The sequence below is a fragment of the Nyctereutes procyonoides genome, unplaced genomic scaffold, assembly GCF_905146905.1.
Source record: "Nyctereutes procyonoides isolate TBG_1078 unplaced genomic scaffold, NYPRO_anot_genome, whole genome shotgun sequence".
Lineage (NCBI taxonomy): Eukaryota > Metazoa > Chordata > Mammalia > Carnivora > Canidae > Nyctereutes > Nyctereutes procyonoides.
The window spans coordinates 25,166,595-25,282,103 of record NW_026575036.1 but is presented as its reverse complement, the minus strand read 5'-3'; the positions used below and the strand labels follow the sequence as shown (position 1 = coordinate 25,282,103).

Here is a 115,509-nt window from a genome sequence, read left to right as displayed (position 1 = left end):
GCAAAAGAAGGCTTTAAAGAGTGGCTCCTGAGTGATTTCCAAAGAGAATAACAAGTTGCCAGAGATTTGTCAAACAAACGAAGGAAGCTTAGCTTATGGCAATAAAATGAGCTTATACTTACATTGCACTTACTTTGTGGCAAGTCCTGCTGTCAATAAAAGCCTCTTGCAAACCAACCTTCTTTATCCTTACACGGACCCCCGGGGCAGATGGACTACTACGAACCCCATCTGACAGCTGGGTGACTTGCCCAGAGCCACACTGGTGGTAAGTGACAGAGATGGGCTTTGAACCCTTGGCAGCTGGCTCCAGAAGCCATTATTTAACTGCTGCCCTATGCTGCTTCCAACTGGGTTGAGTAGCCTGAAAAATGACAGTCTTGTCAGCTCTCTGCCCAAAAGGATGTAAGGAAATTGGCGGTGATCAATCAAACGGTGCTCTACTCGCAGAGAGCATGTGGTCACATGCGTCGGGTCCAACCGAGTGTGACACTTACCTGACAACCTCAAGAATGAAAACCAGGCAGGCACCTGGGTGGCTCAGTGGTTGAGCATCCACCTTTGGCTCAGGGCGTGATCCCGGGGTCCACATCGGGCTCCTCACAGGGAGCCTGCTTCTCCGTCTCCCTGTGTCTCTGCTTCTCTCTGTGTGTCTCTCGTGAATAAATACATAAAATCTTTTTTAAAAAAAATTTAAAAAGGGCAGCCCCAGTGGCCCAGCGGTTTAGCGCCGCCTTCAGCCCAGGGTGTGATCCTGGAGACCCAGGATCGAGTCCCACGTCAGGCTCCCTGCACAGAGCCTGCTTCTCCCTCTGCCTCTCTCTCAATCCCTCTCATTAACAAATAAATAAATAAACCTTTTAAAAAATAAAAATAATTTAAAAAAAGAATGATAACCAGGCCACTGTGCCAGTCGGTGACTTGGAGAATTGTAGGTGACTCCTATGCACAGACAGACTCCTGAGGGACCCAGAGGAGCTGAGGCACCGCACTCCGTTCCCCAAGGAGGTGAGGTTTATGATAAAGGCAGCATTCCCTAAACGCAGCGAGCAAAAATAACCAACCAAACACACAGCACTGTGATCTGCGAATGGGGAAATAATGCTCAGCAGGTGTATTTATTTTAGGATATGTCGGTTTGTCTGGAAACCTGTAGATGTGATTGACTTGAATTTTTCAGAAGTATCTGTAAAGATCTCAGACGAAAGGCTGCAGTGTGTCAGCACAAGATGGGATGGTAGTAGAAGAATTGGGGGTACGGCCTGAGGGCTGTTTTGTCATGAAAGATGAATGGGCGTCGAGAAGAAAGTCAAGAGCTGCCTAAATGGGCATGTCTCTGGCTGGAGAAGTATGAAGAGGAAGTTCTTGAAAATCGCCAGGAGCATCTGATTTAGCATTTTATGGGTGATGGAGAGGAATACAGAATCTCCAAGGCTGTGAGTTACAGTACACGGAGGGGAATGCACCCCTGAAAGGCCTTATGGTTGGTTAGGCGAAAGCGACGTTGGGTTTTCGTATGGCAAGCTTTGGTTCTACACCTGTGCTGTTTGGTAGAGCAGCCACCGGGTGACTATTGAACTTAAAATTCATTAAAAATAAATAAAAGTGAGCATTTAGCTCTTCGGTTATACTACCCACATTTCCAGTGCTCAGCAGGCCCAAGGCTCTGGGAGTGGACAGTACAGATTCAGAACATTTCCTTCGCCGCCCGAAAATCTACTGGGCAGCGCTGGCCTGCACACAGCATTCCTGTCTGGCCCTAACCGCGGAGGATATGCTTCTGTTGATCTGTTGGACAGACAGCCCCCGTAGTGAACTGTAGCTTTCCCTAGAAGCTCTAAAGGAAACAGCCTCCCTTTACAGCAGGCAGGGCTGTTATGGGAGTGCTGTGAACAGGTCTGCTCCGTAAAAGAGACGAAGAGGGAAATCACAGGCTGTGGGGTTGATAGTTGGGGGTTTTATGTGGCATAGATAGGTCAGCAGTGTACTGGGCCATACTGATTCCTTCAGGCCCAGGGGGCAAGAGGACAGGGTCGGTCTGGAGGGGCCAGAGCCCTCTGGTGGGTGTCTCTGGCCTCAGCCAGGGCTCCTTGGAGGCTCTCTGCAGTGTGGGGTCTGTCTCTCCGCGTGGCCAAGGGGAGGTCTCAACCCACCCAGGTCCTTTCGGTGATTAGTACTCAGCATAGGTGAGAAGCGGTCTGTGCTCCAAGTGACCCAGAAGTACAGGGGGATGTGGACCGGCGGCTGGCGGGGGTCCCTGAATCTCCATAGGCAGGGTCATACGGGACATAGGGGATAGTGTGGCTCCTAGGGCTCCTGGGAAGCTGACTCTGAAATGCAGAATGAAGTACCAGGAGTTTATTGAAGAGAGGTCTCAGGACCACCAGCTTTGGTGGCAGGGAAGCAACTAACCCTTATGGGGAGTTCTGAGACTGGGATGACCCTCAACCCCGGGTTGAGGTGAGGAAGCTGGCTAGCTGATGCCAGAATGAAAAAGCTAGGGACAATCTGGTGCTTTTTCCTACATCATCTTGAACGTCGCCACGAGGTGGTGCTACTGCCCTAGAGGGCCAAGTTCGAGCGCCTTGCTTGGCCTCTCCCCCTTCCCTCGCCCCATCTCCCGCTCCTGCCTTCCTCCTCTATCTCTGTGAGGACAGCTGAGATCAGCTAGGCCCTGACTCCCGCTGCTGGAGGCCCCTGGTGCTGTTTGTGTCTCTTCACACCAGGGACCAAGCAGGATGGACAAGGGACCTGCTCTCTGGCTTCCCAGGCTGCCTCTGGAATCACAGCCAGCGGAGAATGTGACACACCTCAGCCAAGGGCCTCCCCCTCAGACGGAGCTCTTGTGGCTCTGGACATTTCCATGCTGGCTCCAGGGTCCTCTGACATCCACCCTGCTCATGCAGGCCTTTAGTGCTCTCAGGCCCAAGCGCTGAGCTCATCGCGGAGGTGACTAAGACAGTCACTGCCCCCAAGAAAGGTACAGTCCGAAGGGAGAAGACAGACCTGCAGAAGAGCACCCCCGCAGCCCAAGTAGATGGCAAGGAGAACACTCGGTGCCATAAACGGTTGGGTCACCATCCTGGCACTGCGGGAACTTGGGCAATTTGCTTAATGATTTTGAGCCTCCAAATCTTCATCGACACAACGGCAACCAAGTAGTGCCTACTTCAGGGTTTGTTGTTGTGATATAATCAGTGTAAAAAACTTATCACACTACCCGGACGTAGCCACGACTCAGAAATGCTGGGCAGCATCGTTATTGGGCTTCATGGGCTTCAAATAAGTTTTCATTAGGAGGTGACATTGGTCCCATCCTCTGACCACTCTTCCTTGCTGAGCCCTCTGGACTCAGGCCAGAGGGTGTCTTTGGCCCCTGGGACAGACCCTCCGGCTCCTGCTCCCCAAATAGCTGAAGGAGCTGAGGGGGGAGGCATCATTGTGCCATCTGGCCAGCAGGGGGCAGGTGTGCAACTCAAGGAGCCCAGACCAGCCCCTACCTAACCAGCCCTGCTGCCCAGAGAGGTGTGGGAGAGATGGGAAGCAAGGCACAGACATCTGAAACACACGGAGCTCTAGTTAACACCGTCCCCAACTTCCTTCAAGTATGGTCTTTCTCTTCCAGGGCCTACTAGACACTTGCTCCTTCAGCGAGGTACGTGGCCCGCCGTCATCTAGCCCGACCACCTCTCAGTGACACTGTCCAGACATTGAAACTCAAGCTGTTGCTGAGCCCGGTCACTGGCAGCTCTCCCTGACTGTGCGTGTGTGCCTTGGTGGCCGGCCTCCACACCGGTGGTTCTCAATGTTTCGGTCTTAGGATCCCCCTTATGCTATTAAAAATGAGGGCCCCTAAAAAAAATGAGGGCCCCAAAGAGCTTTTATTTATGTGGGTTATATGTGTCAGTATTCACTATGCTGGAAATGTAAGTTGAGAAACTTTGAAATTATTTATTAAAATTTTTAAAAAGATTTTTGTTTATTTATTCATGAGAGACCCAGAGAGAGAGAGGCAGAGACACAGGCAGAGGGAGAAGTAGGCGCCTCGCAGGGAGCCCGATGTGGGCTTCGATCCCAGAACCCTAGTATCATACCCTGAGCCAAAGACAGACGCTCAACCACTGAGCCACCCAGGCTTCCCTAAATTTTTAAAAATAAAAAAACAACAATAATGAATGTAAGTTAAAAATACATAGCATTTTTTTTAATTAAAAATAAACTTTTTCTGGGGGTGCCTGGGTGGCTCAGTCGGGTAAGTATCTACCTCTTTGTTTCAGCTCAGGTCATGTGATCTGACTCGTGGCGGGGACCCTGTGCTCAGAGGGATGGGGTGGGGTGGGGTCTGCTAGAGAGTCTCTCCTTCTACCCCTGCCCCCCCCACATGTGCACTCTCTCTCTCTCTCTCTTTAAAATAAATAAATAACTCTTTCAAAATAAATGAATAAATAAACGTTCTCCGAAGCAAAACAAATCTAGTGACAGGACGGTGCTGTTGTACAGTTTCGCAGATCTTTTTAATGCCTGGCTCAGTAAAAGGCAGCTAGAGTCTCGTATCTGGCTCTGCATTACATCTGTCTAGGATACCACGCATCACGGAACTTCTGGATAATTCCTCTACACAGTGAAAGAATGAGAGTAAAGAGGCAAAGCATGCCTTAGTCTTTTTTTTTTTTTAAGATTTTAATTTATTTATTCATGAGAGACCCAGAGAGAGAGGGAGAGATACAGGCAGATGGAGAAGCAGGCTCCATGCAGGGAGCCCGATGTGGGACTTGATCCCAGGACCCTGGGATCACAAACTGAGCCCAAGGCAGATGCTCTACCACTGAGCCACCCAGGTGCCCCGTGCCTTAGTCTTATAATGAAAGTGGTCTTGACCTCGCAAAGCCCCTGCATGGGTAGAAGCGTGCACCCACCCTCTAGTAGAATGAAGCATCCACTGTGGGTGTGTTTTAAGTTTCTGTTTTGCCTTTGGGGCTCCCTACCAGGCTGGACTAAAGGAGAGATTCCACAAATGCAGCTGGATAAATGGACGAATGAATGAATGAATGATATGAGGCAATGTGCTATCCACCTCTGTGACCCCCAAAAGACCTGGCCTTCGCCAGAGATGTCAAGTGAAAAACATTCTGCTTGGGTCCCTGCTAGAGAATGAAATGCAAACGGACTTATGCAAATTTAAACACCTTCCCTTGAACTTTGGAAACTGAGAAGTTAAGTCCCTGTGGCTTCAGAGCCCACATGTTCACTGACTACATCTCCCTGAAGCCTCTGCCACGTTTCCCTCATTCCTCACTTGGGCAGTTTGTTTGGGGACCAAAATGCAGGACTTAGCATTTATCTCGATTCATATTTAGCTGAAGTGATTGACTCTGCATCTTAGCCCGCTCAAATCCTTGGAGTCCTCATCTTATCATTCAATATTGTGACCATCTCCCCCGATCGTATATCTTCCGAAACTTAGGCCTGCGGACCACGTACAGAGTTGGCCGAGATCGAGTCAAAGACGAGGCCTTCCTGTGGGTGGACGTGAGTGCCCCGACCAGAAACGCTGGGGTTCAGTTGTTCAATGGGAGTGAGGGGAGTGAGGGGGCAATGAGACGTTATATCTGGGGAGAGGGGAGTAGTTGGCAAGACCCAGGAATCCACAGGAATTGGGGAACGTGTCAATGCTTCCACAGCCCATCCCTCCTCGGGACCCAACCGTCTCACCCAAGTCTGAACAGACTCCTACAGAATTAAGCCAGATCTGGGCGCTGGGTCGGGGATCCGGGGATAGCTGATATAGAGAATGCAGGAAGAGATGGATCCACTTCCCAGCTGGATTGTTCTGCAAATTCTGAGTTGAACCCAAGGAAGAAAGGCCTGGTCTCCCAGGTGCTGCCTCCGAGGACAGGAAGGCCGTAGGTGGTGGGCAGAAGGCTCCTGAGGCATCCCTACCCCGATGGAGAGTGGAGAAGTCCACGTAGCCCTGCCCAGCACCCCTCATAGCTTCGTGACACCTTCCCGCTGCCCTTGCCACTTGTGCGCAGAATCCGACAGGGCGTCTGGAGAGGCCCGGGCCACTCTGCCCCAGCCCCATCTGATGAAAAACCCTGCTGATGCCTGTGGCAGCAGGTGAGGGGTTAGGCCCAGGACAGGGCTGGGGTCCTAACTGTGCCTGTGCCTGGCTCCTCTTCTGCTCGCCTACCCGGATGGGCGGCGGAGAGCAAGCGGCCCATCAGAGAAGGATGGGCAACCCAGGCTAGCCAGGCCAGGTCCAGAGTGCCAGGAAAACCCCTTACCTGCATCCCTTCCATTTCCTCCAGCCACCCCCCCAGCCCCACACCCAGCTCCTCTGAGTTCAATTTCTTTCCCTCGCCCACCCTGGAGCCACAGGGGAGCGGCCAGGAGGGGACTGCGAACAGCCGGTGGTGTCAGAGTGGGGATGGGCAGACATGATAACACGGATGGGAGAGAAGCCAGCCCCACTTCCTCTCTGATAGGACCCCCACCCCCCACCCCAGGGGCTCCCTGCCCCCTGCTGTGTTTATGGGGAGGCCTTGAGGTGGTTGAGGAGGGGACCGGAGGAAAGGGAACACCGTCACTAGGTCAGATATCAGGGGCCTTTGGAGAGGACCTGTGCTTGGTCGTTAGTTGGTTCTTTGAGCAAATGCTTGCCCAGTTCCTCCCACTGGGGACCAGCACAGGCTAGGCTGAGTGGGTGGCACAGACAGAGGGAGCTCAGGTGCCCTCCTACCCCCTCTCCTCCATTCCTGGCCCGAGGGAAGCAGCCAAGCTAGGGAGGACGAGCATGGGCTTACGAAGTAGGTTCTCCCTCCTTGGGGTGGGGGGGGTATGACTTGAGGTATCTGAGCCTCGGTTTCCTCACTTATGATGGTGACATAGGGTCTCTGCGAGGATAACATGAAGGCCACGTCAGGTGCTGGCAGCTTTCCGCTGTCAGAAAGATAATAATGCCGCTGGCTGCGGGGGTGTTCAAGGATGGAGCGGGTGTGCCCGGCACAGAGCAAGTGCTTGATGACCGTTACCCTTGATTGTTCTACTTCTCATCAATGGGACGCGCGGGGGGGGGGGGGGGGCTCAGTGGTGGAGCATCTGCCTTCGGCTCAGGGCGTGATCCCGGGGTCCTGGGATCGAGTCCCACATGGGTCTCCCCACAGGGAGCCTGCTTCTCCTTTGCCTGTGTCTCTGCCCCTGTCTCTGTGTCTCTTATGGATAAAAAGATTTTATTTATTTATCCATGAGAGACACACACACAGAGAGAGGCTCTGCTCCACCCCATTATCTCCTCCTGCAAAGCCTCCTCCACCCTCCAACCCCCAACCGAGATTATAGACTCTCAACTGTCCTCCAACTGCTCTGATCAGGGGGATAAGGCTGGACCCTTGTCCCTGGCCACCCCCTCCTCTGTCACTCCGTGTCGAGGGGAGGCTGCCTGTCGTCTCAGGGGCAGCCGGGAGGCAGGTGTCCCGGGGGGCCTGGGGTCCCCAGTGGGGAGAGATCTAAAGTCTCCCTTGGTCTTGCTCTTGATTCAGTGCTTCTCTCTCTTGCCTCTGCCTCTCTGTGTCTCCAGGCCGCTTTGGCAGTTTCTGCATCTCTCGGGCTGCTCTTCCCCCACCCCCAGAGCACACCTGGCTCCTCACATCAGATAACTCAACCACAGCGGCTCCCCTCGCCCCCACCCGGCTTCCAGCAGCCCCCTCCTCGCCCCCTTGCTCTCTTCCTCCCCCTCTTCCTCCCATGCCTCCCCCACCTCATAGCTCCCTGACTCACCTAGAATCTGGGGTAGGGGTGGGGGGGGCAACAAAGCTTTAAGGCCCCACTGGATAATGAGGGTGTGAGAAGACAACTCTTCTCTCTCTCTCTCTCTCTCTCTCTCTCTCTCTCTCTCTCACACACACACACACACACACACACACACACACACACACGGTGGAAACTCTATACCCCTGTGCCCTGTAGGAAACAGAGTGGGGGGGAGGGACCCAAGGACCAGCCTTGAGATATGAGGAAAATCCAGCCTGAGGAAGTGAGGGGGTGGTGGTTGGGGGGAGGGGAGGGTTGCCAAAAGGGGCTGCCTCTGGGGCTGCGGGCTCCACAGCTTCTAGGCCAAGGAAACTTCTTCCCTTTTCCAGGGCTCCCTGTTTGTGAGAGGTCACCTCCAGTCCTAACACCTTGGGCCTTCCCTGCCGGCCAGGTTCTAGGCTGGGGAAGCTGATGGATTCCATCTGGGCCATGTGCAGCCCCAGCCCCTGCCTCCTGCTCCCCAAAAAAGGCCAAGTTGGGAGGAGCTGGGGTGGGGGTAGGCAGGGAGGAGGTGCTGAGAGTGGGGGTCTGGAGGGTGGTAAGACACCCTGGGAAGGGGCGAGGTGGCACCTGGGGGCAGCGGGGCAGGGACCGGTAAGGTGCCTGGGAGCTGGGGATGGAGGTTTTAATGCCTCTTGACAACGAGTGAATCATAGGCAAATTATGTGGAAATGATGGCATAAATAAAGATGTGTTATTTCAAGGCCCCAGTGTGTCAACGTAGGAAGAGAGCAAGGGGTGGGGGGGAGGGGCAGGCTGCCCAGGCCGGATGGTGCCCGTAGGTGGGGCCCAGGTAGAGAGTTCCTGTGGGGGGCTGTGGAGGTGATGGCCCACTCCCATCTCCCTGTCACCTTGGGGCAGACATGAAACAGTAGGTGGCAACCACAGCCCACCAGCTCCTCCCCCAGAGCAGAGCAGTCTTCATATCCCCTCAGCTCCTTGGTGATCCCCCAACCCTCCCCGGGCTTCCTTGGGGCCACTGCTACCCCACACACACTGCTCCCTTTCCCGGGGTACCTGCTGTGGACTTGCCTGGGTCCTGCCCTCCGGGATCTGTCCCTCCATGCCCAGGACAAGGGCTGCCCCCCGCACCCCGACCCCCCATCAGGGGCACAGGAGCCAGTGAGGCTCCAGGAGCTTGGAACCCAGACAGGGGAACCTGAGCTCTTCCCATCAGGAAAGTGCGGTGCTAACGCGCCCACCGTGACAGCACCTGGCACATGCACGGAGCCCCATAAATAAACCAGGTGGATGAATGAATTCATGACCCCCACAAGGTTGTCAGAAGCCCAGCCTCGGCTTCCCATAGACCTTCGTCCCGCTCTCCACAGCCCTTCACAACGTTGACAATCATTAAATGACTAGAAAAACACGTAGACTCATCCACCTACCTAAGCAGTGCCTACTGCCTATTTCCTCGCCAGCTTTTTCTCTATGCCCATGCTGGGGTTTTGGTGGTTGTGTGTGTGTGTGTGTGTGTGTGTGTGTGTGTGTGTTTTAAATACGGTTGCCATCACAGTGCGTACACAAATCGATACTCTCCTGTGATGCTGTGTTGCATTCATAAACATCTTTATAACAGCTTCGTAATTTTCTATTAAGTGGAAATATCGTTTGCTTCACAATTTTCCAGTTGTAGGTGTTCAAATTGTTTTTCACTTTCCACATTCTAAGCAGTGCTGGGCTGAGCGTCATTATGCACATATTCCACTTCCCCTCCCGAATTTTGGCCCTAGACACCCAGCTTAGGGTACACTGGGCGAGCGTCACTGAGCGAAGGGTGAGGACGTTTCAGAGCTCTTGCTGTCTCTTGCCAAATTGATGTCAAACACAAATTTCGCCAGATTCTCACTAATGTTCAAAAACTTCGGCTACCACCGTCTTATTTTCACTGGCATTGCTTTGCTGTCGAGCAAGGTAAACTTTCCCCTGCTTGCCTCTCGCTGTAGCCCCCCTTTCCTTGGAGGGTCTTCCGAGCTTCCAACCTCAGTCTACCACCGTTTTTTCACTTTCGTTGCATAACTTGTGTGAGTTCTTTCCACCAGAATGGTTTCAGAGGGGCTCCCTGGGTGGCTCAGCGGTTTAGCGCCTGCCTTCGGCTCATGGCCTGGGCCTGGAGACCCGGGATCGAGTCCCACATTGGGCTCCCTACACGGAGCCTGCTTCTCTCTCTGTATCTCTCATGAATAAATAAATAAAATCTTAAAAAAAAAAAAAAAAGAATGGGGACACCTGGGTGGCTCAGCGGTTGAGCATTTGCCTTCGGCTCAGGTCATGATCCCAGATCCCGGGATCGAGTCCCGCGTCGGGCTCCCTGCATGGAGCCTGCTTCTCCCTCTGCCTGTGTCTCTGCCCCTCTGTGTCTCTCATGAATAAATAGATAAAATCTTTTAAAAAAATTAAAATTAAAATAAAGAAATTTAAAAAAAAGAATGGTTTTAGAGCATCATTGATCGCAATCCAGGGCAAATCCCCTTTTCCACCCTTCTCACCCACTTTGGACGTGGCACGTCCTCTTGCTTCATTTAAATCTCCAACTGCTCCCTCTCAGACTCCCCTCTGCCCTCCCCAAATCTTTGTTCTCTCACATTTCTATAGGCAACCATCTTTCCGGCTCCCTTCCCCTCCTTTCCCTGCTCCTGTGATCTCATCCACTCCTCCCTACAGCTCCAGATCTCACTGATGATGCCACCTCTTTATTTTGCCTTCCCTCCTCACAGAGCAACTGTCCACTCAGCACCCCTCACCCTGCCCCAAATGTCCCACCGGCCTCTGAACTCGACAGGGCCGCCACTTGCTCCCAATTCACTTCTGCTCCCACACTGCTTAATTTTGCCGCCTGAATCCCTCTGGGTTGGGCTTTGTTTGGAGGGGGAAAGAGGAGGGGAGAGGCTGACACACCTGAAGAGGAAATAGGTTTCCTCCAACCTTCAGCCTAGGGCAAGAGGTCTAGGAGGAGGAGGAGAAGGCCATTGTCTACAAAGATGCTGCTCTGTGACTCAGTTTCCCTGCTTGTCTATATGCTAGGGCTGGTTCCAGGTCTAGAGGTAGATGCCTGAAAGTCAAAGCAGGTGGCCTCCCTCCTAGAGGTGGTCAGCCCTTCCCATGGACCTCGCTGGCCCCCTCCTCCACTTCTGGAGCCTGTTCCCCAGCGAGGGACTAGAAGGGCCGAAGAAGCAGCTCAGCTATGAGCCAGCCATCTAGACCTGTGCTGTTCACTACAGTGGCCGCTAGTGGAGCCTGGAAATGTGGCCACTGGAAATGTGGCCAGTCAGGTGCAAAATACACACAGGGGGTGCCTGGGTAGCTCAGTGGTTGAGTGTCTGCCTTCGGCCCAGGCCGTGATCCTGGAGTCTCGGGATCGAGTCCCACGTCGGGCTCCCTGCATGGAGCCCGCTTCTCCCTCTGCCTGTGTCTCTGCCTCTCTCTCTCTCTCTCTGTCTCTCATGAATGAATAAATAAAATATTTTTTTAAAAAGCCACACTGGATTTCAAAAACTCAGCATGAAAAAAGGAGGTACAATATCTTATTAACAATTTCTCTGTTTTGGGGGCACCTGGGTGGCTCAGTCAGTGGAGCCTCTGCCTTCAGCTCAAGTCATGATCCCAGGGTCATGGGGATAGAGCCCATGTTGAGCTCTTTGCTCCATGGAGACCCTGCTTCTCCCTCTCCCTCTGCCTATGGTCTCTCTCTCTCTCTCTCTCTCTCTCTCTGTCAAATGGATAAGTAAAATCTTTAAAAAAAAAATCACCCATTTCTCTGTTTCAATGACATGCTTAAATGATAATATTTTGCACATATTAGATTTAATAAATACACTATTAGAACTAACTTCATCTATTTACTTTTGCTTTGTTGTTTTGTTGTTGTTGTTGTTGGAAAATTTAAAATTACACACATGGCTCACATTCTGTTTCTATTGGATGATGCTGGTCTCGGTTTAGGCAAAGCACAGGGCTCTGGGTTGAGAGGCAATGATGGGTCGTGACAGATACTGACACAGACCCCACTGAAGATGTGGGCCAGCCAGAGCCCCAAACGTGTCATCAACCAGCCAGACAGTGAAGGACAGACTCTCAGTGGCCAGTCTCTCTCAGGCAAAGCAAAGCAAAACGGAGCAAAGCGGAGCAGAGCAAAGCAAAGCAACATTTCTGGGATAACTTCTCTAATCCTGGACTTCATGAGACCCTCTGACCTAGGGCTTGGCTCTCCAGAGCATGTCCCCATGGATGCCCTGTTATTCCAGGAAAACAGTCACCCAGAGCCACCCTAGTGCTCTGGATCTCCTCACCCCAACAGTTCACGGGGAAGATCTCCATCATTCCACTGGGGCCAGGCCCTGGCCCCTGCCAGCAACTCAGAGGCATCCTTCCTCCAAGTCTAGAGCCCTCTTTCCTTCCCGCTCTGGCTTAGGCTCAGCCCACCTGTGGTCTGGGAAGGGAGGAGAGAGGAAGGTGGGCTTGACATACCACTGGGTCTCTAGATACACTGCCTGCCTCGCATACATATTTTAAGCTCCATTTCTAATGCCTGTCCTTCCTGTCGTCCCACTGATAGGGGAACAGAAAGGGAACAGGAGGGGGGGCTGGGTGGGAGACCCAGCCCACTGGGTGGCCCCAGTCTGTCTCGAGGTCCCTGGCCTGTGCCCCAGAGGAGCCATAGGAGGGCACTGGGAGCTGGGGCAGCAGCCTGTGTGGGTCCGCCCTTCCCTCCCCCCGCCCAGATGGCTCCACCTCTCCCAGGTCCTGGCTGGGATCCGAAGGCCCCAGGCAAGTGGGGGAAGGGGAGCCACTCCTACTTTCCCAGCAGCTGCTGCTGCCTCTTCCTGTTTTGCTAGAACTCTGGCTCTGGACCCAAAGGGGTGGGGGAAGTTGCCGACTGCTCCCGCCCCCCCAAAGGTCAACCTCATCCCCCTGGTCTTCTTAGCTGGTTATTTATAGCCCCCTAGGCCCTGGCTGAGGAACTAGATCTCTCCTCCCTCAAATGTCAGCAGCTGTGAACATTGCCCCAGGGATGCAGCCAGATGTGCAGATCACTCCAGATGCATGGTGCCAGGATTTGAGAGAGGCGGCAAGGCCCTTTCTGCAGTCTGTTTGGCCACTCTCTGCAGCCGGGCCGTCCAGACTTCCCTCAACTGAGCCAACACCTGTACCTCGGGAGGGTCACGGAAGGTCCCACGTATTTCTCCATTCCCATAGGCCTGCCAAGCTGCTCTGCACACCCCAGAAGGGTCAGCTTGTGCTAGACTATCTGGATTTCTTTGCATAAATTAGGACAGTATTTATTTTGAGACTGAGTTTGTAGGGGAAAACCGTGGCCTAGAGGGACAGAGGGGACAGGACCCTGTCTTCTATTACTAATGTCCCCATGGAGCTCTGTCTCCAACAGAGGCCAGGGTGGGCCGGTGCTGCACAAAGCGCTTCACTTCCCGTGTAGTTGGTCCTCACAGCAACCCTAATGAGGCAGGCACTTCGTATCCCTGTTTGAGGATGAGGAAATGAGTTTCCCAGAGGTCAAAGAATGTGCTTAAGGTCATGCAATGGGTAAGCAACAAACTCCAGCCCAACTGACTGACTCTAAATTCTTGCTTTGCACCACAATACAGCACGCCCTCTCTTTAGCCGTTCCTTTACAGATTTTTTTTTTTTTGGAATTTTTAAAAGATTTCATTTATTTATTCATGAGAGACACACAGAGAGAGGCAGAGACACAGGCAGAGGGAGAAGCAGGCCCCATGTGGGGAGCCTGATGTGGAACCTATCCTGGGACCCCAGGACCACACCCCTGGCCAAAGGCAGGTGCTAAACCGCTGAGCCACCCAAGGATCCCTCTTTTACAGATTTTTAAATGTTTCCTTGAAAGTTCAGCGCAGGGAAGAGTGGAGCCTAGCCTCTGGGTCTGCCCAAGGAGAGAGGGGCATCTTCTCTGCCTCCTGTGCCCTCCCACCCCCAGCCACTCTGGCAGAGCTGGACTAAGGGATGTGATGGGGTCAGAGACTTCTAGAATCACTGATTCAGGTACAGAGGTAGCACGTCAAAGCAAGACCACTGCCCTAGCCCAGCAGGACCCCATGGTCCATCAGATCCCTACAAACATGGAACTCCTGTGACTCTGCACGCAGCGCGTCCTTGACGGGATGGGTGTTGGAACCCCTTGCTTGTCAGTTTTCTCCATCCAGGCTCTTTTCTCTGGCCACACCGTACTCTCCAGGAGATGATGAACTCCTCAGTGACAAGGATTGTGGCTTCTTTGCCTCCTGTGTCCAAGAATCTGGCACAGAGTAGATGCTCAATAAATATGCAATTATGTCAGAAGAAAAAGATGGTAGTTGTGGTCACATGGGAGTGGGGTACTTCAGAGCCCTAACAAGGACACCCCATTCACATCCTGAGTAGCCAGCCTCACCCTAGTGCTTTCCCCTCTGCTCCTCACTCCTTTCCTGCCTCCACTCCCCTGACCTACAGAGATGTCGTCTAAACCCACCCTGAAAGACACCTCTGGGGAAGATCAGTACATGTCCCTAAGCCAGGGCCTCCTCAAGGTCTTCCTAGAGATTCTGGGGCCAGAAATGAGTGTTCCCAAAAAGGAATCATTAAGACTGATAACCAAGTCGGACCCTACCCTCCAGCCGGGACACCTACTGGGGCTCCAGAAGGTCCACCTGAGGGCATCCAGCAGTTCCGAAGCCCCAAGCCCGCCAGTCGGTGGACCACAGCATCCCTGCAGGGGCCCACTGGAGCGAGTAATTGTGAGCTGGCTGCAGAAAGGCATTTTGCAACTCAGACGAATTTCTTCTTGCTCATGATTAGAGTATGGCCCAGTGGCTGCCTCCCTGACCATAATCTCTGCTGGCACAGGCATCTCCAGGGCTGGGCAGTGTGGGCTGATAGAAGGAGTGCTGATCTAGAAGCTGGGACACCTGAGTTCTCCGTCTATTCCCTGCCACCGACTAACCGTGTCATCTCTGGCAAGTTATCCGCCCCCCGCCCCCCCGTCCCCATTTCCTTATCTGTAAAAGGAGTGGTTTGGATTGGATCAGAGAGGCCAAAACCTGAGATTACTGGGTAGCCTCCGCCCCAGAGTCTGACCGAGTCTGTGAGGGGGCCCAGAAATCTGTTTTTCACAGATCCTTCTAAGTGATTTTGATATGCTGTCAGGTTTGGGGGATCCTGCAGACTAGATAATCCTATAAATCTACTTACAGCTCTCAAACAGCAAAGATTCGAGTAAACAGAACAGTTGTGTCAAGAGTTTTAGTGCTGTGGGGCTTATCAGAGGGCAGGTGGTGGGCAGTTTACGTCATCGTCACCATGACCATTATGATTATTTTGCTGCCAGTATTATTGTTGTGGGGGCCCGTGGCAGGGCCCCGTCTGTGGGTTCCCGTCACTAACGGAGGCTCTGGCTTCAGGGGGCCCTCGCTTACCTCAAGGTTGGGAGTAGGGCCTGGAGAGAAGGGAAGGGTGGGTGGGGCCTCTTGGCAGGAGAAGCTTGCTTTCCTTCTCTCCTGGGTGGAGTTTGGCTGGATGGGCTTTGGCACCGACCTCTGGGGCTGAGAGAGCGTCTCCCCACCCATATTCCTCCCCCACTTTCTATCTCAGCGGCCTCAGCCCGGTGACTGCCTCTCCTCCTCCTCCTGTCCCGACTCCCTCTCCAGATGCCCTCAGTCCTCACCAACCTCATTCCTGAGCCTCGGTAATCTGTTTGCCACCCCTCTGCTTCCTTGCCTCGCCTGGCACATGCCATTCTCCCCACCTGGAATGTCACCCCCCTCGCCCCACACTGATTCACATTTCTGGGCTCCTCCAAAAGCCAGCTCAAAACTCTCTGCTTCATTCGGGCCCTGATCCCCTTGGGTCATTCGTCTTTGCTGTGGACTCACTGACCCTTGGAATAGTAGTCTCAGGGAAACTGCTTTAGACTCAGAAAAAAAAAAAAAAATCAGTTGCCAGGACCTAAACCAGCTCCCTCATTGGATAGATGAGAAAAACTGAAGCCCAGAGAGGTTGTGACTTGGCCGGAGGTCACACAGTAGTGAGATTTTAAGACTTGGCTTCTAAAAAAAATAAAAAATAAAAAAAGTAAGACTTGGCTTCTTCACAAGAGGCTTTCAAGTATTTTATGTTTGTTTTGTTTCTTCCACACATTGTGATCGATAGGAGGGCAGAGGCCGTGTTTTTGTTTTTGCCTTTAATGTTCTTTATCTCCACTGTGGTGTGTGTGCGCACGTGTGTGCCGTGCATCCAGGGGCTATCAGGCCAATGATTCTAAAACTCACAGGGGCACAAATGTTTGAGTATGTACTTCACGTGACCTCAGATCAGCCCTGTGAAGAGGTAGCCAAGAGATGGCCGTTTTACAGAGCAGAAAACTGAGACGTAGAGAGTTGGGACCTGGCAAGTTAATGGTAGAACTGGGTCTGAAACTCGAGTCCCCAGACTCCCAGCGCAGAGTCCTGATTCCCACAATGCCTTTCTTCTAGCTGTCTCCGGATGGTCCCGGTTGGGGTCCCAGAGTAGTCAAGGAGGTGACCTCTGCCATGTTTTGCGTTTATTCTTCTTTCTTCATCTCGGGGTTAAGGAGACCCTGTCTTTGGCTTCCTGCCCCTCCCCATCCTGTCCCATCACTCTCTCCTGTGTCCCCCCCCCAGGTCATTGTTGGCGCACAGACACACACGTATACTAAGAACTGCAGGTGTCTAGGGCAACAGACCACAGGGGAAACCACATCACCTTTGTTGACACTGGAGGGAGGCAAGGGGACCGGGTTAGGGACCTGCTTAGTTCCCTCCACCTGCCTTGGTCCTCACAATCAACTGGCCTACCAGCCTAAGCCATCTGGACTTGTAGCCACCCCCCAGCCTCTTCTTGACTTAGCCAACCAATTCTGGCCCAGGAGGACGGATCACCTCTTCTCTCACATCTTGAAATCTGATGTTGGGGGTCTGGCTGGTTGCGTCCCCCAGTCCTTACTAGAATACTTCCATAGTTCCTCTGATCCTGCCCGTGCGATGCCAACAGAGAAAGGTGGGAACCAGGGATGAGACAACACGGCTGGGGTCAACGAGGAGGTACCTGTGGCATCTAGAATGTCACCCGTAGATCAGCTGAGGCCTTGAGTAGGCAGGTTTACACTGGGGGCAGGAGACCTGGCAATGGCTTCCCCATTGTTCTGACCTGCCACAAGATACTGCACAGGCTCTGAATCAGACATATGGGATTAAGTCACTTACGGGCTTCGTGGACTTAGGCAAATCATTTTGTCTTTCTGAACTTAAGTTTGCTCACTAAAACAATGGGAGATAATAATGAAATATAAGGGAAAGAGCCTTGAACAGCACATGATACAAAGGAGACGCTCAATAAATCCTAATTATCTTCCCTCCTTCCTTCCTGCCTTCCATTTGTTATATCTGGTCCCATGAAACCCTTTATTTGGAGCTGGAGGCCTACCTCCCCGATCACTCTGCAAATCCCTAACCTTGTGAATTGGCATTTGTTCCCAGGTTCAGAAACTGCAATGCAAGGCCAACCCAACCCAATGAAAACGGCTGTCCTCTGAGATCTCACTGAGGCCTTGGGGAATGGGCGCTTTCTGCATGGCTTCCTGGGGACTGTGTGGGAAGTCTGGGCTAGGGAGGGAGTGGCTTTAGCTACCGCATCTAGAAGGCAGGGGTAGGAGTAGTCTCAGAGCCCCGAGTTTTGACCGGACGACTTCCTGGGGCTTGGAATCCTGGTACAGGGTGGGCACCTAATAATATTTGTTGAATGAACGAATGGCCTCATCACTTACTAGTTAGATTTCTTTTTTTTTTTTTAAGATTTTATTTATTTATTCATGAGAGACACAGAGAGAGGCAGAGACACAGGCAGAGGGAGAAGCAGGCTCCATGCAAGGAGCCCGGTGTGGGGGACTCGATCCCAGGACCCTGAGCCGAAGGCAGATGCTCAACCGCTAAGCCACACAGGAGTCCCGTCTAGTTAGATTTCTTAACCTTTCTGGGCCGTACTTTAATCATGAGCATAATGAGGATTATTAAGAATAAATGATCTAATGTTTGCAAAGGGGCTAGCATAGGGCTGCTGCATGGTATAGTCAGTAAAAGGTAGCCAAGTAAGGGCAGGAGAGGACAAAGAGAAGGTCAAGTAGGCCCAGAAGCCCAAAGGAGAAGAAGAAAGGGTATGCCCCCGGGCTTCGTACTGGCCTGAGACTCCGGGAAGGCCCTACGGGGCTAATGTCTTGGTGCTTGGCTGAGCAGCCTGGGAGAGAGGCCTGACTCCAGAGCCCTGCAGAGAAACTTCCCATGGTAACCAGGATAGAGGAGAGACAGGCAGCCTGCGCTTTTCTCCCTCATATCTCTCAGGGTTCCCGGAGGCTCTCTGACATATCCCAGCAAGGCTCATGGGACTTAGAAACTGGCTTAAGACACTGCCTTGGGTGGGAGGGTGGTAGCCACTGACTGAGGGAGTGAGGAGTTAAGATGTTAAGGGAAGGAGGGACACTGGCCAGCTTCCCGGATGCAGGTCTCACATGTTGTCTTTCTGTCTATGCTTTGGGGACAGTGAGTCCTGGTGTGTGTAGAAAGTGCTGGATACTTGAGGGACAGACAGAGGCAGGGGGAGATACCCTTTTTGCTCCAATCTCTTGGAGCTCAGTGATTAGGTCAAAAAGAAAAAGAAGGCTCACAAACAAACACACGAATGATGCACATGGGACAAATGAGCAAACAAGGGCCTGATTTCAGCCCAGAAATAACTACAGGAGTCCTGGGGTGTATTGGTGGGGACCATGGCAGGACTAAAGGAGAGATAGGGTGTGGGGGAGGGTAGAGGCTGGAGATCTGAAGGAGCCAAGCGATTTTTAATTTTTTTCCGGAAGCCACGGGCACGGAGGAGGGATCTGGAAGGAGAGGCAGCTGGTTTGTAGGTGAGAGCTGGGAAGAGTGCACCTGAGTAGAAGACCCTGTGTCTTGCAGAGTCAGCATGGGGAGTCAGGGGAGAAAAGGGTGTCCAGCTTGGGGGGAATGGTCCTTGAAGGCCATGAATATCTGTCTCACTTCAACAAATAACTCACAGAGAACTTGAATTCTCCTGAATTCTGTGCAAGGCACTTAGCAAGACACTACCAGAAATGTACCCATGACCAAAGGCTGGGCTCAGGGGATGCCCATCTTGAACATTCTTGGGAAGAAGGAGAGTAGGCTCGGTGGATGAAGGTCAGTGTACAGGAAAAGACTCGACAGCGTGTTGGGGTGGGGTCTTGGAGGGGAGGGAAGGAATCCCTCTGGCTGTGTGAATCCCAGAAAGGCTCCTGGAGAAGGTGGTTATAGACCTTGAGGGTTGGAAAGATTTCCACAGGAGCAGCAAGGGACTAGGAGCGCATCATTTGTGGAGGAAACGTGATGAGCCCAGGGGAGGGAACAGTAAAGCAGGAGGGCACGATGGGAGCAGACAGCAGCCCAGGTTAGCTGAAATAATCCGAAAAATAGCAGCAACTAATATTATTGAACACTAAGCCCCAGGAGTCAGCGAGAAAAAAAAAAATAGAGACGGAGATTGAGGGAGAGAGAGAGAGAGAGATGTTTGCATAGTGTGCACCATGCTGTGGGAGGGCTCGGGTGGCAGGCGAGGAGTTCGAGAGGGTAAGTTAGCAAGAGCGGAGGGGCTGGGTGGGCCTGCTGCGTGAGCCCTGGGACAAGGGAAGGAACGAGGTGGAAGGGCTGCTGCTCAAAATCCCAGGCCCCAACAAGTGGTGCGGGAACGAGGGTCTGTGGTCAGAAGCTGGGCCCTGCCATGGCCAAGCCAAGCCCTCCTAGGCCGCTGCAGACTCTTGCCTCCCAGGTGGCATGGCTCTGCCTCTGGCTCTACCTCAGTTTCTCCTTCTAGAATGGCGAGACTCTTGGGGTCCCTAGGACAGAGGGAGGCAGGCTGGGTAGGAAGTCGGAGGGAAGCTGCATCCAGCCTTCCAGAGGCGACACCTCCCACGGCAGAAGAGCCTAGGGCTTGGGGCTGTGGCCCTCCCCCCTTCCCGGAGCCAGCCCCTCCATCTCCCACCCAGCAGCTTGCCAGGGGCCACGGGGCTGACAGGCCAGGCCGGGAAGCACAGTGGTGAGGTCCTCGCCCCTGACCCCTGCGTCTGACCTTCTGGCCCTGTAAAGGGAGGGGGGCCGAGAGCACCGCTGCGCAAGGCCGGCCCGGAGCCGAGTTTATTAGCTGAGGGAGGGCTGGAGGCGGCTGCATTCCGACTCACAGACTGGAACATTTCTGTGATCCGCTGTAATGCACTGGGAGACACTGGGCACATTGCTGAAGTTTGACTCATAGGGACCGGGAGGGGGAAAGAAGGGGGGAGGGTTGTGGGGGGGAGAGAGGAATGGGGAGGAAGAGAGGAAGAGGAGAGAGGAGGGAAGGAAATCCCTTGAGAAATTTCTTTAAAAAAAGAAAACTTTCAAAATCGGCACCACCCCCACCCCCTTTTTCTTTTAATAGGAACAGGCTGGACCCTTCTGTTCCCCCTCAGCAGGCGGGGGGCGGGGGGGGCGGGGGGGGGCGGGGGGCAGTGATTCAAATCAGATCCTGGAACTTTCCTCAGGCAAGTGGCGTCGGGGAGGGGGGTGCGGGGGGCCGGGGGTGTCGGTCCGGGAGTCCTCGCCCGGGACGCGGCGGGTCGGGGTGCGGGGGGGACCCCACGAGCGTGCCCGGTGCCCGTGTGCAGCTGCGCCGCCGCCCGTGCGTGCTCGCAGTCGGAAGCGTGTCGGTGCGGCCGACTGCGCCCCGGTGCAAGCAAGCGGGGCTGTGCGCTCGCGTACGCCGCGTGTGCAGGGCTGCGTGCGCCCAGGTAGCGGGGTTTCCGGGAATTGCGCGCGGCTCTGCGCGCCGCGCCCCGGGCTGGGCGGCCCCGGGCTGGGCGGCCCCGGGCTGGGCGGCCGCGCGCGGGTCGGGCCCGCGTCCCGCGATCCGGGCTCGGCGCTTGCGTCCCGGCCGCGCGGGGGGTGTCCGCGGCCGCCCGCGCGCCCCGCCGGCCGGGGTGTGCTGTGCGGCGGCGGTGCGTCCCCGGGCCGCGAGCGCCGGCCCCCTCCCTCCCCTCCCCCTTGGCCCGCTCGCAGGCTCAGATAAAGCATTTCCTTCCATTGTCATCCTACCCTGCCGGCCGGGCTGCCAGGGCCCTCCCCCTCCCGGCCCCCTCCCTTCCTCTCGCCGTCTCTCAGTCGCTCTGCAGCCGCCGGCGGCCGGGGGGGATGTGAGGCCGGCGCCCCAGCCCCCCGCCCCGCCATGAGCCCCCCGCTCTGAGGGCCCCGGCCCCTGGATGCACAGCCCCGGCGCGGGTGAGTACCGGGCGGCCGCCCCCCGCCGCGCCCGCCCCGCCCCGCCCTGCGCGCGGCACCCGGCGGGCTCCGCTCGGCTCCGCTCGGCTCCGCTGCGGCTCCGCTGCGGCTCCGCTGCGGCTCCGCTCCGGCTCCGCGGGCCCGCAGCGCCCCCCCCCCCGCGCCCCCGGCCGCGCCCGCCCCGCCCCGGCTCCGCGGGGCTCGGTGCAGGCCCCCGGCCGGGGCTGGTTCCGGGGCCGCAGGGCTCGGGCCTCCCGCGGGGCGCCCACATCCGCCCGCCCCGGGGCAGCGCCAGGCCCGAGGGCGGGAGCCGGAGGCCCCGGGCCGCCGGCGCGCAGGCCGGGCGCCCCGTCACCCCCGCGGCCGCGGAGCAGCGCGCGGCGGCCCCGGGCAGGGAGGGACGGCGCCGCGGCCCCGGGAGGGGGCGGTGCTCGGGGCGGAAGGTTTGGGAGCGCGAGGGCAAAGGGCAGGACCCAGGGAGTCGGGGCGCGCTCGGGGCGCTGGACATCAGCGCCCCCATCCCGCGGGGCCCGGGAGGGCCGAGCGCCCACCCCTCCGCGGGGGGGCCGGGACCGCTCTCCTGGAGGACCCGGAGGTTTGCCCGAGTTCCGCCCCCCCCCCCCCGGCTCTCCCCTGGGGCGAAGAGACACCTGTGCCCGAGCGACCGCCGAGGTGCGGGCAGCGGCGCGGGAGGGGGGACGGGATGCGCGCCCCCCAGGCTGGGGTCGGTCGGCACCGGGAGGGGGTGTGTGAGCAGGGGGCGAGTGTGGCCGCGCGGCTGGGCTCTGCCGCGCCGAGTTCTAGGCCCGTGGTAGGAGGGAGCCCTCTGAGCTTGCGGGGGGCCCCCGGACCCCCAGCCCCACGTCCTCCTCTCTGACTGCCCGGTGGGATGTGACCTCGCCAGCCACGGCCGCTCCTCCCCCCGAGTCCTGGCCGCTCCCGCTCCCTCGTCCCTGCTGGCTGTCCTGCGCACACACAGGCCTCCTGCTGCAGCTGGACACTGGCTGCCTTGCCGCTGCCCATCCCTCCCCACACCCAGATTCAACATCTGCTTGAGGCCCAGCCCTGCCTGCCAGCTTTTAGGTGGAGAATGAGGCATTGGCCCTCAGTGGCCCTGCTGGGGCCTCAGCGTCTGGACTCATCAGCCCCATCCCGAGACTTGCAGCAGGACCCATGGGGACCTTCCTCAAGACCACTGCCCAGCCCCTGGGCTGAAAGAAAGGAGACTGTGGCTCAGTTCCCTACCCCCTAATGGGGTGCTTTGGCAGCCCTCATCTCCCCAACAAGGACCCCATAGGCCAGGTCCCTAAAGTGGCTTGGCTGCCCGCACACTTCTCACTCCTCATGCCAGCCCTCTTGTACTTCGCCGGCTCCGTCTCTGGCTCCTGCAAGCCACCCTTAGCTCCTCGTTGCTTATCAGCTCACCCCCCTCACTCTCTGTGTGCCCTCTGCGCACCTCAGGTTATAAGTAATTTTCTTCTTCTCTGTAGTCCCTTTAGAGGGAAACTAAGGCACAAAGCAATCCCGCTGTGTTGTGCCCAGCGAACCTAGACTGGAACCAGGTCTGGACCGGCTGGGACTTCTTCCCTGCCGTTTGTCCCCTGATGTTCCTCATGCTGGGTAGGAACAGGCTCAGAGCTGCCTCTTGGTGTTACTTCTAGAACAGCCCCGGGGCAGTGTTCTCCTGAGGCCTCTGTGTTCTCAGCCTCAGCCCCTGGGCAGGTGTCTCTCTGGCCACTTGGTCTTAAGCTGGGATCCTGAAGCTGGCAAGTTTGCATTCGGGTCTTGCATCGACCGTCCCCAGAATCTAGACTGGTCGCTCTGCTTTGACACTGAAGCTCAGTTTCCCCATCCATAAAATGGGGACAACATTTCAGGTGCGCTTCCCAGAGGAAGAGAGGTTGGCTCGAAAGAAATGGACCGGCGTCCAGTGTGGGGGCCCTTGGGCTGCCTCCAGCTTCCTTCAGGGATGATGGACGGACCCCAGCTTTCATCCTTGGAATGGGAGTTGGAACTCTTTCTTTCTCCGTCCTCATTTACAACCCTTGGGAGTGATGAACTCCTGTGTGATGGGGTGGGGAGTGGGGCCCCTCCTGTAGCTGTAGGCCTGCTTGCCCAGCCCAAGGCCCTGGAAGGCAGAAGCTGGTGCAGCCCCAACCTCCTCTTTCTCTTTCTCCTTGGCCTTTCATAAGAGCTGGGAATTTTGAAGTTGGCGGGGGCCTGAGAGAAGATGAGCTAATGCAAGGCCCAGGGTCACCCAGCCAGGGAATGTAGGCCGAGTGGGCCTGGAACCAGACCCTCTAACTCTGTTGGTGCCCATTCCCCTGGCCTTCCCCTTCCCTGGCCTGGCTCAGGTCCTGCCCATGCCCACCTGTCACACCTTGGCCCTGGCCAGACGTTGGCCTGGGGCGTGCAGTGACGTGAGGTATTGCTAGAAGCAGGGCCAGAGTAAGGCCTGGGAGCTTGGGTTGGGGGTGGGGGTCATCTGTCCAGGACTGTGCATTTGTGTATGTTGGATTTGTTCACTAGATGGGGCACTTCCTCTGGGGCAGGAAGCTTTGATTTCCTGTGGTGGGGGCGTTGGTAGGATTAGAAGTGGGGGGCTCAGCTCTGGGCCATCCCTGATGTTGTTGAGAACCGTAGAGGGGCACTTTCTGTCCAAGGCTGCTTCCCCCAGCCCAGGGGAGGCAGGAAGGAGAGCAATGGTGAGGAGGCCCAAGCTGAGGCCAGAGGAGGAGGCCATAAGGGCCGTGAGATGGTGTGTGTGTGTGTGTGTGTGTGTGTGTGTGTGTGTGTGTGTTGAGGGGGGGTAGCGGTGGGCAACACAGCAGGAAGCCTGGTCAGCAGGTGACCCTGCCGGCTATTGTGTTTCCCTGTGATATTTCCCCCCTGTTTCTGTGGTAACCTTCCCCGGGGACCCGGGCCTTTGGGCTGCAGGAAGGTGCCCCCAGACAGCCCTTTCCTTAGAAGCCTGAGTATTAGGAGGAGTCCCTAGATCCAGCCACCTCCCTAGCCCTTCTGGCTCCCGAGGACCAGGGCCTGGGAATCTGGGCGAGTGGTTTGAGTGAGCACCGATGGGGGTGCCTGGGTGTAGGCCCCTTTGCATCTCCTGGGTTGGGGGGAGTGGAAGAAGAGGAGGGGCTGCTGGATTTTGGGGAGGACTCTGTACCTCCCCTCATTCCATCTCTCCGCTGTGCTCCTCCAGCAGCCCTCCTTCTACCAGGGGGAGGCGGACAGCCTGCTGCCTGGGGCAAGGGGTAGGAGTGGGGGTGGCAGAGGCGGGAGGGATGTTTTCATCAGCAGAGCATAGCTCCTTTGGTCCTGGACCAGTTCCCAGAGGCAAAATAAATTCAGAAGAGCGTCTGTTTAGTGTGGGTCAGCATGTGCTGGGTGTGTGCGCGCACCGGGTTTGTGGTGGGGGGTCTGTCTGTGTGCCCCCGGGCGGTTCCAGGTGATCCGTGTGGTGGCTCTGTACTGGGTGTTTGGGGAGTGGGCACACGTGTAGTGCAGATGTATGCCAGCCGTGTGGTTGTGCACCTTTGCAGTTTATTGCTCTGTGTGGGATACATGGACATGTTTTGGGGGAATGTCTACCTGGGTAAGCGTGGCTTTTTAATAGAAAAGCACGATCTCATCCGCGGTCCTCAAGCGCCAGTTCTTGAACCATTTGCTTCAGTCGCCTGGGAGTGTGTGAAAAATAAAGAGCCTTAGGCCCCATTCCAGACCAACCTAGAATCGGCAGGGTTGGGGCCTAGGAATCTGGATTATAGCACGTGCTTCGGGTGATTCTGGTGCAGAGCTGCGTTTGAGGACCGCCAACGGGGGACCGTCCTTGTCGTTTTTTTTCTTTCTGAGAAGACTGAGACCCATAAGGCTTTGTGGTTTGTCCAAGGACACGGGGCCATGAAGAGGAAGATCTGGGACAAAACTCAAGTCTTCCAAGACCGGTCCAGGACTTACGCACGCATCCGCTCTGGGTGCACACGTGCACAGGTCCACACTCGGCATGATGCAGTGGGCCAGATGGGGATGGTGTGGTTACTGACTGGGCCTTGACCTTTCCTCGGGGGTGCCAGCCTTCCTGACCTTGCTCTTCCTGTTACATCCTGCTTTCTCCTCCCTGAGGAAATCCTGGAACTGTCGAGCATCTACTGCAAAGATGCTGTTGGCAGCCAGGAGGCCCCATCTACCGAGCCCATCATTCAGCTATTTTTTCATCCAGTGGAGGCTTCCTGGCCCTGCTGGGTGCCAGGTACTGGGCACAGATATGCACTGAACGCAAAGGCAGAGTGTCTGACCTCAGGGAACTTCCACTTGAGGCCAGGAAAGAAATGAGTGTATGTATCTAGTTATACATTGTGATAAGCCCAAGGAGGAAGTGAACTGGGTGCAGTGATAGAGGATAGCAAGGTGGGACACCCTGAGGTAGAGTGGCCAGGAGAGGCCTGCTTGAGAGGGTGACACTGATGCCTTCTGTCACCTGTCCAGACCAGAAGCGGGGCCCTCAGAGCCTCTGAGCATGCCTGGGAGCTGCCTGGATCCAGGTAGGGGACCTGGGTGGAGCACTGGCCGCCGAGGACAAGGCCTGTTTCCTGCCCTGGCAGGCAGCAGGGTCTCTGCTCCCCAAGTAGCCCCCAGAGTTTGGCCGAGGGGGAGAAGAGGAGGGGCAGCTGGACAGGGCTGAAATCCAGGCTGCTCCATTGCTCGAGTAGCAGGAGCCTTTTCCTTCCAGCCTGGGTGAGTCCATGGCCTTCCGCGGGCAGGCACCAGGCACATGTTGGGAGTGGGGGAAGGCCGGGCCTCACCCCAGGAGCTCTCAAGCACCACCCCATTCCTGACGCTCCAGCCTCACCTTCCTCCCACCTCATCCCCTTCCTCCCCATCTCCCCACCTGGGAACTCCCGTGCCAAGTCCCTCCTCTCTGGGTCTAGCCTGGCTGCCTCGGTAGCCACTGAGATTTATTTGCCTGGCTCTGGAATCACTGTGGAGAGGGTCGAGACTTAGAGAGGACCTGGCCCTGGAAGAGACAACAGACCAGAGAGATCCAGGGCAGGGGCCAGAGAAGACACAGCAGAGGAGAGGGCCGTGGCTGGCCGGATCAGGGGTCCGGACAGGAGAAAAGGCGTGAAGGAGTCCCTTGACCGGGTGCCCCCAGAGCCTCTCCTGGGCCCTTGGAATCTGCTCCCCAAAGTGGGTGAGACTCTCTCAGCCCAGGGCACAGACATCAGCTAGCTCCCCTGCAGTCCTACCCCTTCCCCCTCTCAGGAGGCTAACTTGGGGGCAAGAAGCCCTCAGACCCTCTCATCTGCAACCTCTTCCTGCCACAAAGGGAGAGGGCTTTACCTGGGGGGCTGAGAGCTGAGGCTGCAGGGAGCTGGAAGCCGTTCCTTAGAGACCTGAGCGGCAGAGGAGCCCCCAGGTAAGAGGAGAGCCCTCTGCCCAACCCCTTCCCACCCCACTGCCTCAGCTGGCACTCTACCCTGGGCCTCCTTTAGACTGCTCAGTGCCCAAGCCCCCTGGCCTCGCTGCCTCCCAGGCCTTCACTCCCAAGCTTAGCCTCCAGAACCTCCACAGCAGGATGGGGAGGGAACTTTTAGTAAGGAGGGCACAGGGCTAAACTCACCATCCCCACCATGCTCCTCCCCACTTCCTTTTTTCCCCCATGTTGCCTGCAGGGATTGGAAACCCTGGTAGCCCCGAGCCCTCGGGCCTTCAGGGAGAGCCTCTGCCCTGGGAAGCACGAGGGGTCCCCCATTCCTGCTCGGGAGTGCAGCTCAGCTCCTGCACAGCCCATTCCCAGGAGCCCACCTGGGGCTCCTGCCCTCACTCCCAGGAAGTCTCATCCCTGCCTCCCCCAGCTCCCAGGAAGGCTGGGAAAGGCGGGGCGGCTGGGAGAGCCACAGGTTCGGAAAGAGTCCGGGGTGGGGGAATTCGGCAACTGGGCTGTAACCGTCTTGTTTTGCTTGCCCCACAAACCTGCCCGGGCATCCGCTGCACCCGCCGGGGCGTTCAGGTTAGAGAACTGCTCTCAGAATGACGGGCTGGTGGCACCCGGTTGGGGCAGGGGGTGGGGGTGGGGTGAAGGGGGGAGCCCCAGGCCAGGGGGAGCTGGAGGGTTAAAAATAGCAGCAGCCCGGTTTCGGTTAGCAAATGTGGAGGCGGGGAGCTGGAGGCGGGGCGGGAGGCAGGCAGTGTTTGCCCGCAGCAGCAGGGCTGTGTTTCCCCTGGGTCCCAGGAGTGAGTCACGGTGGAGACGCCCGAGGAGGTGCTGGCACAGCACCCCCACCCCCACCGGGGCGAGGGGCTGAGCGCAGGCCTCATCTCCCTGGTTCTAGAGGACCGGCGTCTCCCTTCCCGGCCTGCAGAACCATCTTCAGAGATGGGCCAGGCGGATTGTAGGATCTAGGGGAAGACATGAACCCCTCCTGAGGCCAAAGACGCGGCTTGGTTCCCAGTGGGCTTGGTTCCCAGTGGGCTTGGTTCCCAATGGCCGGGGACCCTTGTGCCAAGCTGCACAGGGCCCTGAGTCTTCAAGTGGGAGTTTCCTCTGATGCGATGCGTATGCAAACGCATGGTAGGCTCCGAGGCCCCCTACAGATGTGGATTACTGCCCTTGGGTCCTTCTGTGCCCCTTGCGAGGCCTGGCACCGGAGCCTTCCAGTAAGGACACAGAGGGAGGAATGGGATGCCCCTTCTAGCTTCTGCTAGTCCCTCGTTCTCCTGCAGACAGCTGAGTGTAACCTTGGGCACGTGGCTGGCTGTGTTTGCCTCAGTTTCTCCATCTCTGTACGGTGAAGATAATAATAGTTTCAACCTCATGGAGTTGCTGTCAAGATTAAAGTACATAATGTCAGAGTCATGCCCGGTATGAAGCCAGTGCACACAGAGTATTCATCATTATTGATGTTATTGTTCATATTTTTTGAAGGTCAAGGATAGGGAATGTTAAAGACACGAAGAACAGAAACTGGGCCCAGCCCCAGTTCACAGAAGAAAACCAGGCCAAAATCACTGTTCCAGATTCCTCCACCCATGAGGGCCTAGAATAGCGGGAGTCCGTAGCCAGAAGTCACAGGGTGGACCCCTTCTCTCTTTCACTGCACCCCCCCCCCCCCGGCTCCTCCAGCGAGGCAGGATGCAGGAGGACCCAAGGGCCTCTGCGCCAGCTGGCACTGGGGAGGGTCTGGGATGGGACCGCCCTGATGGACCTATGTCGAATACCTTGCCAGCATCTGCTGGAGTGACCTTTATTTTCGCCCCTCCCTGGCAGCTCTTAAGAGGAGCATGAAGCAGAGGAGGGATGGGAAGTTCAGTGATGTCAGCAGTGAGTATTCCCAGCACTGTGGCCCTGGAAGAGGCAGGAGGCATTTCTTTCAGGAAATGATCATTATTCAGCCTACAGGCATTCATTAAGTAAGACCTGACGTGGTGCCCGGCCCTGAGCTAGCCCCTCTGTGTGGTTCAGGAGAGGCAGGGGACACTAGATTGTAAATAATACAGAACCTCAAACGCGGGGAGGGCCCGAGCATATGATGCATGGAGTCTGGGAAAGCCTGTTGTCCTAGCTCCCATGGGAACCAGAAGTTGAGCCTTGACTTCACTACCCGTTGTGACATCTTTGTCTGTGTGTGTGTATACATATACAGTTTTCCTTTTAAGATTTTATTTATTTATTCATGAGAGACACACACAGAGAGACAGAGACATAGGCAGAGGGAGAAGCGGGCTCCTCACAGGAAGCCTGTTGTGGAACTTGATCCTGGACCCCGGGATAACGCCCTGAGCCAAAGGCAGACACTCAACCGCTGAGCCACCCCGGCGTCCCTATATTCTGTTTATTATTATTATTATTATTATTATTATTATTATTATAGATGTAGGTCTTGTGCATTGTAGATGACTGGACAACACAGACAAGCGAAAATTTAAAAGCTGAGAAACATTCCAGCCCCAGTGGTCAGAGACCACTGCCACAATACCTCTTCACACCTCCCTGTTCCCTGGCCTGCCCTTATATGTCATATTTCCTACAAAAATGCGATGACACTGCACATGCTGCCTTTTCAGTGATCTCCACCTCCCACGATTGTACATTTTCATCTCATCCAATTCCCAATTGGCCAGAAATTGTCCTTCACAGCTGGTTTGTCCAGATCAGTACCCAGGACCACGCATCTGTTTACTGAGTTCCCTGAAGGCTATATAAGCGCCCTGGCTGGATTTTGTGGTCTGGAAAAACTCTGGCCCACCGAGTCCCAAGGGCAGCCGCAGAACCCTGGCTGCAGAAAGGAATCGTGTCGCCGGGGAAATCGCCCTGATAGACCTCTGCCATCTTCCAAAAAGGAATAGGCCAAACAAGGGGGATACGATACCCAGGCGCAACTGGGATGGGGATCTCTGGGCACTTACTGTCATTAATATTAATGTGGCATCCTGTGAGTGCCAGCATTCATAGCTTATTGCTATTCAGGGACTCCTCTATCTGCGACACCCCCAGGCCCAGGAGCAGGCCCCGGCCTCCGCGGTGGCCTCTGCCTTCCCCTGCCCCAGGTCCAAGGGCACTGATGGCCTTTGGCTGTGTTCCCAGTCCCCAGGAGTCCGTCCTAAAGGAGGGTGCTCTGTTCTGCACTGGCGGGGGCCTCCATCTCTCCACCTGCTCCAGGCCTGCCTGTGTGTTTGAGGCCTGGAAGGAGGTGGGAGGTGGAGAGAGAGAGAGAGGGAGGGAGAGCAAGCTTCTTCTCCCGAGGGAATTCACTCCCAAGTAGCCGCTCCACGGGTGACTTGCTCTGGTTATGCAACCTGCGTTTTCTACAGTGCTTGACAGCTTCCAGAGTGCTTTCACGCAGCGTTTGATCCTCCATGGCAGCCCTGGGAGGTTGGCTTGTTCGGTTCCGTCCTGCTGGAGGCCGCTTGCTTACAGGAAACAATAAAACGGTAACATGTGCATTTAACAAAACAGGGAAAACATAAGATGCAAAAGGAAGTGAAGACGGGTCTGGGAGTGCCTCCTGGAGACAAAAGGCATCTGAAGGGCCCAGGCAGAGATGACTATCTCGGTTTTTATTTTTGTTGCCGGCGCTGTTTTCTGGGTGCAAGAGTAGCACACTGTGGGAGCGCGCCGCCCCGGGAGTCCCGCCCGGGCCTTCGGACGCCCGGATCCTCTGTGGCCCGTGGCCCCCCGCTGGCCTCACTCCCCACCTGGGGAGGTGGGTGCACTTGTGCACCCGCTGCCCCAGGATTAGGAGCTTAGGTTCTGGAGCCCCAGAAGCCCACCCACAGAGCTGTGCCGCCTCCGCAAGTTCCTTAAGAATGCCGCACCTCAGTTTCCCCTTTGTGAGAGGAGGCTACTTACGGTACCTTCCACTTCCAGACGGGGGTTTTGGTGAGGACCAACCGGGACACAGTGCAGGTCAGGTGTCACCCAGCCTGGTAACCGGCGCGCAGTGGGTATTCAGGACGTGGCTGTGGATCGCCGCTAATCTCATTCATTAGCAATTAGAATAAGATAATAATAAGGATCATTATTAATCTCATGATTTGCCCCCCCCGCCCCCCCCCCCCCCGCAGCCTCTGGCCCGGACTGAGGGGCCTCCTGGGTGGCACCGGAGGGAGCAGCCAGGGAAGGCCCGACTCCTGGCTCCCGGGCAGGTGGCAGAGGCAGAGCTGGTGGGCGAGCAGGAGAGGGGGACGCGATGTGGCCCGGCCGAGGAGGGCCCCCCCCAAGCTGAGGGAAGGAACAGGAGAGCTTGGAGGGGAGAAGGAGCGGCCCTGAGACAGGCCCCGGGGCGGGGACCGTGCTTCCTGTTGGGGCAAGCGCTGGCCCTTGAGAAAGACTGTCTGGGGCTGGCGGCTCAGAGGGAGCAGCTGGTCTAAGCGGGCAGCGGGGCCTGGGGGAGGGCAGGGGCCGAGGCCGAGGCCCAGGAGCCTCCCCCCTCCCCACCTTGCAGATGGGGCCCCCACCTTGGCTGCTCAGGTCGTCTTGCTTATGATCGGAGAGATGGTGGTTAGGTATCAGGGCGAACTTCCTATGTCCGGGATTGGAGCCCGGGGCGCAGGGCAGTGAGGGTAAGTGGGAACCGGGCTCCGGGGCTCCGAGGGCTCCGGGCCGGGAGTCGGGCCGCGCCGCGGGGGGCGGGGGCGCGAGCTCAGGGCTTCCCGGTGCTCGCCGCGGGGCCCGGGGTGGGCGCGGGCGGGGGGGGGGACGGGGGGGGACCGGCGGCGGGGGACTGGCCGGGGCCCGGAGCCAGGAAGGGCTCCTTTCCCACCCCCGGGAGCCCGGGCGCCGCTGCCATGGTTACGGCTGCTTCCTGTTTGATTCATCTCGCCCCGCAGGAGGGAGCCGCCTCCCGCCGGCCGCCGCTGCGTGGGGCTGTTTACAACAGCCGCGTGTGGGATTCCCAGAAAGAGACTCCAAACCGGACATCCTGCGGCTGCAAAATACCCAGGTGTCAGGAGCTAAAAATAGGCGGCCCAGGGCCCAGGGCCCCAGGCCAGGGGAAAGGGGCACGCGCGGCCGGGCGGGCTGGGGGGGGGCCGGCGGTGGCCTCCTCTCCAGCCCCCCCAGGGCTCCAGGGCCCGGGCTCCCCCCAGGACCGGCTGGTGGCCTCCCTCTCCAGGCCCCCCCCCAGGGCTCCAGGGCCCGGGCTCCCCCCCAGGACCGGCTAGTGGCCTCCCCTCCAGGCCCCCCCCAGGGCTCCAGGGCCCGGGCTCCCCCCCAGGACCGGCTAGTGGCCTCCCCTCCAGGCCCCCCCCAGGGCTCCAGGGCCCGGGCTCCCCCCCAGGACCGGCTAGTGGCCTCCCCTCCAGGCCCCCCCCAGGGCTCCAGGGCCCGGGCTCCCCCCCAGGACCGGCTAGTGGCCTCCCCTCCAGGCCCCCCCCAGGGCTCCAGGGCCCGGGCTCCCCCCCAGGACCGGCTGGTGGCCTCCCCTCCAAGCCCCCCCCAGGGCTCCAGGGCCCGGGCTCCCCCCCAGGACCGGCTAGTGGCCTCCCCTCCAGGCCCCCCCTGGGCTCCAGGGCCCGGGCTGCCCCCTCCCCCATGGCTGGCTGGTGGCCTCCCATCCAGCCCCCCACCCCAAGGCTCCAGGGCTCCAGGGCCCGGGCTCCCCTTGGAGGGACTGACTAGGGTCTCCCCTCCAGGCGCCCCCCCCCCCACAGGGCTCCAGGGCCCCAGGCTCCCCCGCCCCAGGGGACTGACCAGAGCCTCCTATCCAGCCCCCCCCCCCAGGGCTCCAGGGCCCCAGGGCCCAGGCTCTCCCCCAGGACTGACCTGTGGCCTCCCCGCCCAGTTACCCCTCCAGGGCTCCAGGGCCCAGGCTCCCCCACCCCCACCCCAGTGCTGGCTGGTGGCCTCCCATCCAGCCCCCCACCCCACCCCCCCTCAGGCTCCAGGGCTCCAAGGCCCGGGCTACACCCAAAGGGACTGACCCAGGCCTCCATCTGGGCTGGTGGCCCACCCACCTGTGAGCCAAGCCTGTGCCCCAGGGGTAGCTGGGCCCTCGGCCTACAGCAGCTAGGCCAGCTCCGGGATGCCAGTGAGAATCTCAGAGAAGCTTCTAGAGAGTGGGTGCAGCAGGCAGTGAAGAGCCCGGGAAAGTGAAGTGGGTGCTCTTCCAGGACCCCGACCTGTCACCGGCCCCTTGTTCCCACATGCAGTCCGAAATCATTGCTTGGAATCTTCCAAGTCAGCAGTTGCTCCACATAAGTGACTCTTCAGGGTTGGCCGCACGAGGACCCCAAGATGAAACAGGCAGCTTTTGCTCTCGAACCTCCAGCAGGCCAGGCCTGGGGTCAGCTGCCCGTACTGGTCTCTCTCTGTGGGGCCGGGTGGCTTTTCCATCTTTCCCTGTGCCCCGGGCCTTGTGCTTGCTCCCCACCTGTTGGCCTGTGAAGTGCCTGGGAAGGACAGTGGGGGGCAGTGGTCGAGAATATGGATTCTGGAGCCCGGGGCCTGGCCCAAGCCCCAGCTGAGCCACCTTTTGTGACTTCAGACAGGTTACTTAGTACTACTGGGCCTCAGTCTACTGATCTCTATATTAGGGATTTAAAGAAAAAAACTCCTAACTACCTCCTGTCCCAAGGGTTAGATGAATTAGCAAATGTCAGGCACTCAGAACACCTGACCCACAGGAGTGTTTACAAAAGTTCAGATGGAAGAGAAAGGGAGGGGAGAGGCCAGGCCTAAGAGATGGGGCAGGGAATGCCTCGGGCAGAAGATGGACTGTGGCAGAAGAGGAGAGGGTGGGGTGGGGGGGACCAGATGCTGAAATGCTTTTGCCAGAAGGGAGGTCACCGCCAAGTTCTGGGACAAGTGGTATTAATCATGACTCCTGAGGGGCCCCCTACCACCTACCTACCGTGTGCTGGGCGCTTCACACACAGTGTTGCTAATCTCAGATGACCTCTTCCAAGTGCACAGTCTTCTTGCCAGCCGGGCAGCCGAGGCTTGACCGGGTTACACTTGAGTCCCTGGCTCTCCCTGCCGGTCACTGGGGGATTCAGAGTTTGAACCCACATCCATCTGACCTCAAAGCCTCTGTGCCGTGGAGCCTTGATTCCATTACTTTGTGTGGCAGGATTTTCTAGCCAGCTTGCAGCCAGCCCCCTGGGTTCTAGGTAAATCTGAGCAATAAGCAGCTTAATGCCAAGATAATGAGCAATCGAATTAATAATGAGCAAGAGAATTTCTGGAAGGTGAGGGGGAGATAAGAAACCATTATGAAAAAAGGGCTGATTCTAGGGAGGTTCCTGGGAGTTGGATGATTGAGAAAGTTTTTGTTTTAACACTTTTTGAGACTCTGAACCTTTTGCAGTATCTACAAGTAGTCTATTTTTAAATTTTTTTTTAAAAAGATTTTATTTATTCATGATCGACACAGAGAGAGAGAGAGAGAGAGAGAGAGAGAGAGAGGCAGAGGGAGAAGCAGGCTCCATGCAGGAGCCTGATGCAGGACTCGATCCCGGGTCTCCAGCATCATGCCCTGGGCCAAAGGCAGGCACTAAACTGCTGAGCCACCCAGGGATCCCCCAATTTTTTAATTTTTTTTAATATATTTTTTTAATTTTTATTTATTTATGATAGGCACACAGTGAGAGAGAGAGAGGCAGAGACACAGGCAGAGGGAGAAGCAGGCTCCATGCACCGGGAGCCCGACGTGGGATTCGATCCCGGGTCTCCAGGATCGCGCCCTGGGCCAAAGGCAGGCGCCAAACCACTGCGCCACCCAGGGATCCCAATTTTTTAATTTTTAAAAAATTGTGGACTGTATGTGAAACTCCTTGAAAGTGAGAACCGATTTCATTCCTATGTCCATCTCCTCGGGCCCTGGAGCAGGGACCTCACATGCAAGTACTGGGTGCCTGCCCTTGGGGTGGCCTTCTTGGGTTTCCCAGCCCTGCTCTGGCCTGGCTGTACCGCTCACCTGCTGGGCCACTGTGGCCTAGCTCTTGCCTCCTCCTTGAAGTGAGAGTGTTGGCCTGAATAAGCTCTAAAGCCCCCTCATCAGCTCCTTATGTTCTCAGATTCTGTGACCCGAATGCCTTCCTTCGAGAAGAGCCTCTCCTTCATGCTCGGCGCTCACTCTGTGTCAGAAGGGCCTGGCAACCGTGATGTTCTTTCCCATGTTTATTTATTCTTGGATCTTCCTGAAGCCGTTTCACCCCCAGCTTTCATCTTCTCTGCCAGCCCCCATGCAGAGTCAAGCTTTGTCCTGCTTGTGTCAGGGAAACAGAACCAGAGCCATGATGTGGGGGTGTGGAGGGAGCCAGCCCTGAACCCGGGCCCTGGCCTCCTGCCGCTGCCTGCTTTCCCCTTGCCCGCCGGGGCCCAGGCCTTCCTGCTACTCTGCTTCAGTGAATCAGGAGATCAGAAAGGTGGGGACAGCCTCAAAAAAGGCATCAGAGGCCTCGGCAAGGGGCTTCTGGGTGGCAGTGCTCCTAGGGAAGCCCTCCTCGTGACAGAGGGCCTGAAACACCTGGGAGAGCAGGTGAGTGGGCTGGGCTCACCTTTCCAGCCCCCTTGCGTGTGCCTTGGGGTGAAGTGACATCTGTGGGATAGGGGAGGCCCAGGCCCACAAAGTAGGAGTGGGAGACCAGCTTGCATAGGTGTTCAGGGGGCCCTTCTGGCTGCCCTGGGGGTTTCTGAGAGCGGGGGTGGACCCACTGGGGCAGTATTCCTGGGGCTCTTTGGTTCTGTGCGAGGTCAGGTGTGCCAGTTTGGGAATATAACTCGGTAGGCCCAGGTGCCTCGGTGCCAAGTAAACAGCCTCTTCAGTCCATCTACAGTGGCTTCCAAAGGTAGAAATAGGGGGCAGCCAAGGAATCCAGAAAGGAGAGCTCTCCACCTTGGCTGGGAGCCATGCAGAGAAGGGTCTAGGCCTAGGTAGTGTTTAGTCCCATGAGTCCATTCACTCCTGATTTTGTCTCTCTAGCCCCAGAGTAGTGGTTAACAGCACCCTGAGAGGGGACAATGAGAAAAAGTGTCTCCCAGATAAATCATTGCTAAACCTGCACCTGCAGGGTGTTCACCCTGTGGGCTTAGTTCACTCATTAGCTGGGGTCCCTGAGATATGTTTCCTTTCTCTGGGACACGGGAGGTTTTATTTTTGTTGCTTTGGGCTCTTTGGAACTCAAAGGCCGTCAGCACAGAGCCAGGGAGTTGGGGGAGAAGCAGAACTTTTTCCAGGAATTGCTTTTGGAAGCAGCCCCTGTTGGCAACACGCGCACACACATGCGTGCGTGCTCCCAGCTTTTCTGAACACGGTTTCTATCATAGATCATCATCATAAAACAGCCCTTCGGGCTCAGTAATAAACACTCCAGAGTTCAGGGCCATTAGTTTTTCTCCTATCCAGAGAGTGCATGGTGTCCTGAATCCACGGTTACCAGGGGAGCAGGGCTTGGCTCTGCTCCCCAGCGTGGTTGCTGCTGACCAGCCTCAGGCAGGGACCGAGGGCATATAGGACAGAACTCCCAATGGGGGGGCTGGAGGCGCCAACTCTGGGCCCGACACAGCCCATGGGAGCATAGTTCAGACACCTCTCCTGGGGGACCAGGTCCTGCCGAAGGAAGAGGTGGTCCCACAAGAGTGGGGGTTCCCACGTCCCCAGGGAGACGATGCTGCCTCCCCCAACCAGTGTTCCTTGGGGCTCACAAACCTTGAGAAATCTTCCAATGTCCTAGTCAGGGGACCGAGCCTGGGTGTGGGGGGGTCCGTGACACCTGAGTCGCTCATTCCTAGTAGAGCCTGGCATGTGTGCAGCAAGGTGTTAGGTGCAGACGGGCACGGCTTGCGAGTGACACCATGGAGAGCATCGTTAGTGGGGCGTTGAGGTGGTGGATACAGTGGGTGCTGTGGGAGGGCGCAGTAGGGAGGTCGGGGTGAGCTTCCGGAGGAAGCCAGGGGGCTGGTGCGCGCAGAGTTTGGATAGGTGGAGCCGTCCTTCCCCACCAAACGTCAGCATCTGGAGCTTGGGCACTGGTGTTTGAGGGCAGCCAGGGGGAGGCTCTCTGTGCCTAGAGCTGCCCCTTCCCCCAGCGGTGCCTGCCTGCAGGGAGTTCTCCTTTCTTCAGCTTCTGGAAGAGGAACTGTGGCTGCCCCTAAACACAGACCCAGAAGAGCAGCACCTGCCACTTGCTATTCAGACAGTCAGTATCCCTTCTGCCCCAGCGCTGGCTGGAGGAGGTCTTCTGTGTGTCCACCAAGTGCCACTTCCAGGTGGCCTTCCAGCCTCCTGGACTCCTGTCCCCTCGGCCCTGAGCTGGGACAGCAGAAGGGAAAGGTGTCCGTCTTGGACAGGGGACCTCAGACCTCGTCTCTGTCCTTCCCTGCCTCAGTGGGCCGCTGGGCAACCTCGTGCCTCCCCCACTGGCCGGCTTGCGACCTGCCATGGGGTTTCATGGGTTCTGAATGGGAAGAGGGGGGCAGGTTCTGGTCTCGGTCTATGAGCCTGGGAGAGGTGACCATTTCCAAAAGGAAAGACTTCTATTTCAGATGATCCCCCCACCCCTCAAAAAAAAAGCCTGAGAGGTTCTTTCTTTCTTTCTTTCTTTTTTTTTTTTTAAAGATTTTATTTATTTATTCATGAGAGAGACTGAGACACAGGCAGAGGGAGAAGGAGGTTTCCTGTGGGGAACCTGATGTGGGACTTGATCCCAGGACCCTGGGATCATGACCTGAGCCAAAGGCGGACGCTCAACCATTGAGCCACCCAGGTGCCCCGAGAGGTTCTTATCTATGGGAGAAAGAGGCTGCAGGACACGGGACAGGGCAGCAGGAGGAAAGGGATTCCTTGGCTGTCTTCCAGACCTGCTACTTCACAGCTCCCACCGCTTCTGGCTTGACCTTCAGGCCATGATCCAGTCCCTCCCCAACTGTGGAAGGCTCCCCATTCCCACCTGCTCCTATCTGCTCCCACCTGGGAAGCCTCTGAGCAGCCCCCGGCTACCCTTCCCTGGGCCTGCCTGCTTCTCCCCATCTCCCTCCTGGTAGCCTCACCAGCAGCGCTCTCCCACCTCCGGCCACCTCCCCTGCCGGTTCTCTTGTCCTTTGGGGTATGGAACCCCGGGCCCTGGAAGGATGGTATCTGAGCACACCTATGAGGGCTGAAGGCACTGTTGGGTGGACTGGGCTGCAGCAAGGCGAGATGCCTGAGTCACTGCGTGACCTGGATGAGGAAGAGAGGGCTGGCAGGTGCTCTCATAGGGCATGGGAATTTGAGGAAAAGAATGGGGCGCAGTCCTCGCTTTTTGGTTAGTTTCTGATGTGGGTTTGGGGTGCTGAGGCTGGAGTGGGGCCTCTTGCTGGGGCGGGAAGCCCATCTGGCCCGGCCCTCTCACCCCTTCCCCACCCCTTCCCTGCAGCCCCTTCATGCCCTCTCTCTTCTCTCTACAGATGGGACCCAGGTGAGCCCGGGTGCCCACTGCCCCAGGTCCCCTGGCACAGGTAAGAGGCGGGCCTGAGGGAGCCCATGGTGGGGAGTGCCACATGAGGCTGCAGAGGACATGAGAAGGGCAAGGAGCTGAGGGGCGAGAGAAGCAGGGTAGCCAGCTGATGGGTGCGAGGGTTGGGAGGTCGGGGTTCCGTGCAGGGGGTGTGGTGAGCAGTGGGGTAAGAGGGGGCACCTCTGGGTCTTGGCTGGTCCCACTGCTGGGGAGCACAACAGGAAAAGGAAAGGCAGGATGCTCTTCTTGTCCTTGCTGGCTGCAGTGAAACAGGAAGGCAAGTAGGAAGCTGAAGTTTACACTCAGACCCCCGCCTCGCATCAGGCTCTGGGCGAGGCGCCTGCTTCTTGTCTGTTGGCTGCAGTCCTCATCCGGGCCCTGCAAAGTGGGCACAGCAGCCCTCGCAGGTGGAAATGCCCCCTGCTGCCCAGGTGGGAGGGGAAGGACCCCTCCCCTTCGTTCTCTCAGTGCCCCTCGCCTCCTCTGCTGATGGGCTGTGCTGGGACTTCGGCTGCGGCCTGGTTCAGGATGTGCCGGTGGGGCTGGGGCTGGAGTGGCTCACGGCTGCCCCTCTTTAACCCCTGCCGGTGTCCACGGAGGGCCTGCTGGCTGCCTGGTGCCTAACGGTTAGGTATGGCAGGGAGAAGCGAAGGCCTGCACCCTCTTTGCATCACTCCTGGTTGTCCAAAAGCTTATAGGAAGGTTGGGGAGATAGGACACACCAGTAAAAAGGGAAACCGGAGTAGAACCCAGAACGTAACCAGTGCCAAGTGAGGGCACAACAGAAATATTAAAGTCACACCTGTTGTCGTCATGTAGTCCTCCTACACGTGTAATAACCAAAAAAGAAAAAAGAAAAGAAAAGAAATTGGAGAAAGAAACACTGATGAACCTCCTCTCTGTGCCAGGACACCTTCCTGGGCATTTTAGAGGGGGACGGCTACAGCGATTGATTCATTGATTCAACCAGTATTTACTCGGTTCTTGTCACGTGCCAGGTACTGTTCTAGGTGCTGGGATAGTGAGAAATGTACAAACCAAGTTCCTGCCCTTGGAGCTGAACTGCGACGGTACCTGCCCATGCTGGGCTTACAGGGCACCGACCTGCCAGCAGGATTAGAATCCAGAGGCAGGAGGGACGCGGGGCCGTGGGCCGAGTGCAGGGAAGAGGGAAGATTGGTAGGAAGGGTAGGATATGGAAAAGTAGAATCCGAGTGCCCAGGACGGTCCTGCCGGTGGGGGGTGGGGGTGGGGAGTGGGTCATGGAGTAAAAGCTCACAGGTAAAAGGTACATGGGCTTGTGACGGGATAGGAGGTGGTGGCGGAGACGAAGGGCTGTATTCAGATGTAGGAGACAAAGAGAAGCTGGCTTAGCACCAGGGAGGGGAGACCCCCAAATGCTAAATGATCCCGAGCTCTGGGGTGCCGGCGGGGCTCCTCCCAAATTCTTGGCAGCCTTGTGCTCTGGAGGCCGTGGCGCCCCGTGCTCAGAGGGAGGGATGGGGCCTCTCACTCTGTGTCAGGCTAAAGCAGCTAGCACCGTGTCCTGTGGCCTGCTTTGGGGTCTCTGAAGTCCCTCTTACATCGTCAGGAGAGTTACCCCAGGAAGCCAGGACACTTAAGACCCTTAGGTGGGAGATCTAAGATCCTTCCTGGCAGGAGTGTGTTAAGAGAGTGTGTTATCAGAGGTCTGGATTCAAGTGGAATGAGAATCTGGGTTCCCCGGGTGGATGCATGAACGAGAGGTGGGGACGTGGAAGCCGTGTGTCGCCTGCTGCAGGGCTCATCTGGGGGCACAGCTGTCCCCTCTGGCCTCTTGATATCTGGAGAGTCGTGTGGGCACCTCCCTGCGTGGCTCCTCTCTTGTCTCTATCTCACGATCAGAGAATGTTAGAACGGATGCCCCTTAGCAGCAGCCCACTGCAGACCCCTCTTCCTTTGTCCAGTGAGAAACCCCCATGAGGGGTGGTGACTTCCTGAAAGTCCATGGGAAAATGGACGCAGAGCACTGGCCTTGGCAGGACCAGAACCCATGCTCACTGTGCCTCTCGCCTGGCGGCTTTGGAGAGGTCCCTTCCGCTGAGCCTCAGTTTCCACATTTGGGGTAATGGAGTAGCAATAACCACCTCCCAGGGCCTATGGGGGCTTCAGGGTGAAAGGGCTTTGCAGACGTGCCTTCACCCGTGCTTGGATTTAAGGTAACGGGGAGTAACGGTTGAATTGGGCCTGGAGACTGTTCTCTGGCTCCCCGGCTGGTGCTCCATCACGGTGCCTTCTGGCCGTCCTGAGCCTTGGGTGCAGAGGCTCCCTGTGGCTGCCCTGACGGGGGGTGCCTAGCGTTGTTGGATGAGCTGAAGGAGGCCTCTCTGGAAAGGTTTCCCCAGTTGGGTGCTCTGTCCTAGGGGCACCTGCTCTCACCCCCACTGCTTCCCCTTCTCCACGATAATGGCCCTGCAGACACTCTACCTCCGAGCATCTCCAGCTGCTCCATCCAGCCTGCCCAGCTGGCTGTGTGGGCATAGAACCCGGTCTGGTGGCTAGTTATAAATAGCTCCTGCCCCCACGGCCTTGGGAAGGTACTCCTGGGTGTGGGTGCAGGACACTCGAGAAGAGGCGGCTGAGCTTGAGGGAACCCGGAGCAGGCCCCCAGGGCACAGGGGCAGTGAGCTGCCAACAGGGCTGTGCAGGCTCAGGGTGGTGGGCCAGGGCTGGCTGTAGGTTTAAGGAACTGTCTCTCTTTTTTAAAAGTTTTTATTTATTTATTCATGAGAGACACAGACACACAGGCAGAGACAGAAGCAGAGGGAGGAGCAGGCTCCGTGTGGGGAGCCCGATGCGGGGCTGGATCCAGGATCCCGGGATCACACCCTGAGCCCAAGGCAGACTCCCAACTGCTCAGCCACCCAGGTGTCCCAAGGAACTGTCTCTTCTTCCTGTGGCCTAGGATTGAGTATGGGAGGGTGGCCACTGGGAGAGCCCCTGAGGCCCTCTGGGGTTGGAGGCAGAACAAAGGGGACTGCTTGCTGGGGGGATAGCTGTCTTTGAGCGTGGTTCATTAGGGGACAGCCTGGCCATATTCACTCCAGCGGAGAAGGGAAGGAGATGGCGGGGCCTAGAATGTTCCCCCATAGGGCTTGCAGCCCATCACCGTATCCTCCCAGCTCCCGCCCTGGAGAGGCAACACGTTTAGTGGAAAAGCATTGCTCGGAGTCAGAAGGCGCCGTTCGGGCACTACCTCCGAACGTGGTACATGACCACGTGGTTACATGACCTCCTTCCACCCGGTAAAAGGGAACCAGACTCCCCTACCTCGTGCGTACGGGCGGCCCAGCGGGCCTCACCGTGCCCTCTCTGTGCGCCCGCAGGCCTCCCCAGGCCCCGTGCAGACACGCCAGGCCCTCAGCCCCAGCCCATGGACCTGCGGGTGGGCCAGCGGCCCCCGGTGGAGCCCCCGCCCGAGCCCGCGCTGTTGGCCCTGCAGCATCCCCAGCGCCTGCACCACCACCTGTTCTTCGCAGGCCTGCAGCAGCGCCCAGCGGAGCCCATGAGGGTAAAGTCGGAGCTCCCCGCACACGAGGCGGCCTCGAGCTCAGCCCCCAGCCCCCCGCCCTCCCTCCAGCCTCCCGTGACCCTCAGCTCAGTCTCCAACTCCTTGCCCCTTCCCCGGGCGGCCGGCCCTGCCCACAGCTCCCCATGGACACGCCGGGGCCCCAGTTGCAGGTGGGGCGGCAGGAACAAGAGCTGCGGCAGCTTCTCAATAAAGACAAGAGCAAGCGAAGTAAGGATGGAGGCCTCCCGGGCCTGGTGTCCCTGGCCTGGCCGTGGGCGCGCGGGGGCGGGGGTGGGAGCCACGCCGGCCTGGGCCTCCCTGTGCTCGCTGGGCTCTGCTTGTGAAGGTGGGGGCGGGGGGGCGCTCAGGCTTGGCTCTTGCCTGGAACTTCAGGGGTGGATGGGCAATGGGCAGACAGTGTGCCAGGGAGGCCACCGTCCGCCCACCCCCAGCCCACTCAGGATTTTCTCCTCCCCCCTCCCGCCCGCCTCCCCCCATAGGTGCCGTAGCCAGCAGCGTGGTCAAGCAGAAGCTGGCGGAGGTGATTCTTAAGAAACAGCAGGCAGCCCTAGAGAGAACAGTCCATCCCAGTAGCCCCAGCATTCCCTACAGGTAACACTCTGCTGTCTTGTGTCCCTGCCATGCCCCCTCCTCCCAAAGTGTCAACCAGTGAGCCCTCATACTTGCTCCCTCTGCCTCCCAGCTGCCCGTCACCAGACCCTTACCCCTCATCTCTAACTGTAATGCTGCCCCAGGCCCTCTCCTCCCACCTGACACCTGCCTCCTTTTCTCCTGTGACTCTCTCTGCACCCCACCTGAAGTCCATCCTAGCTGCCCACCCCCGCCACAGCCATACTACGCTTGCTTGCTTCTTCCTATATGAGTCCCTTCTCTCTCTTTCTTTTATTTTTTTATTTTTTTTAAGATTTTATTTATTTATTCATGAGAGAGAGAGAGAGAGAGAGAGAGAGAGAGAGAGAGAAGCAGAGACACAGGCAGAGGGAGAAGCAGGCTCCATGCAGGGAGCCTGATGTGGGACTCGATCCCGGGTCTCCAGGATCGGGCCCTGGGCTCTGGGCTGAAGGCGGCGCTAAACCACTGAGCCACCTGGGCTGCCCTCTCTCTTTCTTTTAAAAGATTTTATTTATTCATGAGAAACACACAGAGAAAGAGAGGCAGAGACACAGGCAGAGGGGGAAGCCGGCTCCTTGCAGGGAGCCTGATGCGGGACCCGATCCCGGGACCCTGGGATCACAGCCTGAGCCAAAGGCAGACTCGACCCCTGGGCCACCCAGGTGTCCTATCCCTTCTCTCTTTATGACTTCCCCTGAGCACAAAAATATCCTGATCCCTAGAGTAGTTTCCTCCCACAGGAGACAGAGGCCCCAGGGTGACTGGCCCTCACCCCAACCCTGGGACCCTGGGTCCCATGCCTGGATCAGAGGCCTGCACTGCAGGCTGCCGGGATGGGGGGTGGCCCGGTGCTGCCACCTGGAGATGGCCCCTATTCTTGCGGCCGCACGCACAACGCCTGGCCCTGTCAGCTGCTGCCTCCCCTAGCAGGTCCTGGGGGCCCATGCTCAGAAAGGGCCCTTGCAGAGCCCTTGGCTGCCAGGCCTCTGGGCGTCCCTGCCCCTCTGAAGCCGGCTTGGCCTTAACTCCACAGAACTCTCGAGCCCTTGGAGACGGAAGGAGCTGCTCGCTCTATGCTCAGCAGCTTTCTGCCTCCTGTGCCCAGCCTCCCCAGTGACCCCCCGGAACACTTCCCTCTCCGAAAGACAGGTGAGTGGGACCGGCAGGTGGAGGCGTTCCGGGGGTGGGGGTTAGGGGGGCAGGACATGGGTGGGGAGTGTGGACGGGTCGGAGAGGGCAGCAGAAGGTCGGCCCACAGTGCTTGTCTCCCTGACCCTGCCTTCTCTTGCCTTAACTCGGAGGTGAGCAGGAGGGAGGAGGGTGGTGTGGGGCCAAGTAACGCTGGTCCTCCCGCAGTCTCTGAGCCCAACCTGAAGCTGCGCTACAAGCCCAAGAAGTCCCTGGAACGGAGGAAGAATCCGCTGCTCAGAAAGGAGAGCGCCCCGCCCAGTCTCCGGCGGCGGCCCGCAGAGACCCTGGGTGGTAAGGGGCCGCAGGGTGGGCGGAGGTGGCCCTGGTGTCCCCTTGGGTCAGGTCCCGCCCGCACAGGGCTGCAGTGCGTGGTTCCAGAGGATGTGTCCTACACGCTTGCGGGGGCGCTGAGTTGGGGCTGCAAGCCAGGGCCCGCTCCGCTGGCTACCCTGACGTCTGCCCAGAAGAAGGGGCACCTTAACAATGTGCCCAAAGGCGCTGGAGGCTAGCGGCGGCCTGCCTGCTTCCTGCCTGCTTCCTGCCGTCCTGGGAAGAAAGCAGGGAGCAGAGGCCCCCGCCGGGGAAGGGGGACTGGCCCTGTTCTCCGGGCCCTGGGCCCTGACTGCGCATCCCCTCCCCCAGACTCCTCCCCGAGCAGCAGCAGCACGCCAGCGTCAGGCTGCAGTTCCCCTAATGACAGCGAGCATGGCCCCAACCCCGTCCTGGGCTCCGAGGTAAGGCCATGCCAGGCTGGGCTCTGCGGGGGCAGTTCTGAGGCTCAGCCTTCTCCACAGCGAGCAGCCCTCACCGAGCTGGGGCCGCAGGGTGTGGGCAGCCCGGACCTGAGCCTCCTGGGGCTTCTGGGGAAGGCAGGCCCAGGGGTAGAGGTCTGGGACCAGTGACCCCTGCCCTGCTCCCCATGGCAGGCGCTCTTGGGCCAGCGGCTGCGGCTGCAGGAGACCTCTCTGGCCCCGTTCGCCTTGCCGACAGTGTCCTTGCTGCCCGCAATCACGCTGGGGCTGCCCGCCCCTGCCAGGGTGAGTGGCTGAGGCGCCCTCCCCCACTGCGAGCCCCCAGCTTCTGTCGCTCCCTCCTCCTCCCCTCTCCCCCCAGCACCTCCACTGCTCTCTGCGCGGGGGATCATCCCCCCCCCCATGCCCATCGTGACTCCTCCCTGCCTCTCTGCAGGCTGATGCTGACCGCAGGACCCATCCGACTCTGGGCCCTCGGGGGCCGGTCCTGGGGGGCCCCCATGCTCCCCTCTTCCTGCCCCATGGCTTGGAGCCCGAGGCTGGGGGCGCCTTGCCCTCTCGACTGCAGCCCATTCTCCTCTTGGATCCCTCCGTTTCTCACACCCCTCTGCTGACGGGTGAGTTCCAGGGCTTCTCAAGGGGAGGGGCTGGTCCCTGCATCCTGCTCAGGGCCCAGCTCGGGAAGGGGCCTCCGGCCCCTTGTGCAGCCCCCCATCCTGTGCGTCTCCCTGCTGAGCCCCTGCCCCTCTTCTCCCCCACCCCGACCGACCGCCACTGCCCCCTGCCTCTGCTGCCTTCCATTCCTCCCTTTGGTTCCCTCCTTATGCCCCACCCCCACCCCGTTCTTTCCAGTGCCCGGGCTTGGGCCCCTGCCCTTCCACTTTGCCCAGTCCCTACTGACCACCGAGCGGCTCTCTGGGTCGGGCCTCCACCGGCCACTAAGCCGGACCCGCTCAGAGCCCCTGCCCCCAAGCGCCACCGCCCCCCCACCGCTGGGCCCCCTGCAGCCCCGCCTGGACCGGCTCAAACCGCACGTCCAGCTGATCAAGGTGAGGGGAACTGGCTAGGGGAGGTGATGAGGGGTTGCTTCAGTGGGGCCCTAGGGAATGAAAGAAGGGGAGGCTTAGGAAGGGCTGGGACCTGGAGGGCCAGAGAGAGTATATGGCTCCTGAGGGCCAAGAGCTGCGTGGCCGCTCAAGTCCCAGCAAGATGAGTGGCCACCCAGCCCAGGCCACCAGGGCCCGCCACACCCTGCCTTCCAGCCTGGCTTCTCAGTGGGCATTTCCCCTCCCCAGAGGCCAGCCAAGCCAAGTGAGAAGCCCCGACTGCGGCAGATACCCTCCGCTGAGGACCTGGAGACAGATGGTGGGGGAGTGGTGCCAGTGGGGGATGACGGCCTGGAACACAGGGAGTCAAGCCATGGGCAGCACGACACCAGAGGCCCGGCTGCTCTCCAGCAGCACCAGCAGGTAGGGCGGTGCCCGCGTCCCTGGGAAGGTGTAGTCGGGAGACTCTGGGACCTGGCATAGATAAGGGGCGGAGCTAGGTTATCGGTGCAGGAGACAACTCTGGGACCCATGGTTGTCCTTCCAGAGCCACACCAAGGTGCAGACACACACGTACCCATGCACACGGGTGCATACATACGCTTACACCCTCTGGCAGCCTGCCAGTCTCAGCGTGGGGAGCCACGTCCCTTGTCCAGTGGTGAGGCTGGCCTTTCACAGAGCAGTGCACATCCCTGCCCTAGTACCTCTCCCCTGTGACTGGTTGTACCGTGTCCAAGAAGGGGGCCGGGACAGGAAATGGGGCAGAGCCAGGCACCAACGCTTCAGCCAGGGTGCTCTCACAGTGTGAGTCAGGCCGTGGGGTATGAGTTTGCTAGGGCTGCTGTAACAAGTACTACACACCAGGTGCCGAAAATGCAGGAAATTTTCTCCAGCTTCTGGAGGCTGGAAGGCGGACACTGGGGTTAGTTCTTTCTGAGAGCTCTTCCGGGCCTCTCTCCTCGGCTATAGATGGCTGTTTTCTTCCTGTGTCCTCACATCATCTTCCCCCTATGCCTGCCTGTGTCCAACTTTTCCCTTTTTATAAGGACAAAAGTCGTATCGGATGGAGGCGCACCCTAATGACCTCATTTTAACTCGATTACCTCTGTAATCGCCTGTTTCCAAATAAGGTCACATTCTGAGGTACTGGGGCAGGGCTCAGGACTTTGTTGAATAGGAAGTGGCAGGGACACAACTCAGCCCATGGCACGTGGCAACAGTCCACACGTGTGCAGTGGCTCACGCAGGTCCCTGTGTCCCTGGGCAGTTGGCCCGAGGCCCTTTACCTGGGTTCTGGCTTTGGAGTCCCAAGGGTCCAAAGAACTGGTGGCGCAGGGTGGTCATTCTGGGCCACAGACCTTCGAGGGTGGCAGTGGGGCGGTGCCGAGGGTTCCGAGATCAAAAGCCAGAGCCCAGCCAGGAGGCAGGGCTAGAAGCATCCTGGAATCTCTCCCGGAAGGGACCTGCCTGGAGGTTTCCAAGGTCTTGGGCAGAAGCACATGGAGCAGAATCCGGAACTCTGGAGACTGAGGCCCCTTGCGTTCCTCAGGTGTTCCTGTGGGAGCAGCAGCGACTGGCTGGACGGCTCCCCCGGGGAGGAACTGGGGACTCTGTGCTGCTTCCCCTGGCCCAGGGCAGTCACCGGCCCTTGTCCAGGGCTCAGTCGTCCCCAGCTGCGCCTGCCTCCATGCCGACTCCAGAGCCCGCCAGTCAGGCCCGTGTCCTGCCCAGCTCAGAAACACCTGCCAGGACCCTGCCGTTCACCACAGGTAAGGCCTAGATCAGAGTGAGGCAGGACAAGGGGCTGGGAGCACACGGGGGCCCGGGCACAAGTCCGTGTCGTGTCATGACGCCCCTCAGGACGTTCTCAGAGGCTATGGAGCGCTCTCTTGGCCCTGTTAGATCTGCGTGGCATCCACGGCGCAGGCCGAGTGGGTGGTCGTCCTCGTTTTGCAGACGAGGAGACCTGGGTTCGGGAAACCAAGGTGACAGGCTCACGGTCAAAGAGCAAGCTGCCGGTGGAGCCAGGTTAAGAACCCGCGTCCCCTGACAACTAGTTCAGACCTTTAAAAATACTTATTACGGCTGCTCTGTTTGCAAAAAAAGAGCTCCAGAGCATTTTCGAAACATTGAAAAATACAGAAGTACCTAAGAATAAAATAAAAATCACCAGCCAGCATCCCACCACCCCGGGCAGCCTCTCCTGAAGCTGCTGTAGTTCAGCGCCACCTTCGTCCCCGCTATACACAGATACCGTACGCACGCTTGTGTGTTGTGCCCCACTTTGTTCTGTGAGATGTTACAGGTGCATCATGATGCAATTAACCTTTATTTATTTTTTTATTTTTTTAAAGATTTAATTTATTCATGAGAGACACAGAGAGAGAGGCAGAGACATAGGCAGAGGGAGAAGCAGGCTCCATGCAGGAAGCCCGATGTGGGACTCGATCCTGGGAATCCGGGATCACAACCGGAGCCAAAGGCAGACACTCAACTGCTGAGCCACAATTAACCTTTAAAAGCAAGATTTTCATAGTGTTTCATCACAGTATTTTATTTATTTATTTTTTTGAAGATTTATTACAGGGGTTGAACAGCTAGGTGGTTTCTGATTTTTTTTCTTCCTGGTGTGAATTCACTTGTTCCTAAATCTTCACTCGGCCCTGGCATTGTTTCCCGAGGGCTGCTCTTAAGGAGTGGCATCCCTGGGTCAAGTGATGTGAGCATTTTGAAGATCCTGATGTCCCCAGGCTGCTGACAGAGACCCACCCGCCTGCGCAGGGCCCTCTAGGCGTCCCGCTGGTCGGGCTGAAACAGTCACTTCCCCAAAACTGCATCTGTCTTGTCACATGGCCCCAGGTCACTGTGGGCTTCCCAGCTCTTGGTTTGGGGGTTTCTGAGGAATTCTTTCTCTTCTCACTCCCCGTTGGCAGCCTGTCTGGGTCATGACATCCAGGGTGAGACCCCGTTAGGCTGTGAGCTCTTGAGGTCTTGGTAGCCATCCCGAGTCATGGGAGGAGGGCCAGTGTGGCAGGAAGGCAGTGGCTGTATGGCAGCAGTGTTGGCTGGGGCGTGTGGGGTGGGGGGGAGCTGAGGCTGCCCGGGCAAGAGGCTGGGGTGTGTGGTATGAAGGGCCGAGGGGCAGGATGGGGTATGCGGCACTGTGTGTGTGGGGGTGGGGTGGGGGTGGGGTGGGGGGTTCAGGTCAGCCTGTACGTGGGTGTGAGTGTGTGCAGCCATGCAATGGAGGGGAGGTGCGGGGGCTTCCCCGGGCCTGGGCCCTGAGCCAGGCTCTCGGCAGGGTTGGTCTACGACTCGGTGATGCTGAAGCACCAGTGTTCCTGCGGGGACAACAGCAGGCACCCGGAGCACGCGGGCCGCATCCAGAGCATCTGGTCCCGGCTGCAGGAGCGGGGCCTCCGGAGCCAGTGCGAGGTGAGGATGCAGGGTGGGGGCTGCACAACTGGACGAGGCAGGCGTGTAATGGAAGGAAGGGGGTGGGAGGCCCCGGAGCCAGTGTGAGCAGGGGCCTGGCGGGTGGTGGTCACGGCAGGGAGGCGGCGAGCAGGGGCTCAGGAGCTCTGCGCACCCTCCCTCAGTGTCTCCGGGGCCGGAAGGCCTCCCTGGAGGAGCTGCAGTCAGTGCACTCGGAGCGGCACGTGCTCCTCTACGGCACCAACCCGCTCAGTCGCCTCAAACTGGACAACGGGAAGCTGGCAGGTAGGGGCCCAGGAGCGCCTGGAACCTGCACTTGTCCCCTGACCCACCCAGTCCACCCGTGCCCTGTGTTCTCTTGTCCCGGCTCCGCGCAGCCTGTCCCTCCAGCATCCTGGGTGTCCCCACACCGCCCTGGTCCCCCTGCTGGCCCCCACCCTGTGCACCCGCCTCCAGCCCTCTTCAGGGCTCTCTGCTCCCAGGCAGGCCGGGGCCGAGGGGCTTCAGCTCACACACACTGGGCCTCTCCCCACAGGGCTCCTGGCACAGCGGATGTTTGTGATGCTGCCGTGTGGTGGGGTAGGGGTAAGTGTGCCCGGGGGGTCTTGAGCGGCCATTGCCATGGGTTCTCGGAGCTTCCCCCCTTCTGTTCTCCCAGGCCCGGCCCCTGCCTGCTTGTTCTTGTGGTCCTGCCAGACCCACTGGGCCAGGGGCTCTCCCCTAATGCTCCTCTGCCGGCTAGAAGCTCCCTATGGGCAGGTGTGTCCTCCACCCATCAGTGTCTCCTGAGTGGGGGGCCCTTTGGCTTGCACCTAGAAGGTGTTTGGTAAATGCTGAGTGAGGCTCAAGGAGCAGGGGATCGTCTCCCTTCGTAAGACCCTGGTGGTGGTCGGGATCCGCCCTTCCTCACACGCCGGCCTGGCCTCCGGGGCTGTGGGGGTGCCTCCAGTGTCCTCGGTGACCCAGGCCGTTCTCTCCCCCAGCCCGGCGTCCCCTCGTCCCCGTTCAGTCTGCTTAGGGGGCTCCCTGCCTCCTCTGGTGGTGCCCCTGCCAGGAGTGTGGGGGCAGGGGACGGAGGCCTAGTTTTGGAGGGAAGTGGGAGCCGTAGCTGGGGGGCTGTTTGGGAGCCAGTCAGTGCCCTGTTCACAACTTCCCATTTCTTGCCACTTTCTGATTTTTCCAACTGTTGTTGCTTCTGTTTTCTCCTCCCTCCTCTCCCTCTGTCTCTCTCTCTCTCTCTCTTTCTCCAGCCTCTTGCGACTCTCTCTGCCTTCCTCGCCTCTCTTGGTCCGCCTCGCCCTCCCCATCTCCCCATCATGCCCCCCGGCCCCTCCCTAGCCTTGAGGCCCAGGGACTGGGTTTGGGGGGCCTCCCAGCCTGGGCTAGGGGCCCTGAGTGGAAGACAGTGGTGCAGACGGCCCCTCGAGCTCCGACCGTCCCGCAGGGCCTGAGCAGAGTCAGCTGGGGCTTAAAACCCCCTCCCGGTCCAAACCCCAAGTCCCGCCCAGGTAACGCCATGCCCCCTCCTCTGACCGGGGAGGCAGGCGCGATGCTGCCGGCAGAGTGCTGGCCACATACGGGCTGGTGATATGGACTGAAGCTGGGAAGGAGAAGTCATGCTGGGATTGGGGGACACAGGAGGCCTTGCCTTTGGGTGGTGGGGCACTGGGGAGGCAGCACTGTCTGCCCAGCTCCCTGCCCCTGGGGTCCTGGCCATGGGGTGGGCACCGCCCAAGTGGGCCCTGGCTCCTGTGGGGCGGGCCTCGGATGATGCAGGCCTTGACTCTGGCCCCCACAGGTGGATACCGATACCATTTGGAATGAGCTGCATTCCTCCAACGCAGCCCGCTGGGCCGCCGGCAGCGTCACCGACCTCGCCTTCAAAGTAGCTTCCCGTGAGCTAAAGGTAGGAGGTTGGAGTGGAAAGTGGGTAAGCCACAGAGGACGTAGCAGGACGCGGGGCAGAGGGGAAGGCCAGACCCAGAGCCCTAGGCCTCTCGCTCCTCCTGCCCGGATATCCCCACAGGGTTTTGGAAGGGAAATTGAGAGCTCTGGGGACCAAGCTGAGACTCGAACCTTTATGCTCGTCCTGGTGCTGTTGGGTAGGGAGTCAAGCTACTGGTCTCTAAGAGAGCCAGGGTCCTAATTATTCAGGATCACTTAAACACAGACCTGCTGTGTGATCACTGGGAGGCTGCACAGCATCTCTGGACCTTTGTCCATTGGCAGATTGGTCCTTGGCAATCCTGAGGTCTTTCTGGTTTTGTTTTTAAAAGATTTTATTTATTTATTCATGAGAGACACAGAGAGAGAGGCAGAGACACAGGTAGAGGGAGAAGCAGGCTCCCTGCAGGGGGCCCGTTGCGGGACTCGATCCCGGGACCCTAGGATCACGACCTGAGCCAAGGGCAGATGCTCAACCACCCAGGTGTCCTTTTATTTATTTATTTTTTTAAGATTTTATTTATGGCAATCCCAAAGTTTTTATTTTTATTTTATTTTTATTTTATTTTATTTATGATAGTCACACACACAGAGAGAGAGAGAGGGGCAGAGACACAGGCCGAGGGAGAAGCAGGCTCCATGCACCAGGAGCCCGATGTGGGATTTGATCCTGGGTCTCCAGGATCGCGCCCTGGGCCAAAGGCAGGCGCTAAACCGCTGCGCCACCCAGGGATCCCAATCCCAAAGTTTTATAGCTAGGGTTGGTGCCTGTGCGTGTTTGCTCTGGGCTGAGCGCCTTACAGGGGCTTGTGCTGAGGCCCGCACCCCGCACTGTTGAAGTTGAAGAGCTCACAGCCCAGGGTGCCCACCTGTTCAGCGTCCTAGCTCCTCCTCGGGGATGGGGAGCGGGGCATGCAATCCAGAGCTCAGCGCTGAGCTTCAAGGTCGGGCTTCACCCTTTTACAAGTGAGCAGCTTCCCATAGTTATTTCACTTGCCCAAGCTTCAGATTTCTCCTCAGCTGTGAACTGGAGACAGTCACGTCTGTCTTCTGGAGGTGTTGTGAGGACTAGATGACATTTAGCTCAGAGAGATGTCAGGATGAAGTCCTGCGTTTATAGAGTGCCGGGGCCCGGTGCCGGCCGTGTAGCTTTTACCCAACAAATAGTAGCTGTTGGTATGAAGTGATAAGAGCCAGGACACTCCCGGGTGGGGGGTTTGTGTTCACGGCCAGCCTAAAAGCAGAGGATGTGCGGCCTGGGGGGCCAAGCCCCGGGGCGCCTCAGATCCAGCCTGGCCACGTTCAGAGCTGCAGACAGCTAGTGTCCTATGGCCTCTACTCAAGGGATGAGCCTGGGGGATCCCTGGGTGGCGCAGCGATTTGGCGCCTGCCTTTGGCCCAGGGCGCGATCCTGGAGACCCGGGATCGAATCCCACGTCGGGCTCCCGGTGCATGGAGCCTGCTTCTCCCTCTGCCTGTGTCTCTGCCTCTCTCTCTCTCTCTCTCTCTCTCTCTCTCTCTCTCTCTCTCTGACTATCATAAATAAATAAAAAAATTAAAAAATTAAAAAAAAAAAAAAAGGGATGAGCCTGGGATTGTGGGCAGCTTCATGGAGATGTGGGTCCAGGTGCCGGCCGTTTGGCTGACAAGCATTCTTTCTGTTTCCAGAATGGTTTTGCTGTGGTTCGGCCCCCAGGACACCATGCAGACCATTCCACGGCCATGTAAGGCTGGGGGGAGGCTTGGACAGGGGTGAGATGGGGGGCATTCTCTGGGGCTAGGAGGCTGGAGAGGTGGAGACATGAGGTGGGGTAGCGGGGATGGGCTCTCAGAGCCTCTCTCTCCTCCTCCCAGGGGCTTCTGCTTCTTCAACTCCGTGGCCATCGCCTGCCGGCAGCTTCAACAACAGGGCAAGGCCAGCAAGATCCTTATCATGGACTGGGTAGGTCCTGGTTCCTAGCCCCTTCGGATCCGAGAGCCCAGTGGAAAGAGCCCTGAGCCTGGCATCACAGGGTCTGGCTTCCTGTTTCTAGTTCCACGTTAGCCTCCTGAGCCTCCACTTCCCTCTGTAAAATGAGGGCGAAGATAAGCCCCACATGGGGGGCTGCCGGGAGGCCCTCCACCATCACAAACTCCCACAGCGGGAGAGCCTTTCGAATGCTCTTCGGCCTCCACTGGCTTCTTCCTGTGGATATTGTAATTGCCACATGTCCCCTCCAATCCCAGTAGTAGCCGGTAACCTCAGCGTGTCCCCAATCACGTCCAGACACAGCCGTTTGACCTGCGATGTGTTTGATTCTAACTGTAGCCTGGTTTCCGATGAGGAATGTGAGCTCAGAGAGGTTAAGTAACTCGCACATAGCCACACATCTCGTAACTCCCGAGACTGGGATTTGAACCCACTTAGCTCTGGAGTCCGTGGATCTAACCAAGCCGTACCACTCTGCAGCAACATCTGTGAATGGGGCGTTCCACTCTCCACACTTGTGCCCACGCACCATCCTGTGACTTATTACCAAGTGTCGGGCCACAGCTCCCCTAGGGGCAGGCCCTGGGCCTCATGGACCCGCCCCTCTGTAAGCAAGCTGGCTTTCTGGTCACCTGCACCACTCTATGACCTTGGACAAGACACAGTGGCGGAGGTCCCTGGCACGCGTCGTCCTGGACTCTTCTCTCTTGTGCCATACATTTCTTGCTCCCGCTGGCTGGCCGGCCCTTGGCAGGCCTCCTTCCCCCTTCAAGGGTCTCAGGGGATCTCTGCCCATGTCCAGGGTTGTGCACACACATGTGCACACTTGGAGAGGCTGAGGCCCAGACTTGGGAGCCCTTAACAGTGGTCCTTACTCCTGGTCTAGGGACCTGACCCTCAGAAGAGGGCCCCTCAGAACCCTTCCAGCCTGCACCTGTCTCCGTCCGTGTGCTTTCAGGACTTCCCTGACCCTTTGTCCCTCTCCCCGCACAGGACGTTCACCACGGCAACGGCACCCAGCAGACCTTCTACCAAGACCCCAGTGTGCTCTACATCTCCCTGCATCGCCATGATGATGGCAACTTCTTCCCCGGCAGCGGGGCCGTGGATGAGGTAACGACACGCTCCCTTCCAGCCCCGTTGACTCTCCCTCATGGCCCTGCCTCTGCCACAACTAGCTGTGGGGTCCTGGGCAGGTTGGTTAGCCTCTCTGACCCTTCGTTTCTCCATCTGGAAGTGAAGAGGCCAGATGGGCTGGTCTCGCCACACTGGCATCCCGGGATTCCTCTCCTGGGACTCTGCCCTCATCTCCCTTGCTTCCTCTTTTCCAGGTGGGAGCGGGTAGTGGTGAGGGCTTCAATGTCAACGTGGCCTGGGCAGGAGGTTTGGACCCCCCGATGGGGGATCCTGAGTACCTGGCCGCCTTCAGGTAAGGCTCTGGGTGCCCAGAGGAGGTCTCCCAGCGAGGCCACCCTTCCCTGCCCCTTTACCCAATGGCACCAGGCCGGGGGTGATTGGTTGCCTTGGCAAACTGTCCTCATCCAGTTACTGGACATCGTAAGCCAGTCCTGGGGCGGGCCTTCCAGGCTGAGACAAAAGGAAGAGCCCGGTTATATTGGCCACTAAGAGCCTCCAGTCCCCATGAGAAGACAGGAAACGCAGAATGAAAAAGTCAAGGGTGCTTTATAAAGTCACATGTTACCAAGAGCCAGTGTTGAACTGAGTGCTGGAGGGTAGTCAGGGTGGGGGGAGCCTAGCTGCCACATTCAGGCAAGAAAGCTGCCTGGAGGAGGTGGGCTTTGTACAGCAGATAGGGAGTTGAAATTGTGGAGAAAGAAAGCAGGTGCTGTGGATGTTGGAAGAGTTACTTAAGAAATGGCATTCTAGGGCGGCCCAGCTGGCTCAGCGGTTTAGCGCCTGCCTTCGGGAGGGCCTGATCCTGGAGCCCCAGGATCGAGTCCCACGTCAGGCTCCCTGCATGGAGCCTGCTTCTCCCTCTGCCTGTGTCTCTGCACTTTCTCTCCGTCTCTCATTAATAAATGAAAAAAAAAAAGAAATGGCGTTCTAGAAGAGGGGCTTTCGGCTCAGTTTAGGAGCTCTTATATGTTTCACTCCGGGGCACCCCATTTGGGAGAAGAGAACCCTGGAAGTGGGTCTCAAATACTCCGTGAGAGCTAATTCTGTAGGAGCCCTGGACTGGGCTTCCTAGCATCTGTGTACCCCAAGCCCAGGGCTTCGAAACACATCAAAAGGAACCCCAGAGTTGGGTGAGGGATGGTGGGAGGCAGCTGAGGGGGCTGGCAGGGGCAGAGGATGAAAGAATGGATCTGGATGGCCCAGGACCTCAGGAGAGTCAGCTCGCAGTGGCGAGGGGTGAGGTGCGGTCAACTCAGTCCAAAGTGGGTAGCAGCTGAGTACCAGTGGTTTCCGGTCCCCAAGGCTTAGTGATCTGCTCCCACTGTGGCCCTGCCCAGTGCCCCCCAGGCACCCCTACCAGTGCCCCCCCTCGCACACACACTTTCCTTCCCTTTGGTGCCCCATCCTTGATTCCTTCCTGCCTTTTGCCATTGAAGAGCTCTGGGTGGCCGAGTCCTTAGGCTGTGCTAGGGATATGGGTAGCCAGCCAGGTCAAGGAGGTTGAAGGGATCCATTTCTCCTGCTGGGCAATCGGGTGTCTTGGGGTCCTAAGAGCAGGGTACCCACAGTGAATCTGGTGGGGAGGGGCCTCTGCCCCTGGCAGCCCTGCACAGAGTGATGAGCCCCCGCATCTGGCACCCTCACAGGATGGTCGTGATGCCCATCGCCCGAGAGTTCTCTCCGGACCTGGTCCTGGTGTCAGCTGGGTTCGATGCTGCCGAGGGTCACCCAGCCCCACTGGGTGGCTACCATGTTTCCGCTAAGTGTAAGGAGAGCCCAGCCCGGGGGGAGATGGAGGGAAGGAGGGGTAGGCCGGGAGGGGAGGCACTGCCAAGTCCAGCGGAAGGTGGCAATGGCCGGCCCAGGGTCACAAGTGAGGACTGGCGTGTGGCAGCTGGCCCTGGCATTCCCTGGGCCCTCCTAGCTGAGCCTTACCCAGAACCCCTTGCATGACCAGGGCAGTCACCATGGGAGGCCTCAGCTACCATCTGGGGACTAAGTCTGGTGGCCAAAAAGCTCAGCCGTAGGGCCCCCCTCTCCCCCACACACACCCCAGTTGTGCCATTCCCGGCTGGGTTGGCAGCTTCTCCTGGGGGAGGATGGGGAGGAGCAGTGTTCTTAGAACAGAGGGACTCGCTCAGCCTGCTGGGCCCCAGGGCCCAGGGTCCAAACAGAAGATGGTGAGGCTTAGTGGAAGACTGGCGGGAGTCCAAGCCCTGGCTTCTCGTCCCGGCCCTGCCACTTAGTAGCTGTGGGCCTGCTGCAAGTCCCTTAAGCTCTGCAGGCCTTGACTGGGGCATAGAATAGGTTTTACCCAGGAGTCCATGTGAAAGCCCTTGAAGCAGTAGAGGTGTATGCATCTGATCATTATTTATAAAGGAGGACGCCCTCCACCCTGCCTCTCCTGTTCCTCCCCACCGAACCGTCTAGGTTTTGGGTACATGACGCAGCAGCTGATGAGCTTGGCGGGCGGTGCGGTGGTGCTGGCCTTGGAAGGTGGCCATGACCTCACAGCCATCTGTGACGCTTCTGAGGCCTGTGTGGCTGCTCTTCTGGGCAACAAGGTAAGCTGCCCCCCCGCCCCCGCATCTGTGCATCCGTAGGGCAGGGGTGGCAGTCCTAGAACGAGGGGGACCGAGGGGGTGCCCCTTCCCCAGGTCAGATCTAGGACCCGGGTTTCCAGCCTTAGGCAGAGCCAGGAGCACATGAGTATTTGTGCCTGGAAAGCCAGGGCCCTTGGCGATGGGAGAGAGCTGGGCCTGTGCGTCCCTACGGGCTGATATGCTGTTTTCTATTGTAGGTGGATCCCCTCTCAGAAGAGGGCTGGAAACAGAAACCCAACCTCAACGCCATCCGCTCTTTGGAAGCCGTGATCCGGGTGCACAGTGAGTACAGAGAGAGGGCACCCACTGACCTCAGACTTGGAGAACCTCCAGGGTCTACTGCCCTCAGGAACCCGGGCCCCATGGCCTCCAGTGCCCACCAGGCGAGGGGCTCCACTGCTGTGCAGCAGTGGGCTTCCTCTGAATCACCCCCACAGTAATGGCGGGACTTCCTCCCTCTCCATGTTGGGTACTCGTGGAGCCCCCTGGGTGGATCCAATGAGGACCATCAGTCCATCAGGGGGGACCCCCTGCCTCCTCAAGGCAGGACCGGCCTCCCATCCCCAACCTCAGCCCTAGGCCAGGGCCAGGCTGGAGCAATAGACCTTTTGCCAAAAGCGCTGGATCCTAGTTTGACCCTCAGTCCTGTCCATGGGGATCTTGAGAGCTTTGCCTGCTTTGGGGGCTTAGAATAACCCTACATTTGGGGGTGCTTGGGTGGCTTCATCGGTTCAGCATTCAACTCTTGATTTTGGCCCAGGTCTTGACCTCAGGGTCATGAGTTGAAGCCTTGCATTGGGCTCTGTGCCCAGTGTGGACCCCACTTAAAAATAAATAAATAACCCTACATATGGAAAGCATTTTGAATTTTCACCTTTAATCTCCACGGAGCACTTAATGTAAAGACCCACGTTCACTGCTAGGGATGCAAAAACGAATGAAGTCGATTTCCCCACATCCAGGGCCAGTAGGGGAAGTGTGCATAACAGTAAAGATGCTGCTAGTGCTTTGCGTGGAGTCTTCACCCCGGGGCCAGGCTCTGGGCTGGGCATGTCCTGTGGACGTTATGTGCCTACAACAGTAGGCAGGATGGTCATGTCCATGGCTAGCGGGGGTGGTGGAAGCCCAGGGCGGGTAGGTGACTTGCTGGTGGCCCCACAGAGCAGCCGTGGTGGCAGTCAGCTCTGTGCCATGTCCCTCCCACGTCCCACACTGTCCTGTCCTGTGTGTTGGGCTGAGCATCACGGGGGGGCTGTGCATGAGTGACACCCTGTGTTCCAGGAGGCTGGGGCTCGGGATCTGTGAGGTGGTCTGAGATAGACTCCATCTAGGGAAGAGTGAGCTCTACTGGTGCTCTTAGGGACCCCATGCTGTGGGAATGGGTCAGAGGTGGGCTCTCGCCCGCAGGCGTAGGAGAATGGCTCGGGCACCTGCTGGGGCCTCTTCGTAGCCCCACCGGGTCTGGTCTGCTCACCCTGTCAGGGCTGCGGGGGGTCAAGCGAGGGAAAGTGTTATGTTGAGGGTAGAGGCAAGGGAGAGCGCTGACCCCAAACTGAGGATACGCCCATACGCCCACTGACGGGGGGCCCTTGGTCTTGAGAGGTCCAGCCTTGTATCATCGGTCTAGGATGTGCGGTGTGGCAGGGTGGAGGGGCTTGTTTCTCTAACCCTTTCTGACTCTCGGCTTCTTGGCCCAGGTAAATACTGGGGCTGCATGCAGCGCCTGGCTTCCTGTCCAGACTCCTGGGCGCCCAGGGTGCCAGGGGCTGACACAGAAGAAGTGGAGGCAGTGACTGCACTGGCATCCCTGTCCGTGGGCATCCTGGCTGAAGAGCGGTAATGCCCGGCCCCCGGCCGGCCCACAGCCTCTCCACCCCTCGGACCCTCCCCACCCGACGACCCCAGATCCCAGCACGGCCACCCCAGCCTTCCCCGGCTTCCCGGCATGCAGCCCCCGGCCCTCCAGCACGCCCACCCTTGCGTCTCCCTCCCCCAGGCCCCCGGAACAGCTGGTGGAGGAGGAAGAGCCTATGAATCTCTAAGGCTTCACAACGGATTCGCCTGCCCACCCCTGCCCTTCGGACCTGGTTCTCCTCTAGCCTCTGGCAACAGTACCCAGTCCCCGGGTCTACAGAGGGCCTTCGGGCAGGTAGTTGGGGCCAGAGCACAGCCCCTTGCCAGTCACCCCAAGGAGCCTGAGCAGGGCCCTGCGTCTAGGATAGGGACCAAAGAGGACCCGGGGAGGAGGCCAGCTGGGCAGCCAGCTCCACCTCAGTAGGGCTCTCTCAAGAACAGAGTCGACCCCTTTGGGGTCCAGGCCCCTGGCTGGGCCCCATCCCTCAGGACTGCACAGAGGAGGACTAGCTCGGTCGGGCCCACCGATAACCACTATTCTTCATGGCTCCGTAGACCCTGGGCTTTGCACACGGCCCCAGGCTCCACGCAGAAATGTGAACTTGGCCTCAGCCAGGGTGGCCCTCCCTAGGCTCTGAGGGCTGAGCTGGAGTATGGGGGGGGGAGGGAGGGGGAGTCAGGGGGTCCCTTACCCCTGAGTGCAGGGGCATCCCTCTTGCCTGCTTCCTCAGATGACTCTGGAAGCTCCCCCCCCCCCGCCCACCCCCCGCCACTGGGCAGGGAGACAAAGCTCCTTCCGAGAGACCAGTGGTCAGCAGGCCTCCCATCGGGTCCCAGCCCCTGCCACAGGCCCCCCTCCATCAGCCATCTCAGTGCCCTGGCGGAGCCGACAGGTGCTCTGGGAGTTCCGTGCTTCCTGAGCCGATGGTGCCAAACTCTTCATCTCCCCTCAGCGGCACAGCGTGACCGCCAGGGGCCCCTCGGTCACCGCCCCCCTCCGTGAGCCCTCTCTCTTTCTGGGGTCTCCCTCACCCAGCTCTCACTCCTGCCCCACATAGGACTAGCCTGGCTGAGGGGAAAGGGGTGGGAGAGTGGATGCAAGACACAGGGGAGGGGAGGCTGCCCTGGCAAAGTCTTCAAGGCTTCTGGGGTCCTGGCCTGGGGCCAAGAAGGAAAGTGTTTGTGTGCGTGTGAGAGAGAGCGTGAGTGTGTGTGTGTGTGTGTGTGTGTGTGTGTGTGTGTCTTCCCCAGGACCACCATACCCTGTGTATGTATGCATGTTTTTGTAAAAAAGAAAAAAAAATAAGAAAAAAAAAAGGAAAAAAAATCTGAACAATAAATGTTTTATTTGCTTTAAAGATGCCTGTGAAAGGGCCTCTGGGGAGGAGGGGTGTTCGGTGGGTGAACAGCTGTACCTCGTGCGCACGCGTCTCGTTTACTGCGGGAAAGGGCCCGGCCCCCCTCCAGCCCCGCTCCAGCTACCCCCCTCCGTGGCAGCTCCCTTGCAGAAAGAATCCCTTCTGAACACACCCTGGCCGTCCCCACTTGCCCCACCTGGGGGTAATCGAGCGGCAGCGGCTTTGGGCTGAGTCCAGAGAGAGCAGGCCTGCCGAGAGGGTGGGATGGAGATGCCCAACCCGGAAGGCCTCCCCCGAGGGTGGTGAATCCGACCTACCTGGGTTCAGGTCCCAGCTGGGAGCTCAGGTAAGTCACGTCACCTCCTGGGACCTCTGTTTATCAGCTAAAGGCTCCAGAAATAGACGCTGTTATGGCCCCTTCCTGCTCAAATGCATCATGACTTCCTAACATATAATGAGCCTAGAAGAGACGATGCATGAGGCAACAGGCCGGGACAAGCTCCTCCAATCACCGGAGAGGAAGGTGCCAGGCTGCCGGGGCCTGTCTTTACAGTTCTGAGCCAGCCAGGCTTCTCCAAACCGGCAGGAAGAGCAGCCTCATCACCTCAGACCTCGCCCCAAGCCCACGGCCTAGGAGACTATGAAGGGGAACAGGTTCAGCAACCTTCCCATCTGTCCTGGCCTCTTGGGTGATGGACACGAAATGCCACCGGTGGTGCTGAGGCTGTGCCCCTGGGCATCCCCCCGACCCCTGGTTGGGGTGAGCTGAGAGCCAGGCTACTGGGCTCCCTGATGCCAAGAGGGGCCAGAGGGGGAGGGCCTCCAGCCCCTGGGGCAGTGGTCCCTCCTCTGCCCTCCAGGGCACCAGTGAGCTACGGAGATGGCAGCTAGAGACCCACCACCACCACCCTTCCTGCTTCCCGCTCCCCCAGCACCCCCCAACCTCCCCCCCACAAGGTTCCCACCCCCAAGGAACCACCAGAGGCTGCCTGGTACAAATGGCCGCTGTATTTCTGCTAAAGTGACAGTGACACAGATAAGGCAAAGAGCTGAAGGGCAGGACACATCAGGTGGGAAGAGGGTAGACCGTGCAAAATGGCAACCTAACGTAAAAAGGTAACAATAGCTCCCTCCCTCCCGAGTTAGGTGAGCCCTTGTGCCATCTAGGCAGAAAAGCAGAGTTTTGTCCTGCGGAAGGGAGATTTAAAAAGATGAAACCTCTAGGCGGAGGGCAGTGAGCAGGGGAGCGGGGGGACGTCTCAGGGCCAGGGGTGATGCATGTGAGAAGTGACAGAAATGTAGGGCTGGAGGTACACGGGCACGGATCTGCGGGTTCCTGCCAGCCTGCACCATGGTGGGGGGCAGGGCACCTTCCAGACGTTCAGTCTGGCTTCATTCAGGGAGTCCCGCTTTGTTTGGGGTGTGTGGTGTGTGTGTGTGTGTAAAAGAGAGGGCTTGGGGATGCTGAAGGAGATGACCGGCTCTAGCACACTCACGGGAGACCCGCTCTGGGGAGGGGAGAGGGACACTACACTCTCCACTCCGGTCCCCAGGCCTCGGGGAAAAGAGAGCCAAGTGTTGCCATCCCTGGGACTGAGGAGTTAAGCTACCCGGCCCTCAAAGGACAACGGGATGGGGGGTCGGGGTCGGGGCTGAGAGGTCTCTACTCGAGATCCCTTACTCGAACTGACCTCCCAGGTTCTCAGCCTGGCCTGAGAGACAGCGCCCCCAGGCAGAGGTCAGGGCTCCCTGCCCTACCCCTTGACTCACTGCCCTGGCCCCGCTTTCGAAGATTCCTCACTGAGTGCTAAGAAAATAGATCCATCTGAAAAGGTCTAAAGCTGCCCTCCAGCCAGGCCGATGGGGAGCCGCGTGGCAGGAAGGACCCGTTTCCACCGCACCCGCGTGTCCTGCACCGCGTGTCCCGCAAAGGGGGCAGGACAGCTTCCTAGGAGACGGCAGTCCTCCTGCTGTTTCTTCTGCCGCAGATCTAGGGCCTCCGGGGGGGTGGCAGGCCTGCCCAGTGCCTCAGAGGCCGAGTCCAGGTCCTGAGGACCCCCAGGGGACAGAAGCCTCACCCCTTGGGTCAGAAATCGCTGAGGATGCTGATGTCGGCGAAGTCAGCCCGGTAGCGGTGGGCGTAAAGGCTCAGCAGGAAGGCCCACTTGAAGGAAATGAAGCTCCAGACGCAGGAGAGGTAGTAGCTTTTGGGGTCTGTGAGGCCTGCAGGGGAGAGGAACCCCACGGTGACTTGAGCCGGCTTTGCCCTGGACCCCGGCCACCAGGCCGCAAGCCCGGGGCCACCCCTCCCCACAACCTCCAGGAGAGGTGGCCCGCGCTAGCCAGTTTTAGGGCCTTTAGGGGTTTGCAGGCAGGAGGCCGTGGGGACGAGGGAAGGTCAGGGCTGGCCAGTGACAGGCCTGGATGGGCGCTCAGCCCTGGGTTACCCAGCGCCCCTGCACCCTGCTTCCAGCCCTAGACTCCTGGGGCCCGGAGGGCCTTTGCCCACTTGCTGGCTGCAGCCACCAGGGGGCGCTCCCACCCCAGAGCCGGGCTCGAGGACTCCCCCCGGGGCTCTAACGAGGACACCCCTGCCTGCTGACCTGCAGAGGACACCGGGTTCCCCGAGCCCTTTCCAACCCGAGGGGCTGGGTACTCATTACCCCCTCGGTGAGAACCCCCAGGCACGGGCCTCCCAAGTTCCTTGGACACAAGCTTTGGAACCAGGATGGGAATCCCAGGTGAACCCCCAAGTGCCCCAACAGCGCTCACTCTGGTGTCGGGTGACAGCCAGCACGAGGAAGGTGCAGAAGGTGGCCACGGACACGGCCGAGAAGAGGACGCCCACGAAGAAGAAGCCACGCAGTCCCTTGAGCCAGGTCCTCCAGTAATCCTGCATGTACATCACGTGCGTCACCAGCACCCACAGCGCCAGCACACCTGCCGGGGGACAGGCTGGTCAGCTGGGGGGGCCGCCCTTCCCCTCTCCCCCTCCCGCTGCCTTCAGCCCAGGGGACTTAGGGGCCCCGGGGCCTCTCGGGTCCCTGAGGCCAGGGCTGCTAGCTGACTAATGCTGAGATAGGTGGCCTTCCAGTCTCGCTGCTTCCTGACTGCGGAGTGGAGTGTTCTGGAGGCTACGCGGCCTCTGGCATCACAGCACTTGGAGGCAAACGCAGATAAGAGAATCTAGCTGTCTTCTGGTAAGCCAGATACTAAAGTGACTTGCAAAAATTGGGAAGCATGCCATTCTTCTCCCTCATTTTTTTTTTTTTTTTTTTTTGGTCTTAAACATGACTATTTCTTACACGGGGATGTTATTTTCTGCTAACACAATGTTTTTGTTTTTTTTTTATTTATTCATGAGCGACACACACAGAGAGAGGCAGAGACCCAGGCAGAGGGAGAAGCAGGCTCCATGCAGGAAGCCCCATGTGGGACTCGATCCTGGGAATCCGGGATCACACCCTGACCCGAAGGCAGGCGCTCAACCCCTGAGCCACTCAGGTGTCCTGCAATGTTATTTTTAATATCTACTTTGGAATGCTTGGCAATGTTCTCGGTCTTAATTTCTAGTGTGGTACAGATCAATAGATATAACCCACATCAACAGAATTTCCTTGGGGCTTCACTACTTTCCAGGGGTGTAAAGAGGTCCTGACATGGAAGGTCTGGGCATCAGGGCAGCCAGCCTGCTTCCCAGGACCTGCGCCCACCTACCGAGGGCCCAGAGGTGGGAAGCAGCTGCCTTCCCGGATGCTTCGGTTCTAACATGGCCCTCAGGGGCCTGGGGCTGAACTCTTGGCCAGCGGGGCCCTTTCAGAACCCCACGGACTGGTCTTGCAGAGTGAAGAGGCCCAGCACTGAGACCCCCAAGGCCACCCAGCACCCAAGTGGCCTTCTTGCTCGTCACCAGACCCCATGTCACTCCTTCCAGTTTGCAGAGAGGGCAAGCCAGACGCCCCCCACCTCTCCAGGGTCTGCCCTCTGGGCCTGGCCGGGCACTTCCCCTACAAAGCCAGCTGCCACTCAGCCAGTACAATGATGCCCTCTGTGCCAGGCTGTGCCTGCCAGCACAGCCCCAAGAGTGGAACAAATACCCGTCCCATTGGCAAGGGTCCGGAGCAGGGCCACAGGGTCCCAGCAAGGGAGGAATGAGGAAAGAGGCAGGGCCAGCTGCAAGTTGTCTACGTGTGGGGGGGGGGGGGCTACATGGGCTGCTGGATCCCAGGAATCAGGAGAGTCTCAAAAAGGCAGCTGCAGAGTGGCTGGGTGGCTCGGTCAGTTAAACGTCTGCCTTCGGCTCAGGTCATGACCCCGGGGCCTGGGATCAAGCTGAGCCAGGCTCCCTGCTCAGCGGGGAGCCTGCTTCTCCCTCTGCCTGCCACTCCACCTGCTTTCTCTGTCAAATAAATAAATAATTTTTTTTTTTAAAGGCAGCCACACACACTAAACGCAGCGTAGCATATGTGCATAGGAAGGGTGGATATCTGGATGGGGAAAGTGGTTTTCTTGGGCAAGGGAAAGACGGAAGGAAAGTAGATGGGAGATTGGCGGTGGGAGAGTGCTTTGACTGAATCTGTGAGTTTATTTCTTAGGCCAGGTGCTAAGTATAAGGGAGTTCATTAAATCACCTATCCTTTTTTATATGCCCCAAATACTTCTTTCCTTTTCTTCTTTTTTCTTTTTCTTTCTTTTTTTTTTTTTTTTTTTTTTTTCAGTTAGGAGGGAAAAAGAGGTTGGGTGGGCGGCATTATCACAGAACCCTGCTCTGGATATCAGCTCAGAAGCTGTCACAATTCGGGCGGCCTGGCACAGGACCGTGAGCCACGGGACGATGAGCCAGGAAGTCTGGGGTCTGGCACAGCTGTGCTGCTCGTGACCTCTTACAGCCTTAGTGTTTCCACTTCTAGAAATGGGTGAGCCCAAGGGTCCTGCCAGCCTGGAAACGTGACCACCTCAGGAGTTCCCTGCTAGCAAGGGTTCAGGCCCTGCCAGGCCCAGGCCCCATCCCACCCTGTTGGACCCATACTCTCCAGGCTTTGCCCGTCCCCACCCCAACCTTCTGCGGGTCAGGGGCCTGGAACCTGGGTCCCTCCACCCCTGAGGTCAGGGTGGGCTGGAACAAGCGTTCTCCATCCCCGCCTAGAAAGGAAGCTGGAGGTGGACAGAGTTATAATCTCACGGCTTCCGCTTACATCTTCTACGACCCGGAGCATGTGGCAGCGGCCCTTCTCAGAAGCATTTCCCAAACCCCCCACATGCATCCTAAGTGCTCAATCTGGGCATTCTGTTTGGGTGCTTAAAGGGCCCTAGGAAGAAGGCGTATTGTTCTGAGCGCGTCCGAGGAACAGTCGGATGGGCATCTGCCTGGGATGGCTCCACGTGCCCGTCTCCCCAGTTGGCCATGGAGGGCTGGGGGACATGAGCTCTGGGATCCTTTACCGCTCCAAGATTCTGGAGCCAGCTTAGGAGAACACTAAGGAGGTCAGAGTAATTCCTCTGTGACTCAGCAATTTCTGGGTTAGGAAATGCTGAAATAGGGGCCTGTGGAAATGCCACATGTTAGTCCACTGGCCGTGCTGCAGCTGTGCCCCCAGGCCCTCCCGCCCCGGGCGTACACCCACGTACCAGGAAAAGGGAGATGGCCATTTTGGGGGTTCCACATACCAGTTCTTCGTTAATAAGCAGGCACAACCTTAACCACCTCTCACTTCCCCTGTGCACAGGCCTTGCCTCCAGATAAACACAAGCCACTTCTGGAAGCAGGCCAGTTCCCACCGGCCCGGGCTCCCGCCGCCTTCCTTCGAACAGGGACCTCCCCACAGGTGGTCGGTGAAGGAGCAGGAGCCCCGGCTGGTCCCCTCCCACACCTCACGCCAGCAGCAACGGTGTCTCAGGGTGTCTCAGCTTCGCTCTCTTCCGACGACACTCTGGGCTATTCAGGGCAGAACGGACAGCTCCGCAGGCCCACCCGGCTGCATGGCCACGCCAGCCCTCACCCCACCCACCCCACCGCTTCGGTGGGCTCACAGCTGGCAGACCAAGGGCAAGGACGGAGCAGAGTTGGTCGGTGAGCGTCTCACCAGTGGCTGGGCTGGAGGTGAGGAGCCGGCGAGGGGCCAGAGGAGCCCACAGAGGCACTCAGACAAGTGGAACCCTGGTCCAGGGCCCCACTCTGTTCTTGAACCCCTGCCCTCTACACCAGCCCTGGGGAAAAGCAAGGCCCGGAGCCCCAGGACCCCTCTCCCTCCCAGAGGGAGAACACAAAGCCATTTAGGCCTCTGGGGCAAATTCTCTATTCTTTCCGGGATGCCTCGGTGACTCAGTGGTTGAGCATCTGCTTTTGGTTCAGGTGGTGATTCTGGGGTCCCGGGATCGAGTCCCACATCGGGCTCCCCACTGGGAGGTTGCTTCTCCTTATGTCTCTGCCTCTCTCTGTGTCTCATGAATAAATAAATAAAACTAAAAATTTTTTTCTATTCTTTCCACCTTTCTTTGCTCTACTAGATCTGGAGCGAGAGTCCGTGTTTCCCCAGGATTCCCACAGCAAAACTATTTTCTCTGCAAGTGGCTTTCCTCCAAGCCACCTCTTTCAGACGCCCATGAGGATGGGAGACAGTAGGTCTCCACCCAGGAACACTCTTCCCGTTGGCCCCAGGGACCCCAGGGACTCCAGGGCTGACCCTGCCTCAGAAACCAGCACCCCCGTCCACCCCTGCCTCATTTGCAGGGGAGAAGGAGCACGCTGGGGCTGGCTTCTGGTGACTCAGCAGCTTCTGGGCTGGAAAGTGCCAAGTCAGAAGTGGGGTGCTCACAAGTCAATAAATCTGCTGATGCTTCACCCCTAAAAGAGGAAGGAGGCTGGCTGGCTACAGACTTTCCCAGAACCCACTCAGGGTGGAGAGGGCCCGTGGCTCTGACCTGGCCACCCCTCCGCCCGCCCGCTGCACCACCACCACCAAGTGGCTTTGCTCTTCCATTGCCACCTCCTGGTTGTCTGGAAGGCCAGACTGTCAGGGAGGCCTCAGGACCCTGCTTCAGCTGCTTGCTGCCCTCACACCTCTCCCTGCAGGTGGCTCGGTGGGCCTCAGGGGCTAAGGGAAGCCTTCGGGGAGGGAGAGAGAGCAGAGTCTGGGTCAGAAGGAAAGCTCATACTCCCTGGAGCCCAAGGTACAGGGCCTTTTCCACAGCCTCCTAGGAGGCAGCTGTGGGATGAACGCCGCAGAGCGTTCTAGACTTACTACTCACTGCCAACCTGGAGGGGCTCTCCGAGATCATCTCTTTCAGTGGTATCTCCTCCCACTCCTCACAGACGAGGAGGAAACTGAGGCCCGGGAGGCATGGATGTGCTCAAGGTCGCGTGGCTAGGAAGGGCTCAGCTCTACCCGGCCGGACTCAAACACACCGGCTCTGATCCCAGATCCCAGGGACGGCCCTCCCTCCTCGGCCCCAGCCAGCCCCTTCCTCTCAGGCGGCAGTACAGCCACAGGACCTCGCCTGAAGACGCGGCCTTCCCAACAGAAAGCAGCAGGGCCTACGGGACTACAACACAAAGCTGCAAGGAGAGACCCCTGAGGAGCACAGTAGCAGCAGGGGGTGCGGGGACAGGGGACCAGGGGTCTGTAGATAACGGAGCAACCCTGGGCTGGCTGTCTCCAGGGAGGACAGGAACCCACAGGTGGGGGGGGCAGGAGAGCATCCCAGCCAGGGTGCCCCCCAAGGTCTCTGGTGTTGCTCAGACTGTGGCTATGCACGCCCCTCTTTTAAGAGAAATGCCACCTCCCATTCCTTCTTTACCCAGGGATGGCACTCAGGAGGCTTGGGGGCTATGAGGAAATCTAGTTATTTTCAGCGAGTCCATTTAGGGCTTCTTTAGGGCAGAGGATTTTTTGTAATGGAATGGGATCTCCATGTGTACAAGTAATATCCTCGCACGTATTTTTTCCCAAAGTTCCTTTCCCACGCATGTTATTTCAGGTAGCTGTGTAACCCTGGGCAGGCCATTTATTTACTCTAACCCTCGGTTTAATGCCTTATCCGTGAAATGGGCACGACAATAATGCCTACTGCACAGGACTCGTGCAGATGAAATAAGATGATGGAAATAAGATGATGATGATACACAGAAAGTATTAGGGGGGGGAAATGCTAGCGAGTAGGAATAATGTTTTGTCTTCACCCGATTCTACAACACAGAGAGGCCCACGGGTGCCCGAAGGTGCACAGTGAAGACGCAGCATCGGGGAGGACCCCGCCTCCAGCAGCACCCTGGTGCTCTCTCACTCTAGCACTTGCCTCCCTTTGGCCCCCTTGTTTTTTTTTTTTTTTTTAAATAAGATTTTATTTATTTATTCATGAGGGACACAGAGAGAGAGAGAAAGAGAGAGAGAGGCAGAGACACAGGCAGAGGGGGAAGCAGGCTCCCTGATGTGGGACTCGATCCCGGGGGACTCCATCCCGGGGGGAGTCGATCCCGGGGGACTCGATCCGGGGGACTGGATCCCGGGTCTCCGGGGTCACGCCCTGAGCCAAAGGCAGCCGCTGCACGGCTGAGCCACCCGGGGGGGCCCCCCCTCTGCCCCTTAAAGCCCAGACGGGGCAGCGCGCGCTGGTCCCGCACACCTGGGCCGGGAGCCACCTGGGCGGGGCGCAAGGGGCACCGACGCGGGGGTGGGGGTGGGGGTGGGGGTGTCCGGGTGCCCGGGTGGGCGTGCTCCGCGGGGACTCGGCTGGGGGAGGGGGAGGGGCCCTCCGTCCTCCCTCCTCTCTCCTCCCCACTCCCCCCTCCCCCCTCCCCGGGGACCCCCGGCCCTCCGGCCCCCGGGGGAGGGGCGCTCGCGGCGCCGAGGGGCCCGGGCACAGGCGCGGTGCGGCGGGCGCGGGGAGGACGCTGTCGCGGGGCGGCCGGGCACTCGGCGCGGGCGGGGGGGGGCTCGCGCGGGGCCTGCGCTGCCCACGGGCGGCCTGGGGCCAACAGCACCCCCACCCCCACCCCCACCCCCACCCCCACCCGCGCCCCGGGCCCCGGGCCCGCGCCCCCCGCCCCCGCCCGCGCGCGCCCCGCGGTACCTGCGAGCCCCCCCATGGCCGCGGTGCCCGGCTGCCTGTACAGCAGGGTCCAGACGAGGAAGATGGAGAAGCCGGCCGCGGAGCTGAGGCCGGAGTAGGCGGCGCGGAGGCCGAGCTGCAGGCGGGACGGGGCCATGGGGCCGCGGGCGCCGGGCGGTCGCAGGTGCAGGGCGGGCGGGAGCGGGAGCGGGAGCCGGAGCGGGAGCGGGAGCCGGGAGCCGGGAGCCGGGAGCCGGGAGCCGGGAGCCGGGAGCCGGGAGCCGGGAGCCGCCGCCGGCCCGCGCTCCGCCCCGCGCCCGCCCCCGCCCGCCCCCCGCGCCGCCGGCACAGCGCCCTCCCCGGCCGGAGGCCGCCCGCCCGCCCGCCGCCCGCCGCCCGCCGCCCCCCCGAGCGCCGGGTGACGTCCCGGGGCCGCCGCGCCGTCCGTGGGGGTGGGGGGGGGCGGGGGGGGTCCCTCGTAAAAAAAAAAAAAAAAAAAAAAGCAGGTTCGGGGGCGCATCCTCAGACTTACCGGGTCACCATCTTCGGGGCTGGGCGGGGCCCGTAAGCCGATATATATACACGAGCCACTTGCGGCCCCGGTGACTTGAAAATGTTTCTCTTTGAATACGATTCTCGTTTAAAATGTGAATTTCTCGGGGGCACCGGGGTGGCTCGGCGGTTGAGCGCCTGCCTCCGGCTCAGGGCGTGACCCTGGAGACCCGGGATCGAGTCCCCGCCTCGAGCTCGCTGCAGGGAGCCTGCTCCTCCCTCCGCCTGTGTCTCTGCCTCTCTCTCTGGGTCTCCCATGAATACATAAATAAAGTCTTAAAAAATAATAATAATAGAACTTAAATTTCTCGATATAAGAATTAGGAAGCACGCAAGTACACAGCGAATAGGGCTCCTGCCCCCCTGCGCCCACCCACCAGATTCCCTCCCCCAGACTTGACACGCGCAGCTCCGAGGATCCTTCCCACCGACCGATGTTTGAGGACCCCTGCGCTGAGACCGTCCCCGCGGAACCTCAAACACCTCTTCCACGCGGACAGCTTCCCCTTCCTTCCAGGCCCATAACCTTCATCCCCCACCCCAAATCCCTACCAACCACCTGCGCCACTCTCAGAATCTATAGCAGGAGTATATTGAGCTTCCTCTGTGAGCCCAGCTTCATACCCAGAGCTGGGAGGGAAAATCAAACAGAACACAGAGCCCTCAAGCACCTGTAATCTAGTTGGGGGGGGGGGGTCCATCACATACCTGCACAAAATAGGTAGCCAGTCTCTGTATCAGTTTCCTTTTGCTGCTGTAACAATCACCACGAATCTTTTTTTTTTTTAATTTTTATTTATTTATGATAGGCACACAGTGAGAGAGAGAGAGGCAGAGACACAGGCAGAGGGAGAAGCAGGCTCCATGCACCGGGAGCCCGACATGGGATTCGATCCCGGGACTCCAGGATCGCGCCCTGGGCCAAAGGCAGGCGCCAAACCACTGCGCCACCCAGGGATCCCAATCACCACAAATCTAATGGCTCAAAGCAACACCTATTTATTATCCCGCAGTTCTGCGGATCAAGGTCCGCAGCAACAGTGGGTCTCACTGGGCTCATATCAAGGAGATGGCAAGGCTGCCTTGCTTCTGGGGGGCTGGAGGGGAGAGTCTATTTCCTTGCCTTTTTCCAGCTTCTATAACCACCCACATTCCTTGACTCATGGCCCTCTTCCTTCATCTTCAAAGCTAACAATCACATTACTCTGACCTCTGCTACTGTTGTCACATCTTTTCTACTGATGATTCCATTGCATCCCTCTTCCCTCGTAAGGACCCTCGCGACTGAGGATTTGGATCATTTGGGACACCTGGGTGGCTCAGTTGGTTAGGTGTCCCACTCTTGGTTTTGGCTCAGGTTATGATCTCAGGGTCTTGAGATTAAGTCCCTGAATGGGGCGCCATGCTTGAGATACTCTCTCCCTGCCTCTCCCTTTCAAGCATTCTCTGTCTCTCAAATAAATAAAATCTTTTTTTAAAGATTTTATTTATTTATTTATGAGAGACAGAGAGAGAGAGAGAGAGAGGCAGAGACACAGGCAGGGGGAGAAGCAGGCTCCATGCAGGGAGCCTGATGTGGGACTTGATCCCAGGACTCCAGGATCACGCCCTGGGCCAAAGGCAGGTGCTAAACTGCTGAGCCACCCAGGGATCCCCAAGAAATAAATAAAATCTTAAAAAAAAAAACCCTGGAAAATCCAAGCTAATTTTTCCACCTCAAGATCTTTAACTTAATCACATCAGCAAAACCTCTTTTGCCATGTAAAGTAACATATTCACAAATTTTGGAGACTAGGACATGGACATTTTAGGGAAGCACTATTACAGAATGTAAACTCTGAAAGGACTGTACCACTTTGGTTCACATGAACCCCTTAGAAGTGTGCCTCGTACCTTGTAGCCCCTTAATGAACATTGTTGAATAGATGAAGGCGGTGAATGAGAGGTAAGCATTAAATAATGACAAAGGTGATCGTCATTAGAAGTCCGAGCAGGGCATGATGGGTTGCCCAAGGAGTGTTGTAAACCGGTGTAATCCACACTTGCCTCACTTTAGAATAGTCAGGGAGCTTCTTAAAAAAAAAAGAGAAAAGAAAAAAAAATAAGAAAGACCCCAGACTCCACCCATGGCTTATTAAATTTGAATTTTGGAAGTGTATTTTTTAATGAGAAGTAATTTTCATGTGATGAGCTCAGCACTCAGGCCTTCTTTAGAAGCCAGTGATGCAATCAGAAAAGGGAGTGAGTCCCATGGTCCAGAGCCCAGTGCCACGGGGATGGCTTCAGTGCTGCTGGCTGGGCTAACACTCCAGGTGGTGGGAACAGCATGTGTGCGGCCCAGAGGGAAGAAATAACATGGCAGATTAGGGGAAACTGTAAATAGTTTGTGGTCTGTGGGTGGAGTGGTAGGTTCCAAAGTTAAAAATGTTCTGAACATAAAGGGCCTTTGTGCTCTGCTAAAGGGAGGGGAGTAAGGGCTCTGCATTCTAGAAATGTGGCCAGGGTAATAGCCTGAGGATGCGCTGCCTGAGAAAAGACTAGAAGCAGAGAGCTCATTCGGACGAGTCCATGCACTCGCTGGTCCTTAGTGATCTCATCTGCAAAATGGGTACAGCAAGGATAGCTACTTCACGTGTTGCGACAAGGACTCGGTGCTTAAAAGAGTGCCTGGCACATAGTAGGTACTCAGCTGGTATGATTAGCTGCAGCAGTACAGAGACGCAGGGGGGCTGAAAGGTGGTTGAGGCTGAGAGAGTGAGAATGGAAAAAAAGGGGGATCCCTGGGTGGCCCAGTGGTTTGGCACCTGTCTTGGGCCCAGGGTGTGATCCTGGGGTCCCGGGATCGAGTCCCACGTCAGGCTCCCTGCATGGAGCCTGCTTCTCCCTCTACCTGTGACTCTGCCTTTCTCTGTCTCTGTCTCTCTCTCTTTGTGCATCTCTCATGAATAAATGAATAAAATCTTAAAAAAGAGAGAGAGAGGATAGAAAAAAAGGAACTGAACCGACAAATATTGCAGTTATTTGAACCTTAAAGGTTATATCGGAATTACTTAACTGGGCAGACAGAAACGAGGAGAGGGAAAATATTGTGAGTGCACATAGGGGGAGTACTGAGCAAATGCGTCCCTGTGCGGTAGGAGATGGTGCAAGAAATTAATGAGACTAACTGTAGCTGGCCTGGGTCGTAGGAAAACGTTAAGGGCAGGCTGAACTTTCTTCTTGGTTGTAGAGGCAATATGGAGCTGTTGAAAGCCTTTATACTCCGATGGGGTCACCACTTATCGTGTGACCCCCAGCGGGTTCTCGTAACTCATCAGAAATTTTCTGACTTTCTGCCAAGAAAATACTCCAGGTCTGTGCTCTCCAAAATGGTAGCTACTACACACATGTGGCTCCTGAGTGCTTGGTATGAGGCTAGTGTGACGGAGGAGCTGAATGTTTAATTGTTTTTCATTTTAATTGAAATGGCCCCCCTGTGGCTAGTGGCTCCTGCAATGGCCCAGGAAGCTTCCCGGCCCCTGTTGCTCTGTCTGGATAATGGGAAGGATGGTAATAGCTTGTAGGCTTGTTGTAACCATCTGGATAGATTGACATACTGTAGTTAGAGCACTCAACACAGTAACCCCACAAGGTATTTTTCACTGTTCTTAAGACTGTTGTCCTTGTCCTCATTGAACAGGAGTAGCATGACATAAGCCAGGTCTTAGGAAGACTGTTGAGACTGTGATATCCAGGTTAGATTTGACGGGACAAGAAAATTGTAGAAGACGGACGCCTGGAGGGCTCAGCGGTTGAGCACCTCCCTTGGGCTCAGGGCATGATCCCGGGGTCCCGGGAATGGAGGCCTGCATGGGGCTCCCTGCAGGGAGCCAGCTTCTCTCTCTGCCTCTCTCTCTGTGTCTCTCATGAATAAATAAATAATTTTTTTTTTTAGGAAAATTATAGAAGAGAGAGCACCCACGAGACTGTTTCAGTGGTAAGGTGTGGGATAACTAAGATCCTGTCTGGAGAAAGATCATGACAATGGGAAAGAATGGGAGGATTCTTTGTGTTCTGCACAACATGTGAGTGTGCCCGCATATACACGTCCTCCCACATCAGCTGTCTTTCCAAGGTTCTTTCAGAGAGCATGCTCCCATCCCAAGCCAACACAGACACCACTGCCCACTCCCCCCACGAGACAGAGAGGCACTGCCCCTGCTCACTAATGCTCACCATTAGGGACTCTTCTTCTGGCACATTACCCACTAAATTTGCACTTGGAACACGACCCAGTGTCCTTGCAGTCAAACTGATGCCATGGGATTGAGCTCTGGACAATGGAATGGAATCAACGCAGAAGCAATGTGTTTCCAGGCTGGACCCATAAAAATCTTCCACGCGCCCTCAGTTCCCTATTTCCATCCTGTCATGATTTAGGAGGCCACATGTTTTTGTTTTTTGGGGTTTTTTTGTTGTTGTCGTTAAAGATTTTATTTATTTATTCATGAGAGACAGAGAGAGAGGAAGAGACACAGGCAGAGGGAGAAACAGGCTTCCTGCGGGGAGCCCGAGGTGGGACCCCGGGATCACACCCTGAGCCGAAGGTAGACGCTCAACCGCTGAGCCATCCAGCCGTCCCATGAGGTCACATGTTGAAGATGGCAGCACTACATGATGGAAGGAGCCTGGGACCCCTGAATGAATGAATGAATGAATGAATGAGTGAAACAAAACCACTCTGTCCTCCTGGAGTGAAAAATGCACTTTGTTGTGCTAAAAACCCCTGAGATTTGCAGGTTGTATGTTACAGCTAATCTGATTACCCTAAGACACCATCCCTCATCCCAATTCAGGTCACGTGAACATATCCCATGTGGCTGACCCGCCTGAACTATCAATCCCTCAGGAGTCACTTTATTTATATTTTTTAAAAAGATTTTCTTTATTTATTCATGAGAGACACACAGAGAGAGGCAGAGACACAGGCAGAGGGAGAAGCAGTCCCCATATGGGACTCGATCCTGGGACCTGGGGGTCTCGACCCAAGCTGAAGGCAGATGTTCAACCGCTGAGCCCCCCAGGTGCCCCAGGAATCACTTTTAAATCGGGCCCCACCAGCATGAAGACAGACTCTCCCTCTCACCTGCAGCGTCTTGCCTCCTAAGACATTCCTTCCTCGCTCCCCCAGAGCAGGCGCATTCCAGACACGTATCTCCTCCGACAAAGCTGTATTCCAGTGGATTGAGTTTACTGGACTTGTCAGGGCTTCCTCCTCTCTGCTCCCTACTCCCACCCAGAGTGACCTCGCCTGCCCTCTGGGGCATGACCTTGCTTAGGGCTGTGTGGCATATGGCTCCAGGCCCAAACCCCAGCGTCATTTCTGAGTCCTCCCTTTCCTTCCTCCCCACTTCCAACTCCTTAGCAAGTCCATTGGGGCTGCCCTGTCCTTCTCCTTCTCCCTGTCACCACCCTAGTCCAGCCACCGTCATCACCACCTGCCCACTTGAGGGTCTCCTAACTGGTCTTCCTCGGCTCCCCCCCCCCCACCCCGGGCGGCTGGCACAATCTTTGAAAAATAACAAGCAGAACAAGGGGCTCCCCTGCTTACTCCCTCTGTGAGCTTCCCATCTCTCGTGGGGTGAACTGATTGGGGCCTCGCCAGCTCCAACTAGTCTGACCGTTCATTCTGATTCTGGCACATGGGCCTTCTCTCTGTTTCTCGAATGTGTCAGGCTTGTTCCTGCCCCAGGGTTTGGGGGCTTTTTTTTTTCTTTTAAAGATTTATTTATTTATTCATGAGAGACACACACACACAGAGGCAGAGACACAGGCAGAGGGAGAAGCAGGCTCCTTGCAGGGAGCCCGACACGGGACTCGATCCTGGGACTCCAGGATCACAACGCCCTGGGCCGAAGGCAGGCGCTGTAAACCGCTGAGCCACCCAGGCGTCCCTTTGGGGGCCTTTTTGCCTGGAAATCTATCTCTTCTCTGAGTGCCCATAAGATTAACTCCTCGTCATCATTCAGCAGCTCAGACTGTACTTCCTCAGAGACGCAGTGCTGTCCTTCTTGTCTCAAGCACAACCTGCCACACAGTTTGGTGTCTCTCAACACCCATCACTGGGTGAAATTGTGTTCATTTATCCTTTAACCCCCACTCTGCCTAACCCTTGGGAATATAACCTTCATGAGGGCAGGGGCTTTATTTGTTAGGGATCACTCCTCTGGCTTTGCCCAGGACAGTCCTGGTTTTACCACTAGAAGTTCCACATTCCAGGAAATCCCTGAGTCTAGGGCGAGCAGTGACAGTCACGTTATTGCCTGCCTTGACTGCTTCCATGTTCCCAGTACCCAGTCAACGGCCAGGTGCAGGGGGAGGAACTTCCTACAGATTTGTACAATAAATATAACCGTGGCCTGCTGTCCATAAAGAATTCTTTGGTCCTACCTCTAGGGGGTAGCCTTTTCCAGCCTTCTCCAGCTTTCTCCACCCTCCAACCTCTGCCTTGAGACCCAGCTTTACAAGGTTGGGCCAAAAAATCTCCCGGGCTTGAATTTCGGTGGCTAGTTCCACAAGATTCTCCCCAGACATCACACGGGCCCTTTGCTCACCCCCAGCTCCCGTGGAGTTCATGGCTGAGGATCCAGAACCGGATCATCCCCTCACTCCAGCCCTGCGTCCTGCAGCTTTGTCTTCCTTCCGAGGCCAGACAGACCAGAGCAGAAAGGCCTGTTCTAAGAGGAGGAGCCACCAAAGGGACGATCTGGCCCCATCATGAGCATCTCAGTTGTCCAGGGTGTAGGAAAACATGCTGAGTCGAGGACCCCCCAGAGGAGGTCACTTTGCACCCCTTCACCACCCTGCCTCACCTGTCCCCCACCCCCCCTTACTCCTCCCCAGGGCTGTGGCTGCCTTTTGCCCCTAGAAGGGGTTGTCTCTGCCTCTTAGGGTGAGAGTGAAACTGCTCTGAGTCTGCCTTTTCGGTGAGACCCCACTTCCTCTGCCTGCCCACTGACAGCCTAGGAGTCCACATAGTGGGCAGGGTGCCGTGTGAGAAGATGCTGAGCACAGGCAGCAGGTCTTTGAACTCAAGTGCTAAGTGAGTATCAGAGGCGGGGGGGGGGGAGTGTGTGTGTGATCACAGCCTCAGCCCTGTGCAGTAGGGCAGCGTGGGGCCCGGCGGGTGTCCTGGTGACCTCCATCTTCTGACCTGAACCTTCAAGCACAGGTATCTACTCCAACTCTCTTTCCCTTTCCCCATGGGGTTGCTGTTGGCTGGGGGGGTGGGGGTGGAGCTGGGGAGAAAGAGCCTGTACCTCACCTCCAAGGTGGACTTAGTCTCTGAGCTGTGGGGAGTGAGAGAGCCCTGGGGCTGAGGGCAAGGAGGGGAGGGTGCTGACGTTTCCTGCAGGACAAAGCCTGGCTCGGGGCGGTGGACAGCCTGTCTTTTTGATTCGAGTTTGGTGACCGGATTGATTAACTGAGGAAGTCATCACAGAGGCTTAATCGATACATGGGGGTCCTGCCCTGGTCCAGCTGCAAGGACACTGGATGAAGTAAAGGGATAAGAAACAAGGCTGTCACCTGTGCCCGACCCAGAGTATGGGACCCAAGAATCTGAGGGTGCTTCCTGGAGTAAGGGAGGGGCGGGCTAGCGATGGCCCACTGCAGGGTGAGGAGTGGAGTCAAGTCAAGACCTGGGTGGACAGGTACCAGGAAGAAAGACAGATCTGGGGGAGGCATGAGGGAGGTGGAAAAGGGCTCGTACAGGAGAGGGGGCAGTTCTTTGACCTCAAGAAACCTCTCTTGAGGACCTTTTGCGCACAAGGCCCGGACTGTGCAGGGCGTGCAGCCGTGAACAAAGCAGGGCCAGGGCCTGCCCTTCAGGAGCTCACATTCTCTCCGAGGAGGCATCACTGGTAATGACTAGGAAGTGGCTTGATGTCAGCTGTGGTGAGTGCTGGGTGTGCGGCCCTGCAGGTTGTGGGGCACCCCGGCAAGCACCTGCTTCCAGCTGAGGCCCGAGGAGGAGCCTGGGGCCTAGGGAAAACCAAAGGCATCAGGGGAGATTAAATCAGAATTCAGGCCTCTAGAGGCCTCTGTGAAATGAGAACAAAAACGCCAAGGGGGTTCCCTATACCTGCCCCCCACATCGTGTTTAGGTGCAGTACACCGACCCTCCATTTCTCTGGACGTGAGGTCTCTAGGGGAGGAGGCGCCAAGGCCAAGGGCAGGAAGGACTTCCTGAGGCCCGGGGCCTGGCGCGGGAGGTCTGAGCGGCTGGTGCTGCCTCTCTATCCTGGTGGTGTAGACTGACACCAGGGGTGGAGGGAGCCACCCATGGCTCTCTCTCTCCGTCAGAAGTATAGACCCCTCTCTTTTCTGTTTCCCTCGCTGGACCCCATCTCTGTACCCCCCTCTGGCTGTTACCGTGTGGTCTCAGGAGAGAGGACAAGGGGCAGCGGTTCTGGTGCTGGCAAGTCTTCAGACTCTTCAGCTTCTCCTCTGGCCCTAGCACTTCCTGACTGGGATTTGTGGGCAGGATTGAGGTCGGCTCTGAGGCTAGGAAGGGGTTTCCCACCCTGGCCTGCTTGCCTGATCACCCACATCTTTGGCCCTCCTCAGCCAGTGTTCCAGATGCAGAGAGCAGTGGGCATCTCACGAGCAGGGGCTGGAGCCCTCCTAGGAGCCCTCCCTCGGGCTCCTGCAGCTGCTCCAGCCAGGTGTCTAAATCGGGAGGGTCAAGTGCGTGCAGAGTCTGAGTCCTGAACAAAGGCCACAGGCCCAGGACAGGTTGGAAGATTGGAGCATTTGAGAGACTAGGCTTCTGGAAAGGCCGGGAATGTTGGGAAGAGGCAAGGGGGAGGAGGTGGTGTGGGTGGTCAGCCTCAAGGAAGGGCTAGGAGTGGGGTGGGCTGGGGCAGAGGCAAGTGTAGGCTGGAGGTTCTGACAGAGTGAGGGAGAAGGAGAGGCACTTGAGCCCGAGCCACAGTGGCTACAACTAGGCTGGAGCTGCCACTTCTGAACACTGATCACTCAAGGTCAGATGCAGAGTCTCCTGGGTATTTGGAACACACACACACACACACACACACACACACACACACACACACACACGGAGCCCTCCAGAAGCTGAACCTTGGGAGGAGAAAGCAGCTCCTACTTTATGCACATTCATAGAACAGCACATTTGCCTGCTAGGCAGGCCTGTTCCCTCCCACACAGCTCCAGACCTGCCCCTGCCTTCCCTCCTGCTCTCCCAGCCTCTCCTTACCCTCGGGCCGCCACCGTCACCACCGTCACCACCACTGCGGGCCTGCTCAGTGATTGTTTCCTTGCCCCTGTCACACATGACTAGCTTGAGCACCAGCCAGGAGAATGCACCTCCAGGAACGCGTGGGGTCCCTGCCCTTGCCTCAGTCATCAGATCCCCACTGGTCCCCAGCCCCTGCCAGCCTTCCCTCCCAGCTTACCGACCTCCCCCACCTGGAGGAAGCAGGATCCCATTGCTCTTCTCCTTTGGTGGCCTCGCCACTGTCAAAGTGGCCCATGAGCAGCTGGCTCTGACCTGCTGGTCCTGGGAAGGTTTGGCTCTGTGCCCCGTTAGCGTTCCAGCTCCCTGCCTCTGCCCCCCACCCCAGGAATGGGCAAGGGAGGAGGGGGTGGAGGAACTGAACTGGAACCACCCTCAGAGGAAGGTATCTGGGCAAGCACTGGAAGACTTTAAACCTTCCAGAGCCAGGAGGTAGAGCCCCAATGAGGGCACTGGGCTCTCGTCCCCCTCCCTTGTGGGCCAGCCCTGGCCAACGTGGAATCCCAGAGATGCTGAGGGAGGCTACAGCAGGCCGGGGTTCCCAGGCAGAGCCCTTCCATCCTCTGGTTTCCAAGTTGGTCCTCTTCTGCAGTCCCACTGGAGACCCATTAGTTAAAGCTTCCTCTAACCTCCCACTGTCCCACCAACCAGCCACAGGACAGGGAACAGAGGAGGTGGTAGGGAAGCAGCGAGGGGGGAGGGAGATGGAACCAAATGCCTTGGAAGCTGGGCTACCGGGAGCTGGAAAAGCAGCCCCTCTCCCTCCCCTGGTCCCCAGGGTATAGGCCCTCTGTTGGTCACCAGCTGGTCTCCCACAGTTCGTTCATTTTGTTTGCACCGTTAATCTTTACATCAGACGCTGTGCTGGGCAGGGAGGCCTGACCAGATGGGTGTGTTAAGCAGATAAAGAAAAATCCGCTTGGCCCTGTAGCCCTGCAGCCGGGGGTCTGCTCAGTTCTGGGTTCCTAGTTTTTTATTTTATTTCATTTTTAAAAAAATTTTTTTTGGGGGGTGTTCCTAGTTTTGAGCAACATCCCTGGTTCCTGGCAGCATTCCTATAGCAGGATAGGCTGAGGAGGGCGAGGCCTAGAGCAGCAGCAGGGAGGCAGTAGCAAGAGGGGTGATGTGAGCCCCGCAGCCTGGCTGCCCAAGGCTGGCTCTACCAAACGCCCTTGCGCGGCTGTGGACAGCTAACTTCACCTCTCTGTGCCTCAATGTCCTCACTTGCAAGAATAGAGCATTCTGGGATGAAGACTTGCAGTCTACAGAGTGACATAGCACCCCCCCCCCACAACAGCAAGTGCTGGAAGAGGCCACCACTGCGCCCGCCCACCGCCCACCGAGGGCTGAGTGTAACAGATTATTTAACAGATTATTCCTCCGTTGGCTCAACCGGAGCTGGTGGCTGATTGGATGTGGGGGAGAGATGGAGGGATCTAGCCGGTGGCCTAGGCTGCCGTGGGGCTCCTGGGGCAGGAGGAGGGAGTGCAGACACGCCTACCTGAGAGGCGCCCCGTGCAGATCCAGGAAGCTGTGGGCCAGGCAAGTAGACAGCTCAGCAAAGAGGCCCCCGTGGGCAGAAGAGAGCCAAGTCCAGGCTAGGGGCCCAGAGGCTCTCTACCCAGAGAGCTCGTAGCATGGGTAGACCGTGTCAAGGGGCCCTGCACTTCAGGTTCCATCATCTGCCTCTCCCTCCGCTTCCCCCTGGAGCCTGTGCACCCAGCTATGGGGGAAAGGACTCTGGATATGGGCTTTTTCTCCTTCGTGGGAACTGTCCATGTATTTGACAGGCAGGGTTGCAAAATGGCAAAGCACATGGGACTCCTGACGGCTTGGGTAGAAGCATTCTCTGCCCTACATCTTTCTAGTTAGGGGACCTGGGGTTGGCCATCTGACCTTTCTGGTGTCTCAACTTCTGTCATCCGTGAAATGGGATGACAATAATATCTATCTCATAGGATTACCGTAATGATTAAAAAAGTGAATGTATGTAAAGGATCAAGAGCAGGGCCTGATGCTGGGTAACTGTTATTATTTGTCTGTCTTAACACGTCCCCAGGCATCTAATGACAGTCAGGAGAGGGTGAAGGGTGCACCAGGGCAGGGCAAGATTGTTCCCCAGATGCCTCACCATCTGTCTTGGGGTATCTTTCTCAGACACACTCCCCTTGTCCCCCACCACCTGCAGGCCTCCGCTCTGATTAAATATCTGTTGAGTGGCCTTTCTGCTAGGCAGCCTTCACCCAGGAATCCTGAGCAAAACTCACGGCCCATCATCTGCCTCGGTGGGAGGCAGGGGGCTTGCCTGCCGTAGTAAGAACAGGACAAGGGGGAGGTCCAATGCCTATGGTCCGCCCTGGCTGCCAGCCAACAGGCAATCACCCCGGCCATCCTCTCAGCCTCCCGGGAGAAGGGGAATGAGAAAGAGCCGTGAGAAAAGAAAGGCAAGGAAAAAATAGCGTGGAGAGAGAACATAGGTGGGGGGAAGGTGGGTTCGAGACACTTTGGTTTGCACTGATGTGAATGACTTTCTTTGGACGCTTGTACCTCCCACCCCAACCCCTGCACACACACTCAATTGCCCTTTCCATAGCTTTCTCTTTCGGGCATATGGTCCAGATTAGGAGAATGGATATGATGTAAAACAAGACAGGATAGCATGGTGGTTGAGTGGAGCCTGGCAACCTGGGTTGAAGCCCCAGCTCATCATTTGCTAGCTGGGTGACCTTGGCATGTCACTTAATACTTCTGAGCTTCAGCCTCCCCATCTGTATAAAGTGGGAATAATGGCAGTGCTGCTTCACAGGGGAGCGAGGGGCAGCGATCACGAAATGCCTGGAACAGTGCCAGGCACTTGTGGGCTACGGTGGCTTGCTGGGAGGTCTGCGGGCCCACAGATGTCCTACTCCATTTCCCAGCTCCTTTTCCACCTGCCCAAGTAAGGGCAAGTATAAAGACGGAATGGGGGGGCCCTTTCTGACCCCACTGCCAGTCCCCTGAAACTCCTCTGTTCAACCTTCCAGATCAGGTCACTAATCCCAGCAACCTAAAGCCTCAACTCTCTTCTGCATGCACCCCTGTGGCCCCAGCCTCTTATTCTTTCCTGCCAACAATTAAGCTGTTCTCCCTTCTTCCAAATTCCCAGAACTTGGGTGTGGGTTTGGGCCTGGGGCCAAACTTATTCTCAGGCTCCCCTCCTTTCCTGAAGGGGCATTTAAAACTCCACCATCACGGGAACCCTGGGTGGCTCAGCGGCTTGGAGCCCACCTTTGGCCCAGGGCCTGATCCTGGAGACCCGGGATCCAGTCCCACCATCATTTCTCAAAACGTGAACCCAGCAGATAACCAACCTTGGGGTATTTGCTCAAAATGCAGATTTTCCATTTTCATGCCCAGTAGGACTGAATCTAAATTTGGGGGTGGGGGTGGGGAGAGGAGTGGAGAGGCTTAAAAACTTTCATTTTGATGAACTCCTCGGTGGATTTTTAAAATACACCTTACAACTGAGATTTTTAATCACCGTTAAAATCTGTCTCCGAGAACACGAGAACATAATCATGGGTGGGAGATGGGGGCTCCCAGTCCCAAGGCAGGCGGGCGGGGATGCCTCGTTAGTGTCCCCCACCCGCCCCCCTCGGGTCAGGCAGGCTCAGCAGCAAAGGGATAGGAACAGGGACTGGGCCAGAAGAGTGAGTCCTAGAAAGCTGCGGGCGGGGCGTGCGACTCCCTTCCATCCCCCAGGAGCCACGGCCCCCCCCCGCCCCCTCGGGAGCTGCAGTGGGGCGCGGAGGGCGGTTGGGGCGTCTGCGCGGTGCTGGGGACCCAAGCCCGGGGAGGCGACCCCAGCCCCAGCCTGCAGGGGGCGCTCTGTACCCCAGGCTCTGCTCCCGCCGCCCCGCAGCCAGGGGGCGTGCCGGGGCGCGGGTCTCCCAACCCCCCTCCCGCGTCTCCGCACGACCCCGACCCCGTGCGTCCCGGAGGGCAGCCCCTGTTCTCCTCCCCAGCCTCACCTTCCCCACGGCGCCCGTGCGTGTGTGTCGGGGCTGGGGGGGAGCTCGGCAGCGGGATTCCCCGCGGGGAAGCAGCCCAGTCCCCTCCCTCCCCCCTCCCCCTCCCCCCCCTCCCCCCGGGCTGTTCGGGACCCTGGACCGAAACAGGAGGCAGGACGCCCCCGGCCGGGAAGCGGCCCCAGCCCGGATTTCCCTCCCGGGTGGGGCCGCAATGACTCACCCCCCTCCCCCTTCCCCGGTTTCCTTGTTTGCATTTCTCCTCCCGGCCACGTGGCGGCCGGTGCGGCCGCTCAGCGCGGGGACCCCGGACCCCGGCACCCGGCACCCGGCACCCGGCACCCCGACCCTGGCACGCGCCCCGCGCAGCTCCTGGCCCCGGGCTGCTCCGGCCCCCGCCGGCGCCGAGCCGCGACTCCTCCCCGCGCCCTCCCCCCCCCCCCCCCCCCCCGTCGGGCCGGGCGCCGCCTCCCCGCGCTCGCAGCGCGTCGCGGGAGGGAAGGGGCGGGCAGCGCGGGGGGTGTGACAGCTCCCGCCCGGCCCGGTGCCAGCTGCGGCCTCGCTTCGGCGCCCCGTGCCAGCTGGCTCATTCGTCTGGGACAGAGGCGGAGGCTCGGGGCTCCTCGCCGCTGGCTGGGGGGGCTCCCCCCACGCCCCCTGCGCTCCCCCCCAAGGGAGCCTCTCCCCCCCCCCCCGCTGGCCCGTGGCCCCGCAGGCAGCAGGTCCACCTAGGAATTAGCCCCGTTCACTTCGCCTGGGGCTCACAGCCCGCACCCCTTCAGGAGCAGTCGGGGTCCCGCTGAGGGTCCCCTCCCCGCCCCGCCCCAGCCTTTTGCAAGAGCCTACAGGGCTGTGCAAGCTGGAGAAGGAATATGAAGGTGGGTAAGGTGGGGTCAGGGTGCGGAGGAGCAGGAGGGGAGGCTGACATGGTGGGCAGGGGGCTGGGTGGGGAGACAGTGCTGGGCAGGGGCGAGGGAGAGGGGGGAAGATGGGCTGGAGGCGAAGCCGCACTTCTGGGGGCTCCAGGGAGTCCCCAGCCTCATGCTGGGAGGTGGCGGGGATCCCTCGGAGGCCAAGGGCAGTGGGTGGGGCAGAAGTCCAAAGAGGCCCGGGAAGAGAGGCCCGATCTCGGGCGGCCCGCTGGAAGACCCCGAAGCGCGCCAGACCGGCAGGCCCCAGTGAAGGTCTTCCTGTCCCTCCCCCGGCTCCTGGCAGCCTTGCAGCACCTCCGCCTGACCAGTCCAGAGGACTGCGAGGAAGTGGTTCTGCCTGGGCCGGTTGTGCCCCGGTCCGGCAGCCCCAGCCCCAGCCCCATGGCTCTCTGCCTCCCTGCCCTGCGTCACAGGTGGGCTGGCCAGGTGAGAGCCGCTGGCAGGTGGGCCTGGCCGTGGAGGACAGCCCGGCTCTAGGAGCGTCCCGGGTGGGAGGCCTCCCGGACGTGGTGCCGGAGGGGACCCTGCTCAACATGGTGCTGAAGAGGATGCACCGGCCCCGAAGCTGTTCGTACCAGCTGCTGCTCGAGCACCAGCGTCCCAGCCGCATCCAGGGGCTCCGCTGGGTAAGTGCCCGTCGTCAGCCCGGGCCGGGCCGGGCGCCAGCGCTGCGGGACGGCCTGGCTGCTGCTGGGGGTGTCAGGGCTGCGGCTGGGCTGGACGGTGGGTGCAGCAGCCTGGTCGCCGTGTGCGTGGGTGGCTCACACAGCTGCAGGGCGTGTGGCTGTGCGCATGTGGTCCTCACATCTTACATCTAACTGTGCTGGCGAGGGGGGAGGGGGAGGGGATTTGTCATTTACCTGTCACCTCCCTGCGCCGTGAGTTAGGTGCCAGCCTGTCCTCCTCCGCGTGGAGGTGGGAGGCATGTGTGAAACACTGGGGCCCGGTCAAGGTGGAGGGGGAGGTAAGCTTGGCTGCTGTTCTGGATGTATCGCCGTGGCAACATTCTCCTTTAGGAGAGAGACTGAACTGCGCCAGTTCTTCTTGATCTTGGGGTGAGAGGTGGGCATGTGCACGCTGCTTGGCATCTGGCTCTAGGGGGGCTCAGGCGAGGATTTTGAGGAGTTTGGAGACCGGAGCTGGGGTCTCCCTTTGCTGGGGAAGAACATCCTGGAGTTGAAAGAAAGAAGGAGAGGGGAGGAGGGGGGCACAGGGGGAACTGGGGAGGGGTGCGGGGTGGGGGACGGGATCCTGGTTGCAGGATCCAGATCCGCAGAGAAGCTCTCTCCGACCACCCAGACTTCCCAGAGTCACCTGAGATTCGGGGTGCGTCTATTCTATGTGCCATAGAGACAGCATTGGGGGCGAGTGTAGGCTGCTGGGAGGGTACTCAGGCAAAGGGGTAGAGGGAAAGCAGGAGCAGGTGACAAAATTGGGAGAGCTTGTCACTTAGGTCTCTTATCCGCAAGTTCCTTTGAGGACAATGACCACCACCTTCTGCCTCTTTCCTCCTACCTCTTGCCCTACTGCCATTTATATTTATCACAATATGAGGCTGAGTGAGAAGAATGAGGTCTGCCAACGTGATGGTGCGGGGGGCGGGGGGCTCCTCAATCAGAATTGAGAGGATAACCGAAGCGTCAGTCCCTAGCTCTCCCCCAAACCCTCCCTCCATTCCTGCGTCTTGCCAATCAGGGACTTCTTGGGCCTGGGTCCTGCTCAAGATGGGGCTCCCGGGGGAGCGGGGCAGCCGGCCCCTTCTGGGCTAAGCCATCTCCCCACCCCTCCAGGTCACTGGCAGTAGCTACTGCTTGGAGCCTGTGGGCTGGAACCCTCCCTGCCTCCTTCCCTCTCAGGCTATAATTACTTGTGCATTTCCTGTCCCCTTCCCAGCTTGTAGAGGCAAGGTGGGGAGTAGGGGAGAGGGCAGGTGCCAGGACAATGAGGTCACTGGAGGCTCCCCTGGGACCCAAAGTCTGGGACAGGCAGTGGAAGAGGCCGCCAGGCTGTCTCCTGACCCTCCTAACCCCCAGAATTGAAGAGCTGGGGTATGTGGAGAGGCTGGAAGGGTGGTGTGAGAGTGGCTGGGATGTAAAGGGGGTGAAAGTCACAGAAACACAGCCCCTTTCCTGCCAGGTGTGTGGGGTGTAGGTGGGAATGGGAGGTTAAAGGGAACTTAGATTTTTAGGGCTAGGAGCAAGGGCCACACCCTCTCCTGGTGACCACCTCTGGGGAACGGGGCGGGACGCGGGGGATGCTGGTGAGGTGGTTTCAGGCCACTGCAGCTGTGTTTAAGAGGCTCTGGGGACCCGTGAAGTTGCACCTCTCACCTGTAGATGATGCGTTTGGCCTAGGAGGGGCTCACATGAGGGAACCGGCGGCTGGCAGGGAGTGTGGACTTGCAGGGTAAAGAAAGGGTGGATGTCTGTAAAGGGGTGGAGGCTAGGAGGACAGTGCCGGGAGTTGTTCAGGCCACGACAGCCTCTTAGAAAACGAGGGGGAAGCCCATCCACCTCCTGAGGCCTGAAGAGAGCACTTGCTGTTGCTACTAGATCAGGACAAGAGAAAATGAAAGCAGGCTGCAGCAGGGCGGCCTGAGGTTATGCAGGGAAAGGATTTACCAACTATGGTGCTGGAATGGGACGGAAGACCGCCTCCTCTGGAAAACATGAGAGGGAGAGGAGATCGTGTCCCATGTCTGGGAGCCGGAGAAGGATCAATTTATCTAGAGGCAGGGGCAGGATCAGGATACCTCTGGTGGGTCTCACAAGCTCAGAGAAGCCTGGGGTGCTTCCCTTTGAGTGATTGCTTTGGGGGAGGTGGCCCTGTTCTCTAACTCAGAAGCCATGCTTTCCCCCCGCCTGTCCAAACCATGGTCGCAGCTAATAGTTGTCTAATACTTGGGTCCCAGGCACTATTATAAGGGCTTTACCTCTGTCATATCAAGTAATTTGACAATAACCCTGTGAGATAGATGCTCGTCATCATCTCATTTTACAGATGAGAAGACAGAGGCACAGAGTGGCTAAGTGACAGTCCAGGGTTACACATCTGCTAAGAGACAAAGTTCGGTTTCTGTCCCTGGTGCTCTGGCTATGGAGCCCAAGCTCATGGTGTACTTTCTTTGGCTGCAGATTGTAACCCTGACACCCCGAAGCATCACCCCTCCCCATGCGTCCTCCCCCTTCCCCAACACACACAGCCCTGGCCTGAGACCCTAAGCCATGGCCCAAGGGAACTGGTCTGACAGGTCCCCACGAGGCTCTCTGGCTCTGTGCCCGCCCCTCCAGTGTGGCTCTGACACCGAGTGACAGGGAGGGAGGGTGGGGCAGGCTATAGTGCTGGTGCCAGGGAAGCTAACTACCACCTCCTCTTCTACCCTGAGTCCTTCCTGTCCGGGCAGGAGGGGACGCAGTGGGCGAGGGCCTTCACCCCTACCCATCCATACCAGCCACTTCTCTCCAATTGAGAAGCCCTGAGGTGACACTCGGGGTTATCAGATCAGAGACAGGGCCAGCCAGGGTACAGCATTGCTTGCAGTGTGTCCAGGTAAGAGGCCCCCATCATAAAATAATGAAGTTCAGTAAAGTTACTTAGTATTTACTAAGCGGTTACCAACAAGCCAAGCATCACTTTGAACGCTCCATGCTATTAACTCATTTGACCCTCATAATTGCCTTATAAGATGGTTCCTATTATCAGGAACTCCACTTTACAGATGAGGAGACTGAAGCACACAGGGGTTAATAAGCAGCCAAGGTCACACACCCGGGTGGTAATGGGGAACGGAGATTTGGATGGCGAGCCCACCCCTGCCGGCCTTGACCTCATCCCCTGAATAGTACCACCACCCCCATCCTAGGATGTTCCCAGTGCAGAGAGGGACCCAGAGGGACCCAGAGGGACCATGATAACAAACCCGTGGAGTTTTGTTTAACGCGGTGTTTTTCAAACTTATTTGCCCATGGAACGTTCCTGAAGGCAGGATTTATCCGTCCGTAGCACCAAGTGGGGGAAACGTGAGGCCACGGAGGCGCCTGGGAGACGGTAGTGCGCAGCGGCTAAGGACCCGTGCTTTGGAATCAGACAGGCGTAGTGGGAATCCTGGGACCCCCCTTCACCAACTGGGGACAGGTTAGAGAACCTCTGAGCCTCCCTCTCCTAGTGTGAAGGAGGAGCCAGGGTCAGTGCTCCTTACTCAGCAGGATCTTGAATCTCTGAGTAGTTGTGTGACCCCCCGGTGAGTTACTCCATCTCTCTGGGCTCCCGCTCTCCTCGGCAAATTGAGAGGGATGCCTTCAGGAACCTTCCTCGGCTCTGATGGGCCTGCGCCCCCTTTCCTCTGACCCACGTGCTTATTCCCTGGGCCAGGGCAGGAAATGGCTTCAACAAGCCTGGGGATCTGGGATCTGGGATCTGGGGTGTGCCCAGTCTGGCCTCATGAGCTGGCACCTCTCCTCCTGATGTGCCCTCCAGGGTCAGAATAATACCAGGAAGGGAGCGTATGCTGGAGCCTGGGTCGTGGGCACCAAAGAGAGCCGAGGCAGGGACCAGGGCCACCTGGGCATTTTTGACATGAACAACAACAAGTCATTAGCACTGTTTGTTCCGACACAGGGGGCTGGCTGGGTAGCATTCCTGCCCTTCCTCCTTCCCTGGCTCCTCCTCCTCCTCCTCCTCATTTCCTGTTGCTAAGTCTCTAGGGCTCTGTGTCTGGCACCAGGCTGGGCCCCATGACCCGGGCAGGGATACCCTAGGGACACCTAGCGACTTCCGCCCAGCCCGGGGCCAGGCGCCTGTGCATGCCAGACCTCAGGCCTCTGCCTGGCACACGGTGGGAAGAGGCCAGGGCCAGGACAGGGGGTTCTGGCCCCAGGCCTGCTTGTGCCCCAGCTCCCCAGCCAGGTCCTTTTCAGGGCCCAGCAGGAGAGAGAGCTGGTGAGAAGGGGGCAGGCGGAAGGGAAGGAACCAGGCAGGTGCGGTGGGTGGGTGAGATCAAGAATGTGAGCACTTCTGCAGTTTACGCACGGCTGTCTGGCCACCCCAAGTACGCGTGACTGAGTTACGCAGGCTCTTAACCCCAAGACTTCTGTTTCCTGAGTCAGAGAGGGCAGACGATCCCTGCTCCTCCGACTTTACATCTGGTCCTATTCTATATAGGATCAGAGGAAATCACGGAGAGAGACGTGCTTGGTGAACTGTAAGGTACTCTCCCTTTGGGAGGGCTCAGGAGGGGACGGCCTCCTGTCCAGAGACGTCCACAGATTCCAGTTTTCAGGTGGCAGAAAAAGAAGGATCGTAAGGCGCTTTCACGGCCAACATCCCAGGACACAGGGGCCCGGGGTCCTGGATGGCTCAGTTGATCCCAAGGGCACAGAAGCCTTGTTAACGTGTTTCCTCGTAAATCCCGTCTTCCAGAGCCAGTCCTGGGTGCCGCCGAGTCTTACTCACTCTTGTAGGATTAGGTCTAGCAGCAGCGTCGCAGAGAGGATGGGGGCTCTCCAGCAAGCAGCCCGCCCTCGGCTTCGAAGATGAGTAATAATAGCTAACATGTACCTACAACTCTATGCTAGGGAGTGCTTTAAACATTCAACACACATTAACTCACAGAACCCTTCCCAAAGCCTCTGTATCGGTATTACGAGTGTTTTATAGATTTAATAGACTAGGAAACTGAGGCACGGGGAGGTTAAACCATATATTGAGGGTCACACTGCTGGTAAATGGAGGAGGAGCAAGGATTTGAGTCCAGGAGTCCCACGGTCTCGTGGCTGGGAACAAACCCTGGCTCGGGATTAGGCTTTGTGACCCTAGGCCAGGAGCATGGGGTCACAAAGTCTTGGGGTGAAGAGCCTGTGTTGCTCAGTCACGCATGCTTGGGGTGGCCAGACAGCCGTGCATAATCTCCAGAAGTGCTCACATTCTCGATCTCACCCCACCCACCGCACCTGCCTGGTTCCTTCCCTTCCCCTGCCCCTTCCCCCTGTCATGGACTTTTTTTACTTCCCATTCTCATGCTCTTTTTTTTTTTTTTAAGGTTTTTATTTATTTATTCATGAGTGACACAGAGAGAGGGGCAGAGACATAGGCAGAGGGAGAAGCAGGCTCCCCATGGGGAGCCCGATGAGGGACTCCATCCCAGGACCCCGGGGATCACGCCCTGAGCCAAAGGCAGATGCTCAACCACTGAGCTGCCCAGGTGGCCCAACCATCCTCATGCTCTTTCAGCGCTCTCCCCTACACAGGTGTGGTTTACCTGGGAGCCTGGGTGCACCTGGGCCCTGAGTAAGCAGCGTGGGAATCTCACCTGTCGAGGTGCAGTGCTTGTGTGCAGGAGGACAGGGGTCTGGTGATAGGGTGGGAAGAGGCGGATGCCTGGCATACAGGGGTGCTCAGGGAGTATCCGTTTATTGGTTGACTGAGTAGCTAAATGCATGTGTTTGGAGCTGGGGACAGGGCTAGGGGTGAGAGAGATGGGGATGGTGGGGGGCTGAGGTCCAGGAGCTGGCACTAACGGGCAGGCCCTCCCCCCTTAGACGCCACTCACCGACAGTGAGGAGTCCCTGGATTTCAGCGAGAGCCTGGAGCAGGTACCAGCCGGGCTGGGGGGGGGGGGGGGAGCCGGGAGGGGACCTCAGGGCCTCGGCCCGGGGCCTAGCCAGCTCTGCTGCTCCTGTCCTAGGCCTCCACGGAGAGGGTGCTCAGGGCGGGGAAGCAGCTGCATCGACACCTCCTGGCCACCTCCCCGACCCTTATCCGAGACCGGAAATACCACCTTCGGCTCTATCGGTGAGTGCCGCCGTGTTCTCTCCCCTTTGCTCTGTGGCGGGCCTCCGAGCCTACCCCAGCTGCAGGCCTAGAAGGGTACTTCTCTGCCAGAAGGTTTGCCCTCCTGCCCGTTTTTTGTTTTTTTGGGTTTTTTTTAGATTTTATTTTATTTATCCATGAGAGACACAGGGAGAGAGAGAGAGAGGCAGAGACACAGGCAGAGGGAGAAGCAGGCTCCCAATGGGGAGCTCGATGCAGGACTCGATCCCAGGTCTCCAGCCTCATGCCCTGGGCCAAAGGCAGGTGCTGAACCGCTGAGCCACCCGGGCGTCCCATGGCCCTCCTGCCTTTTCTTTCTTTTCTTTTTTTTTAATTTTTTTTTATTTTAAAGATTTTATTTATGTATTCATGAGAGACAGAGAGAGAGACACACAGTGAGGCAGAGACACAGGCAGAGGGAGAAGCAGGCTCATGGTGGGGAGCCTGATGCGGGACTCGATCCCAGGTCTCCAGCCTCATGCCCTGAGCCGAAGGCGGGCGCTGAACCACTGAGCCACCCGGGCGTCCCAAGGCCCTCCTGCCTTTTCATTCTCCCCCTTCTTCCCGTCCCCTTACCTCTCCTAGGCAGTGCTGCTCCGGCCGGGAGCTGGTGGATGGCATCTTGGCCCTGGGCCTCGGGGTCCACTCCCGGAGCCAGGCCGTTGGAATCTGCCAGGTGCTGCTGGATGAAGGTGCCCTTTGCCATGGTGAGCGTGGGCCCGGCGTGGGGGCCCCCGGACCGGGCAGTCCCGGGGAAGGGCGGTGGGGGAGGCGGGCGTCCTGATGGGGGCCTCGCACGCCCGCGGCCTCAGCTGGTCTCCGCCCTCACGCCTGGGCCTCTGCCCTGCAGTGAAACACGACTGGACCTTCCAGGACCGAGATACCCAATTCTACCGATTTCCCGGGCCGGAGCCAGAGCCCGCGGGCATCCACGAGCTGGAGGAGGAGCTGGTCGAGGCCATGGCCGTGCTCTCCCAGCGGGGCCCCGACGCCCTGCTCACCGTGGCCCTGCGAAAGCCGTGAGTCGGGTGCCCTGCGCCCCACAACCCCAGGCCTCGCCCGGCTCTTAGACTCCGTAGTCTCCGTAGTCTCTCAGTTTCATCCCTGAGAGGTTCTCTCATTCCTCACTGTGTGATCTGGGGACGCCCCGGCCCACCTCTGAACCTGTTTCTTCCTTTGTAACCGTTGGTGGCGAGGCCTAGGGCCTACAAGGACCCTGCCCACTCAGGGGTGGCGGTGGCTGAGGGGGGTAGGCTTTGAGTCTGTGGGCAGGTCTGGGTTCAAATTCCACTTCCACAGGCCACTGGCTGGGTGGCCTCGGGACTCTCCACGCCAGCTTCCTCTTCTGTCAGAGGAGGATAATGATGCCCACGTCGTGGGGGTGGGGGTGGTGAGGGTGGGCTGAAATAATGCATGTGAGGCACCTGGGGCTTGGCCGGTGCATGGTGGGTGCTTGGGAGCGATCACCGCTGGGGCCCGAGTGGCCCCAGGCCCAAGCGTGGTGGGCGACGTGGCTCCCATGCTCACAGGCCCACGGTGCATTATGCCCACAGCCCGGGTCAGCGCACGGACGAGGAGCTGGACCTCATCTTTGAGGAGCTGCTGCACATCAAGGCTGTGGCCCATCTCTCCAACTCGGTCAGCCCGCCCGCCTCCACCCTTTCCCCGGGGCCTCCTCTTCCTGGGACCCCGAGGGCCCCACTGCCGAGCCAGGCGCTACTTCTCTGCCCTTCGGCCTGTGGCTTGGAAGTTTCCATCTCATTTCCTATTCCTGGCATCCTTGTCCAAAAGTCCTCCTGCCTCTCCTGGCCCATCGGGTCCCCCTGTGGTGTCTCCTGCTGAGTCCCAGGCACCCGACCTAGCCGCATCTCCGTCCCGTCCCGGGCACCTGTGCCCTCGGACCTAACTTCCCCCCAGCCCGGCCCCTCCTACCCTGGACTCGCACCACTGACCCTCCTTTCCCTGCCTCACAGGTGAAGCGGGAATTAGCGGCAGTTCTGCTCTTTGAACCGCACAGCAAAGCGGGGACCGTGTGTAAGTTGGACGGGGTGGGCAGGAAGCTGGGCACCAGCGGCCTGGTCGTGGTGGAGGCCGCAGAGCGGTGGAGGGTGACCCCAGGCGTGTCTGATCTGTGCTCCTCTCAGTGTTCAGCCAGGGAGACAAGGGCACCTCGTGGTACATCATCTGGAAGGGATCTGTCAACGTGGTGACCCATGGCAAGGTGAGTTCTGTGTCTCTCCCCACCCCCTGGGTGGCACCTGCTTCCCCCATTCAAGCCCTCTCGGGCCGGACCTTGAATGGACCCAAGACTGCCAATCTCCCAGGTCTCCTCCTGCCTAGGGGCCTGTCCCCCGCCCCCTGTGGGTCTGCTCTGATGAGGGTGAGGGGGGCGGCCTGGCGGGGCTGTGACTGAGACCTGGCTGCAGGGGCTGGTGACGACCCTGCATGAGGGAGATGATTTTGGGCAGCTGGCTCTGGTGAACGACGCGCCCCGGGCAGCCACCATCATCCTGCGAGAAGACAACTGTCATTTCCTCCGCGTGGACAAGCAGGACTTCAACCGTATCATCAAGGTGCCGTTGCTGAGGATGGGGAGGGCAGGGGACACGGCAGGGATGCCTCTTTGGAGAAGCGGGAGGGGGTAAGGGGCAGGAATGAGAGAGGGCCTATAGGGAGCAGGGAAGGTAGGGGCCAGAGAAGCTTGGAGGTGATGCTGGAACACGGGCATGTGAGGACGGTCAGTGAAACCCGAGAGCTCCAGCTCGGTGTGGGAGACCATGGGGTGGCGGTTACAGAGGGGTGGGGGACCACGCGTAATGGAGAGTGGGAGCCACAGAAGGAGGTCCCGGAGGGATGGGTGGAGGAGAGAGCTCAGCCTGCATGATGGGCAGGGCGGGGAGTGGGGCAGATCCAAGGTCATGGCCATTGAACCGGTGGGAAAGGGGCCGAATGTCCTTGCCGGAGCCTTGTGGGGCTCAGGGTCTGGGATGGGGTTGGGGGAAGATGCCCAAGGATGGGGGCGGGGTGGCGGGAAGGTGTGGACTGATACCTAGGTGTGGCCTGTTCTCCAGGATGTGGAAGCCAAGACCATGAGGCTAGAAGAACATGGCAAAGTGGTGTTGGTACTGGAGAGAGCCTCTCAGGGCACCGGCCCTTCTCGCCCCCCGACCCCAGGCAGGAACCGGTAACACACCTGCCCCGCTCCTTCTGCACACCTTCTCTCTCACCCACCTTCTGTCCTTCTGTCTCCCAGTCTTTACTCCCTTCCCCCATGTCTTACCCCTGGTGGGGGGAAGGGGCACCCCCAGAGCCAGCTTTCCCTCCAACCCCAGGATGGGACAGAGCTGGCAAATAGGGAAGGGTGATGGGATTCCTGATGTCTGTTCAGATGTGGGCAGTGGGGAGTGGTGGCGCACGTGCTATGGATTGGCCATCTCTGCTAGGTATACGGTGATGTCTGGCACCCCAGAGAAGATCCTAGAACTGCTGTTGGAGGCCATGCGACCTGATTCCAGTGCTCATGACCCAACAGGTAGGGGCCAGAGATACCCTGCCTGCTGTGTGACTCATTGGATGGGCAGTGTAGACTGGGCGAGGGCCAGACACCCTGAATGTGACATCACTGGGTGCTGGGCTGGTCCATTTGGCCAGTCGGCAGGATGTCCTCATTCCTGTGCTCTTGGCTGGGGTGGGGAGTGCTGTCATAGGGCCCGGGCATTGCTGGTACGAGGCCCATTATGAGGTGGGGAGAAGGGGCACCCCAGCTCTGCGTATGTCTGTGCTCGGTAGATGTGCCCTCTGACGCTCTCTCCTGTTCCCCTGTCCCTGCCCTCCAGAGACATTCCTCAGTGACTTCCTCCTGACCTACAGCGTCTTCATGCCCAGTGCCCAGCTCTGTGCTGCCCTCCTGCACCAATATCCTTCCGGCCCCAGGGTGACGAGGATGTTGTTTGGAACAGGGAGAAGGGATCACCTGCAGCACGGCTGTGCTGAACCCTCCGAAGTACCAGCCTCATGTCCAGACCAGCCTGTCCGTGGGTCCTGGGCGTCCTTGCCCCTCCTTTGCCTGAGGTGTGGTGGGTAGCCCGGTTGGATGTTGTGGTTCCCTTGACTGGTGCCCACCTTCCACGCGGAGCCCTCGGGAGGCAGTGAGCAGGAGCACAGCACCTACATTTGCAACAAAAGGCAGCAGATCCTGCGGCTGGTCAGCCAGTGGGTGGCCCTATATGGCCCCATGCTCTACACCGACCCCGTGGCCACCGGCTTTCTCCAGGTACCCGGGGGTGAGGCAGGGCTGGACGGGGCTGTAGGCACAGCTACATCCGTGTCAATGAATCTCGGCTCCTCCCAGAAACTCTCAGACCTGGTGAGCAGAGACGCCCGGCTTTGCATCCTGCTGCGGGAGCAGTGGCCAGAGAGGCGGCGACACCACAGGTGATGCTTTTTGGCTCTGAGTTCACTTTGCATATGCACGGCGGGGACCCAGCACCAACTCTTGGAGCACCCACACAAACCCGAGGCTTGAAATCCAGGCCGCGCCACCCGTGGCCGCGCTGCTCTGGGCACGTCCCCCCTCGCCGGGCTTTGGGGTCCCGTCTGTCACACTGGGAGAGCGCCTGTCTCCCAAGGATGGAATCCTACAGCGCCTTAAGGGCCCGGAGTGGGGCCCTGTGGGCGGTGTGTGCCACACGAGAGTGTCGGCTGTGGTTGCCCATTTGTCCGGCCCTGCTCATTCTCAGCAGCCGTCCTCACCGGTCCCCTGGGCCTCACCCTCACGCCGGGTCACGCATCCTCCTGCACCACGCAGGCGGGCACTCTCCCGAGCGCACCTACTCTTCCCACTTCTCCATTCTGCTCCTACTCACCCCTGAGCCCCGTCCTACCGGCCTCCCTCGGCCCTCTCCTGGCCTTCCCAGCCATCCCCATGGGGCCATGAGGTCCAGGGAGAGCTCCCCTCCAATGGCATCTGCCCAGTCTGACACTGGGGCACATGCCTTCCGGGAACGCCCTCGCCTTCCGCTGCGGGCCTGGGAGGATCGCAGGATGCACAGGCTGGGTTCCAAGCCTAGCTTTGCGCCTCTCGGCTGGTGCTTGCCGCGTCTGCACAACTGGGCGGCTGCTGAGGGCAGATGGAATCCAGAGCCAGCGCCTGGCCCTGCCCCCGCCCCGTCCTGCCCTGCCTGCAGGGGTCCCTCGTATCTCATTGCCCTTCTCGCTTGCTCCCCAGGTTGGAGAACGGCTGTGGGAATGCATCTCCTCAGATGAAGGTGTCTGCGTGGACCAGCTCCTCCCTCTTGTGTCTGGCCCCAGCTTCTTTCCTCTGTCCCTCCTTTGGCCTCCACCCCCGGGGCTCAGCCTGGAAAGGATCCCCACCCACAGACACACCCCGGGGGCTGGGATAGGAGTTCACAGAACAGGAACTGTGTGTGGCTCGGGCCAGGCCTCGTGGGGAGACACAGAGGGCGAGGGTCACGCCTCCACCCCTGCCTCACCCCCAGGGCCTTCTGTTGCATTGGGGAGGTCAACCATGTTCACAGAGCCAGGTAGCAGTTGGGGGGGGAGCAGTGAGGGATGATGCCTGAAGGCAGCCTCAGGGCCCAGGGGTTCCTGGTGGCCAGCATTCTGGGAGCCAGAGATTTCTAGCAGAATGCTGGGAGAAAGGACTGGAAAGGTAGGATGGGGCTGGTTTCCAGGCCCCGCCCCTCCCTGCTGGAGACTCTCACAGGCTCCTTCTCTGGACTATCAGCTGCAAAGCTGGTTTCCACCTCAGGGCCTGGAACTTTCTTTCTCTGGCTCTTTGTGCCCCACCCCCCACCCTTGTCTTTCTGACCTAGCCAAAATGTTGGGTTCTCAGAGAGGCCCCTGCCCCCATCTCCCTATCCCTAGCCCCTCCCCACCCCCGCCCCTGCCAAGGGGTCTTCTATGATTCTCTTCAAAGCATTAGCACCAGGTGGAGTTGTTTTCTTTGTCGCTTGCTTATTGCCTGTCAGTGCCTGTCACATGCCACTGGAATCCTGGCTTCAGGAGTGAGGGGTCTGGACCTCTGTTTCCCCAGGGCTCCCACGCTGCCTGGCTTGTGGCTGATGCTCAGGGATGAGTGTGGAATCACTGTCATGTGTGTGCCGGGCTCGGTGCTGGGTGCCGATGGTGCAGCCGTGGGGGGAGCCACCCCTGGCCTCGTGGGGCTCACAGTCAAGCGAGGGCCAGAGCTGCCGCGCAGTGACATGATGTGTAATGGCAAAGGCGGGGGTCTCTGAAAACAGAGAAGGGAAGGGCTGACGCAGCGTCAGGATCAGGGACAGTGACCGCAGGAGCTGAGAGCTACAGGGCATAGTCAGGTTCTAGGGGGTGGGGAGTCCACCCGGTAGGGACCCCGCAGGTGGGAGTGTGGACGGAGCCACCAGAGGGAGGCACGCGGGGGCCATGGCATGTAGGACCCTGTGGGCCATAGTCAGGGGTTTGGTCCTTGTCTTCTGAATGATGCGAGCCACGGAGCCAAGGTCGAGTGGGTGCTCTGAGTAGGGAGCCCGATGGGGGCCTTGAAGCTGCACTAGGAAGGTGACCCCGTCAGGCAGATTGGGAGGGGAGTGGGGGCATACGAGGGCTAATGGCTAACAGTGGAGAATGGTTGGGCCATTGTAGCACACAGGAGGGAGGCAGCTGGGCAGGTGGAACTGGGGTTTGGCCTGGGCTGGGAGGAGGGGCTCACAGGAACCCCCAGAACAAGATGATAAGCTTTGGGGAAGCCAGGTGGGGGCGGTCGGGGTGGGGGGCAAGGAGACGCAGGAACCCACATCCGGGAGAATGGCTGGCAGCAGGGTGAGGTTGGTCGGAGGGAGGCGTTGAGTTTGGGGAGATGGAGCCCAGGGAGGGAAGCATCCAGGGGGTGCTTGAGGGCAGGGCTTGGAAGAGAGGGCGACGCTGGTGGTCTGTCCCCCTGCGGGGGCGCCGAGGAGAGCTCTGAGACTTGGAAGTTTCCACACGGAGCATCCGGAGGGTCTGCTGCATTCAGAGCTGGGAGGGGGAAGACTCCGGACGGGAGTTGGAAGGACAGCTGGCGGGGCCCACGAGGAAGGCCTGCGGGGCTGGACAGGACAGCCGGGTGTCGCTGGATCGCAGCACAGCCCGAGGGACTCCAGCCGCAGGTTTCCAGGATTCCAGCTCTGTGGCCTTGGGCGTGTTACTAACCTCTCCGAGCCTCACTTCTCTCATCTATGAAATGGGAAGAAGAAGAATATTTTGGTCAAAAAGCTATTGTGAATATTTATTTTCTTTTAAAATATTTTATTTATTTGTTCATGAGAGAGAGAGAGAGGCAGAGACACAGGCAGAGGGAGAAGCCGGCTCCATGCGGGGAGCCCGATGCGGGACTCGATCCCGGGACCCTGGGATCACGCCCTGGGCCGAAGGGAGGCGCTCAACCGCTGAGCCACCCGGGCGTCCCTATTGTGAATATTTAGGTCCTTAGAATTAGCCTGTACCTTAGCCTGGCACGCAGCAAATGGACAACTAGCCGATGGTAGCCAGGGGAGGAAAAGGAAGAGAAACCCAGGGCCGAGAGCTGAGGTGTGCCCATATTAGGGCAGCTCCGGGCCTGTTTGGCAAAGGGGTGGCCCACGCACACAGGGGCGCTGACCTGCCTTTCCTCGGGGAGCCTTGGTGCCTGACGCCTCACCCGGCCCAGGTCCACGCAGCTGGTGGTGTGTATGCCGTGTGGCCCCATGCTCCCGGGGACAGAGTCCTCTGCCTGGCTCTGCGCGCTCCTCGGTGTCCTCTGGGCCTTACTTTCTTCTCCTCTCAGGCCAGGAACATGCCTGTTTGGCTCCCCGGCCAGGACCAGCCCCTCCTCTGCAGCAACCGTGCCATTCGAGTTGGGGACAAAGGTTGGTGGTCCCCGCCAGCCAGGCGTAGCCTGCGGCCTGCTGTCGTCACCCTGACCTTAGTAGGCCTGGCCGAGGGGGGCACGCCGTTCTCCTCGGGGTCTCTGTTCCAGGCTGCCGGATAGGGTGTGCCCCCCGGGACCTCCCTCCCCCAGCTCAGGACCCCCCTCTCCAGGGGATCCACAGGCCTCCCCCCTCTGCCACGCACCGTCCTGCCTCCTTGGGCCCCTCCCGCTGCCACACTTGCTGCGCGCTCACTTCTGGGTGCGGGGGGTCAAGAAGCCCCTTCCTGCAGCCCAGCCCGGTCTTCCTCCCCAGTCCCCTATGACATTTGCCGGCCGGACCACTCGGTGCTCACCCTGAAGCTGCCCGTGACGGCCTCGGTGAGAGAGGTGATGGCAGCGTTGGCCCAGGAGGATGGCTGGACCAAGGGGCAGGTGCTGGTGAAGGTCAACTCTGCAGGTGGTGAGTTGGGTCTCTGGGTGGGGGTGGCCCTGAGGGAGGGACCCTCAGGTCCCTGCCCAGATTCCCCCCGCCCGCCCCCCGAATTTAGATCATTATTTTGACCGTCTTCATCAGTGTTAACGATGGTTGGCATTTGAGAGCAGCTTATGTCTCTCCAAAGTGCTTTGCGTCTGGTGCCCCAGAGCCCTGCTGGAGCCCCGCCCGCTAGCCCCCTGTCTGTGTGTCCGTGGGCAGGAAACTTCATCCCTTCTGCTCTTTCAGCATCTGTAAAATGGGGTGATAGGCGTGCCCCCTGCACAGAGGAAGCGTGAGGATTGAGTGAGCTTATCTATTCCAGGGTTGGGAACGGCCGCTGGCGCGACGCTTCATACAGAGGTTTTGGGGTTATCATGCTCATACATTCGTTGTACCCTAGTACCAGCCTTAGGAGACAGGTGCTTTCACCCTATTTTCAGACAAGGAAACTGAAGCTCAGGGGGATGAGGCAATTTTCCCAAGTTCGCACAGCAGGTGAGAGCGTCCGGCTCTGGAACCGAGGTGGCCTGCCTAGGTGGCCTGCCTTCATTTTGTCAGTCAGCAAACATATTTGAGAGTCAGCTGCGGGCCAGCAGTGGGTTAGGGGCTGGAGGCGCCACGGCAGGTAAGACAGAGAAGCCTGGCGGTTAAGAGCATCAACGGCACCCCTAGACCTGGGCTGGGATCCCAGGGGCCCCTGCTGACTGGCTGTGTGATCCGGATCCGAGCAGGACACTCACCCTCTCTGAGCCTCCGAGTCCTCGTGTGTCACATGAGCGCTACAGCTGTGCCCATCACACAGGACTGCTGGGGCCAGCAGAGGAGAGCAGGTGCAGATAAAACCCTTAGCACGGGGCGCAGGACATGCAGCCTGAGAGTTCCCGAGACCAGCTGCTAGGGGACCTGGGCCATCGGAGACCGCTGTTGGTTCTCCGCCAAGAGGACCGGAACTAGGGGCAGCCAGGGAATAAGGGCCGGGAGAGGAGGCCAGAAAAGCAAGCTCTTCTCCCCCTTGGGGAAGTGGGGAGACCAGATGAGGTCGGGGTACCTGTGCTCTGGTCTGGGGAGCACCGCCCTCTGGTGGCCACCCGGACGCTTGCCGCTGCCCAAGGACAGGAGAGCCTACTACGCGGCCCGAACTCTTGAGATCACCGCCCCGGGTGACCGGGTGACCGGTATTTTTACTACAAACCCCCTGCTATGTGTATATTTGCTTAAAAGTCATATACGTATATCCCCACACCCGCATTATATAATCACAGAGCACCCCACAAAGTAGAAATGCGGAACAGATGGCAAAAATAAAGTAGAAGAGCTGTTACTGTTTGGACCCATGATGGTCTTGCGTATCTTACTTTGGAGGCTACTGGTCTAAGACTGGGGGTTCAAACGTGCCTAGAAACACTGGCTCAGTCAGTAGACGCTGCTGCAGGTCAACACCAAGCCCTGGTGAGGCACTTCCCAGTGTTCCAAGGGCCGTTAGATGCATCGGGTACTTGTCACCACAACGTACATAAATCAACCTGTTAGACTCGTGAGTAGTCAGGGTGGGTCTTGCTGTCTCCACTCAACAAAGGAGGAAGCTCCGGGAGGCTCCAGCGTTGCCCGGGTTCTGCTTGTCTCGCTAACAATCCTTTTTCGTCTTCCTTGGATGTGCAGGTGTAGGCACCTGTGCGTTTAGAGCACCTGCCCAGAGCTCCAACCGGGCTTCTGGGAGAAGCGACCTCTCCGCCTCCCACATGGGGCTTCCACCCTGCCTTTGGTGGCTCCCTGGCCTCCGTCTCTGCCAACCAACCCCCGCCCCCCACCACCAGCCCAGCCTGGTCCAGCCTTTGCTGTCTTTGCAGATGCCATTGGCCTGCAGCCGGATGCCCGCGGTGTGGCCACATCCCTGGGGCTCAACGAGCGGCTCTTTGTTGTCAACCCACAGGAAGTGCATGAGCTGGTAGGAGCAGGCAGGGGGCCAGGGAAGAGCTGTTTGGGGGGGACACAGAGGTGCGTGCAGGGGAGGGTCACACAGGGAGGAAAGAGAAGGGCCTGGCTCTGACTGCTGCTGGGTCTTAAGGAGGAAGTGGAAGGAGAGGGCCTCGGCTGATGGAAGGTTCCAGCTGCTGGGGAAGGGAGAGAGCTGGTTGAGAGCTCTCAAGGGAAAAGAAGACCTCTCCTCATTGCGGGTTCCCCAGGAGGCAGGAGCCCTACAAGGAGGGTTCTCAGCATTGGGGAGCTGGCAGGAGGATAGATGCCTTCTTGGGAAGCCCTCCTCCCGGTAGACCCTTTCCTCCCCGACATCCCTGTGACCGTGGGGATGGAGTCCAGCCCCAAACTCTCTCCTCCTACCCTGAGCCTGCCCCCTGGATTCCTCAGGTACCCCTCCTGGGCTCTCTCCTACCCACAGACCCCGCACCCCGAGCAGCTGGGGCCCACCGTGGGCTCTGCTGAGGGCCTGGACCTGGTGAGCGCCAAGGACCTGGCGGGCCAGCTGACGGACCACGACTGGAACCTCTTCAACAGTATCCACCAGGTGCCGGGAGCGGAGCTGAAGGGGGGGGTGGAGCGCAGATGGTGGGGGGCGCCCGGCCTGGAGTGGGCTGATCTCTCCTGCTGTCCCCTACCAGGTGGAGCTGATCCACTATGTGCTGGGCCCCCAGCATCTGCGGGACGTCACCACCGCCAACCTGGAGCGTTTCATGCGCCGCTTCAACGAGCTACAGTACTGGGTGGCCACAGAGCTGTGTCTCTGCCCTGTGCCGGGCCTGCGGGCCCAGCTGCTCAGGAAGTTCATCAAGCTGGCTGCCCAGTGAGTGCCTGTGGGGTGGCTGGGTGTGTGGCGGGGTCCCGGCCCCCCAACCCCGTCGCTGGTCCAGATGTTGCCAAGTCCGCCATCCCCTTGCTTCCCTGGGTCTCCCAGAGTCCCTGCCTCCCTACCCACCTAGCCCCGGCCCCCACAGAGGCCGTGCGGGCCAGGCCTGATCCCGGGCCCCAGGCTGCCTGTTGTCTGTGTGGAACTCTGCGGGCCTGGCCGTGTCCCCTGACGACCTCTGGGTCTTCCACTCACAGCCTCAAGGAGCAGAAGAATCTCAATTCCTTCTTTGCTGTCATGTTTGGCCTCAGCAACTCGGCCATCAGCCGCCTGGCCCACACCTGGGAGGTAGGTGTGAGGCGGAGGGCCCGTGCCCATCCTGGGGGGCTGCTGAGGCGTGGGGCTCCCACCCCAGAGTGGTGATGGCTCCATCTGCCCCTCCTCCACAGCGGCTGCCCCACAAAGTCCGGAAGCTGTACTCGGCCCTCGAGAGGCTGCTGGTGAGTGCTGGGCCTTGGCTCCTCCTTCCAGAAATCCCTGGCTCTGGGCTTCCCAGCAGCCCCTCTACTGTCTTTGACCACTTCCAGGGTTTCCAGCCCTGGGCCAGAGCCAGGTTGCCTCTGGGCTGTGAGTCTGGGGAACTGGCTGAGGAATGGAGTGTTAGCAGTATGATGGGGTGCACAGTGTATTCTATCTCTCAGTGTGGGTAAGTATGGCGGGGCCGGGGGGGCCTTGGCTGTGGCCAGCAGGTCCTGTATGAAGACCAGGACAGGGCGCAGGTGGTGTCTGGCCTTGGGCTCCGAAGCGCCGGGGGAACGTCAGGGGAACGCTGGTCCCCGGCTGACCTGCCTCAGGGCCCCGGAAGCAAGTGCTGGCACCGGGCCCCACGGTGGGCCAGGGCCTGTCAGTGCTGATGAGGCTAGACGAGGCCAGAAGATGAGGGAAGAGCTAAGGAGCTGCCTGCCCCTCCCACACCCCTGCCAGGATCCGCCAGGGGGTTAAGAGGTTTTGAGGGTGCTCAGGAGAGAACTGGCACAAAGGGGCTTTTATCAGCCCGGCTCTGAGCTCTTGAGAAAAAAATTCACCTTGTGGACTCAAGAGGTTCAGAGGAATTTCCCCACTAGAGAGGGACAGGGACAGAGACAGGAGAGAGGGAGAGGGAGAGAGAGTTTTCCATGAAACCCCAGGGCCCCTGGGATAAATGGCCCTGATGAGTGCTGGAGGGGGTAGCAGGAGGCCAGGAAGCCGCATGCCCAGACTGCCGGGTCCCCTCCGGTCTGCTGGGTGACACCTGGGGCCCAGAGGAGGCAGAGCTCCGAGGGGACTGTGTCTGGTTGTGTCGTGGTCCGCGGTGGGTCATGCCGAGCGGGGCCGTCCCTCCCTCACTGTGGCTTCTTCCCTCCCAGGACCCTTCGTGGAACCACCGAGTCTATCGACTGGCCCTCACCAAGCTCTCCCCTCCCATCATCCCCTTCATGCCTCTTCTTCTCAAAGGTGAGTGGACCAGGGCTCACCTCGCCACCTCCACCCACCCATTCCTGCGCCTGTCTGGATGTCCTCCCGACCCTTGGGGGTGCTGGGGGGTTCACAGGCTAGAAGCAGGTGTTGTGACAAGTGCTGGTGACATCAGATGGCCTCTGACATGAGGCCCAAGAGACACAGGGAAATTGCTCTGGGAGGTCAGAGGGGAGCCAGAGGAGGAGGAGGGCAGTGCGGGGCAGGGACAGGCCCAAGGCCCCCATTATCGGCCCTTCCGCCTTCCTGGGCTGCGGGAAGGGGAAGGAGTTCGGGGACCTCTAAGCAAAACCCATCTCTCCGCAGACATGACCTTCATCCATGAGGGGAACCACACACTGGTGGAGAATCTCATCAACTTTGAGAAGATGGTGAGTTCGGGGAGAGTGGTGCTTGCCCCCTCCACCTGCCCCAGCGTGGGTTAGGGGATAGGACTGTGGCCTTGGGAGGGGGGCGGGGGGCGGGAGATGATCTAGAGTTGTTATTAATAACACAAACCTGAATACTCCATTTATTTATTTATTTATTTATTTATTTATTTATTTATTTATTTATTTTTAGTTATATAATTATTCTTATTTCTTTCTTTAGGGTTGCTTTTTTAATTTTTTTTTGTTGTTGTTGGAGTTCAATTTGTCAACATGCAGCATAACACCCAGTGCTTATCCCGCCAAGTGTCCCCCTCAGTGCCCATCACCCAGTCACCCAACCCCCCACCCACCTCCCCTTCCACCACCCCTAGTTCGTTTCCCAGAGTTAGGAGTCTCTCCTGTTCTGTCTCCCTCACTGATATTTTCACTCATTTTCTCTCCTTTCCCTTTGTTCCCTTTCACTAATTTTTATATTCCCCAAATGAATGAGACCATATAATGTTTGTCCTTCTCCGATTGACTGACTTCACTCAGCATAATACCCTCCAGGTCCATCCACCTCGAAGCAAATGGTGGGTATTTGTCATTTCTAATGGCTGAGGAATATTCCATTGTATACATAGACCACAGCTTCTTTATCCTGAATACTCCTTTTAAAAAACAGCCCCTGCCTCGCTCCCTTGCATACTGGGGAAGACAGCCTTAATTAGCTCACCCGCTCTAAGCCCTTCTTGGTCTCTGGGCTTTCTCCCAGGGGTCCCCACCGGGACTTTGGGTGTGCTGGGGGCACACAGACGTGGCCCCATCTAGTCCCTAGGAGCACTCCCACTCAAAGGGGCTTAGTTCCCAGCTGCCCCACGGGCCACGCCAGGGTCCTGCCCCTCGGGCCTGGTCTTACGTCCTTACTTTACCCGCAGAGAATGATGGCCAGAGCCGTGCGGATGCTGCACCACTGCCGAAGCCACAGCAACGGTGAGAGGACTGGTGCCCCCTACCCCACCACGTCCCCTTCCAGCCTCCGGCTTGGCCCTGTGTCCCTGACTCCCGCCTCTCACCCCACCCAGTGCCCCTCTCACCACTCAGAAGCCGCGTATCCCACCTCCACGAGGACAGCCAGGCAGCGAGGACATCCACGTGTAAGTGGGGCAGGGCCGGGGGCTGACAGGTCAGCCGGGGCTGGCATTTACAGGCACTTGGTCTGTGATGCTGTGAGCCCTTCCCGCCGCCTCTCCGGGGTCCGTGGAGAGTCATCCCCCCGGTTAAAGATGCTCAAACAGGCCCGAGTCCTGGGAGGCTGGGGTACAGTGAGAGGGCTGGGGACCCCGGCACTCTTACCCTAGGCCTGATTTTTTTTAATTGGCCTTCCGTTGCATGAAGAGGGATTAATCATAGTCCACGGTTCGTACACCACTGTCATCATGGACCCTTTATTTTACGTACGTGATAATACAGTGAACACCGCTGGCCCAAGGCAGGCAGCGGCCCATTGGCAATCGCCTCCTCTCCCTACATAGCGTTCCCTCCTCCTGTGCCGCTGCAACGTGTTTATGTAGATACATTTATATGGGCGCCTCTACATACACACATATACAGGCTTTCAAATGCTTCGTCTATTAATATTATGAGAACCACATATTCTTTTTTTAAAAAAGATTTTATTTATTTATTCATGAGAGACACACACACACACAGAGAGAGAGAGAGAGAGAGGCAGAGACACAGGCAGAGGGAGAAGCAGGCCCCACGCAGGGAGGCAGATGCCAGGACTCGATTCCGGGTCTCCAGGATCAGGCCCTGCGGGGAAGGCAGGCGCTCAGCCGCTGAGCCACCCAGGGGTCCCAAGAACCAAATATTCTTTAGTTCTAGTTGTTTCTGAATTTAGGACAAGGGGCATCACGCTGTGTGTCATCTCGGGGACCTGTTGTTTTCAGGCTCTGAGCTCCTAAGCACACTTCCGCCCCAGGTTGGAGGGGTGGGCAGTCTTCAAGACCGGCTGTGGGGAGTGGCGCGGTGGGGTGGGTGGGGGCAGCCTGGGCCCTCTGCTCCTTGGGGGGAGGCGGGGGCTCTCCGCGGCCGGGGTCACCCTGACCACGCCCCCACCCGGCAGGCTCCGAGCAGTCCCCGAGCACCCGGAGCGCAGCCAGCACCTGGGCCTACGTCCAGCAGCTGAAGGTCATCGACAACCAGCGGGAGCTGTCCCGCCTGTCCCGGGAGCTGGAGCCGTGAGCGCCGCCGGAGCGGCCGGGGCAGGACAGCCAGGGCTGGGGCGGGCCGCGGGGCTGGGCGGGGCTCTCCGCGGGCGCACCCGGCCGGAGCGGGCGGCTGGAGGGGCCGTGCCCTGCGATGACCGATGACCGGCGGCCAGGAGGACCTCGGAGTGGACGGCCGGGGCCCAGGGCCAAGGAACGGGGACAGACAGCCCCAGAGGGGCGGAGCGCGGAGCAGGCGCTGGGACTCCGTGTTCAATAGAGAGCTCTCGGCACCAGGCTCGTCCCAGATTCTGTGCCTCCAGGCTTTGTCGTCAGGCCACAGTGGGCTGGGGGCGGGGCATGGCCCTGGGGTGCGCAGCGGGGGAGGGGGGCAGGGGGGCAGTAGGGGGATGGGGCGCGGCAGTGGGGAGCGGCAGGGACGGGGGTGGGGGCTGGGGGTCTGGGGGAGCGGCAGGGGTGGAGGGAGGCGGGGGTGGTGGTGGGGAGCTGCAGGGGTGGAGCCGGGTGGAGGGAGGCGGGGGTGGTGGTGGGGAGCTGCAGGGGTGGGCGAGGGGTGGGGAGGGCCTGGGGAGTGGTCCTGCTTTTCATCCCAGGGCCCTGGAGCCAAGATAAACAGGCCGGGTCAGCGGGTGTGGCCGGGGCTGCATTTAGGGGAGTGGTGATCCCCAGGGGCCTTGCAGCTTCCAGAAATTACCAGGCGATCTGAGGCGGGCCCTGCTGGGCTGGGTCAGCGAAGGCCAGGCCCTCCCAACCCCGAGAGAGCCCGGGTGGACCCAGATGGGCTGGCGAGCCGTCCCGCGCTGCGCGGGGTCCCCGGGACTGCCTGCCGTCCACCCCGACCCCGGGCCTCGGCGGCTGCTGGGCCTGGAGCCCCTGCGAGCGCCCCCGCTGTGGTCTGAGACCCCGGTACAGTCGGGCTGCAACTGGCTTCTTGGCCCGCCCCTCCTGGCTGCACGGGCTGTCCGTCTGTCTGTCCGTCCGTCTGTCCGTCCATCTGCAGCACGGCTCGGCCTGCTGGGTGGTCCTCGCGGAAGTGGCCAGTGATAGAAGGGCCGCCGAGGCCTAGCAGGCTCCGGGAAACCCAGTTTCTTGAGAGGGTCCCAGCCAGCTCTGCAGCATTCAGGCCTCGCCCCTGCCCTCGGCACTGCCTCCCACCCAGGGGCCTCCCACCTCTCTGCCTCCTGTGACCCTGAGCCCGGCAGGGGGTGCTGGGCCTCTCTGCCTGGGGGGGACCCCAGGGTAGGCATCGAGCAGCAGGGCCCTCGGGCATCTGGGGGAAGTGGGCCCATACCTGGGGGCTGGCAGGCAGCAGGTGTGGCCCCATATTGCTCAAGTCCCCCTCCCCTCCCCCCTGCACTGCCAGACCCCTGACCCCCCGAGGTCGGGACACACATGCAAGCTGCTTCCGGAGAGGGTTAGAGCCTTTGGCAGGAAGCAGCACCGCTGGGATTGTACCTCCGGTTTCTGAAAGAATCACAGCGAGTTAAGGAACGGTTGCCCGCCTCCATTTCTCCGTCTGTAAAATGGGCATGATGATCTCAGTCCAGCAGCCCTTAGGGACAAACGAGTCAAACTGCGGCTCTGCCTGCAGAGCCCAGGGGACTCCAGAGCCCAGGGGACGGCCTTGGCAGTCCTGTGTCCTCCGCCCGACGGGGTGGGTGGGCAGCAAGACCTTGAGTGGAGTTTGGGCAGAGCCCGCTTCTCCAGGGAGAGCCTGGGTAGAGCAGACGGCAGGGTAACCGACTGGTCCCCTTGCCTGTGGGTGGAGATGCAGGACCACGGGGCATGAAGCTTCTGGAGCTGAGCAGTCATGACAGGAGGCCCAAGCCTTGGTGCGTCAGGACTCCCAGGGGCTCTCTTCCCTCCAAAACCCACAGTCTGATGGGGTTTTGGCAAAGCCCAGAACAGCCCGCCGGCCACAGCCCTCTGCTGTCCTTTCAGACTCCAGGGCGAGGTAAGCCCTGCCACCCCAGGACGGAAGCCAAGCGTGCTCAGGGCTGGGGTCCCCCATCATCGTTTCTACTTTTCTTCTCTGTGGTCACACCTATGTCCCGAGAGAGCTTTGGCCCTGAACCTCCCTTCTGCCTCCGACTGCCCTGCAACCTCCCCGCTGCCTTAATCTCTCGGTTGCACCTTCTGAGCCTGTTGGGAGAGGCTTGGCCAGGAAGACAGTGCCCGGACGGGCAAGAGGACACGGGCTGGGCGCTGGGACCCTGCTGACTGGGCTGGGTGCCATGGAGGAGGGAAAGGCTCTAGGTCATGGTGGCTTCTTGTTCTGAGGGCCACGTCACCTTCTCCTCCCTGACTGCCTAGGCATGGGGGGTAGGGGACATCGAACCGTGTCCTAGCAGCCTGGGCTGTGTGTGGGGGGTCTCCCAGTTGGTGGCCCAGCCTCAGGACAGCGATGATGGGAGAATGACCTCATGGGAGTGCTGAGAGAGGGGAGTATAAGATGAGGCCTTAAAAAAAAATCTCTTACCTAAAAGGATATGAAGCAGGGAAGAAGTGTGTGTGTGTGTGTACACACTGTGCCCCAGGGTGGGTGGGGGGACAGAATGCAGCAGGTAATTCCTCCTCTCAGATGCACACACATACCCCTCCCTTACGCCTCACCTTCTCTGCGAAGGCCGGGACGCTAATCGTGGGGTACACGTCAGGGAGGGTCATGCCTCTCCAGCAGGCCGAGCAGGATCTGGTGAAAGGGGAGGGCAGTCTGGGAGCCCGACCGTCTGACCCTCTGGCTGCTCCGGCTTTTCTCCCTGGGAGCCAGCCCTCCTGTCTGTCCACGAGCCCCGGGCCTCGGGCCACTAGGCTTCCCCAGCTGCAAAGATTAATCTTTTTTACTATTGCTGTTATTCATAGCATTTATCATGCTGGTGGATTTAGATCTGAATAGTTTTCATCCTTTCCAGCGTACTTTTACCTCTATTATTTTTATTTATTATTATTTTTAAAGATTTTATTTATTTATTTATTCATGAGAGACACACAGAGAGAGAGAGAGGCAGAGACAGGCAGAGGGAGAAGCAGACTCCATGCAGGGAGCCCGATGTGGGACTTGAACCCGGGACCCCAGGATCACGCCCTGGGCCAAAGGCCAACACTCAACCGCTGAGCCACCCACGCGTCCCACCACCTCTATTATTTTTAGACTGATATTAGGGCACATATCTCTACCCCCCACCCCCATTTTTACAGTCAAACTGAGGCACAGAATGATTTGCCCAAGGTCACGTAGCTGGCTAATAAGCAGATGGACTGGTGAAGAGACTGGGTGTGTCTCAGCTGGGCCCGTGCCATGGACCTTTGCTCACCCCTGTCTTTTCCTCGTGCCCCTGGCACTCCAGATGCAATCTCGCTGAACCCCAATGTTTTCTTCTCTTAGAGGAATGGGCCCAGGCATGTGTACATTCCTCCCTCCCTCTCTCCATTTTTGAGATCTTACGTGGCAAGGGCCCTGTGAATGCGACAGGTCGTCCTGGCTTCCTGGAGCCGACTGCCCGGCCGGGCAGATGGACGCGGAGCAAGGCTGTCAGAAGGGATAGGATGCCCCAGAGGACACGTCCAGAGAGGGGTGGATGCGTAGGGCCGCAGGGTCTCACTCGCTCACCCCAAGCATTTAGGCACAGCTCTGCCTCCCAGAGCTGGGGCTGTTCACCCCTCACTGCTGGTACGAACCATCGAGTATCCCGAGCATCGGACAGTACGGGGGCTGGTGGCTGGTGGCTGGTGGCTGGGACAAACCCTGACCCTGCAGTTGTTCTTGGCCCCCATTCCTTCCAGGGACAGACAGGCCAGAATGTAAACGCATCTCTAAAATGCATCCTCATTCCCTGCCCCATACGTAAGCGCTAGGCTTCTCGCACAGGTGCCAGGGCCACGGGCCTGACCTAAGGCCCCAGCCTGTCCAGTTGCCCTGGTCACTTGCCCCGGCCAATCCAGGCACCCTTCTCTGAGATTCTGGACTCTCCGAGACCCAAGCCCCACCCTCCTGCTGCCCGGCAGGCAGGACGGGGCACCTGAGGGCAGGTGGGAAGGGGCTTACGGCCTTGGTGATGAATGGCTGTTGTCCCCTCCCAGAGATGATGAAAGCTGATCCCTCTGAGGAGCTGAGTCTGACTCAGCTGTGCTCTGAGAGCATTTCTTGGTCATGCCTGGGGACTTCCTGGAGCAGGTGGCCTTGTCATGGCCAGAAAGGATGCTGTTGCTGGTGGTAGGTGGACACTGGGGAAGGAGCATGGGCCCAGGGACTCCCGGAAGAAGAGGGAGGGTGGCTCAGAGCCCAGATCCACGTTTTATGGGAAGGTGTGGGATTCTAGTTGCTTGTGAATGTTCAGACTTTGACGGGTGTGGACCCTGGGTGAAGGAGCCCTACACTCAGGGCCTCGTCTGACTCTGCTTGACCTGTTCTTGGCCCTTGGGGAGAACTCAGGGCCTCAGTTTCCTTACTGGGGTGTGAGCTGTGGCAGCCAGAGCTGTTTCTGGGTTGCTGAGTGGAGGAGACAGCAGGCTTTCCTGGCACTGAGGGGACCATAGCCAGCGTGGAGGGGTGGAGAGAGGAGGACTTTTTGCTGGGGTCATGACAGCAAGGCATTTTTAGCTTACTCTGCCTTCCAGAAAAGTGCCTCATAAACCGGAGCTTGAGGCAGCACAGGTGGGTGTCAGGGCAGTCCTCCGTGGGTGGCAGTGGGTGGAGCCAGGGGATCCCAGGCCTCAGCGGCCACGTGGCCTGTGGCCTCGTCCTCAGGCAAGTCTCTTCCTCTCTCTTGGCTTCCTTATTTATAAACAGGGATTTTGACTAGAAGGACTTGGGATGTTTTCCCACTCTCAGTGTCTTGACTTAGGCTGCTCAAGTCAATGGAAGAGATGATGGGGCACAGACCCCTCTTGGTCATCAAGCTGCAGACTCTCCGGGCATCTTCCCAGGGGTGGCCTCCTGCCAGGACTGTCTGAGGGAGGGAGCGTCAGTTGCAAGTCATTTTGCCAGGAGGATTTTCAGAAAGTCCCCTACCCTTAAGTATTGCCACCTGCCTGAATTCTGGTTGTCTGTAGAAGGCCCCTGTTGTGTAGATACATAACTTGGAAAGATTCTGAAGATCAGGCTCCTAACCCTTCTCGTGGTCACATTATTTTTTTTTTAAGATTTTATTTATTTACTCATGGGACATACACAGAGAGAGGCAGAGACATAGGCAGAGGGAGAAGCTGGCTCCCCAGGGGAGCTTGATGCAGGACTCGACCCCAGGACCTTAGGATCAGGATCTGAGCCAAAGGCAGATGCTCAACCACTGAGCCACCCAGGTACCCCTCTCATGGTCACTTTAAGGGAGAAATAGGAAGGGAAGAGTCTGAGACAACGCATTAGGGGAATTTTGTTACCCACTGAAGCTCCGAGCTCCCCCCAGATGGAAGCTTAGTCCTCTAGGCTACAGCCCTGCCCCCAGAAAATAAGTGGTTCCCTTTGGCAACCAAACCAGGTGAGTTAGACAGTGTGACTCACTGAGAGTCATCTCCCTAAACTTGGAAATACTCAAAAGTGACACGCTTGAACATACTCAAAAGCACATTATATTTTTAACATACGAATTTGGTTTTAAAATTTATAAAAAGGAATCACATTATGACGAGTTTAGAGAAACTGCCACTTTCTCATGCTTCAGGTCTGTCTTAAATGTCATTTTTTTTCACGGAGGCTTCCCTAACCATCCTCTCCAAACTAGATCTTTTGTGGCCCTGCTTTTTTTTTTAATTGAAGTATAATTAGCGTACAGTGTTATATTAGTTTCAGGTGCACAATATAATGATTCATCAATTCTGTACACCACCCAGTGCTCATCATGTAAAGTGTGCTCTTTAATATCACCCCCTGCGCCCCCCTACCCACCGCCTACCTCCCCTCTGGTAACCGCCTCTTAGTCTCCGTATTGAAGAGTCTGTTTTTTTTGTTTGTCTCTTTTTTCTTTGTTTGTTCATTTGTTTTATTTCTTAAATTCCACATATGAGTGAAATCATATGGTGTTTGTCTTTCTCTGGCTGACTCATTTCACTTAGCATAATACCCTGTAGATCTATCCATGTTGTTGCAAATGGCAAGATTTCGTTCTTTTTTTTGTGACTAATAGTCGGACTATATAAATATAGATATACATATAGATACATCTCCTTCTTCTTTCTTTTTTTTCCCCCTCTTTTTTCTTTATCCACTCGTCCATCTGTGGACACTTAGGCTCCTTCCATATGCTGACTATTATAAATAATGCCGCCATAAACATAGGGGTGCCTATATCTTTTTGAGTTAGTTTGTTAGTTTTTGTTTTCTTTGGGTAGGTACCCAGTAGTGGAGTTATTAGAGCACGTGGTAATTTTATTTTAAAAATTTCAAAGACTCTCCATATTGTTTTCCAAAGTGGCTGCACCAGTTTGCGTTCCTACCAACAGTGTAGTAAGGGTCCTTTTTTTTTTTTTCCCACAATCTTCACCAACACTTGTTATTTCTTGTCATTTTGAGCGTAGCTGTTCTGACAGTTGTGAGGTGACATCTCATTGTGGTTTCAGTTTGCGTTTCCCTGATGATGAGTGATGCTGGGCATCTTTTCGTGTGTCTCTTGGCTATTCTTATGTCTTCTTTGGAAAAATGTCTATTCAGACTCTGCCCATTTTTTACCTGGATTATTTGTTTTTATGACGTTGAGTTGTAGAAGTCCTTTATTATTTTGGATATCAACCCTTTATCGGATGTATCGTTTGCAACTTACTTGCAAATATCTTCTCTAATGGTTTCCTTTGCTGTGCAAAAGCTTTTTATGTCGGTGTCGTCCCAATAGTTTAATTTTGCTTTTGTTTCCTTGCCAGAGGAGAAATAGCTGGAAAATTGTTCCTATGGCTGATGTCGAAGTGATTACTGCCTATGTTTTCTTCTGAGAATTTTATGGTTTCAGATCTCACATTCTCACATTTAGGTCCTTAATCCTTTTTGAATTTATTTTCGTGTAGGGTGTAAGAAAGCGGCCCAGTTTCATTCTTTTGCACTAGCTGTGCAGTTTTCCCAACGGCATTTATTGGAGGGACGGTCTTTTCCCTGTTGTATATTCTTGCCTCCTTTGTCATAGAATAATTGGCCATAGAGGTGTGAGCTTATTTCTGGGTTCTCTGTTCTGTTCCATTGATCTGCGTGTCTATTTTTGTGCCAGTACCATCCTGTTTTGATTACCGCAGCTTTGTACTATATCTTGAAATCTGGGAGTGTGGTACCTCCAGCTTTGGTCTTCTTTCTGAAGATTGCCTTGGCTGGCTCTAGTTTTTGAAAACACACATTTATCTGATCTTGTTAGGTGCCAGGGACTGTTCTAAGAGCTTTGCCAGTATTACCTCATTCAATCTTCACAAGAGCCTTGTCAGGTACTCTTACTTGCTTTATTTTACAGTTATGGGGGAAAACCAAGGCACAGAGAGGTCAGGAAATGTGCCCAGGGTTGTATAGCTGGTGAGTGGAAGAACTGGAATTCGAACCCATGTAGTCTCAGCATTGTGTTCTGCTCCCACAATCACAGCTTTCCGTGTGCTTCTTGGGTTGTCACCCTCCCCTTCTGGAGGCTGAGCTGTCCCGGCATCCGTTTTGCTTGGCGAAGTCAGGTGAATGAGCCAATGCTGAGAAAGGAGGAAATTGCCTATCATCCAACCCCCCTTAGACACTAATTATGACAATTTTGAAAGGTCGTGGATCTTCACACGATGGGTAGGAACCGCTCCTGCCAGTTCCACTGTCGTCTTTGTTGAGGGCAGAATGGCCAGCTGTGCCAACACACCTGGGGCAAAGGGCTGGTGAGGTGCTTCGTGCCAGGGCCTGGCTCTTGCTCGGCTGCTTCTAGCTCGCCCTCTTGCCTTTGCCCTTGCTCACTCCTTGCTGTCTCTCTAAACCTCCTTATCTCTGTCTGCCTGTCTCATCTGCTTCGCTTTGTTCCTGTCTCTGCCTCTAGACCCTCCCCAAACCTATTGGGGTTTGAGGACATGAAACAGAAATTTTATTTTGTAAACACTATTAGGCAGCGTAAAAGAAACATTAGCACCACTGGCAAAAAAAAAAAAAAAAAGAAGAAGATGGAGGTGGTACTTGGGACCAAAAGTGATAGTGAGTTATATTGTTATATTCCATTGTGAATTCAGAAGCTGCTGGAATCCCAGGCCCTGTCAGGTCCCTGCGTTGGCTGCCCCTTGCAGTAGTGATGCCAAGGGGGTGGCTTGGGGGGTTAGATGCCCCTAAATTTCCACCAGTTCTAAACAAACATAAAATACTACCCCAAAGGGTGTGTTTGCTATGAAAACATAACTGCACGATGAATGCCAAGACCCCATTTCCACCCACTGCCCCAAAACCCCCACCAGGTGCAAATTAAGAAGCTTCTTAATCCCAAAGAGGGATCCATCAGCTCCCTGTTTTGTTCATTATCTTCCCTTGAGCCTTTATAACAAGTGGGGCTGGAAGGCTCAGTTTGCTCAGTCATTTATTCTTGGTCCCTCGTACACGTTGATGGTTATTTAACATATATTCAATGACAAAACCAAACAGTAGAGGGGACCCGGGAAGTGGACTCCCTGTCCAAAGGAATTTCAGAGGGGAGCTGAAGAAACAGCCTGTATGGATGAAAAATTAAATGTCAGTGCAGGGCTTAACCGACACCACGTTGGCAACAGCACCAGAGGTGCGGTGGTGTGTCAAAGGCACCTGGGACAAATATCAAGAACTGGGTCCACAGGCGGGAGGGAGTCCTCTGGCTGGAGGGCTGAAGTCAGGCCTCATGGAAGGGTGGCCTTGCTCTGAGACCAGAGGTGAGTAGGAGATGGACAGGACAGGCAAGGGCATGGCCGGTAAAGGAGTGGCCTGGGGTTTGACCAGCAGAACCAGAAGCACAGCCTGGGACTCCGGTGAATGGCCTAGGTGGCACGTCTGACTAATGCATCCAGGGCAGATGGAGAGGGTGATGCTGACTATCAGGGCTGCCCACAAACCTAAAAAGAAATACCTGGAAACCCTACTGTGGTACACAACACACAAATCAATGTGAAAGAAAACCACGCATGGAGCCGCTCTAAAACTCATTCATGAAGAGGGAACTACAGACTGAGGTGGTTCACGGGACCAGGTGTGGGTGACTGTCCTGGGTCTCTATTCTGGGTCACTTCCAGGCCACGGTGGGACAGAGACTGGAGGTCTAGCATCTTCAGGTGCCAGAGGTCCCCCTGGGAGGCGACTCTAGGCCTTACCTGTCCTGGGCCAGCTGCAGGGCCCCTCCAGTTTTGGCCTTGTGCTGAAGTGACACAACCCTGGCTCCACAGAGGACAAGGATGGTGGGTGGGCTGGCCTCGGGCATATGTCCCCTTTGGTAGTTCCCCAGGCCCGTCTCTCCCATAGCCTGCTGGTCCCGACCCCTCACCACCTTGGTAGCCCCACAGTCCGATGCCGAGCCTTCTCTGTCCTCCAGCCCACAAGAAGCCAATAGGTTCTAAGAGCAGTTTTCCAGCTGGGCCTGAATCCTGCCAGTCCAGTAACAGCACAGCACCAGGCATACTAGTGAGTGCTCAGTAAATATTTGCTCACACAATTCCCATTCCCCACATGGCTGATGGCCTGGCTGCCTCCTGGATCCTTGCCCATGTGCCTTCACCCTCCACAGCTGCACCCTGTCCCCACTTCCTGATCAGAGGAGGCATCTCTGTTGGTGTTCTCATCACGGGAATATCACTTCCCCATGCACCTGTCACCACCCCCTCCGGGCCCCAAGTGTCCAGGACCCAGCCTCCTGGGACTCCTTTTAATTAAGGGCGGAAAGCCCATGTGAAAACCTAACTGGGGGAGAACCTGGAAAGCGGAGCAGCAGAGTTTTCTGTCCAGACCAGGCCAGCTGCTGTCTGAAATACCATTTATATATTAATTTTTTAAAAGATTTTATTTATTTGGCAGGGAGAGAGAGCAAGAGAGCCCAAGCAGGGGGAGCGGCAGAGGCAGAGGGAGAAGTAGGCTCCCCACTGAGCAGGGAGCCCGACATAAGACTCGATCCCAGGACTCTG

At 58.1% G+C, this 115,509-nt stretch overlaps 3 protein-coding genes and 2 long non-coding RNA genes across 15 annotated transcripts; 2 read left to right on the top strand and 3 right to left on the bottom strand.

The window, feature by feature from the left end:
- The first annotated feature begins 20,628 nt into the window (after nt 1-20,628).
- Nucleotides 20,629-59,547, top strand: HDAC7 (histone deacetylase 7). Of its 8 annotated transcripts, none has more exons than XM_055318498.1 (26): nt 20,629-20,647; nt 38,023-38,073; nt 41,438-41,622; nt 41,760-41,850; nt 42,123-42,234; nt 43,289-43,404; nt 43,612-43,737; nt 44,089-44,180; nt 44,373-44,483; nt 44,635-44,815; nt 45,051-45,247; nt 45,494-45,667; nt 46,797-47,016; nt 48,549-48,682; nt 48,847-48,967; nt 49,218-49,267; nt 50,481-50,588; nt 52,295-52,350; nt 52,481-52,568; nt 53,589-53,708; nt 53,927-54,024; nt 55,379-55,497; nt 56,163-56,296; nt 56,533-56,617; nt 58,033-58,171; nt 58,332-59,547. In XM_055318498.1, the coding sequence occupies exons 3-26, from the start codon at nt 41,485-41,487 to the stop codon at nt 58,375-58,377; spliced, it is 2,856 nt and encodes a 951-aa protein (XP_055174473.1). In that variant the 5' UTR covers nt 20,629-20,647; nt 38,023-38,073; nt 41,438-41,484; the 3' UTR covers nt 58,378-59,547. The 8 variants fall into 8 exon arrangements, with proteins under 8 accessions (XP_055174473.1, XP_055174467.1, XP_055174468.1 ...); XM_055318492.1 differs by lacking the exon at nt 20,629-20,647 and adding an exon at nt 20,859-21,134; XM_055318497.1 differs by lacking the exon at nt 20,629-20,647 and adding an exon at nt 26,359-26,553.
- Nucleotides 27,326-31,233, bottom strand: LOC129505467 (uncharacterized). Its single transcript, XR_008663543.1, has 3 exons — nt 31,095-31,233; nt 30,492-30,609; nt 27,326-30,047 (listed from the first exon to the last, which is right to left on the bottom strand). It is a non-coding gene; the product is annotated as an uncharacterized LOC129505467 (long non-coding RNA).
- A 986-nt stretch (nt 59,548-60,533) lies between the features above and the next one.
- SLC48A1 (solute carrier family 48 member 1) lies at nt 60,534-68,866 on the bottom strand. The gene is made up of 3 exons (XM_055318921.1): nt 68,617-68,866; nt 62,320-62,487; nt 60,534-61,770 (listed from the first exon to the last, which is right to left on the bottom strand). Exons 1-3 carry the CDS (start codon nt 68,750-68,752, stop codon nt 61,634-61,636), a joined length of 441 nt encoding a protein of 146 aa, XP_055174896.1. The 5' UTR covers nt 68,753-68,866; the 3' UTR covers nt 60,534-61,633.
- A 4,732-nt stretch (nt 68,867-73,598) lies between these two features.
- On the bottom strand, nt 73,599-75,854 carry LOC129505708 (uncharacterized). The gene is made up of 3 exons (XR_008663577.1): nt 75,741-75,854; nt 74,273-74,355; nt 73,599-73,823 (listed from the first exon to the last, which is right to left on the bottom strand). It is a non-coding gene; the product is annotated as an uncharacterized LOC129505708 (long non-coding RNA).
- Nucleotides 75,855-83,125: 7,271 nt separating this feature from the next.
- RAPGEF3 (Rap guanine nucleotide exchange factor 3) lies at nt 83,126-105,732 on the top strand. 4 transcript variants are annotated; one of them, XR_008663573.1, is made up of 28 exons: nt 83,126-83,327; nt 83,795-84,007; nt 89,918-89,971; nt 90,064-90,170; nt 90,774-90,895; nt 91,039-91,207; nt 91,742-91,826; nt 92,162-92,222; nt 92,333-92,409; nt 92,615-92,761; nt 93,260-93,372; nt 93,632-93,720; nt 94,025-94,103; nt 94,311-94,461; nt 94,540-94,622; nt 95,416-95,455; nt 97,990-98,071; nt 98,387-98,533; nt 100,396-100,493; nt 100,944-101,069; nt 101,164-101,345; nt 101,606-101,696; nt 101,798-101,848; nt 101,936-102,054; nt 102,755-102,842; nt 103,170-103,234; nt 104,152-104,206; nt 104,299-104,313. XR_008663573.1 is itself a non-coding variant. In XM_055318802.1 (28 exons), exons 1-28 carry the CDS (start codon nt 83,322-83,324, stop codon nt 105,458-105,460), a joined length of 2,730 nt encoding a protein of 909 aa, XP_055174777.1. In that variant the 5' UTR covers nt 83,128-83,321; the 3' UTR covers nt 105,461-105,732. The 4 variants fall into 4 exon arrangements, 2 of the variants coding, with proteins under 2 accessions (XP_055174777.1, XP_055174776.1); XM_055318802.1 differs by lacking the exon at nt 101,936-102,054 and adding an exon at nt 105,342-105,732 and having other exon boundaries at nt 83,128-83,327; nt 92,657-92,761; nt 104,299-104,370; XM_055318801.1 differs by lacking the exon at nt 101,936-102,054 and adding an exon at nt 105,342-105,732 and having other exon boundaries at nt 83,128-83,327; nt 104,299-104,370.
- Nucleotides 105,733-115,509: the final 9,777 nt, after the last annotated feature.

What these genes read in the sequence shown, in the direction of transcription:
- HDAC7 (XM_055318490.1), top strand. Translation starts at nt 41,323, where the DNA reads ATGACCACGTGGTTACATGACCTCCTTCCACCCGGTAAAAGGGAACCA. An exon ending in GGCTGCCCGCCCCTGCCAGG is followed by an intron (nt 44,484 to 44,634) that starts GTGAGTGGCTGA and finishes GCCTCTCTGCAG; the next exon opens with GCTGATGCTGACCGCAGGAC. An exon ending in CTACCATGTTTCCGCTAAGT is followed by an intron (nt 55,498 to 56,162) that starts GTAAGGAGAGCC and finishes CGAACCGTCTAG; the next exon opens with GTTTTGGGTACATGACGCAG.
- SLC48A1 (XM_055318921.1), bottom strand. Translation starts at nt 68,752, where the DNA reads ATGGCCCCGTCCCGCCTGCAGCTCGGCCTCCGCGCCGCCTACTCCGGC. An exon ending in GGCCATGGGGGGGCTCGCAG is followed by an intron (nt 62,488 to 68,616) that starts GTACCGCGGGGC and finishes GTCCCCCGGCAG; the next exon opens with GTGTGCTGGCGCTGTGGGTG. An exon ending in GGCTGTCACCCGACACCAGA is followed by an intron (nt 61,771 to 62,319) that starts GTGAGCGCTGTT and finishes TCTCCCCTGCAG; the next exon opens with GCCTCACAGACCCCAAAAGC.
- RAPGEF3 (XM_055318801.1), top strand. An exon ending in GCATCCAGGGGCTCCGCTGG is followed by an intron (nt 84,008 to 89,917) that starts GTAAGTGCCCGT and finishes CTCCCCCCTTAG; the next exon opens with ACGCCACTCACCGACAGTGA. An exon ending in TTCATCAAGCTGGCTGCCCA is followed by an intron (nt 101,346 to 101,605) that starts GTGAGTGCCTGT and finishes TTCCACTCACAG; the next exon opens with CCTCAAGGAGCAGAAGAATC.